The sequence below is a fragment of the Sminthopsis crassicaudata genome, chromosome 1 (assembly GCF_048593235.1).
Source record: "Sminthopsis crassicaudata isolate SCR6 chromosome 1, ASM4859323v1, whole genome shotgun sequence".
NCBI classification, from domain to species: domain Eukaryota; kingdom Metazoa; phylum Chordata; class Mammalia; order Dasyuromorphia; family Dasyuridae; genus Sminthopsis; species Sminthopsis crassicaudata.
The window spans coordinates 627310284-627432360 of NC_133617.1; the positions used below are offsets into that span (position 1 = coordinate 627310284).

The following is a 122077-nucleotide window of genomic DNA, read 5'->3' on the forward strand; positions in this document are numbered from 1 at the left end:
CTAATTATGTAAAATGAGGATCCTGAATTATCAGAGGTTCTCAAAATGTGATCAGAAAATTTCTGATGGCTCCTTGAAACTCTTTCACAGAGTTCTTGAGGTTAAAATTAGATTTCTAATAATAAGATGACAGGAACAAATAACGATGAATGTTGGAGGGGCTGTGGGAAAACTGGGACACTGATGCATTGTTGGTGGAGTTGTGAAAGAATCCAACCATTCTGGAGAGCAATCTGGAATTATGCCCAAAAAGTTATCAAAATGTGCATACCCTTTGACCCAGCCATACTACTACTGGGCTTATACCCCAAGGAACTACTAAAGAAGGGAAAGGGACCTGTATGTGCCAAAATGTTTGTGGCAGCCCTTTTCATAGTGGCTAGAAGCTGGAAAATGAATGGATGTCCATCAATTGGAGAATGGTTGGGTAAACTATGGTATATGAATGTTATGGAATATTATTGTTCTATAAGAAATGACCAACAGGAGAAATACAGAGAGGCTTGGAGAGACTTACATCAACTGATGCTGAGTGAAACGAGCAGAACCAGAAGATCATTATACACTTCAACAATGATACTGTACGAGGATGTATGCTGATGGAAGTGGATGTCTTCAACATAGAGAAGAGCTAATCCAATTCCAATTGATTAATGATGGACAGAATCAGCTACATCCAGAAAAGGAACACTGGGAAATGAATGTAAACTGTTATTTTTACCTTATGAATCCAATTCTTCCTGTGCAACAAAAAATTCGGTTCTACACACATATATTGTATCTAGAATATACTGTAATATATTTAACATGTATAAGACTGCTTGCCATCTGGGGGAGGGGGTTGGGGGAGGAAGGGAAAAAATCTGAATAGAAGTAAGTGCAAGGGATAATGTTGTAAAAAATTACCCATGCATATGTACTGTCAAAAAAAAGTTATAATTATAAAATAAAATAAAAATGTAAAAAAAAAAAAAGATTTCTAATAATAAGATTTTTTTCATTTCTATTATGGTAAATATCAATATAAATAACCATATAAACAAAAGCTCCTCAATAATTTTTAAGGTAATATTTTATTTACCCTAATTGTAGTATAAAGACAATTTAAACTTTTTTTTTTTAATTTTTGAGTTCCAAACTTTCTCCCTCACTATCTTTCTTCCTCCTCATTGAGTGAGAAAGCAATTTAATATAGGTTTGAAATGTAAATATTAGCATGGATGTTACAGTAATATGTCACAAATATCATACACTATGAACAGATGCTGTATATATAGGATGTTTTAATGTTAGGAAAACTATCATCATAATTGAACATATCAGTAACAAAAACACCAGAAATCATAAAATTATCTCAACAGATGAAGAAAAAGCTTTTTGACAAAGTACAACACTAGAGAGCATAGGAATGGAGCTTTCCTTCACTAACAGCAATTGTTGTGAGGACAACATAGAAGCCTTTCATATAACATCAGAGGTAAAGCAAGGATGCACATTATCAACATAATTATTCAATATTATGGTAGAAATATTAGCTATTTAATAATAAGGGGGGGAAAGAAATTGAAGGAACTAGAAAGGCAATGAGAAAACAAAACTATCTTTTTTTGTAGATGTGCTGATATATGTGGAGAATCCCAAAGAAGCAACTAAACAACTAGTCAAAATGATTAATAAATTTAGCAAAGTTGTAGGATTTAAAATAAGCCCAATATTCATCACCAGAGGAAGAGAGGGAGGGAGGGAAGGAGGGAAGGAGAAGGGAAGAAGGAAGGGAGGAGAAAAGGGAGGGAGGGAGAGAAGGAGGAAGGGGGAAAGGGAGAGAGGGAGGGAGGGGAAGGGAAGGTAAGAAAGGAGGGAGGAAGGAAGGAAGGAAGGGAGAGAGGGAGGGAGGAAGGAGGGAAGGAAGGAGGAAGAGAAGGAGGAAGGAAGAAAGAAAGTCTACCAATTAACCAATTCCAGGCCAGTTTTACTCATAGATATCATGGCATCACCTCCCTGATGTCATGATAAACTTTGAGAACAAAAGACGAGCGATTAATTAAGCAATGTTATAAAAGAAGGAGAAAAAAATTAAGTAAAGAAAAAGTATGTTTCAATCTGCATTCAGACTACCAGTTCTTTCTCTGGAAATGGAAAGCATATTTTATCATAAGTCCTTCAGAACTGTCTTGAATCATTGTACTGTTGAAAAGAGCTAAGTTATGCATAGGTGATCATCTTACAATATTGCTGTTACTTTTTACATAATAAATTTCACTTTGCATCAGCTCATGTAAATCTTTCTATCCTACTTACCATTTATTACAGCACAATAGGATTCTATTACAATCATATACCACAACTTGTTTAGCCAATTAACAATTGATGCGCATCCCCTCAATTTGAATTTCCTTTCCAGGTTCTTAATTTTTAAGAGTGTAAAGAGAATCTGAGATAAAAAATTAAAAGTTTGATAAGCCACTGGACTGATAATTTTTTAAACTTTTCTAGCTTTAAACCCTATAAATCTTGTCGACCATTTAATCCATCAACAAGCATTTATTAATTATATGATTGAGGAAAACCATTCTCTCAGTCTTTGTTTCCTCCTCTGTAAAATGATTTAAATCATATTTATGTAATTTACCTCATAGGGTTTTGAGGAAATAATTTTTTTTAAAGTTTAAAATTGCTATATGAATTGTTTATTAAATTTCTAATAATAAAAAAAAAAAAAAAAAAACACTGATCTGGGACTGAAAATAAGCGAGGTACAGTTGTGGCTCCGCTCCTAGCTTGCTTTGTGACCTTGACACTGACCCTGAAGAGAGAAAATCTTCAGTTTTATGTTTGATTCAACAAAATAGTTCAGTGAATGTGTCACAATAGGGAGAATGAACTTCTTGATAATTAAGACAATGCTGCTGGTGGTGACACTAAATCCTGTGGAGTGGTGGCTCTTGACAAATCTGAGTTTAGAAACATCAATCCACTTCTGTATGAGCAGGAATGATGACAGATAGCAAGATCCTCTCAGCCATTACTTCCCAGTATCTAATATCTCAACTTCCTTGATGTTAGTATGAGGTATTGTGGAAATCTAGTCATGCTCTCCTTAAGTTATGACTTTGGATATGCCCTATTCCAGGCTATAGTTTAGAATAAGTTGTCCTGTCCTGATGAAATAAGTTGTGGTCCCTTTAAGAAACTATTCCTTTCAGATTGATTTATTCCTTTCTGATTCCCAGCCTCTCCTGGCTGATACATTATCAATTCAGGAAGCTAAGACCTTTGATTCACAAATCCTGGTCAAAAGCACTCCTTTGAATTCCAATAGAAGATCCAGGCTTGTCCAGCCCCCATCAGATCTGAGCCAACTTGGGACTCCACCCAGGGGCCCCCTTTAATTAAATCTCTCATTATAACTTGGGCTCTCACAGCCCCCATCAGATCTGAGCCAACTTGGGACTCCACCCAGGGGCCCCCTTTAATTAAATCTCTCATTATATAAGAGCCAAACTAAAATCCTCTCTTTGCAGAAGTTCCCAACATGCCAGCCCTATGCTTGGCACGCCAAAGGATCTCTGCCCACTGGAATACTGTTTCCAGTGCTATCTTCTCTTTATCCTCACCTACTTCCTTAACTAGACTTTAACCTTACTTCCAGTCCCCATAATAAACCTCTTTTGTCAATCTAGGTTTTGGGGTCTGTAAATTCCTTTACAGGGGACTCTTGTGCTACCAGAAGGGAGTCCCCTAAACTCCCTATCCTTGCATCAAATCCACAGGGGTTGCAAAGGAGCTCCATTTGACTCCCTATTACCTGAACCTGCCACTAGACCTCATTTAACTCTCTGACCACCAGAAACCCTAATTTCATTTAGGTACCCCAAATCTAAACTTTATCACTGATATTCTAGAACCAGAGGGTAAAATAGAAATTGAAAGAATCCACAGATCACCTCCTGAAAGAGATCCCAAAATGAAAACTCCTAGGAATATTTTAGCCAAATTCTGGAACCCCTAGGTCAAGGAGAATATATTGCAAGCTCCAGAAAGAAACAATTCAAGTGTAGTGGAGTCACAAATAGAATAACACAAGATTTAGCAGCTTCTACTTTAAAGAACCAGGGGACTTGGAATATGATTTTCTGGAGAGCAATGGAGTGGGATTACAACCAAATCACCTACCTAGCAAAACTGAGTATAATCCTTCAGAGGAAAAGATGTTCATTCAATGAAATAGAGAATTTTTAAACATTTGTGATGAAAAGACAAGGGCTGAATAGAAAATTTTGTTTCCAAATATAGGACTCAGGAGAAGCATAAGGAGGTAATCAGGAAAGTGACATCATAAGGGACTTGATAAGGTTTATCTGTTTACATTCCTGCATGGGAAAATGATACGTGTGTGTAACTCATTAAAATTTTCTCATTATTATGGCTGTTAGGAGAAGTATATATAGACAGAGGACACACATGTGAGTTTGATGCGGTTTGAGTGGTCTCAATTCCTGGTGGTCAAGAGGTTAGTGGCAGTAAGAGAGTTGTTAAGAATTCCCTTTAAATCAGCTGCAGGTTTAGAGTGAAAGAATTCACTCATTACCAAATTATTACTTGCAAAATGAAAGTTTATTGTTGGATAAAAATCAGTTTCCAGTAGGAAATGGAGTTTTGGCACTGAGAATGCTTTATCAGTGGGCAGAAGATTCCTGGCAGCTGAGAGTTACAGCAATCTTAAGTTATGTAGATCCATCCGCAAAGACCTTAGTTGAAGGAAGCTGTTATATTGAGTATCTTGGTGGGGTCTGGTACAGTCAAAGCAGATCAAATCAGGTCGGGGTAGGGACAGCCTGGATCTCCTATTGGAATTAACAACACCTCAAAGGGGTGCTTTTTGACTAGGGTTTCTAATTGAATCAAAGGTTCTAGTATCCTGAAAAGATAACTTGTCTATGGAGGATATGCCTTCCCCAGGAGGGGCTGAGAATCTGAAAGGGATCATAGACCAAAAGGAAATACAGTTTAGTAAATGAAGCAGTTCCCTCCTAGAGTTGAATATGAAGGGATAATATCTTAAAAAAAAAAAAAAAAAGATGAAATTAAGTGATGAGAGAAGAACATGCTGGGAGAAAGGGAAAGAGAAAAGTGGAATGGTGTAAATTATCTGCCATAAAAAAGAGGCAAGAAAAAGCTTTCACAGTAGAGGAGAAGAGAGAGAGGAGAGAGAGAGAGAGAGTGAATGAATTGTACTCTCATCAGAATTAGTTTAAGTAGGAAAAAAGATACATACATACCCAATAGGGGTATAGAAATCTATCTTACCCTGCAGGAAAATAGGAGGTAAATGGGATATGGGAAAGGGGGAAGGTAATAAAAGGAGGATATACTGGGGGAGGAAGTGATTGGCACCAAAATACTTTTGAAAAGTAATAGGGTAAAAGGACAAAGAGAATAAATGGGGGAAAATATAGTTAGCAGTAGTAATTGCAAAAATAATTTTGAAGCAGGTTTCTCTGATAAGCCTTCATTTCGTAAATACAGGGGGAATGGAATAAAATTTACAAAAATTGCTTCATTTGATAAAAGGAATGATCTGTGCCCAAAGGGCTATAAATTCATGCATATCCTTTGACCTTACAATACCACTATTTGGCATGAATACCAAAAGAAATTTTTGAGGGAAAAAAAAGGGAAATGACCTCTATGTACATAAAAAAATATTCATAGCAACTCATTTCTCAGGGCAAAAAAAAAAAAAGGAAATTGAGGGGATTCGCATCAATTGAGAAATAGGTCAATAGTCTGTGATGTGTGTTTATGATAGAATATTATTATTCTATGGAAAATGATGAGGAAGATGCTCTCAGGAAAAAAAAACAAAAACACCTGGAAAGTCCTCCATGAACTCAAGCACAGTGGAATGTACTGTATACAAAGTAATAGCAATGTTCAGGGATAATCAACTATGAATGATTTTGCCATTCTCAGTAATGCAATCATCCATGACTATTCTGAAAGACTTATATTGAAAAATCCTATCCATCCCCAGAGAAGGAACTGATAGTGTCTGAATACAAATGAAAGTATTCTCTCTTTCTCTCATCTCTCTTTTTTTAACTTAATTTTTCTTGAAGGTTTTTATTTTCACTAGGATGAGAGATGGGAGATCTATGTTTTTTTGTTTTTTGGTTTTTGGGTTTTTTTACAACATGACTTTTATAGAAATATTTTGCATAATTTCACAAGTAGTTTCTTAATTTGGGTGAGGATAAGGGAGAAAACCAAGAACTCGATTATTTATTTATTTATTTATTTTTTTGCTGAGGCAATTAGAGTTAAGTGACTTGCCCAGAGTCACACAGCTAGAAAGTGTTAAGTGTCTGAGATCAGATTTGAACTCAGGTCCTCCTGACTTCAGACTGGTGGTCTATCCACTGTGCCACCTAGCTGCCCCCAGAACTCAAAAATTTTAAAAACAACTGAAAAAAATTATTTGAAAAAATTATTATTTGAACTGGGGCAAAAATACTAAATAAATAAATGGATTAGGTTGTCACACTTCAAAGGGGTGCTTTTTGACCAGGATTTCTAATTGAATCAAAGATTCTTGCATCCTGGAAAGATAACTTGTCTAGAGAGCCTGTGCCTTCCCCAAAAGGGGCTGAGAATCTGAAAGGGATCACAGATCAAAAGGAAATACAGTTTAGTAAAGAAAACAGTTCCCTCCTGGAATTGAATATGAAGGGATAATGAAAGAAAGAAAGAAAGAAAGAAAGAAAGAAAGAAAGAAAGAAAGAAAGAAAGAAAGAAAGAAAGAAAGAAAGAAAGAAAGAAAGAAAGAAAGAAAGAAAGAAAGAAAGAAAGAAAGAAAGAAAGAAAGAAAGAAAGAAAGAAAGAAAGAAAGAAAGAAAGAAAGAAAGAAAGAAAGAAAGAAAGAAAGAAAGAAAGAAAGAAAGAAAGAAAGAAAGAAAGAAAGAAAGAAAGAAAGAAAGAAAGAAAGAAAGAAAGAAAGAAAGAAATTAAGTAATGAGAGAAGAATATGCTGGGAGAAAGGGAAAGAGAAAAGTGGAATGGTAAAAATTATCTGCCATCTTTCTGGCTGTCTGCAATATAATATACAACATAATACAATAATACAAGAGTTAGCAGTTTCTATATTAAAGGATTGGAGGCCTTAGAATATGAAATTCCAGAGGGCATAGAAGCTAGGATTACAACCAAGAATCGCTTACCTAGAAAAACTGATTATAATCTTTCAAGGGGAAAAAATGGGTATTCAGTGAAATAGAGGACTTTAAAGCATTATTGATGAAAAGAACAGAGCTGAATAGAAAATCTGACTTTCAAATACAAGACTCAAGAGAAACATAAAAGGCAAACAGGAAAGAGAAATTATCTGGGATTTAAGAAGATTAACCTGTTAACATTGCTACAGGGGAAAATGATACTTGTAACTCATAAGAAGTTTGTCATTATTAGAGCAGTTAGGAGAAATATATGTAGACTGTGAACACAAATGTGAGTTGAATATGAAGGGATGATTTTTTCTCCAAGTTTTCTTTTTTTTTTAAATTAATTTTATAATTATAACATTTTTTTTGACAGTACATATGCATGGGTAATTTTTTACAACATTATCCCTTGCACTCCCTTCTGTTCCGAATTTTCCCCTCCTTCCCTCCACCCCCTCCCCTAGATGACAGGCATTCCTATACATATTAAATATGTTATAGTATATCCTATATACAATATATGTGTGCAGAACCGAATTTTTCGAAGTTATTGTTGCAAAGGAGGAATTGGATTCAGAAGGAAAAAATAACCTGGAAAGAAAAACAAAAATGCAAACAGTTTACACTCATTTCCCAGTGTTCCTTCTCTGGGTGTAGCTGATTCTGTCCATCATTAGTCAATTGGATCTGTGTTAGATCTTCTCTTTGTTGAAGATAACCACTTCCATCAGAATACATTCTCATATAGTATTGTTGTTGAAGTGTATAATGATACTCCTAAAGTGTATAATGGGTTCTGCTCATTTCACTCAGCATCAGTTCATGTAAGTCTCTCCAAGCCTCTCTGTATTCATCCTGCTGATCATTTCTCACAGAACAATAATATTCCGTAACATTCATATACCATAATTTACCCAACCATTCTCCAATTGATAGACATCCATTCATTTTCCAGTTTCTAGCCACTACAAAAAGAGCTACCACAAACATTTTGGTACATACAGGTCCCTTTCCCTTCTTTAGTATTTCTTTGGGATATAAGCCCAGTAGTAGCACTGCTAGATCAAAGGATATGCACAGTCTGATAACTTTTGGGGCATAATTCCAGATTGCTCTCCAGTATGGTTGGATTCTTTCACAATTCCACCAACAATGCATCAGTGTCCCAGTTTTCCCACATCCCCCAACATTCATTATTTTTTCCTGTCATTTTAGCCAATCTGACAGGTGTGTAGTGGTATCTCAGAGTTGTCTTAATTTGCATTTCTCTGATCAATAGTGATTTGGAACACTCTTTCATATGAGTGGAAATAATTTCAATTTCATCAGCTGAAAATTGTCTGTTCATATCCTTTGACCATTTATCAATTGGAGAATGTTTTGATTTCTTATAAATTAGAGTCAATTCTCTGTATATTTTCGAGTTGAGGCCTTTATCAGAACCTTTAACTGTAAAAATGTTTTCCCAATTTATTACTTCCCTTCTAATCTTGTTTGCATTAGTTTTGTTTGTACAAAAGCTTTTTAATTTGATGGAATCAAAATTTTCTATTTTGTGGTCAATAATGATCTCTAGTTCTCCTTTGGTCACAAATTCCTTCTTCCTCCACAAGTCTGAGAGGTAAACTATCCTATGTTCCTCTAATTTACTTATGATTTCGTTCTTTATGGAAGGGATGATTTCTAAAAAAAAAATAAATAAATAAAATTAAGGGGTAAGAGAAGAATATGTTGGGAGAAGGGGGAGGAGAAAAGTAGAATGAGGTAAATTAAAAAATAAATAAATAAAAAAGAGGCAAGGGAGCAGCTAGGTAGCATAATGTATATAGGTAGTACCAGCCCTAAAGTCAGAAAGACCTGTTAAAGTGCATTTAACATTTACTAGCTGTGTGACCCTGGGCAAGTTACTTAACCGCAATTGCCTCAGGAAAAAAAAAAAAAAAAAAAAAGGCAAGAAAACCTTTTTACAATGCAAGGGAAGAGGGGAAAATAAAGGAGATTCATCAACCCTTACTCTTATCGGAATTGGCTCAAAGAGAGAATAACACACACTCAATTGGGTATCAAAATCTATCTTACTCTACAAGAAATAAGAGGGAAAGGGGATAAAAATGGGGATTGGAGATAAAGGGGGTGATAGAAGAGAGGGCAGCTTGGAGGATGAGTTGTCAGAAGCAAAACTTTTGAGTTAGGGTGAATAGAATAAAAATAAGAGAGGGAATAGAATAAACAGGAATAAGATGAAAGGAAATACACTTAACAATAGTAATTGTGAAAAAAAAATTGAGTCAAGTTTCTTTGATAAAGGCCTCATTTCTCAAACATAGTGAACTGAGTCACATTTATAAAAATTAGAGCCATATTCAAATTGATAAATAAAAAAAATATATGAACATTTTTCAGATGAAGTCATCAAAGCTATGTGAAATAGTATTCTCACTATTGATTGGAGAAATGTAAATTAAATAAATTCTGGGGTATAATTAGATTGGCTAATAATTATATTGGCTAATACTAGATCTGTATACCAAAAGGAGATTCAAAACCATTTTTAAAAGGAAAAGATCTATATTACAAAAATATTTATAGCAACTTTTTTTTGGAGGCAAAGAATTGGAAATTGAAGGGATGCCCATCAGTTGGGCATAGATGAACAAATTGTGCTATGTTATTATGAAATAATAATATTATGAAATGAGTAGGATGTTCTCAGAAAAATCTGGAAAGACTTATACAAGCTGAAGCAAAGTTAAACATACGATGTACAAAGTAACAGTAACAGCAATATTGTAAGATGATCAACTGCAGATGACACCCCTTCCCGGCAATATAATGATGCAAGAGAATTCTGAAGGACTTATGATGGAACATACTATCCATTTCCAGAGAAAGAACTGATAGAGTCTGAATGCATATTGAAACATACTCTTTTTTTTTGGCTGAGGCAATTGGGGTTAAGTGACTTGCCCAGAGTAACATAGCTAGAAAGTGTTCAGGGTCTGAGGCCAGAGTTGAATTCAGATTCTCCTGACTTCAGGGCTGGTGCTTTACACTGCACCACCTAACTGCCCTCTTGAAACATACTTTTTAAAAGTTATTCTTCTTGAGATTTTTCTTTTCATATGATTATTATGGAAATGTTTCAAATGACTACACGTGTATAACCTATATAGAAGTACTTGCCTTCTCAGTGAAGGGAGGTTGAGAGGAAGGGAGAATATGGAATTCAAAATTTAAAAAAAAAAAATGCTAAAAGTGTTTTATATGTAACTGGGGGAAATAAAATACTAAATAAGTTTAATAAAAGAAAAAATAGGAAAAAAAACAATAATGAAGAAAGTTAGTACAGGACTGTCTGTTGCCCTGTGTCCTACCTTGCACGTATGCGCTACTATGTAAAATCACAATTTTACCCAGGATAGACAGGAATAGAAGGGGGAAGTGAATCGAAGACTGGGTCGGGAGTTAGGAACACCTAAACTCAAATCAAGCCTTAATAACTTACTAGCTTGTCACTTACTGACAAGTCATTTAACCTCTGCCTGATTCAGTTTTCTTAAGTGTAAAATGGGGGTGATAACAATAGCACTTTACCTCTCAGGGTTGTTGTGAAGATAAAAGGAGATATTGGTAAAGTGATATATAAATCTTCGGTATCCTTATTATGGGCTGTTGTAATTTACTAAGTGCCTATTATGTGCCAGTTACTGCAACTAGGTACAAATGAGATAAAGGCAGAATAAATTGGGGGTAATTTAGAGCGGGCAGACGCTAGTTTTAGGAAGGATGGACGAAGGGCTTCTTGTAGAAGGTGGGACTTGAAGGAAGCCAGGAGGTGGAGACTCGGAGAGGATCCCAGGCTAGGGGAACGGACAGCCAATAACAATGCGTGCAGTCAGGAGCTGGAGCGTCTGCTGGGAGGAACGGAAAAGAGGCCCACGTCATTTGGAGTAAGGAAAGGAAGGGGAAAAGGGGAAGGTATGAGGTTGATAATGTAGGGAAAGGCAGCTTATGAAGGGCTCTGGAATGCCAGAGCATTTTGTTTGGTACTGGAGGATGTGACTGAAGGGTCGGAGAGGCGGCGGAGCCGGGCTTGCACTTCGAAAGTGCGTGGAGGATGGAGAGGAGCGAGGAAAGATTTGCGGCCGGGAGAACAGACAGCAAGGACGTTGCAAAAGTCCAGGCGTGAGAAGCTGAGGGCGCGCTCCATGGGAATGGCAGAGTGGAAAGAGAGGAGGAGCTGCGCGCAGGAGATGCTAAGTTACCCAGGCAGAAATCGCAGGACTGGGTGCGGGGTGGGGTGAGAAGTCCAGGAGGACTGCGAGGATGGACGTTGGTGCTTGCGACTTTAATGGGGACGTTTGGAAGAGAGGGAGGGGCAGGAGTGGGAGGAAAAGATGGTGAGTTCTGCTTTGGAATTGCTGAAATCGGGACGTTCAGGGGACACGCAGTTTGGAAGTCTACAAGGCAGCTGGAGGTGGGGCCTGGATACAGATCCGAGGGGCATCTACACGGCTGAGAGAGCTGCAGCGATGTCCGTGGAGAAAATACGAGACAGCGAATGCAGGAGAGTCTGGGCTGTAGCTGGCCCAGGTGCCGGAAGTTTAAGCGTCTGCAGCGGACGGCATCTTCTGGGGGTCCTCGAAGGATGTCTGAAAGTGTCCAGGGATTCGAAGGGCGGAAGAGTGCTTCTTTACCCCAACACCAGAACATTTGACAAGCCGAATACGTCTCAGCTGGGAGGAGGCTGGAGTGGCTCCGCCCCTTCCGGTGCCTCCACCAGTATGGCGCTCACCATTGGTGGAAAGGACCGGAGGAGGCGGAGCCGCCGGGGAATTCGAACTCCGGGAGGGACCACCTCTGTGGAAGAGAAGTTGGGTGGGGGGGGCGGCGGCGGCGACGGCTAGGACTGCGGAGTGGAAACCTGGGAGATGGCGGTAGCGGCTGCTGCTGCTGCAGGTGGGGACTCTCGGGGCAACTGTGGCATAAGGATGACCATCCTTGTCTCAGTAGAGGTTTGCCTCTCGAGGTTATTTCTTTGCGGTTTCCCAAGCGGGTGAGCTGGCGGGGTGGGGGATGGGAAGGTGGGGTCAGCCCCGCTGTGCCGGCGCAGGCGCGGTGCGCGCTCCTTCCGGCGTCCCCGGATCCTTTCCTCTGAGCTAGGGAGGAATAAGGGGTCAAGGTTTGGAGCTGCTGGGATGGGAGAGGAGCAGAAAAGAGAGGGCCGGAGGAAGAAGAAGCGGGGAATGGGTCCTCTCCACTGCCCAGAAACCTAAAGGAGGGGGTCTTTCTATCTCCCCTCCCCCCCCCCCAAAGAAAGCGAGATTAAGGAATTGGGAATCGCGGATTAGATCGGAGCTAGAAATGAGGCTGGGGTGGAGAAAGTGCCCAGTAAAGAGCCCGGTACTTGTCGGTTAGGAAGCATTATTATGTATATCAAGCACTGTAGTAAGTGCCCGGGACCTAGGCAAGGGAAGCCCCTGAGAACTCCCCAATAGGAAAGACACAAATGTGTACAAACGAGATACGTGCGGGATGCATAGAAGATAATCAGTACGGAAGGCTACTGACAAGCAACGAACGAAAACGAGGGATGGTCCGATAATTTTGTTGCTTCTATGCGTAAAGCAAAATAGCTTGTGTGTCGGGGCTTAAAGTTGTCACTTAGAGGATTACTCTTCGGATCCGAGTGAGAAAGATACATGGGAAGGAGCCTCACAAGCTAAACTAAAAGAGCCCCCTTCGTTTTAGAGGTAAGGATGGGAGGCTCGGAATTTAAGTGAACTTACCAACACAACAGTGACCGCCAGGGTTTGTGGTTTCTCTTAGAAACTCCTGTTGTTAGGGCACTGTCTCCTAGTTTGACTGCAAACCGAGGAAATGGAGACCTTTTCAGGTGATTTTCTAGAACCTTCCATTTCTACTGATCACCTGGAACATTTATATGCCACATCATATAACTTAGTACTTAATTATAGTCAGTTGATGTTTGTGGTTTTGTAAGGAGACAAGCATTTGTTCAGTGCTTGCTATATTCCAAGTGTGTATATGCTAATCCACTCTAAAAACTTGATCTTGAGCCCTGTTGGCATGATGAAAAGGATGATAGACTAGCTTAACATCAAGAGACTGACTTTATAGTCTAGGCTCTTAATCTCTAAGGTTTCTTGTATCTTTTAAAAACTATCAAAAAAAACCCCACACCTGACATTGACAGTGTCCAAAAGAAAATATGTCTCATTCAGCATCTTGGGTCCATCTATCAAGAGGTGGATAGCAAGTTTCTTCATGAGTTCTGGCGATCACATTTTCTAAATTTTGCAGTTGTTACCTCTTCCTTGTATAAATGTATGTGCTCACTTCAGTCAACATCAATTCAAAAAGCCTCTCCAGGTTTCTCTGAAACTATCCATTTCAGTAGTAGTAAAACCTGAAGTCAGGAGAACCTGAGCTCAAACGTGTCTTAAATTACAACCCCAATTGGTTCACTAAAAAGAGAGACAGAGAGAGAAAGCAAGCGATCATCCCTTTTATCATTTCTTAAAGCACAGTAGATTTTCATCACATTTTTATACCATCACTTATCTATCAATTTGGGAATGGATAGAAATTTCCTCAGTTTCCACTTCTTCACTACAAAGAAAGGCTATTAGTGTTTTTTGTACATTCCTACTAAGTTTGTTTTGTTCAGGACTAATCCTTCCCTTAATCTATCCTCCTCCCTTTTCCCATCTATTTCCTTTTGAGTAAAAAGTACCCCAGTACCTAACTATGTGTATGCATGCTTTTATTTGACCAGTTAAGTAAAAGTGAGGCTTAAGTTGTCAGCTGCTTCCCTTCAATCCTTTTCTACTTGTTTGTATAGACTTCTATTTATGCATCTTGGTTAAGTGAGATAATTTTCCCTGACTTCCTTTTCCCTTTCTTGTATTTCTCTTGCCTTCTCTTTTCATTTGTTTTTTAAGATCATCAAGACAACAAAACTAATTCCAAGACCTCTTTTCATGACCCTGGATGATGAGAGGCTTCCGAGGAAAGTCTTTGGGGTTGTAATTTCTACTTTCTTGGATCCTGGAAGAAAGGGAGGTGAAAATACTGGTAGTTTGGATTCTGGAAAAGGAAGAAAATAAAGATAAGGAGATGAAAAAGTTATGGACAAGGAGGACAACAAGTTTTTAATAACCACTTTGGGTCAATTAACAATTACATTAATAAATATTTTCTGATTAGTCCTTCCCAGCCCTTTGTTTTCCTATTTTGTTCATAAGGGGCAGTTTAGCAGAGTAGATAAGCCACCTACAAAGCTTGGAAAACCTAAGGTCAAAGTCATATCTATAACATAAACCAACTATGTAATCCTGGGCAATTGACTTAATCTGATAATGTTCTAGTCTAGAAAATAGAAATCTTAGCCACTACCCTGCTAGAGGTATGGTGGATAGAGCAGTGGACTTCAAAACTGGATTTCAAATCTTGTTTCTTCCACTTCCTAGTTTTTTTCATCTGTAAATTGGGGTAATAGCACCTGCTTCACTAGATTGTTTTGATGGATCAAATAAGATGATTTAGTATTTAGCAAACTGTTAAATGCTTGCTATTTTTAGCTATTAATTTGCAGAGGAGGTACAGGCCTGTTTTGGTAGAGGGATTTCTTGTGCCAATGAAGTCACAGGTATATTATTTTTATTTTGTCCCCATAACCATTCCATAAAGTGGAAGGGTGAAACTGAGGGGAAGTGACTTGCCCAAGTTTACTTTTTTTTTTTTTTTTTTAATTTCCCAAATGGACTAGGATGGATCAAACTCTTGAGCATGTATTTTGTTGTGACTTTATTCAGGAACCCATCAATTCATCCTTCTTAGTGCTTACTAGCTCAGAGAAGGCAAACCATATCTTTTTCATTTCTTAATGCATTAATGTCTAATGGTTTTACATAGCATTTTCTTCACTATGATGATGTATACAGAGTGTTTTGATTTCTTTTTTCTAGATGAGTAGAGTAAAACTCAAAAGAGGTATTATTGCTTGTTACATAGCTACTATCAATCAAGATTTGAGTCTAGGGACAGCTAGTTGGATAGAGCACCAACCTTAAAGTGGGGAGAACCTAGGTTCAAATCTGGCCTCAGTCACTTAACACTTCCTGGCTTTGTGACCCTGGGCAAGTCACTTAATTAACCCCAATTGTCTCAAGGAAAAAAATATTTTAATCTAGTCTTGATTCCAAAATGCTATTTTTCTGCTACATCACACCTGCATTCAATAAAGATCTAACCAAATTCCTCATGCATAGTTGGAACACAAACTGATTCTGCCAAGCTGATATTCGAAATAGGATATCCCAACCAATGTAGCCAAGTTCAGAGAGACATTACTAGAATAGTCATAGGAAATTAATTTTATTTTGATCACAGTAAGTCTTATATGACATTTGTTATGTTAACAGAATGGTTATGATTTGCTTTAGATTTACCTGTGTCAACTAAATTTTGTTTTTTTCAAGTTAGAAGTATTACTTTAAGTTTAAAACACTGCATGGAAGTGCCAACTGTGTGTTAACCACTGGAGATACAAATACTGAAAGAAGACTTTGCCCTCAAAGAGTTTATAATCTAATGTGGAAAGACAAAACACAAAATAAAGCTGAAAAGTAAGGTGAGGAAAGGTCAAAAGGTGAGACTGGTGAAGCCAAAGATGACCAAAATGAATGTATAATACAAGATCCCTTTTTGCCCATGGACCCTTGAGATCTTTAAGAGGTGAAAAACATATCAGGCCATTTTATTCCTTCTTATTAACTCTTGGGCAATGTGAGTTAGTGGAAAGAGCATTAAATGGTAAATTAAAAAACCTTAAGTCTGAATTATGATACTTAATAATTTTTGATTCCTATAAATATGGAAAACATGGAAATATTTGCATTGCCTATCTCACCGGCTTTTAGTAAAGATCTGATAAGACAGAGTATGTTTTAGATTATAAAATGCTGTATAAATATATTGTAAACCATTTCAGTGGGAGTCAGAAATATGGAGTGGTATATCTATGGGATTATTTGTGAATGCATATTTGGTAATTCTGCTGCCAGGAAGATAGTATTAAGTATTTATCATCCATAAATATTTGTAGTATACACTTGCACACTAGAAGTTACAATTAATGGTGATGTTTCTCTTGTTAGTCCTCATCTCTGTTATCTAACTGTTGCAATGTTTCTTTTTTTCATGATTTAAAGATTGTTACCCACTGGAGAGAAGGCATTTTTGATTTTATTTAGTCATCAAGAGGGAGTCTAATTTTTATGTTTTTATAATCACAGAATCTTAGAACTGGAATGAGCTTTGGATTTTAATGTTAGAACACATCTTTGTAAAATTGGTGAGATTGTGGGTATGGAATATGTGGCATGTTGTCAGACTTGATTATTTTGTTGGTGGCTTATTCTAGTACTCAGTCCAATGTCCCTGCTGCACCATGCTGCCCAGCTTCTGACCAAGGAAACTAACAGAGAATGATATAAAATAATCATGTGTATTCCAGTAACATTCTGTGCTATCACAAGAGAAGGAGATAGGTATGTTGGAAAGAAAACTGGAATTAGATGCTGCAGGACAGTGAAGCAATTTGCAGAGCCAGACTGCAGACCTAGCTCTTCTGACTAGACCTCTCATGACTGCTTATTACTAGTTGTATGACAGTTGGCAAGTCACTGTCAAATTGCTCCATGTTTCCTCATCTATACATTGTAAGTTATAGTGTCACCTTTTTATTATGAATTTTAATAACAAAGATAAACACTTCAGCATATAGAGAAAAGGGGATTGGATATAAAATTGAACTGTTTCATATATTTCAGCTACTGCCTTCCTTTCATATAATTCCCAAATCTATATTTCTTGTTGTGATTTTCTCCTGAGTCCTAGATAAATATCTTCAATGCCTTTTGGACATCACCTGGATGTCCCAGTGGCTTCTCAATTTGAACATATCTTTTTTTTTTTTTTTTTTTCTCTGAGGCTGGGGTTAAGTGACTTGCCCAGGGTCACACAAGTAGGAAGTGTTAAGTGTCTGAGGTCACATTTGAACTCGGGTCCTCCTGAATTCAAGGCTGGTGCTCTATCCACTGCACCACCTAGCTGCCCCAATTTGAACATATCTAAAACTACAATCGGCTTACTTTTCTGTCTTCCTCTGTTGCTGTTACTGACATCTTTCTAATTACTGAGGCCTGAATCCTCAATATCAACTTTGATTTTCCCCTCTCCTTCATTCTTCATATTACAAAAAAAAATAAAGTAAATAAGTAAATAAACCCTGCATTCTGCTTCCCCAGGCTATCTCAAATTAGGTTATTTTTTATTTTAACATAGCTTTCTCACTTTATTTCCCACTGTATCTCTTTGTATTTTACTCTGTAAACTGCTCTCTTCTATTGACTATTCCCCAAAAGTATCTTATAATAGTACTCATATAATTTTCTAAAGTCCACATATATGCTTAAATTTCAGAACAGGGAGAAATCTTAGAGGTCACACAGGGTAAACCCTCAGGAACAGACCCAAAGAGGACATGGTAATTCATCCAAAGATCAAAAGACAAGTGCTGGGAGAAAACATTAAATCCTAGTATTCAGATATTTCATATTCTTTTCTTCAGGTGCTACACGTAACCAGTTGAGCAAAGGCAGAACCAGCCGGCGCCCCGCCGCAGCACGAGTTCGTGTGGCTGTAAGACTTAGGCCTTTTGTGGAAGAGGACAGCAGTACCAGTGAGAGCTCCTGTGTCCGGGGACTAGACAGCTGCTCCTTGGAAATTGCCAATGGAAGAAATAGTCAAGAGACACTCAAATACCAGTAATGGCTTTGGGCCCCTTTCGTAATCTTACTGCTTCCTCACATTGTATCCTCACATTGGCATTCTCTGTGGGGACTACTTTGCTGACCATGTTTATTGCTATTCTTCATGCACATACCCCTGCTACCATATCTCATCTCTGTAGATCCAATACCCTCTTCCTTTTATAGTTTTAACTGGCTTATCCTACTCCCATATTTCTGCTTACAGGTTTGATGCCTTTTATGGGGAAAAGAGCACTCAGCAGGACATCTATGTTGGCTTTGTCCAGCCCATCCTGCGCCACTTGATGAATGGACAGAATGCCAGTGTGCTTGCCTATGGTCCAACAGGCGCAGGTTAGGGAAGAGTAGAATGGATCCAGGGCTTTGTGTAGACTGCAGGAGGAAACAATGAGGCTGTCAGAGAGCCAGTAGTTTTTACTGTTTCCTCTTGTCTTCTTCCTACAGGGAAGACATATACAATGTTAGGCAGCCCAGAGCATCCTGGAGTTATCCCTCGTGCCCTCAAAGACCTCTTGCAGCTTACCTGGGAGGAGGGTGCTGAAGGGCGACCCTGGGCTCTTGCTGTCTCCATGTCTTATTTGGAAATCTACCAAGAGAAGGTAAGAGTCAGGAGAGATTAAGGTAGGAATTTGGGACAGACAGGAGAATTAAGAAGGGTCTCTTGAAGGAACAGAAAGAATGGTTAAGTGGGAAACTCAAGATCTTAGAGAAAGTGGGTTAGGATGGCAGTGAGACCCAGCTGGCAGACTGCTACATATAAGGCATTCTGCCTTGTTTCTTTGTTTCCTAGGTATTGGACCTGCTTGCCCCAGCTTCAGGGGACTTAGTGATCAGAGAAGATCGATGGGGGAACATCTTGATCCCTGGGCTCACCCAAAAACCTATTGCTTCCTTCACTGATTTTGAGCAACACTTCCTTCCAGCCAGCAGAAACCGGACTGTAGGAGCCACCCGGCTTAACCAGCGCTCCTCTCGAAGTCATGCTGTGCTTCTGGTCAAAGTGCGTTTGGAGAAAAAGAGATTCAAATAGTGCTGTCTCTGTGTTGGGAATAAAGAATCCATCTGGGTTTTGGATGGGTGGTAAGAAGTAGAGGCAGCACAGAAAAAAGAGGACCCAGAACTAGGCCTCTGAACTTTTGTTCATTCAGTAACCTTTCACATACAGGTGGAACAGCGGGAACGCACGGCCCCATTCCGGCAGCGGGAAGGGAAACTCTATCTGATTGACCTGGCTGGTTCAGAGGACAATCGTCGAACAGGCAACCAGGGCTTGCGACTGAAGGAGAGTGGAGCCATCAATGCCTCCCTCTTTGTGCTGGGCAAGGTGGTAGATGCACTGAACCAGGGCCTGCCTCGTGTTCCCTACAGAGACAGCAAGCTTACCAGACTATTGCAGGTCAGGTGGCTCTGGGACATAAGGGTCTCCTGGGGTTCCCATTCTAAAAATATAAAAAGAAGACACTGATTTCTTCTTGAGGGACGAAGTTTCTCAATTGTATTAAAAACCCCTTTTATTTGTATGGCACTTTATATTTTTACTTTCTTTCTCTGAAGCTCACAGTAACTATTAAGATAAGTGGATCAAATGGCATCCCTATTTTACAGGTGAAGAAAAACTAAGCTCAGAAATAAGGTAACTTGTCCAAAGTCAAAAATGTGTTGTAAACAGTAAAACAAGAGTAGAACCCAACCAAGTCTTTTAACTTGCAAACCTGTGTTCTTTCCATTATACCAAGCTGAGGATTGAGAATAACCAATGTGGAGTAATGGCAGTTTGGAAATAGGTGTAAACTGTGGTTGAAGATAGGATACCTAGGTCCTGACTCACATTCCCTGTCTTTCATAGGACTCTCTCGGAGGTTCAGCCCACAGTGTGCTTATTGCTAATATTGCTCCAGAGAGGCGCTTCTACCTTGATACAGTCACATCACTCAACTTTGCCTCCAGGTCCAAAGAAGTGATCAACCGGCCGTTCACCCATAAGAGTCTTCAGCCTTCTGGTGAGAGAGGTATGGTTGGAGAGAAGGGGACAAGGAAGGAAAGGGAGAGAAGAATCTGAGACCTTAAGGAGCAAGTATTATATAGTCTTGCTGAGGCTGTTGGAAGCAAAGAGATAGATGGATATGATATCCTTTTCACCGTGTAACTTTTATCCCAGTGAAGTTGGCCCAAAAAGAATTGATGGACCCTCCAGAAACGAAGAGGGCCAGAAGACAGGAAGAATTGGAAGATGGGACAAGTAGTCCAGAGCCCCCACCTAGTTGTTCCAAACTCAGGTGAGATAGAAGGGATGGGACATCCATTTGGTCCTCCCTCCTTCAAATATCCTCTCTCCCACATAACAATGATGTGTTCAGGGCAAGTTTCTTCCTAAATGAGAATAATACATTTAGAATTGTAGATATATTTGATTCCTAAAGCTGTGTAAAATATTCAGAAAACGTGTGCAATATTTGTGGCTATCTGCATTTTTTGTCATAAAAAAGGGAGTTGAGCTATGGCCTTGAAAAATTACCCCAACTTTCTTTATCTCTGTCCTACCCTGTCATGATAGCTAGACATTGAAAATAACATTCTTAAGTCAGCTGTCTCAAGAAGCATTCAGGGATTGGTCTGGGTACAAGTTCTATCCGAATTTGCAGTTAAAGATATCAAATCCAACAACTTTTTCCATGGTTTATCTACATGGCAAAGCCATCTAGACTATACACATCAGAATGTGACTTTGCTGAGGATGCCTCTGATCCCAATACATGAGCTAGTTAAGGACAGAGGAAGAATTTGAGAATATTGAATTTGGGGGGAAATGCATATACACTAGAAAAAGACAAGTTTTAATTTTTTTTTTTTTTTAACTCTGCATAATAAATTGCATGAGGCCTTCAGAATCTTGGATCTAGTGTTTTTGACACTAGAATTTGTTGTATTTACTGAATTGTGAGAAAATAGAGAATTGAGCTATGGGAGGTAGTTGGCTATTAAATGATGAAAGAGAAAGAAGGGAAAAGTGAAGCCTTTATCCTCTTAGCCCCCTGAAGCAGCTGAACACTCTAGAACCAGCTGTGCAAGAGCGCCTGCTAAACCTAGACCGAATTCTGGATTCCCGGGGAAGCCAAGGAGCTTCAATTTTAAGCACACCACGAAGAGAGCGAACAGCCCTAGAAAAGGCTTTGAAAGAGAAGGACTCAGAGATTCAGGTACAGATCAGAGAAAATTCAAGGTTAAATTGAAGCTTTCCTTACCTCTGTGTCCTGTTATATGTTTCCATCTTGCCCTCATTGGTTCCCTTATGCTGGACCTTTTTTTTTTTTTTTTTTTTTTTTTGACAGACTTGCTCTGTCCCTTGAGAAACAAATCAGGCCTTTGAGTGTTTGACACTGGATCACCCTTTTCCTTTATTCTCACAGAGGCTGAAGGAAAAGTATAAAGAGCTGGAAGCCAACAGACTGAATCAGAAGCCCAAAGAACTGGAGGAAGAGAATGGTTCCCCAGCTCCCCAAGGTTCCCTTCCCATGGGGACCCAAACAGTGCCTATGACTAAACCTCTGAATAGGGTTGTACCCTTCAGGCAAAGTAAGGATTGTTCTGGATGGGGAAGTTCTGGATGGGGCAAGGGAAACTGAACTACTTTGACCCAATTATTGCCTCCAATCCTCACCTTTAGTTCAGGAGCAGGCAACGTCCCAAAGCAAGACCAATGTCCTGCAGAAAGACAGCCAGAAAAGGAAGGTAAGACAGCCTGGAAGTTTGGGTGCTTAGCTTTGTGAAATATGAGAAGCCAAGACACCTTGTTTGGCAAACCCTTGACATTCAACTCTCTATGGACATGAGTTAGCCCTCAACTCCACAGGCTAGTATCTAGTTAATGGAAGTGAAAAGTGTAAATACAAGAAAAATTAAACACTAGCCAAGGGCTGTGATAAAAGTAGAGATCTCAGGAGGTGGGACATAAATAATTGCCAAATGGGAGGTACTCTCAAGTGCCAAGGGAGCTCAGGGAAGGGAGAAAGCTGAGTGGGCTAGACCAGCCTGCTCTCAAAGGTTTCATGGAGGGTGGTTCTTGAAGGATGGGTTGACTTAGGATAGGTCTGAGGCTGGGGTGGGAATGGATGGGGTGTGTTCTGGCAATAATCAATCCTACGCCAGAGAAGAGTGGGATAGAAGGGAAAGGGAGGCTGAAGCTGGCCAGCCCCTCCACGTGGTACTGGCTGCCTACCTGCAGCCTGCAGAGAGCCTCAGGAGATCCCCCACATAGCCTCCTCTCTCCGACCGGCACAGCCCCAGCCGCTCTGCGGGCAGCAGGAAGAGCCGACCGAGGGGCTCCGCACCACCTTGGCGCTGCTTCAGGTGCCTCCGGACCTACTGGCGGAGAGCCGCAAAAAGATCCTGGGCCTGCTCAACGCCGGCTCCGCCAAGGAACTTCGGAAGCTGCAGCGCATCGGAGAGAAGAAAGCCCAGCTTATCGTGGGTTGGAGGGAACTGCACGGCCCCTTTGCAGAGGTGAGGCGGGGGCCGGCTTGGGAGGAGGAAGAGGAGGAGGGGAGGCGAGCCTGTTGGAGCAGGATGATGCTCTTATATATCCCGCAGGTGGAGGACCTGGGGCGAGTGGAAGGTATCTCCGAGAAGCAGGTGGCCACCTTTCTGAAGGTACTGTAGACTGCTGGGCAAGGGTGGGGGCGGCTGGGCCGGGCAGCGGCTCTAATATCCTTTACTCTCCTTTCCCAGGCCAACATCCTAAGCTTCGCTGCCGAGTGCTTCAGTGCTTTGTCCCGGAAGGATGCCTGAGCGCCGCCTCCTATGGACCCGAGGAGACCCTGCATTCTGTCCGTGTTTTACGGGAGGGGGAGGGAGGGTTTTGTAAATAGAGTGTTTTGTCCAGTCGCCTCTGCCTGATTCTTGGGGGGAGGGGGTCTCCCGGAGTCCACCATCTGCGCATCTGTCCTCGGAACCGGGGGTGGGGGAGAGGAGATGTTGAAGGGTAGTGTCATTGTCGCTCTAGCGCGGGGACTAATGATCTATTTTTCCAACACAATTTAACATTCGTCTCCTTTTCTCCAAGGGAAAGGTAGGGAGGGTCAACAGCCGCCATCTTTTAGGGAGAAGGGGGGAGGGGAAGAGCGACAATTGTAAATAAACTCCTGGGGGGGAGGGACGGTGGCCGAAACGCGGCAAAATACTTTAGTGAGGCCTGGAGGGCGACGACCGTTAGGCGCGTGCCTAGGATTTTCCTCGCCCCTCCCATCGCTGCGCGCGCGCCCCAGCTCCTCGTTCAGCCAAGGCAGCGACATTATGCGCGTGCGCGCGGAATAACGGCCGCTGGCGGAGAGGGGAGGGGGGACTCGGTAGAGGGAGGGGGGAGCCGCCCCATCCCCCGCGTGCCCACCACCTGCACCATCCTAGGCCAATCAGCTCCTGTCTAGAGGGTCTCGCGCTAACGGAGGCCGGGGCAGCTGGGCGCCTCCCCTCCCCCTCCTGCCCGTGTCCCTCTCTCTTCCCCTCCCCCCTGGGCTCGCGCGCCCGCGCTCGCGCTTGCCCGAGACTCCGTGTGTGTGTCCTCGCGCCCCCCTCCCGCCCGCTCGCCCGCCCTCCCCGCGCGCAGTGTGTGCTCCGCTCCCCCCCCCATCCTCCTCCCATCCCTCCCGCCCCGCGCGCCTCCCGCCCGCCCTCCTCCTCCCTCTGGTCCCCCCTCCCCCCACCTCCTCCTCCCGCCCCGGGGTGAGCGCGAGCTGCCTCCCTCCCTCCCTCCGCCATGGATCCAGGCAACTGGAGCAGCTTCATCTTCCAGGTAACAACCCCCCTCCCCCCACCCCCCACGCCTTCTCCTCCCCCCCACCCCATCTCCCTCCCTACACCCCCCTCCCTCCCTTCCGTTCCACCCCCCCCTCCGCGCGCCCGGTGCGCGCGCAGCTGCCCCCCTCCTCCTCTCCCTCCCTCCCTCCCCGAGGCGCAGAGAGGGAGCGCGCGCGGCGGGGGCAGAGGCTTCTCCCTCGCGCTCCCCCCTCCCCCCACCCACCCCGGGGATTCCAACCGCCGCAGCGTACCGGGCGCCCAGCCCGCCGCCTCGCGCTGCTTCCCGCGTCGTCTCGCCCTCCATTCCCGCTCCCTTCCCGGGTCCTGCCCCTCGGCCCCGCCCCCCCCCTCGGCTCCTGCACCAGCTCCTGCTCCCCACCTGAGGGGACTTTTTCCCCCTCCCGCCTAGGGGGCGTTGCCTCTCTCCGCCTCAGCCTTCCGAGCGGGTGGGGTGGCAGTTGGTCCTCTCGCCTTCTGGGAGGGGATGTGGATGTGACTGTCCCCCAGCCCCCACTGCCCGGCGCGCTCCCTCAACAATGAGGGGAGGCGGCCTCCCCAGGTCAAAAACGATTGTTCTCTTGCAGTGAGGAGAGTGGTGTGCCACTGAGGGGGGTCGGGGGGCTGACCCCACAACCCCGGGCTTCTGGCCACCACCACCCGGCTTTCGCTGGCTTGCTTATCCCTTCTTCCGGAGCATACTGCCCTTTTGGCCACTTTGGAGGCAATTTACGGGGCCATCTCCCCCCCAAGGGGATCTGACCTTTCCCCCCCAATTAAGGGGACGGGCACTTTGATGAGGATTACTCTCTTTTTTCCAGTTTTATTGTTTATATGACACTTTTAATCCAGGGAGCTCAAGAACCTGTTTTAAGGGGTCGTTACCCCAAGTACTCTCTCCCTCTCTTCCTAACACCCTACTGGCTGGAGGCCATGTTTCCTGTTTTCCCCTGCACCCTCCTGGCCCCCCCATTCCCTGTACTGGGACTGGATTCCAGGGGGGTTGGCAATCTAATGAACTCTTTTCCCCCACCTCAGGGTCACGCCCAGAATCCCCTGCAGGTTGGGGCTGAGCTTCAGTCCCGGTTCTTTGCATCCCAGGGCTGCAACCAGAGTCCATTCCAGGTGAGTACCAGGTGGAGGTTGTGGGAGGAGGGGGTACACAGGATAGCGGGTTCTGGGAAATTGAGGAGCAGGATGCTTATGTCCCACATGTTCTTTCTATTCCCTTCTTTCCCTCTCAGGCTGCCCCAGCCCCCCCACCGACTCCTCAGGCCCCATCTGCTGAGCCCCTCCAGGTTGACCTCCTCCCTGTCCTCGCTGCAGCCCAAGAATCTGCTGCTGCTGTGGCGGCAGCAGCCGCGGCTGCAGCTGCAGCCGCCGCCGCCCCCCCAGCTACTGCCACAGCTTCCACAGTGGACACAGCAGCCCTGAAACAACCCCCTGCGCCACCTCCACCACCCCCTCCAACCTCCGCACCAGCTCCTGAAGCTGCACCTCCAGCTACAATTGCTGCTGCTACTGCCACAGCTGCTGCTGCCCCAACCTCCACAGCTGTTGTTGCTCCTGTAGCTACTGCTTTGGAAAAGAAATCAAAGAGCAAAGGGCCATACATCTGTGCCCTCTGTGCCAAGGAGTTTAAGAACGGCTATAATCTTCGACGGCATGAAGCCATCCATACGGGTGCCAAGGCTGGGCGGGCTGGCCCAGGTGCTATGAGGATGCCCACCATGGTGCCCCTGAGCCTCCTGAGCGTGCCAGCGACACTGGGCGGAGCTGGTGGGGGTGGGGGTGAAGGGGGAGCTGGGGGTGGAGGGGCTGGCGTTGCTGGAGGCGGCGTGGTGACTACCACAGCCTCTGGGAAGCGGATCCGGAAGAACCATGCATGTGAGATGTGCGGAAAGGCCTTCCGGGATGTCTACCACCTGAACCGGCACAAGCTGTCACACTCTGATGAGAAGCCGTACCAGTGCCCTGTCTGTCAGCAGCGCTTCAAGCGCAAGGACCGCATGAGCTACCATGTGCGCTCACATGACGGCGCTGTGCACAAGCCCTACAACTGCTCCCACTGTGGCAAGAGCTTTTCCCGGTGTGCACAGGGATGGGCCACCGGCGGGAGGGGGGGAGGGGGGAGATGCCCATCAGGCAAAGGTGGCTTCCAAGGATGGGGGAGGAGAGAAGGTAGTTTCATGGTAGTTAAGGGCAAAAGGGAGAGGTCTCACCTAAAGGAGACCTCAAGAAAAGCAAAAAGGGATGACCTCACAGTGGGAAGAAGTTTTGCATGAGGGGAGGGACTTGCTGGGTAAACAGTTGGCTGGACTTCAAAAAAAGAATGCACTCTAAGGGGAAGAAACACAGTATAGAGTAGGGGAAGTAGGATCACCCACACTTTTAAGGCCAAAGGCCTAACCCCTTCCCCTAACAAATTCCCCCAGGCCAGACCACCTCAACAGCCACGTCAGACAGGTGCACTCAACAGAACGGCCCTTCAAATGTGCGGTATGGAGACCTTGATGTACTGCTACCTTTTTCATTATTTAAACCAAACCCCTTTTTACCTATCCAGACAGCCTCTCAGATCTCATTCTCTCAGAATTCTTATTTCTATTTGGCTTTTAATTCAATTCTTATTCCTTCTTAAAGGACTAATCTCTTCTTTCCTATTTGCCTATGGCTCTAAGATCCCATACTCCACATTTCTGGGGCTTTGACTTTTATCCGCCCCATCCCCTGTATTCATCCCCTTTCTCTTAACAGCCTCTTAACTTCTCTGACTTCTCCACTCCAGACATGTGAAGCAGCATTTGCTACCAAGGACCGACTCCGAGCACATACGGTGCGGCATGAAGAGAAGGTGCCATGCCATGTATGTGGCAAGATGCTGAGCGCAGCCTACATCTCCGACCACATGAAGGTGCACAGCCAGGGACCTCACCACGTCTGCGAGCTCTGCAACAAAGGTATGGAGTGAAGGGACTGAAAGGGACTGTGGGAAAAAATAGCAAAGGGCCCATTACACTGCTGAATTCCATGATAAAAATATAGATCTGCAAGACTAGGTAGAAGGGAATATACAGTTCAAAGGATCAATTAGTTTCCCCTTTGATGAAAAGAATACAGTTGCATCTAGGGAGAGACAATAGATTATTAAAAGATCTAAAGTTTGAAGAACTACATTTATGTTGTAAGGGAGAAAACACGGCTTATTGCAGAGAAATGGTGCTCCCATCTTCTAAGTCTTAGTGAAGAAAAGGTGGGTGGGATGCAGTTGCCTCTGGAAAAGAAGTAGCCAAGTAGAACAAACTTCATGGGAAATTGGGAACTGGTTTCCCTCAGTCTTGAGAAACCAAGGATGCAACCGCTTCTGCAAAGGGAAACAATCCACTGAGAACAAGTTGACTGGATATAATAGGCCCAACAGGGTTTAAGGAAGAATATGCAACAAATACCATTTGTGGAAGGACATACCAGGCAGAGAATACCCTCTGGGTGATAGTAACTGTAATTGTATTGAGAGGTGGGTGATGGAAGACCTGCAATTGAGATAATGCAGGCAACTCTACTTTTAAGTAGAACAAGCTTCCTTTAAATGGAGTAAGTTTCTTTAATAATTGGGAACCAAATCCCTAGGTTTTGGGGGGTTGGGGGACACAGCCGTCTCTGGGGAAGGATGCATTCACTTAGACGAAATGCCCTGAGTAACTAGGAATCCTGCCACCTCTGGAGAGGGTTTTCCAAGTTGGGAAGAGTAAGTTCTGTGGGTCCTGGGGAAAGAGATCACAGCTATCTGGGAAGAAATATCTACTGAGCAGACAAAAGTTCCAAGTTTGGGGAAATGAAAAGATAATCCCACTTCTGGGCAGAAGGACAGACCATTACCAGAAAGCCATTCCCCAGGTTGTTGGGCATAGCTGACCTGACTTATACTGGGGAAGCGAGTCCCCAACCTAGGAGAACATCCCCGTCTCCGGGGTCTCCACTTAGCTGACCCCTGTCCCTGTCCCCATCCCGGTCACCCCGTAGGCTTCACCACGGCGGCATACCTGCGCGTCCATGCGGTGAAGGACCACGGGCTCCAGGCCCCCCGGCCCGACCGGCTCCTGTGCAAGCTCTGCAGCGTGCACTGCAAGACCCCTACCCAGCTGGCTGGCCACATGCAGACCCACCTCGGGGGGGCCGCACCCCCTGTCCCTGGAGACGCCCCCCAGCCACAACCGCCACCGCCGCAGCCCACCTGCTGAGGGGAACCCCTGCACCCACCAGGCAAGGCGAGGCGCACGGCTGGTGGGGCATGGGAGGTGAGGGGTGGAAGGGGATCAGAGGACCCCAGGGGTACTTAGTTTAGGAAGGCCCAGAGGGGCAAGGATAGGTCACTAGGAAATATAGGCTAGGGAGGATATTTGGGCTAGGGAGGGTCTTTGAGGAGAACTTTTGAAGTGTCTCCAAGGGAAAGAATTCAGGCTAAAAAGTGAAAACCCAAACCTCTGGAGAGGGAGCAGGAAATGTGCAACGGCTGTGTCCCAGGGGAGGGAATGGTAGAAGAAACAGCTTCCCAGGCAGAGAGGGGAAGCGACAAAGGGACAAAGGGACAAAGATTTGGCCACAGGTTCCACACTGATAACTCTGCCTCTCTTTCCCCCCAACTCCCCCCCTCCCTACTTGCTGCAGGTACAGGTGAGGTCTGTCCTATGGCAGCAGCAGCGTCGGCAGCAGCAGCGGCGGCGGCGGCGGCAGCAGCAGTTGCAGCAGCTACCCCCACAGCTGTGGGCTCCCTTTCTGGGGCAGAGGGTGTCCCTGTGAGCTCTCAGCCACTTCCCTCACAGCCCTGGTGAGCCCTGAGGTGGGGGTTGGGGTATAGAGGAAAGGCCTCAGTCCCCTCTCTCCTCTCCCACCCCCTTCCCACCAACTCAGTTCCTTCCCTCACCAACCAAGGAGCCACCAGAAGGAAGGAGTGAAGAAATGTTTTCTTAGGGGAATTCGCTAGATTTTAAACATTTGTTTCTCTTCTCTCTCTCCCCTCCCTATATGAATCCCATTGTTCCTCTGGTGATTTGGGGGCCCCCTAGATTGATCTCAGGGGTGACAGAGGACATATCAGTGTCTCATTGCCCTCTCTTCTCCATCGCCCTTCCCATGTTCTCCCAGGGATTCAAGAACATTTCTTCCCTAAAAGTCCTCTTCCTTCCCACCTTTCCAATCCCCTATTTACCTACTGTCTGCTGCCCATCCCTGGGGAGTTGGTGCTGTTTAAATGGGGGGGGAGGGGAGGGCAGGGGTTTAAGAGTATGGAGGAAAAGAGAAGGGAAATGAAAGATTCTGTCCTGGGTGTGGGGAGAAGAGAGATTTGAAAAGAAAGAGGTTAAGGTGAGGAGCAAACAGTAAAGGACTTAAGAGTCACAAGTGGGGGTTTGTTTGGGGTCCTTGGCCCTAATCTTCTTCCTCTAGAATGTAACATAACGAAGACTGGGTGATTAAGGGGATAAAACATTTTGGGGAGAAGGCAGAGTAAGAGGCAGGACCTTGGGGAGGGGAGTAGGGTTAAGTAAAGGACAGAATGAGAGGATAGTTTTTTTGGGGGGGTGCCAGAAAAATAAAGGTGCTTCCCAGGGGGGGAATGCAGCAGCAGTATTTCCCCCATCCCCTCTCATCTCAACTGTAGTTCTGTCCTTTTTTTTTTTTTCTTTTTTTTTTTTTTTTATCCCTTTTTCCCCCTCCTCTCCCCAACAGAAATTGTGGCCCTAGCCATGACATCGTGTTCCTGTGTCCCCTGCATGTTCCCCACCCTTCACCCCCTCCTTTGCGGACCCCATTACAATAAATTTTAAACAAAAACAAATACTTGATTCTGGCTATTTGTCTCTTACCTCACTATCCTCTCAATCACACACGGATACCTACACCTATCAACCTGGAGTCACAGGCACAGTCCCTATAAAAGGACTCTGCCTTTTGCTGGCTCCCACCCACAGGACCCCAGAGTCTATTTCTTTCCTTCCTCTGGGCCCTGATCTCAGACTCCTGTCCCTCCTCAGTGGAGGGCACCAGTGGCTACAGCCCAGATGCAGGGTGGAGCAGGGAGGATCCCGAGTCTGGCTAGCAGGCTCTGGGGGCAATCCCTGCCCACGAGCAGCTAATCCCTATTGGAGGCTTCCACTAGACACTAGCGGCTCTGCTTCGGGCAGCACCGGCTCCCCCCAGCATCCCTGCCAGAGGGCCTATCTTGGGACCCCACAGTCAAATACCTGCAAAGTCATGTCATCGATGCAAGCTGGAACAGTGGCAGGGCTGGGGAAAGCCTGAGCGCCCCAGGGCCGGGGGTGGGTGGGGCCAGTGAAGAAGGCAGGTTGCAGTCGGCCCCTACTGACACCCAAATTCCTGCCTTGATCTACCCTGAGGCTCACCAGCCTCCCCCGAGGTGCTCCTCCACAGCCCCTTTACCTGCGCCTCACCTCCCAAGACCTTCCTTCCCATGTCCTGAGCACACTCTCGGACCCTACTCTCCCTGCCCTTTTGGGCTGCCCCTGGTCCACCTGGGGTGAGCGGTGGGGGCGGGGCCCTCTCTCCTTGCGATCCCCCATGAGTCCCTTCCCTCTCCCACCACCCTGACCCTCATCCCGCAGTCTAGCCGATCTCCCCTCTCCGGACACGGCCCCGGCTCCTCTCCCCTTCCCCCCATGCCAGCCTCTCCCGCCTGGTCTCACACCCCGCACCGCAGCCCTTCAAGCTGAGGGAGGGGGGAGGGGAAGTTCGGTGACCGTTGGGCGGGGGGGGGAGGGGAAAGGGGGCGCGAGGACCTGGGGGGGTCGCTGGGTGAGGAGGGGGGGGCGAAGCAATCTCCTGGTTGCCAGGGTAACTCGGGGCCCCGGCGCGCGAGGCTCCCCCGGGTCCGGGATGGGAGGGGAGGCGATAGAGTGCAGGGGGGCGGGGGCGGCGCGCACAAGGCGGGGTGGAAGGAAGGAGGGGGAGCCGCTGCCTCGCTCGCTCTCTAGCTCGCTGCCTCGCTCGCTTGCTCCCCGGCTGCTGCAGCGGCGGCGGCGGCAGGAGCAGCCCCCAGGGCTCTGGGAAAAGAAGAGCAGGTGAGCGGAGGGTGCTGGAGGGGAGGCCCCGGGGACCCGTGGGGCCAGAGTGGGAGAGATTCACTCTGTGAATGTGGGGTGCACGGGCGGATGGAGCCTCCGCGCAAGAATGCGGGGTCCCGGCGGGGGGGGGGAAGGAGGGACTCGGTTCTGGCTGGTGACTGGGGGGGAAGGGTCCTCGGGAATCCGCGATGCTAAGGTAATGTAAAGGCACTGGGGGCCTGCGGGGAGAGCAGCGGGGGGAGGGGTGGCGCTCCCCTGGGAGAAGGGATTGGAGAGAAATAAGGGATTCCCCTTCCCCGGGGGAGGGGGCTCTTGTACACACGCAGTAAAAAAAACCACCAGTCTGAGCTGGAGTGAAGTCGGGGAGGAAAAAGGGACGAGAGCGCTACCAGAGAGGGAGGTGGGAACCAGCTGGAGGGGGTGGAGGGAGAGCGCAGGGCACCTCTCCGGGCACTGCCTGGCTCCTCGGCGCGCCGGCGGGAGCGGCTTTGGTAGGCAAGGCGGCGGTGGCTGCCTGTCTGCCTGCCGCTTGTGCCAGTCAGCGGCCGCGTCTGTCCGTGCGGCTCTGCAGCCCCGCCGCGGAGGAGTCTTCCCGGATGACACTGGGGAGGGGGCCTTGCAGACGGGGTGGGGGGCGAAAGGGAGGCGCTCTCCGCTCCTGTCCCCGGAGGCTTAGCCCTCTCTTTCCAGCACAGCGGAGAGGGAGAGCCTCACTTTCTGAGCATCCCGCAGGCAGCCATCTCCTCACCTTCACCCCCACCGCCGCCCCCACTCACTGCTGCCCCGTCGGGGAGGAAGGAGGCCCGGCCCGAAGCTGCTGGCCTGCCCTCAAGCTCAGAGGGAAGCGCGGACCTCCGGGGCGGCCTCCCCCAGTCTGTCGACATTTGGCCACCACCTTGCCCCTCTTCAGTCAGAGTTGACCATTCAGATCCAGCTGAGGCTGCCGGGCTCCGAGTTCTACACTTTCTCTTCCCCAGATCCAGCTGTGTCTCCTCTTATTCCAGGATCTCCTGTTGCTGTTCTCTCCCCTCCCCCCACTGTCCTTCCCTCCTCTCTCCCATCTCAAGATGGCATCCAGTGGCTCTGAAGGGACAGAGATGAAGGGGGACGAGGAGGGCACCTCAGCCCAAGGCGAAGGGACTGGAACCGCTGCTCCTGGAGCACAGACTGCCTTTCCCCAGACTCCAGCCGGGGCCCAGGACAGCACAGAAAGCCCCCAAATGGTTCCAGATTCCATCAGACCATCAGCGGGTGGCCCAGAAGTGGGGACCTCCCCTGAACAGGCAACAAAAACTTCAGAGGTACCAGAAGGGACCCCAAACCCAGCCAAGGATACAGACTCCACACCAGACCCAGGAAGTTCATTAGCAGAACAGACCCCGGGAGTAGACTCCCACCTTCCGATAACACCAGAAACCCACAAAGAGTCTATGTCAGCCCCAGAAGGGAGAAAAGAGCCACCCCAAGAAGGGAGCAAAGAGTCGCCCCAAGAAGGGAGCAAAGAGTCTGCCCCAAGCCTAGAAGTCAACAAAGGACCTTCAGAGGCACCTCAGGGGGCCAAGCAGGAACCAGTCCCTGACCTCAGGCCAGCCTCCCAGCCAACATCTCCTGTCCAAAAGGCAACACCCGAGGACCTAACGGGGGACCTGATAGAGAAACAAGAGAATGGGGCGGTAGTGCCCATGAAGGCTGGAGAGGAGGACAAAGGCACAAGTCCTCGGCCTCACTCCCCTCCTCCACCCAAAGGCCCTCCAGCCAATGGGGCACCCCCAAAGGTGATCCAGCAATTGGTAGATGAGGAGAGGGGAGTTGGGGGGCACGGTGCAAAGCCTGGCTCTCCCAGAGGCAGTCTGAGCCGCCAGCCCAGCTCTCTGCTGGGGGGGCCAGGAGTGGAGGGGGGTGAAGGGACCCCAAAGCCACGTGACTACATCATCATCGCCATCCTATCCTGCTTCTGCCCGATGTGGCCAGTCAACATTGTGGCCTTTGCTTATGCCATTATGGTGAGTCCTTGTGAATCCTTACCTTTCCTTTATCCTAGCTCCCTTATACTTCAGGTGAAGTGCTCTCCAGGTGCCTGATGCAGAAAACCCGGGGAGCAGAGATGGGAATTGGGTGAGGGCATTTATTTCTGGGCCGCCTCCTCATGGAGCCTGAGAACCGCATCTTCAAAAAATCCTGGGCCTCTCCCTTTAGATCTGTCCTTCTATTCCTCTCCTTTGATTTCATCTTTCCCTGGCTTTCTCCAAGAGCCTCTGTTTCCCAGGGAGGGGAAAGGGGAAGAAAAAGTTTTTTACCTCATAGTGACCATTTGTTGTCCTTTTCTCCTTCTTTCCTCTTCTCTCTACACATCGTGACTGCCGTTCTGACTGACTTCACACTGGGTTACCTGACCCTCACCGTGATCCCCAATGTTGTTGGGGACAGTCTCGGAACAGTCTACAGCAGGGCGATGTGGATGGAGCTCATCGCTTGGGAAGGGTGGCCAAGCTGCTGAGTATCGTGGCATTGGTGGGCGGGATCCTCATCATCATTGCCTCCTGTGTCATCAACTTTGGATGTGAGTATGAACTGGAGTTGGTTGGGGAGCGGAGATGGGGATGGGGAAGAAGGTTGGGCAAATGGTGGGTGATTATGGTAGAACCCAGAAGTTTCTAGTTAAGGGAGTTGAGTGGGTGGAGAAGGATTGGTTTCTTTGAAGGACTGTGGCTCTGTGGAAATAGAACTAGATCTGAGGAAAAGTGGAACTGGTTGTTCGTGGAGGTCCAACATCACTAACTTGTACCTGCTCTCTCTATCTCTCCCACCAACATCTCCCTCTCTCTCTGCCTGTCCTTTCTCTGTATCTGTCTGCCTGTCTTTCTCTGTCTCTATTATCTGTCTCTCTCCCTCCCCACTTCAACATCTCCCCTCCCATCCCTTTCTCTCCTCTGAACAGTATTTAAATGAGAAGCTCTACCCTGTGCCCCTCGGACTTTTTCTTCTGAACTACCAGGGGTCCATCTCTTTCCTGGGGTGAGGCCTAATGCTGGGCCCCACCAGCAGCTCTTGATCCTTCGGAGACCCAGGGAGCTGGAGCAGGGCCTTGTTTACAGTACTCCTTTCCTCTCCTCTCCCTCCCCACTCCCACCTCATTCATCTCTCCTGGCCCTTCTCTGCTTACCTGCAATCTTCCCTTTTTCCTTCTTTCTACCTCCTTGTCCACCTTTTCTTACTCCTTCCCCATCTCCCTTTCCCTTATTCATCTTCCTTATTTTCTTCCTATATTCTCAGCCTCTCTTCCTCTTTTTCCATAGCCTTCTCCCAAACTCTTTTCTTCTCATTTTGTCATTCCCAGTCTCAATCTAGCCTTTTCTCTCATTTCCCTTTCCATTCCCTGCCTCCATTTCTCACCTTGCCTCTCCCCTGAGCATACTACAAAAAACGAATAGACTGAAGTGGGGGCTGGGGTGGGAGCCGGGACCCTGGTCCCCGCCTCCAGGTGACAGACTCACCTTTCTGAGAGCCGGCTCTCCTTCTTTCACAAGAAGGGGGTGACAGAGGCTTTGCTTTGCCCAGTTCAAATTGGGAAAGGGAAAGATGTGAAGACATCCTCCCAGGAATGATATGCAAAAACAACCCCAGCCTATCTCTCTGACTGTTCAGTCTCTTCAAAGACGATTCCTGGGAGCAGACTAAATGTCTATCCTCCCAATGTCTCCCTGTGAAGCCGAGTACGGGGAGAAAGCTGCATTGAGGGGCATGAGGGAAAGGGAGGGGGGTGGGCCTTAGAGAATCTCCTAATTTCGTGGGGGGAGGGAGCCTGGGGTGCATTGCTGTTTGGTCTGCGATGCCTGTCTTACGTACCACGCATGAGGGAATGTAACTGGGGCGGGTGGTTCCAACCTGGGCGCGTGCTGGCCCAGGCGAATCACCCAGGCGCTGTGCCCTGGTCCGCATCCCCCTCCCCTGGCTGCCCAAAGGAGAGGATTTTAACAGTTTATTTATGTATTCGTTTATTTATAGGGGGAGGGTTGTGCCATTCACGTGCTTTGTAAGAAAAAAAAAAAAAAGCCAAAAAATCGGACCAAATGCCCAGCGACTGAGCTGGAAGCCTGGGCTTGTAAGGGGCGTGTCCTCATGGATTTTTTTTAAGGGGACGAGGGCGACTTTGCCGCACGAGGCGGGGCAAGAGGGTGGGGGTGGGGGTAGGGAGCTACCCGGTCCAGTTGGTAGATTTTTTCTCAAAAAAAGCGTGGAAAGAAAAACCCCACGAATCTTAAAAAAAAAAAAAAAAAAAAAAAAAAAACCAGCAAAATTATCTTACTGTTCACCCATTTTGTATGGAGGATGCTGCATGAATCTGAGCACCAATAAACTTGAGATTGTGCATGAGATGTTGTTCCTTCGGTTTCTTCTGTCCATCTGTTCCTCCGCTCCAACCAAGGGCTCTTCCCTCTCGCCGCAGCTCCACTCCCCCACTCCCCACCCATCTAGGTGATCTTAGGCACATCCCAATCCCATAATTCAGCCGGGTCCCCCGCAGCCCCCTCTTCCGAGTCTCAATTCCCTCATCTGCAAAATGGGTAGATGCATGCACTGGCTGCCTCCTAGAGTGGTGGTGAAGAAGCAGCTTTGCAAAGCCTAAAGTGATACAGAGAAGCGAACGATGGCCCGTCATCTCTAACTACTCTCAAGACCCTCAGAACATCGCGTCTCTCGGAAGGGGGAGGGGAGACGGAAGGAAGGAGTGGAGCGTACGGCGCAGGGAGAACGAACGAGTCTACGCCAAGCGCATGCTGAGTGCGGTGCGCACGCGCGGCCGTGGCGGCCATCTTAATTCCTGGCAGGCGCCAGACCCTCGGGATCACAGAGCTTTTGCCTCATCTCCTGGGCCGCGCCTACCAGGGCTCGAGTTGGGGTTGGGGTGAGAAAGGGGGTGGGTAAGGGGCCGCGCTAGGCGCGCATCGGACCTCCTCGCGCTAGGGACAGGAATGCGGGTAGCTGTCGCGTGGCTGTGGGAGTTGGCCCCGAGATAGACTTCTCGGGGAGGCGTGTGGATGCGCGCGCCGCGGTCGCTGGGGCGGAGAGTGGGGAGGGGGTGGAGTTAACGTGGGAGAAGCGCGCGCGCGCGTGGACTCTCCTCGCTCGCCGGCCCATCCCCCCAGGCTTGTCGGTGACTCCCGGGGGGAAACGGGGAGAGGCTGGAGACTCGTCTAGTCTAGGTGTGTGACCTCTCCCGAGACGGTCTCGTAAATTGGGGGTGGAGGCGTGGCTTTTGTAAAGAACTACTTCCTCCCTAGGCGCTGTGAGATTCCCTAGTCCCGGGGCTGATGTTGAAGTCCTAGAAGTGGGAGTCGGGGCTGGGGGTGGGAAAAGGGGAGGGGTGCAGCAAACCCTTTCGCCGCCAGCTTGGAGACCCCTCCCTTCCTGCACTTTCCTTTGGGGTGGGGGAGCCCCCTTGTTGACTTACCTCCCCCTGAGGGCAGACCAGTGTCCCGGTGGCCCTCGATTCCCTGAGCTGTCAGTCACTTAGGGCTTCCTCCCCTGCAGCGCCAGGACCCTGGCCCAAGGGCCATGGAGTCCTTGGCAGTGGCCGGTGCAGCGCTGGAGCCCGGGGAAGGGGAGGTGACGTCCGGCCTGGAGGCTTTGGCTGTGGAAGACCCCGCCGGGGCCCCTTCCCGGACGGACTCGACTCCGGAGGCAGAGGAGGAGGGGAGGGAAAGAGCCGGGGAGGAAGTCCAGGTGGAGGTGGAAGCGGAGGAGCCCGCTCTCGAAGAGGCTCGGGTAGAACCGGCAGGTACGTCCGAGGAAGAGGAGGAGGAAGACGAAGAAGATGAAGGGAAAAAAGACTGGTGTGTGCCTTGCAGCGACGAGGAGCTAGAGCTCCCCCGGGACGGAGAGCCCTGGATGCCGCCCCCTGCGGAAATCCGAAAGCTCTACGAGCTGCTGGCCAGCCAGGGCACTCTGGAACTGCGGGCGGAGATCCTGCCCCGCAGGCCCCCCACTCCCGAGGCCCAGAGTGAGGAGGAGAAGTCCGACGAGGAGCCGGAGGCGGAGGAGGAGGAGGAGGAAAAGTGAGTGCGGCGGCCGGGCTCGGGAGGGAGAGGGGTGAGCACCTGCGGGCGGGCCTCGCGCCGGGGCTGGGCTGTGCAGGGCAGGGAGCTGAGGCAGCCGCAGTTAGGGGGTCCTCAGCTAGGACGTGAGGCCGGGTCTTCTCTCGGGACTCCCACTCCTCTAAAGCAGGACTCAGCATCCCCAGCGAAGGGCCGGAGACCGAGGGAGCTACCGAGCAGGGAGGGAAGGAAGGGGCCGAGAGACCCAGAAAGCGACCCCCCTACTCCTCGGGGTGTTTAACCGCGGAAGCTGCCTCAGCGCTCTCTCTCGTCCGCCTCAGACCGCACGTACCCACAGAGTTTGACTTTGATGATGAGCCGATGACGCCCAAGAATTCCCTGATTGACAGAAGACGTACCCCAGGTACGGCACTGGGGAGAGGGCGCGTGAGGGGTGGGGGGGGAGGGGGAGGACCTGGCATGGTGTGGCGCTCCCCGGCCGCGGTGGAGTCGGTGTCACTGACCTTAGCTGCTGGCCCTCCGGAGCCCCGGGCGCAAGTGGGCGCGAGGCGCGGGGTCCTCAGCCTTCCCCTCCCGTGCGCTCGTCTAGGGAGCTCGGCCCGGAGCCAGAAGCGCGAGGCCCGCCTGGATAAGGTTCTCTCCGACATGAAGCGGCACAAGAAGCTGGAGGAGCAGATCCTCAGGACGGGCCGAGACCTCTTCAGCCTGGACTCCGAGGAGCCCTCGCCCTCGAGCACTCCAGTGCGACCGAGCGGAGGCGGGCTCTTCCTGAGGCAGAGGAAATACTGACGGCGGGGGCTCCCCCCCGAAGCCCCCTGGCGCGCGCGCTTGTTCGCGGCCGCTGGCCCGGGAGCCCGAGGAAGCGTGGGGGCCGAGCGCGTTTCGGTGGGGGGTCTGTCCCGCGCATTGCGTTCTGGGTTTTTATACCAGTAGTTAAGTGTCTGAATAAAGACTGTGCACTCTGCCTCGGCACTTCCCTCCGCTCCGGGGCCGCGGAGGCTCGTCCGGCGGAGAAAGCCCCACGCTCCGCGGCTTCGCCGCTCCCTCCCCTTCCCCTCCGCGAGCTGGACTAGTGAGCCCCAGGATTCCCAGGAGATGGATGACCGAGACTCTTGACCAAAACTTTGGCTCTTCCTCCCAGACTCCCAAAATCATGAGTGTGAGAAGTGGAGCCCTAACAGCCGAGAGCTTCCCCGCGGAGGCAGCGCCTCAACTCGCCCCTCACTCCATGGGCCCTTTAAATGCTCGGGTTCCACCCCTCCCGGTCGGGCCCGAGCTGCCAGGAAGTCTATAAAAGCCGGCCGGGAGGAGGCGGGCGGGGGAAGCTCCGCGACTCTCTAGGCATGAAACGTCGGCCGCGCAGACCGCACCTCCTGCCCAGTGGCTCCGACACCCCCTCGTAAGTGTTCTCTGGCTCCTGCTTCACACGGCCCTCTGCCCCCCTACTTTTCTTAAGGAGCCTGGGCGGGGTGGGAGGATAGACGTCTCTGTGACCCGAGGCCGGAATCCTGGCAGTGCCCGGGAGGCCGGAGAAAGTGTAGCAAGCAGCAGCCGGGAAGGGGCCCCCAGGTGAGTTGCCCCCGCCCCTTCTCCCCTTCCCCAGTGGCTAATGCCGTAGCCCTCCCTGTAATGGATTCGGTGCTATCTCCAGGGCGGTGCTCTCCTGTTCTGGATAGGGCCCCTGGAGGAGTGGGTGTGTGCTGAGGGTGAGGGCCTTGGGGGTGCACAGAGAAATCCCGACCTGCCGGGTCTGTAAAAATGACCTCCTAAGGGAAGGGCCCATCGTCCGGCCTTTATAGTAGAAGAGCTTCCCCCGCGTCTAAGGCGCCAGTTTAATGCTGCTCCCTTTCTCTGTCCTTGGGAGACACTTTTGCACTTGGCTCCCCGGCACTCTGTACCGGCCAGACTGAGAAGGAATGCACTGTCTGCCCATCAAGCTCCTGTTCTCCCCTCTCCTAGGAGGGGGTCCCGCTTTGGGGTCAGCCTCAGGGCTGATTTTAGCAGTCACCCCAGCTAACTTCTTCCTCTTAAACTTGACCCCAAATGGAGCTGACTAGGGAGATTGTCACTTCATGCTTTTGTATGTCTGTGTAACTGTATTCTCTGAGTTCAGGGTGATATTAGGAAATCCTCTAGAATACTCCTCTGCTCTAATTTTACAGTTTCCTTTATCAATCTTTGGCCCACAATCTGGGCCCAAGTCCTCCAAGCCAAGAGTTGTCCCTGGACCCACCCTTTTAATCAAGGTCTCTAATGGTGACTCATTCTGGCTTTCTCATTGGGTTAGCCCAGAGGAAAAGCAGGAAGTAAAACCGATGGAAATCGAAAGGGCTTTTAGAAATCATATAACTGCATCCTGGGAGGGCCCTTAGAGATTATAACTCTCCTTTTGCATATAAGGAAATATCTAAGAAAGAGGAAAAAATATATTATATTCTGACTCGTACTCTTCACCACAATCTCCTCAACAAGTTTCTCAAGGGTTTCTCAAATCTTAGTCGTCTGATCTATAGCCAATAAGAGGTGTAGTGGGTAGAACTGGGAACTTACTGAGTTCAAATATGGCCTCAGACCCTTAATAGTTGTGTGAGCCTGGGCACATCACATTACTAATCTCAGGCTCAATTAATTGTATTTTCCTCAGAGGGTGATTCTTCGTTATATATTAAGTATAAAAAGCTATTGCTAGCTGTAATAATTTGTTTTTAAATGGAACTGCCTGCTCCCAGAAATAAAAGCATATTGAGATAAATGCTATCAGGTGCCCCCAAAGTGTCTATTGTGAATGTAAAGATGAGGTAGATGGGATGTAATATCTTTCAAAGGCAAGTTATAAACAAGATATTATTAAAAGAAGTTCATGGATCTTTCAACAAAAGTTTAAAAAAGCACCTGTTGTGTCCTGGGCACTGGGACAGAGCATGAGAGAGCTACTCCAGCATAAAAGATGAAGTGGATTGGGAGTCAAGAAACACAAAATACCTATTCTGTGCAAGTACTGTGTGCTCTAGATACTAATGGGGGAAAAGTTCTTGATCTTGAGGGATTCCCAGGGGCAGGGAAAACAACTACAGAGTAAATTGGAGGTAGCATTGAGGAGGACTGGAAAAGTCCCTTGTGAAACTTTTAGGGAATCCAGGAGACAGATATGAAGAAGGATTGCATACTAGACCAATGGGAATAGCCAGTGAAAAAGCTTAAGTTCAAGAGGTGAGTGTCTTATTCAAGGAAGAGGAAAGAGGTCAGTGTCTACTGAATTTTAAAATTAGAAGTGAGTAAAGAAGATTGAAAAGGAAACAGTTTGTGAAGATCCTTAGAAGCCAAACAGAGGAGCCCTGGAAGAAATAGAATTAGAATTGGAATAGAACCATTAGAATTGGGGGAAGGAGGTCACACTTGTACTTTAGAAAAATCATTTTGATGATTGAGTACAGGATTTACTGAGGTGGGAGAAAACAAGAAGTAGTGTTATACTTGATAGTAAAAAGTAAATTAGTAAAAGGAGAGGGGAGAGAAAGATTGAGTTTTAAAAGTCTATGGGACGGACAATTCTAGATGTTCTGTAAAAAGATGGAGATGAGGGTAACATTTGTTAGCTATGTTACCCTAGGCTGTGTTGGTGATGGGCCCTTTTCCTTAAAGGGAATATCTCTTCCTCAGCAAGATGGGGGGTAAATGGTTCCCAGCAGTATAGGGGTGAATCTTAACTTAAAAGAATTTGAAATTGATAGGGAAGCTTGACCTTTGGAACAGTCTTCTGCAAAAGCTAAGGTACTGTCCCCTGGGGGGAGGAGAGGAGGTCTGAATCCTTTCCTGATTCTGGCTGATTTCAATTAAAACACTGTGATGGGGGAAACCTGAAATAACTGAGAAAACAAAGGTTTGAGCTTCCAAGTATATCAGTTTATTAAGCAAAGCATGTCAGTTGCATGCCAGATCAGAACCAGACTTCCCCAGCTTGACCCTGGACCCTAAATAGAAGGGAGATATATTAAAAGAAAACAACAGGATATAAACTAGGATTCAAGATTAGGTAATCTGATTTCTAATTGGAAGAAAGATAAAGGGTTTTTAAACTAGGCAGGGGAGAATGAATGGGTACAATTTCCTAAAATCAGGGAAAGAGGTTTCCCCTCTGCCCTAAGTGTCTATATTCAGTCAAAGAAAAAAGAAACAATAACTCTTGGACCAGTACTGAATCAGTTTTCAATTTGCTTTAGTCATATAACTATGAGAAAACTCCTTGCATTAGTCTTCAGGTCTGACTGGGTCAGTATAACTTGGTCCTTAGTTAAGGGTCTCTAAGCAGCAGATAGAGATAGTCCAGTTTCCCAGCAATGAAGGGCTAGGTTTCAGTAATGCAATAAGTAAATAATAACGCAATAACGTTTTTTCACAAGAAAAATTGGACTAAACCCATAAATGAATAGAAAGGGAAATGAGCCAGATCCAGACTTGTCATAAAATAGTGTGTGGTTCATTCCATTTCCATATTCTGTGTGTCAGTTTCTTCACTTGTCAGATGTGAGGGTTGAATTCCATAGCCTCAGAAGTCCTTTCCAAATAATAAATCTCTGAGCCTGTGAATCTTAGCATCATAGTTTGCTGTTACATATGCCAAACGAAAGCAATATTTCAATATGAATGCACTGATGAAGTACCAAGTGCCATGTGAAACTCAAGGAGGACAATTGAGGTAAATGGGGTAAAACTTACACAATTTTCATTGTCTTTGAAATGGGCATTAATGGAGGAATAGGGATTCAACAGACTAAGAGGGACAGAGAAAGCATTCTGGGCATAGGAAACAGTGTAAGCAAAGTATTGGTAGTGAATGAGTAATGAATATTTGGGCTGCTGCCAGATAATGAAAAGCCTTGAATAACAGAAGAATTCAGGCTTTACCAGTATGAAACCATTGAAGACTTTTGAACAGAGAAAGTGACCTATGGTTATAGAGGTGGAGGAGAAAAAAACCTTAGAAGTCATCTAGTTTAACCCCTTTGTTTTTTGTTTTGACTTATTTTATATATATATATATATATATATATATATAGCTTTATAAATCATTTTGGGAGAAAAAAATCAGCAAAAGGGAAAACCATGAAAAAGATTTTAAAAAACAAAAAAGAAGTGAGCATAACATGTATTGATTTACATTCAGTCTCCCTAGTTTTTTTTCTAGATGCAGATGGCATTTTCTGTCCAAAGTCTATTGGGATTGCTTTGGATCACTGAACCCTGAGAAGAATCAAATCTGTCATAGTTGATCGAACAGTCTTGCTATTATTGTGTACAATGTATTCCTAATTCTGCTTGTTTCAATCAGCATCAATTCGTATAAATCTTTCCAAGCTTTTCTAAAATCAGCTTGTTCATTATTTTTTATAGAACAATAATATTCCATTATCTTCATATACCAAAACTTGTTCAGTCATTCCTCAATTGATGGACATTTACTCATTTTCCAGTTCTTTCCTATCACACATTTTTACACATGTCCCTCCTTTATGATTTCCTTACAAATTCCTTTTTTGTACAGATGAGTAAACTGAATCCTAGGGAAGTTAAGTCACATAGTGAATGAAGATTCAAGCCAACATGTTGAATCTCAAATCTAGCCATCTTTCTTACTACTCTAACCTTCCTTCATGAACCATCAGTTGTGCCTAAGATTATTTTGGTATTAGGGATTCAGCACTCAGAAGAGAGAGACAAATTTAGTTTAGGAGTTCTTTTTTTTTTTTTTTCCCCCTATGAAGTAAGTCCTGCCCCCCCCCCCCCACCAGGTAGGGAATTCCAGAGATCAACCCCTCTCTTTTCCCCCTTGCCTCTTAGAAAAACTTCTGTCCCACTTTTGGAATGCAGCCAAGGCAATACTTGGAGAAAGTTTATGTCTCTAAATGTAGAGAGAAAGAGCATATGAATAAAATGAGCATACAGCAAAAAAAATTTTTAAAAAGTCCTAAAAAAAGAACAAAATAAAAATCCCTAATTAAACATCTAAATGAAATCCTGAAAATCAAAGAAGAAATTTAAAAAATTGAAAGTGAGCAAATAAATAAAATGCAACTACTTTTGTGGGGGGAAATGGTTAATTTGATTTTTTTAATTGTATTTTGTTTTTTGCTGAACACCACTTAATACTTGAGGTTAAGTGACTTGCCCAGGATCACACAGCCAGGAACTATTAAGTGTCTGAGGTCAAATGTGAATTCAGGTTCTCTTGACTTAAGGGCTGGTGCTATATACTACACCAACCAGCCTGCCCCTAATTTTATTTTAAAATTTTAAAAAGAAACCAAATTACTAATATCAAATGAAAAGGGTGAATGTACCACCAATGAAAATTAAATTAAAGCAACTATTAGGAGTAATTTTATCTAATTATATGCCAGTAAAATTGACAATTTCAGTGAAATGGATGTCTATTTACAAAAATATAACTGGGTTAAGAAAAAATAAAATCTTAAATAACCTTTTTTTTTTTTTTTGAGGCAGTTGGGGTTAAGTGACTTGCCCAGGGTCACACAGCTAGGAAGTGTTAAATGTCTGAGGTCTGTTTGAAACCAGGTCATCCTGACTGAAAGCTGTTGCTCTATTCACTGTGCCACAATAACCCTATCTTTAAAAAAAAGTAATTGAACCAAACCATTCCTAAGAAAAAATCCCCAAAACCAGATGAATTCACAGATGGGAAAAAAAAATAGATAAAGAAGGTACCCTACCATTCCTTTTATGACACAGATAAGGTTCTAATACCTAAACCAGGAAGAGGAAAAAGATTTATAGACCAATTTCCATAAATTTTAAATTAAAACACTAGCAAAGAGATTATTGTAATGTATCACAAAATCATACACTGACCACACAGAATTTATATTAAGATTATAGGACTAGTTCACTATTAGGAAAATAGTAGAAAGCATAAAAATCAATGGAGACTTTTAAAAAATAAGTAGTGTCCAAAATCAAGAGCAAGTATTGTCTGTAATAGGTATAAACATTGTTTCCCCAATAACATCGGGGTAAAGCAAGGATGCCCGTTATCACCATTATTATTCAATGTTATACCAGAGATGCCAGGAAAAAAAATTAAAGGAATAAAAATAGGCAGTGAAGAAATAAAATCATAATTCTTTGCAGATGTTATGATGATATACTTAGAGAACCCTAGGGAATCAACTAAAAAAACAGTTGAAACAATTAGCAAACTTTAGCAAAGTTGCAGGATATTGTTGCAGGTAAACTCAACTGAGATAAATTGAGGTATATACTACAAGCAAAATCACTTTATTAACAGTGATACATATAAGTGGATTAGATTGGCTACTTCAGTAAAATCACTAACTCCAATGAAAAGGAGGTTACTCTCTTTATTGACATTCAGGAAATAAGGGGTCTTGATAGTCAGGACACATTACAATTGGCTATGCTAAGAAAAGTGGGCTGATATTTCAGGTGAAACTTAGTTTCCTGTTGGAAGTCAATTTTTCATTTTTATGACATTGATTTGCCATGCTCAGCACCTTTCAACTTATTTTTGGAAAAGAGCATTCATAATATTTTGTTCTGAGTTTTCAGAATAGGATATAAATCTTTAATCATTTTAATTTCTTCAACCTGAATGCCATTCTCGGTACCTACTTTTACAATGGAGTCACCAAATATCAAAGTTTCTTTTAGCTTAGTTTGAAGTTCACGTCTGCAGTGGATGTCAATGTATTAATTATCCCACTCTCTAAATGGTCTTTTTTTGCTTATGGTCATTAAGATAATCTACAAGATAATATGACCAAGTATCCCAGGAAATTTTGATTTTTACTTATTTTGGGGCACCTAATGAATGAAACAATCTCTGATTCTTTTGTCTTTTGGAGAAGAATATATTTGCTATCCTTCCCATTAGCTCAGAGGTTCTCAAACTACAGCCCGCAGGCCAGATGCGGCCTGCTGAGGATGTTTATGTGGCCCGAGTTATGGCAAATGGGCTGAGGGTCGGAGACAGTGTGAGTTTTTGTTTTTACTATAGTCCGGCCCTCCCACAGCCTGAGGGACAGTGAACTGGCCCCCTATTTAAAAAGTTTGAGGATCACTGCATTAGCTTAACACTTTTGTTTCAGTTTGTGAGACAATCACTATATGATATGAATCAGCTTATCCAAAAGTATTTCAAATCATTGCCATTGGACACACAATCCCACATTTAGAATATCTACTCGAGTTCTTTTTAAGTTTAAAAGTTGTATTTCTTAGCAGCTTCTGCCCCCTTTTTTTATCACTCTACTGTAAGTGTATTTATGTGAGGGAGCCACACAAGAATGTTTTATTTTCTCTTTTGAGGTTGACTTGCCAGAGAATCTTGTCACTTAGTGGGCAACCAGCTGGTGATGAGCCTTCCTATATGTAGTAGCTACTTTGGTACGCAGTCTGTCACCAAAACTGTATGTGAAGCTTTTCTAGTATAGCAAAGTCTTCCAGAACTCAAGATTTATTGGCAGAACCTTCCAAGAACCAAGATCAGCTCCATGAAATAAGACAGTAGAGAAGGATTTTGCATAGTTTTTTTATTATTTTAAAAACTTGAAATTGGACTAGCTAAGAGTAGGCTTGAGAGAGTTTATGTAGGGTTTTAAGGCTAATTAGGAGTCTCATTGGTCATCTAATCCATACCTGAACAGAAATTTCCTAGACAACATCCCCAACCAATAGTCATCAGTTGGAAGAATTGCACTGAAAGAGAGTCACCTGCCTCCTGCAACAATCCATTCCTTTTTTGAGCAATTCTTAATTGCTAAGGAGTTTTTACTTAAACTAAAATATGCTTTCCTGAACTTAGCTGTGGTTCCTCATTCCTCCCTTTGGAGCCAAGCAAAATAAGTCAAATCTTTGCCTCTTCCACATGTACTTTGAATTCTTACAAACATACTGACATATTACAAACAAACATGTCAAGAAGTGGCAGGAGATGGGGTGGTCTTAAATAGAATGAAGAGTACTCATTTTCTGCTTTTTATTTTGGTTTTGGGTTTGTCAAGGTTAAATGACTTGCCCAGGTTCACACAGGTAGTAATTGCCTAAGGCTATCTTTGAACTCAGGTCCTCTATCTACTATGTCATGTAGCTGCCTTTTTTGTTTTTGTTTTGCTGGTCTGTGTTGAAAAAGGAAGAAACCAAAGTTTTTACCAAGAGCCTAAAATCCTTTTTTCTTATAAGCTTTGGTTCTCTCCCTCCCTTCATTTTTCTTTGTTCTCTGTGGCTCCTTCCCTATCATTTATTTGTTGTTTTTTTAAGCATCTATTTCCAATATATTTATATTTTCATAAATCATATAAACATACAGCAATAGTAGTAATCATATATTATTTTTAATATATTTTTGTTTTTCCAAATACATGTAAAGATAGTTTTCTTTGGAAAATATTGTGCTCCAAATTTTTCTCCCTCCCCCAGCCTCCCATAGACAGCTGCTAATGCAATATATGTTAAGCATATGCAATTCTTCTAAACATATTTCCATATTCGTCATGCTGCACAAGAAAATTGGGTCAAAAGGTGAAATAAAATCAACAATAAAAAATTAAAATGCTATGTTGTAATCCACATTCAGTCCCCACAATATCTCCCTGGATGCAGAAGGCTCTCTCCATCTCAAGTCTATTGGAATTGCCCTGAATCATCTCATTGTTGAAAAGAGCCACATTGATCTTCACATAATTTTGTTGCTGTGTACAATGTTCTCTTGGCATCAGTTCACACAAGTCTTTCCAGGCTTTTCTGAAACCAGCCTGGTTGTAATATTCCATTACACTCATATGCCATAACTAATGCAGCCATTCCCCAACTGATGGGACTCAATTTTTAGTTCCATGCCTTTACAAAAAAAAAGGCTGCTTATAACTATTGTTGCATAAGTAGGTCCTTTTCACTTTTTGGGATGCAGACAGTATCCAGAAGAAACACTGCTGGATCAAAGAATATGTACAGTTTGTCATTCATTTTTATTCTTTCTCCCCACACCAGAGATCCTGTATTAACCACTCCTGATTCCAGCCATCTTGACTCTGAAGTCACCATGGCAAATAAGGGAGATTCTATCATCCGAATCCCCCCATACCATTTCATCCACGTGCTTGATCAGAACAGCAACGTGTCTCGGGTGGAGGTTGGACCCAAGACCTACATCCGGCAGGACAATGAAAGGTTGGTATTGAGTCCTGAGAAGGAAAGAGGTAGAGAAGAAGGAAAGTCTGGGATAGGAAGGGATAGACCTTGTTGATGGGGCTCTCCAGATCACTCATTCTGTCTTCATGTCCAGGCAAGAGTAAATCCTCATTCGGGCCAGAATGTGGCAGGCAGACAGCTTTTGGTCGATTGGAGGCCTGTATTCCTTGCTGGAACACTCTTTATCTGGATAACTGAGCTTACCTCTCAGGGCTGTGTCTGGCTGGGTGGGAAGGCTTAGAGGAAGATCTTGGCAATCCCTCATATTTCCCTCTGTTCCCCAGGGTGCTGTTTGCCCCGGCACGGATGGTGACAGTCCCACCACGACATTACTGCATTGTAGCTAACCCTGTAGCCCGAGATAAAACGGGCTCTGTGCTGTTTGATGTGGCTACTGGGCAAGTGCGCCTTCGTCATGCGGACCTGGAGATCCGGCTGGCCCAGGACCCCTTCCCACTGTACCCAGGAGAGGAGCTGGAACAGGTACCCAGAATGAGTCCTTCCTTTGCAAGGAAGTGATGCATGAGGGGCAGGGCACTGGCTAGCACTAAAATTAAGCTGTGTAAAATTGAATTTTCAAGGAATTCCCTTCTGCCCTCTAACCTCCTCTCCACTTTTGAGCATCAGTATTCTCTTGTCATTCCTTTAACACATTCATGCTTTCTCACTGCCATATTTTTGCTTTCAGTTCTCAATAGCCCTCTTTGCCTGTTAGTAATTGATCACCAATAACTAAATTATTTCACATGCTGTTGTGAAACTGAATTCTCACAGAGTTTTCCTGGGGACAATGGCAACATTCAATTAGTCCTTTTAAACATTTCACTTTACCCATTTATCGACACAGATCACATGATACTAATAGAATTATTTAAAACAATAAAGTGGGATAAAATCAGGAAGGGAAGAAATCTCTGGGTGGGATTTCCCCATTGTCATGACCTAAACTATGTATATAAGTCATTTACTTCTAGACTTTATCATCTTTATTTTTTAAAACATTTTTACTTAAGGTTTTGAGTCCATATCCAATCCTTTTTCTCTCCTTCCTTTCCTTTCTCCCTGAAATTGTAATCAGATATGTTATAAATGTGAAGCAATTACATAAAACATTTCCATATTAGTCATTTTGTACTCAAATACTCGAAAGGAAAAAAAAAATTAAAGTGGAAAACAGCATAGTTCAGTTAGTATTCAGGCAGTATCATTTTTTTTCTGGAGGTGGAAAACATGCTTCATCATGTATTGTTGAGAATAGCTAAGTTATTCACAGTTCATTAAACAATATTGCTGTTACTCTACAAATGTTCTCCTGCTTCTATTCACTTTACTATGTATCAGTTCATTTAAGGCTTTCTGAAATAATCTTGCCTGTCATTTCTTATGGCACTATACTATTCCATTACAACCATATACCTCAGGTTATTTAGCCATCCCCCAATTTCATTTCCAATTCTTAGCCACCGCAAAAAGAGCTGCTCTCAATATTTTTGTACAAATTGGTCCTTTTCCATTCTTTGGATGTCTTTAGGATATAGCCTAGCACTGGTATTGGCTGGATTGCAGAGGTTTTTGTTGTTGTTGTTGTTTTGGGGTTTTTTGGCTGAGGCAGTTGAGGTTAAGTGACTTGCCTTAGTATCACACACTTAGGAAGTGTTAAGTGTCTAAGGTCAGATATGAACTCAGGTCCTCCTGACTTCAGGGCTGGTGCTATATCCACTTCGACACCTGGCTGCCCTGGATTGAAGAGTTTTATAGCCCTTTGGGTACAGCTCCAAATTTCTTTCCAAAATGATTAAATCAGCTCACAACTGCATCAATAGACATTAATGTCTCAGTTTTTCCACATTCCTTCAACATCCAACATTTTCCTTTTTTGTCACATTAGCTACTCTGATAGGTATGAGGTAATACCTCAGAATTGTTTAAATTTGCATTTCTTTGATAAATGATGACTTAGAGCATTTTTTCATGGCACTATAGATAGCTTTGACTTTCTTGTCTAAAAACTGCCTCTTCATATCCTTTGACCATTTATCAATTGGGGAATGACTTATATAGAGAACTGAGTCAAATTTATAAGTATATTTGAGAAATGAAGATTTATCAGAGATACCAGTTGCAAATTTTTCCTTCACTTTTCTGCTTTCCTTATAATTTTGGTTAAACTGATTTTGTTTGTGCAAAAACTTTTTAATTCTATATAATTAAAATTTCTATTTTATATTTTGTAATACTCTCTATATCTTCTTTAGTCCTAAATTCTTTCCTTATCCATAAATCTAATAGACTATTCCATGCTCTCTTACTTTGCTTAATTCATCATTTTAAAATGAAGGCATTGGACCAGAATGGCATTAATGTCCCTTCCCATTGTTAGGCATCTGTGAGTCTATGACTATGCTGCACAGAATAGTGGCAGAATAAATGTATTTAGAGCAGACCATATTGCCTACCCCATTCTTTTATCCTGGATCCCCTTTCCCTAATGTGTGATTTATTATTAATTTTTATGTATTATTACAATCTTTCCCTCCCCCTAATTTCCATAATTACTTTTTTCCTCAGGTAGAAACATCTCACCTCATATTACTATTTCTGAAGGATTTTCCTAAAACAATAACTTGTTTGGGTTAACTGGCTCCTAACCCTCTCCAGTGACTTCTGCATAGTACTTCTATCTCTGGGAGACATACTGATGTGGTAGAACCTAAAGTAATGTACATAAAGTAGGAGAAGCTTGAATTGGAAATTACTTCACCCTTAAAGATTGAGTCAGCAGGGAGATGAGGTCTCCAAAGCCATCAATTTTAATCTAATCAGAAGCATTTATTAAATACTTGCTGTATGCCCCGCTGGGCACTAAGTATCTGGAATATAAAGACCAAGATGAAATATGACTTGCCTTCAAGAAATGGGAGGCTGAGTGTTTGATACTAATGCAGTGGGATGATTATGGAAGCTGGGGAGAGGAGGAGGCAGCATTTAGACTGTGTTGTTGGGGAGGGGAGTTTAGGGTGGAGGAAGCAAGGTTGAGCTCCTTGCCAACAACAGTTGTGGGTTCACAGGAGCCCTCAGTGGAGATAGCAGAGACCTTTAAAGCCGTATCTATTGCAGCCTCTGGTTATATTCCAATGGGAACACAACATATATGTACCTATAGGGATAAACAAATCAAATACAAATTAACTGTGTGGAGGTAGGGAAGCTTTAGTAGCTCAGGGGCCTCATACAGAAACTGCCTGAGTTTACAAGGAAATAAGTTTCAAGAGGAAGAGCATTTGAGGGGGAAGTGAAACAATCAGTACAGGCGTATGTGATGACAGAGCATCATGGGCAGTGCAACAGTAAATTCCCCTCTAAGATATTCAGCTAGAAGTTTTTCCAATAATGAGGCAATTCCTTATTTTGTTTTTTTCCCCTTTATTTTTTCTCAACTTTATTAGAATTTTTTTTAATTATAGGATTTCCAAAATACTTAATATATTTTTAGAAAACTGAAGCTTAAGACTGAATTAAGACTTTTTGGAAATCTTAATATCAAAACCTACCTCCTATAACTTTCACACTTTTATTCCCAGTTCTTCCCTTTGTGGCTAAATAAACTAAAGCCAATTCCTTTTCTACATGTCAGTTCTTAAAGTGCTCAAAAGCAGCAATCATGTCTCCTCTGAGTATTTTTTTTTGGTCTAATTTTATTTTTTATACTGATTGAACAGAAAATTAGTTTTCATGTATGTTTCAAGGACATTCTCATCTTCTCTCTCTGGCCTTCTTTCTAATTCCAGTCCAGTCTCCCTTCCGATTTCCCCTGCCATCATCTGTACTGGAAAAAAAATTGGAGTAAAAATCCTTTATAATGCATATGTATAGCTAAAAGCAATTTCCATCCTGACCATGTCCAAATATGTATGTTTCAATCTTCACCAGATGATATATCCAGCCCCAATCTCTCATATTGAGCTACAGTTGCTATTTCTAACTGTTTCTCAGACATTCTTCTCCAGGGTCCACTCCTCCGTCATGTCCACAGCAGCCTTCCCACCCTAGAAGTTCATGCTGTATCATGGCTCCTCTGATGGGCTGGTTCCTCCAGGTACCTCCGATTTAAGAAAGGCACCCAGACTAGCCATTGGGCTCCATTCCTAGCTATCCAGACTTTCTGCTATCTTTACTTTCCCTTTCCCCATTCCCCTTCTTTTTTAGTTTCTTTATATGTGTTGTCTTCTCTTGATATAGAAGTTCCCTGAGGGCAGGGAATATATTTCCTTTTGCTTATAGTTGTATGTGGGTAGTTAGGTGGTCAGAGGAGACTAGCACATGTCTGTGTGAGAGCTGCTAAGCCCTTTCAAGGCTGCTTTCCATCCATTTCCCACCTGTGGCCACAAGAGGCTGCGGTTTGTACAGCAGTCGGTGTCAGCAGATGGGCTAAATCAGGCTGTGGGTACCTGAGGGGCCTTAAATCCCTTAGCGGTTTAGGGGTGTCTAACCCAGACATGGGAAGACTTCCATAGTGGAATGGTCAAATAAGAACAGTTTTTCCCAAGGGCCATGAAGGCCCTTAAATCCAATTATGTTCAAGTCAAAAATGTCACCATTTTACCCTTTTTACCTGCCTCAAAATTCTTTGGTAATGAATCAGCAGGTGGGGATGCACTGGAAGTAGTCACGACCTATTCACAAGAGGCCCAGGGCCTAGGGTTCTCTTCTCACTGTGTTAAAGGAGCAGGGGAATTTGGAACCCCTGGTGTCTGAGCAGCCACTCTGCTGTGCTTCTGGTGAGGAAGGGGCTAGAAAAGGTGCCCTTAAAAATGGCCTGGTCCACCTAACCTAACCCCTAGTCTGCCTAATGTGGGTCGTGACTATTGTGGAAAATAATGACTTAGACCCTCTTTTACTTAAACCCCTAGCTTATTTTCAATGAGTGTTATTCAGTTTGGTGTGATTCCATAGTAATTATTTAGTGATATGCCTTTCCACTAATATATATTCAGTCATTATAATCAACTAGTGTTAAAAGATATTTACATTATTTTATTTGGAGATGATTAGATAAGGTAGGATAGATTCTTTCTTGTAATGGGCTTTAAGATTCTAAGTTCAATGTTTGTTACAAAGTTCACTTCCTTGATTCTAATAGGACCTCCACCTTTCTGCTGAGCAGGTAATCTACTCTGGCATGGTGGAGATGAGTCAATGATATGAAAAATTCCCCATTATTTCTGATGGTCCCTCAATCATTTTGCTGGAGAAACAGGCCTGTGGGTATTCTGGCCAACAGCTAACATTGTCTTCAAGTTACCAGAGTTGCCTACAGCTAGCTCTCTGTTGGCTAGCAGGGGGCCAGTGAATGAGCATCAGCTTGACCAACTTTGGAATCTTCTAGTCACCGATTGTACCCATGAACTGAAGGTTCTTCTGAATGGGCAAGCTATAGATCTACTAACCAATGAGACTCTGAATTTTACTTTGCCTCAGCTGTATCTTTTGTGTATCAAGCACTGTAAAATTAAGCCCCTTCAAGAAAGGAGCATCTCAAATGGCTCTGCCTAAGTATCTTTTATTGTAGATTGAGTGTTTTTGACCCTCACACTATCCGACACTGTGATCAAAACAAAAAATGGTGCCATTTTGGTCCTCTTCAAGCATGAAAAATAATAAGCAGCCCCTTGTATCTCTAGCACAATGCCTGGCACATAATAAGTACTTAATGAATGCTTATTGACTTGACTTGGCTATATAACATGTCTGACTCATGTTGAGTTTGTAAAATACTTTAAAAACCTCATTCCTTTCCACTAGAGTTTTTGTCTACTCATATATCCCAGTTTTGTACATGTAAAATTTTTTGTTTATTTGTTAACCAAAGTGTTGCACTTTAAATTTAATAGAGTAGGAAAAAAAATTAATAAATTTGGTCCACTCTTCTAACTGTTCTAATATTCACAGATTTGTGCTCATTCATGTTATATACATTCATTCTTCCTCATGGGATAAGCATGTTTCCCAAACATTAAGAACAACAGTACCCTAGAGAGAGCATTTTGCTAGAGTTCATTCCAGGTTGTATTACTATATCTTATTTTGTAATTCCTATCTTTTTTTACCTATGTCTAAATCTCCCTATCTCCCACATCTGTCTGTCTGGTCCTCAACGCCATTGTGCTGGATTATATTTTCCAAACTATTAACTGTCAAAAAAGAAAAGAAACAGCCCAGAACTATTTGTCTTTAGAGAACTCATACTGGCACATAGAAATTAGTGACTTTCTTTCTAAGGATCCACAAACCACCCCTTTAAAAATTTTGTCAACAATAAACTTGCTAGAACCAGGAGAATGTCATACACGGTAACAGCAATATTGTGCAATGATCAGCTTTTATAGACTAAGCTCTTTCTTGTAGTACAGTGATCTAAGCCAATTCCAAAAGAGTCATGATGGAAAATGCTATCCACATTCAAAGAAAAAAACTTATGGAGTCTGAGTGCAGATTAAAGGACACTATTGTCATTTTTAAATTTTTTCTTTCTCGGCTTTTTTCTAATTCTTTCACAACATGACTAATGTGGAAATATGTTTGATATGAGGATACAGGTGTAATTTATATTAGACTGCTTGCCATCTTGAGGAGGTTGAGTGGGATAGATGGAGGTAGAACAACAATGGAACTCAAAATCTTATAAAAGTAAATGTTGAAAACTTTTACATGTAAGTAGAAAAAATAAAACACTGTTAAGTGGAAAAACAAAACAAAACAAAAATAAACTACCTAGCTTACAATTTGAGAATTTGCCTTCCATTATTTTTTCACAGTAGAACATTTGAATGTCTTCAATAACATTTCCTCCTATTCCTCGTGACTCTGCTTCGCTACTATTGGTAGTTTGTAATTCAACTATACAAGTCCTTTTAGGATTTTGGGACAGAGTTTACCCTGGCACAGTGGCTTGACCATAATTGAGAATAGCTATAACCTATTTATCATTTCATCTGTTTACTTTTCTTTCAATGCCCTGTTAACCATTTTTGTTCAACCTTTCCCAGTCTAAAGGTCATTCTTCTTGGTAGAGAAAAAAGACAGAAGCAAAATAAATTGAGTAGTTCTTCCTTTTTTCAGTTTTTAGCACTGTCCCATCACCTTGAAGGGTGGTCCCTTGCTATTTCTTCCTGTTATTTCCATCTTATTTTAAAAAACTATTTTGTGGTCATTATTGTCCTAGATCTTTTGCAGCTTTAGTCTTGGCATTCTTACAGATCAGGATGCATTTTTGAATTTTGTCTCGGTTATTTTGCTCATTTGCTTTTCCAAATTCGGTGTTTGTCAGTGATGTGTATGTAACCATTTGGTCTCGTGAACACATTTTTCTTATTCATGGGAATCATTTATTTTCACCAGCAGAATTTATTCTTGAGGAGTTCCTGCCTCCTCCTTTCCTCTTCCCTCAATCTTTTGTTCAACAACTCTTCCTTAAGAATTTCATATCTGGGATTCTACCTATCCTTTTTCTGAAATGCTTTGAAATATGGTCTTGTAAAATTAAAGGGTAAGATAAAGATGTGTCAGTATTCCTGTGTTATCCTAGTGATAGATAGTTCTAAATGCTAAAATGGCACCATCCCTTCTTCCCTAGATCCAAATAATTTCACCATCTAGCTTTTAATCTAGACCAAGAGTCTTAATTAACTCCTTTCTACAGAGGAAGAAGCTGAGATTTGGAGGGATTAAGCAACATTTACCCAAGGTTAACACAAAGCTAGTAATTGTCTCAGTCAGAACTGAGACACTTATCTTAAGCTTCCAGGTCCAGTGCTCTGTCTCCTACTTCACACGATTGTGTGATATCTGGGCATTTACTACTTATGCCTACAAAAGAACTTGGCACTCTCTGATTCACAAAATACAGCCCTTCAAAATTCTCTACTGATACTTTCAGGAAAATCAAATCTAGAGGAAATGGACAGAAGAGTTGCTGCTCAGGGTATTTTTCATTGTTCTCTTTACATGACAAAACTTGATAACCCACTTCCAAAACTGGGAGCACACTTTGAATTTCAGGCCCTCCCATCCAGATCTTTGAGAGTCCTAATTCAGAGGGCCTCAGGGATTGATCATGGATTTCTCTTCTATTCTCCTAGGATATAACTCCACTTCAAGTGGTTCTACCCAATACAGCACTGCATCTTAAGGCTTTACTTGACTTTGAAGATGAGAATGGGGACAGAAGAATAGCAGGAGATGAGTGGCTCTTTGAAGGGCCTGGTAAGTCATTTGTCTCCCTAATGTTCATTGGCTATATAGGATCTGACCTCATTCGGCAGGTTTCATCCTGGGTGGAATAGAAAGGATCCCCATTCATTTGCCTCTCTTGCTTTCCCCTGTTTTCTCCTTTATTTTGTCAATTGTGAAAAGAAGCCCCAAAATCTAAAATAGTTTTAGAAAGAAATTTTTATTAGGTCATTTGGTAAAAGAAAAAGAGCTGGAAGATGTGTGATTCCCTGTCCTCCAGGCTCTAGAAGGTTTGCTTTTCATGGGATCCAGGCTCTGAGAGGAACCCATACTTCCCTGTAGCCATCTCTGGCATTCCTGGAAAGTTACTGAGGGTAGGGCGACGTTCTCTCTAGTCTGATAAAGTTTAAACAATGTGATAATCAGTTTTCTGAACATTATAATAAAGCATGTTCTACACTTTTCATTTCATCTTCTCAGGCACATACATCCCCCAGAAGGAGGTAGAAGTGGTGGAGACAATCCAGGCCACAGTGATTCGACATAACCAAGCTCTTCGCCTGCGGGCCCGGAAAGAATGTCTGGATCGGGATGGCAAAATGAGAGTGACAGGTAAGGGGATAGGGGAGCCCGGTCTAGGGCAGGGAGACAGGAATGATCTGAAGGGCAGGAACAAGAAGGATGGAGATATTTACAAAGGGAAAGGTTGAGGGGAAGAAAGGAGGTTGGAAGAAACCATGGACGTGGAGAGAGCCTCAGAAACTTGGCAGAGACCTTAGATGGGAAAACAAGTCAGTTTAAGAAAAAGACAAAGTATCTGAAGGAGATATATAAATACTGACACCTGAATTCTCCATTTCAAAGAGATTTATTTTTCCAAAGATCAACCTTTTAAAAAGCACAACATTGCTGAGGTCAGAAAGCAAGAGAAATGAATGGTAACAAGCAGAATTTGTCAGCTAGAAGTTTGATATCTGTCTTTTATAGGGAAGGGTATTCATCACCAGAATCTGGTAAGATGGTCTTTTCAGGGCTTTGCCAGATTTTTTAGCCTTTCACATAACTCTTTCCTTCCTTGGTTAGGAGAAGAATGGCTGGTACGCTCCATGGGGGCCTACCTCCCAGGGGTGTTTGAGGAAGTTCTGGATGTGGTCAATGCTGTGGTCCTCACAGACAAGGTACATGAGCTCCAAGGAATTGGGAGGGATCCCACAAAGACTGAAGGAAACTGAGTGGGGAGACTCTCACAGGATGGGGTGGATAAGGAACATAATAAGTAGTGATCTTTCTAAGCTCACTTTTCTAGAATTTAGCCCAATGGCTGTGAACACTAGGGTCTCTAATTTAAATATATATATATAAAATTTGGCATATTTTAGTAACCGTGGTTTCTTTTGTGATCCTATATATTTTATTTTATGTATTTAAAAACTCAGTTCTGAGAAGGGGTTCATGGGTTTTACCAGCCTCCTAAAAAGTCCAGGGCACAAGAATAAATTAACCTCATTCTAACCTGACTAGCAGGTTTTGGGAAGTCACCCTGAAATTAGGATAAATGGAAGACCTTTTTCTATCAATACAGCTTTCCTAAGTCCCTTAGATGTGGAAGGGATGAGGGGTAAAGGATCATGGGGAACAGATGAGGAGCTGATGGTCAGGACTGCTGTGAGAATTAACTGAGACTGTCGCAGAGTACAGCAAATCTTAACCACATAAAGGGCAGCTCCGTGTGGTGGCCCGAGTGGGGGATCACATTCTCTTGATTAGGTTGGAGGCCAGACGCCCTTCTAGCTTCTATCTCCCTTCTGCATAGATAGCCCTGCACCTGCGGGCCCTGCAGAACTTCCGGGATGTGAGAGGCCTGCTGCGCCACACGGGTGAGGAGTGGCTGGTCACCCAAGCGGACACCGAAGCCCACGTGCCAGATGTGTATGAGGAAGTGCTGGGGATTGTGAACATCACTACCTTGGGTCCACGGAACTACTGTGTGATCCTGGACCCGGTGGGGCCGGATGGCAAGAACCAGCTGGGACACAAGCGCGTGGTGAAGGTGATGAGGCTGGCAGGGGTGGGCGTGAGGGGGAAATACTTCAGGAAGAGTTGGTGCATTACTCTGCCTTCTCCTGACAGGGGGAGAAATCTTTCTTCCTTCATCCTGGGGAGAGCTTGGAGGAAGGCATCCAGGAGGTGTTTGTGCTCTCCGAAGACGAAGGGCTGCTTTTGAGGGCCCTCCAGCCCCTGGAGGAAGGGGATGATGGGGAGAATGGTAAGAAAAGGCGGGCCGGAGACCGCTGGCTGATAAGGGGACCCCTGGAATATGTCCCCCCAGCCAAAGTAGAAGTGCTAGAGCAGCGACAGGCCATCCCTCTGGATGAGAATGAGGGCATCTATGTGCGTGATATCAAGACTGGCAAGGTAGGTCTCGCTTCCAAACCCAGAGCTGGAATTTCATAATAATCATCACTAGAACTGATGTAGCCCTTGAAGTTTCATGAAGCTCTTTCCATATGCTATTTCACTTGGTCCTGCTAATAATCCTGGAGGAACCTGCTATTAGCATCTTCATTTTGCAGATAAGGAAATTGAGGCAGAGGTTAAATGACTTGGGTCACAGAACTAATAAATGTCTGAGGCTGGATTTGAACAAAAATCCCCCTAATTCCAAGTCCAGCATGCTCCCCATCAAGCTGCTTTGATTGATCTGAAACTGCCTCAGGTGCCTGTCATAACTCTAGAACCCCATACCTACCTCCAAGCTCCTAAAGTGAGTTGGCTCTTAAAGAAATTCCAAGAGAATTTATTTCCCTTTTCTGACACCTTCCCCCACTTCTCCATCAAACCCCTCACTTTTTTAAATGAAGAAACAGAAGCCCAGAATGGAAAGGTAGCCTCCCCTCAATCAGTCAATCAATAACTCAGACAATTAGTGACAAAACTTCAGTCCAATCTTGTAAACATTTATTAAGCACCTACTGAGTACCAGACACTCTGCTAAGCCCTGGGGATACAAAGAGAGTCCTGGCCCTCAGAAACCTCACAATCAAATGGAAATGACAGCATTCAAACTATATATAAGCAAGCTGTGCATGTGTTAAATAGGAAATAATCAATAAAGGGAAGTTTTCTGGGAGTAAGAAGGATTGGGAATTAGGCAACATAGGGCTTCTGGGAGATGGGATTTTAGCTGAAACTTGAAGGAAACCAGGAGGCAGAAATGAGGCAGAAGAACATTCCAGCTAGGAGGGGGACAGTCAGAGCCTGGTGCTCAGAGTAGAGTAAATCAAAAGGCCCAAGTAGTAGCCCCCTCACCAAATAATTCTGCCAGACCTTACCCTAATTTATTTTTCTGATTTTTAATATTAACCAGAATAAGGTATGTGAATATAAACAATCTGGTCCCAGGCTGATAGTCAAAACTTTGATCTGGGTTTCCCATTTCTTTGTCTTATGACTCTCTCTATGCCTAAAACACCATGTCCATCTCCCTTGAGATGCCAGAGGGGAAAATGTTGTCTTCTATCTGCCTGTTTTTGTCCTGGTGTATTATAAACTTGCATATTCCCTTTTTCCTTGGAAATAAACTCTGAGAGACTTTCTCCTATGGTCAACTGCATAGGGCTGGTAGGAAAAAGTACCATCTACAAGTCTAAAAGAAAGCTAATCCCAGTGACTAAGAGGAAAAGAGTCATAAAGGAAATACTGGTGTAGCCTAAGGCCTAAAGGGAGGGTTTAGAGTCTTCTATTGGTAATCATTGATCAGGAAAGGTTTAGAAAGTAAGTTTTTGAAAAATCTGGATGCTGAAGGCAAAAGTCTTCTAGAGCTTGGCTTAAATAAAGAGCTGGAGTCCCATTGAAGCTGGATCAGATCAGCCAGGCTTAAGATGAAGTTTGTATTTTTCCCAGATATGCCCATGAACAACTATAACAGAATCCATAATATAAATTGATGATATATAGTATGAAAAGCACAGCAACATAATAACATAATATAAATAATCCATAACACCATGGTAGTCCCTGCTTTGGGGAAACTGAGGCTGACAGATTGTTTGAGATGTGAAGTTTTGAACTCTACTAGAGCTAAAGATGATCAGGTGTTGATACTGAGTTCCGAACTGACGTGGTAAACCTCCAAGAATCGGGGCCGTGGATTGCTTGAAGATGGGCAAACTGCCCTTGTTGGAAAGGGGGAAAATATTGAAGTTTCCATTTAACTATGAGTTCAGGCCCTGAATACTTCAGTCTGGATGAGATGAGGAGAGTGTTTCAAAAAAAAAATGCGTAATACTTTTAGCACATTATTCTTTTGGAATTTCATTAAGAGCCAGCTCACTACCAGCTGTGTAAAATTAAAATGGCCAGTGTATAAGCTTTATGAGAATAGACACTAGCTTATTTAACTCACTGCCTCTTCAGGGCCTAGCTCAATGTTCTACACTGTAGATCCTTATTGAACTCAATCCATTAAATATTTATTAAGAGAAATAAATGCACAGTGCTATGTGAAGACTAGGGATGGACAGGGGGAAGATTATGAAGTAAGGAAATTAGAGAAGGCTTACTGGAAAGCAAAGCATTTGAACTGAGCTTTAAAAGATGACCAGGATCTCTGCTATCAAGGGGACATTTCAGATCTCAGGACCCTAGGTTTTAGAACTGAAGGGGACCTCAGCATCTACTTTTTACCTTATCCTTCCTTAGTTTCGTTAATCTAGGAAGAAATTAAGGCCCAAAGGAGGGAATCAATCTTTCCAATGACTGTTAATGAAATAGTAGCAGAACCCAGGCGTTTTAATGCAATTCAATACATGTTTATTACGTGCCTACTAGCCCTTACCTCTGTGCTGGAACTGAGGACTCCTGTTCTTGAGTCTAGGGAGCAGTGGGCTAAAGCGTTGGATTCTTTTATTGCCTCATCCCTGCCTTCTTTGGAGAATGTCTTCTTTACTCTGGTCTGTTCTCTAGGTCCGGGCTGTTGTTGGTAAAACCTATATGTTGACCCACGATGAAGAGTTGTGGGAAAAGGAGCTGCCTCCTGGGGTGGAAGAACTGCTGAGCATGGGGCAAGACCCACTGGCAGACAGGGGTGCATTGGGGGAGTCAAGGAAAAGTGGTTCCCTCCCTCCCAGGGATAAGACTCGAATTGTGAGCTACCGAGTTCCCCACAATGCAGCTGTACAGGTGTATGACTACAGGGAAAAGAAAGCCCGGTGAGGGGAAACGTGGGAAGAAAACTCTCCTGTCCGGGGGGATATCACGCCTGGGATCGGGGGCTGTGAATTCTCTGTTTGGCTGACCCTCCGGATCTTCCACAGGGTTGTGTTTGGGCCAGAGCTGGTGTGCCTTGGCCCTGAAGAACAGTTCACTGTGTTGTCCCTCTCAGCTGGCCGGCCCAAGCGGCCCCATGCCCGCCGGACACTCTGCCTGCTACTGGGGCCTGATTTCTTTACTGATGTCATCACCATTGAAACAGCAGACCATGCTCGCCTACAGCTCCAGCTAGCTTACAACTGGTACCTAGGGATTCCCCCCAGGCCCTGCCAGGATCTTCTGCTGTGTCAGTGCGGGGAGAGGGGGAGATTAGTCCAACCCAAGTTGTCCAAAGGGAGGCCCTGGGGACCTTGTCAAGAGTCAGATGGGTCTGAACATAGGACATGGAGAGCCTGTGCTAAATTCTGAGGATGCAGAGACAGAAATTTGTCCTTCACAGTATTTGTGAAAAGCATTTAGTACAATGGGGGCAGCTGGGTGGTGCAGCCCAGACCCCAGAGCCCGGAATTCTCATCTTCCTGATCAGATCTGGCTTCCTAACTCACCAGACCCCGGGCAAGTCACCCAACTTTGGTTCTTCATTTATAAAATGAACTAGAGAAGGAAATGGCCAATCACTTCCATATCTCTGCCAAGAAAACCCCAAATTGGATCAGGAAAAGCTGGACTATTAAAATGATTGAATAAAAACTTAGTACAGCCTGACACAAAATAGGTGCTGTAATCCAGGCCAGAGGTAATGAGGTTCTGAATCATAGTACTAATTCCTAGGCCCCAGTAGGGGAGTAGATGGTGCATCTTTCTCCCTTTCTCTTCCCACAGGCACTTTGAAGTGAGAGACCAGAACAACCCCCAGGAGGCTGCTCGGCTCTTCTCTGTCCCAGACTTTGTGGGCGATGCCTGCAAAGCCATTGCCTCCCGGGTGCGTGGGGCTGTGGCCTCAGTCACCTTTGATGACTTCCACAAGAATTCAGCTCGCATCATCCGAACGTCAGTCTTCGGTTTTGAGGAAATAGAGGGGAAAGGAGCTGGAGAGGACCCCGTGCTTCAGCCCCGGGACCGTGCTTTCTTTCCCCAGAATGGGCTGGTGATCAGTAGCGTGGATGTCCAGTCTGTAGAACCCGTGGACCAGCGGACCCGCGATGCCCTGCAGCGAAGTGTCCAGCTGGCCATTGAAATCACCACGAATTCCCAAGAAGCTGCCGCCAAGTGAGCTGAGCAGATGGCTTTTCCGACACCCCCTCCCTCTCCCAGTTCTCCCCTCTGAAGTCCATGGCATCCACCCTTTGTATGTTGAGATCCCTGTGTACTTAATGCTGCGGGCTTCCTTGAGTGAACCAGTTAGTATAATAGAGTCAGAAAAACCTCAGTTCAAATCCAGCCTCAAACACTTACTAGCTGTATGACCTGGACAAATCACTTCACCTCTATCTACCTCAGTTTCCTCATCTGTAAATCATGATAACCCCTACCTCCCAGAGTTGTTGTAAATATCAAATAAGGCAGTATTTATTTAAAAAAAATAGCACATAGTAAGTGTTTTATAAAGAACTTAGTCCATAGTAGGTGCTTAATAATAAATACCAATTTTCTTCCTCCCCCACAATGCACTTGTCCCTTGTCCTGCATGGTTCCCATTCTTCCTCTACAACCATCTCACGAGAATCTTTTCCTATCTCCTATTCTATCAGACATGAGGCTCAGAGACTGGAGCAGGAGGCTCAGGGGAGACTTAAGAGACAGAAGATCTTAGACCAAGTGGAAGCTGAAAAAGCTCAGAAGTTGCTGCTGCTTCTGGAAGCTGAGAGGTAAGAAGAGAAGATGGCTCCATAGTCCACAAAGCGCAGGGCCTAGAGTCCAGAAGGCTCATTTTTGTGAGTTCAAACCCCAGCCTCAGACATTTATTAGTTATTTGTTAGTTATGACCCTGGACAAGTCACTTAACCTCCTTTACCCAGTTTCCTCATCTGTAAAATGAGCTGGAGTAGAAAATGGCAAAGTACTGCTGTATCTTTGCCAAGAAAATCCTAAATTAGGGTCACAAAGATACAACTGAATAATGACAAGGAGAAAAAAGGATGCATAGAGGCCTCCCTTGCCCCTCTGGCTGTCACCTATTACTCTTACCTTTCAATGTCACCAACAATTTAGAAACCTTAATTTAAAAACAATAAAGTGAACATACAAAAGATATGGCAAAAATCTTGTCAAATTCCCCCTAAACCTTTTAACAAAAGTACCAGCAAATAAGATTTCTGTGTTTCTTTCTAGGCTTGTCAGAAATCCTACCACCTTTTGGCTATTTTCCTTAACATTTTTAAAAATTCTTTTTTTTATTAAAGATTTTTCTTACCTTTTTTTTTTTTTTTTTTTTTTTTTTTGCTATTTATTGACAAAACATATTCATGGGTAATTTTTCAACATTGACCCTTGCAAAAACTTCTGTTCCAATTTTTCCCCTCCTTCCCTTCACCCCCTCCCCTAAATGGCAGGCAGTTCCATACATATATATATCTCCATACAGTTATCTTGTTGCACAAGAAAGATCAGATTTAGAAAGAAGGTAAAAAATAACCTGGAAAGAAAAATAAAAATGCAAGCAAATAGTAACCGAGTGTGTAAATGCTATGTTGTGGTCCACACTCATTTCCCAGTATTTTTTCGCTGGGTGTAGCTGGTTCTGTTAATTACTGCACAATTGGAACTGATTTGGATATTCTCATTGTTGAAGAGGCCACATCCATCAGAATTGATTCTCATACAGTATTGTTGTTGAAGTGTATAATGATCTCCTGGTCCTGCTCATTTCACTCAGCATCAGTTGATGTAAGTCTCTCCAGGCCTTTCTGAAATCATTCTGTTGGTCATTTCTTACAGAACAATAATATTCCATAACATTCACATTTGGTACACCATTATTGATGTGTTTGTAATTTTGATCCTATTATTATTATTTTGTATCATTTCATTGGTCTTTCCATAGTTTTTTAAAGCACCTTAATATTCCACTACATTCAGATATTAATTTTTTCCACTATTCTTTAACCTTTGGACATATGAATTACTTCTGTTTCTATAGATCTAGCACAGCTTTTCTTTTGAGTAACCACTTCCAAGCTTCCTGCTTGACATCTCTTCCCCAAATGTTGTCCCACTTCCTCAGACTCATCTTCCAAATGGAACTCATCAGATTTTCCCCAATCTGTCTCTCCTGCCATTGACACTATGATCCTTCAGTGTCTTCCTCTGTTCAACTTTTCCTTCATACAAGAAAGGAAGAATAAAAGGAATGCTGATTAACTTCAGCAGTTGGAGAAGTGATTAATGAAGGAAGAACTGAAGATGTTATGAGGTTTCCAGTCTTTTTTCTTTCTTCTTTAAAGGCTCACCTTCTTCACCATTTACCACTTTATCCAATTCATTTTCTAGTCTCTTCAGTTCTCCAAGTATTTCTTGCATTCTTCCTTACATTTCCGCTTATCCTATCACTACTCTGATTTGTTAAGCCTTTGTCTGGATTATTATAGCCTCTTAACTGGTTTCTTGCCTCCAGACTCACCCCATCTCAATTTATCCATGTGGCTGCCAAAGGCATCTTTATAATGCACAGGGCTATCGACTCAGCTCTTTGATTATAGAAACCCTCATGGCTTTCCATTGCCTCTAGGGTAAAATAGAAACTTTCTCGCTCTGCTATCTAAGGCCCTCCATGCGTCTGGTTCCAACCTACTTTTTCATTCTTCTTTCTTAATTCTTTTCTTGGATGCTCTGACCAAACTGGACTATTAAATGACCTGTTGTGCACATTTGCTTCTATGTATTTGAACAGATCAATCTATTAATTAGATTTCAATCTGTTAATCCCTAATTTCAAAATCTTTCCTGATTCTAGCTAAAAGTGCTCACTCTTGTCTCAAATTCTGGATTACTTTGGAGCTCTCCTTTTTCCCTATAGTATTCTGCTTTGTATCATGTATCAGTTTGTATGTCATATTCCCCAATGACGGATTATGCATTCCTCCAGAACAGGGTCTTTGTGTATTACCTGTTAATGTTCCAATCACTTGAAACTTGAAAAAAAAAAAAATCAAGAATTTATTTTCTCTTCTTCCCCGAAGTAGGGGAAAAAAAAATACAAAAACCTTGTAACATATAAGCATAGTCAAGTAAAACAAATTTGCATATTGACTATCCAAAAATGTGTGTCTCATTTTGTTTTAGTCCATCATTTCTCCATCTTGAGTGAGTGACTTCAGCATGAGTCCTTTGGAATCAAAAGTTCTTAAAGCTTTCACATGTATTTGTTTTGATGATGTTGATGCTGTTGTGTAAATTGTTCTAGTTCTGCTTACTTCACTCCACATCAGTTCATAAATCTTTCCAAGCTCCTCGGAAACTCTTTTCATTTGTTACTGTACAATAGTGTGTTCCATTACATTTATATACCATGATTTATTTAGCCATTCCCCAAATGTCAGGCCTCCCCTTAGTTTCCAGATCTTGCCACTATATGAAGAGCTGCTAAAAAAAAAGATCTTTTTCTTTGTTTACTTTGGGTATTGGGAAGTGCCTGATAATGGTACTGCTAGATCAAAGGGAATACAGAATTTTGTAGTTTTGGAGACATAATTCCAAATTACTTCCATTTTTTTTTAAAGTTAGTTTTTAAATTCTTCTCTCCTTCCCCTCCAAATGGGAACAAAAGAAAAACAAAACCCTTATTATAAACATGAGTAGCCAAACAAGACCTACTTCTGCATTGGTCATATCCAAAGAGAAATTTTATTTGTATATACTCACATATACATATACTATATTCACACACACACACACACACACACACACACACACACACACACACACACATACACATACACACATGCATACATGTATCTGTCCCCTCTCACACTTTAGGTCTTTTATTTCTCTATTAGGAAAAGAGTAACATGTTTCATCATGAATAGTGTGGAATTGTTTGGTCATTACACTGATTAGAGTTCTTCAGACTTTCAAAAAGTTTTGTCTTTATCGTATTGTCATCATTATATAAATTGTTCTATTTCTTTCTGTTCACTGTATCAGTTCATACACATCTTGCCAGGTTTCCCTGAAAGTATTCCCTTCATTCTTACAGCACAGTATTCCATTTCATTTCTATACCATAACTTGTTTCTCCATTCCTTAGTTGATGAGCATACATTCAATTTCTATTTCTTCAGTAGCATAATTATATGAAATATTTACAATTATGTGTTTATATGTTTTTTTATAGATCCCTAGTTTTGCTTAGGACTAATCTGTCTCTTAACCTACACTCACTATTATTGCTGCATCTTCCTTCCTTGTCCCTCCTGTTTTCTAATGAGTGAAATGTACTCTGTGTGTGTGTGTGTGTGTGTGTGTGTGTGTGTGTGTGTGTGTGTGTGTGTATTCTTTCCTTGACCAATTTAGATAAGAGTGAATATTAGAATTTATCCCCACCCTTTAGAAGCATTTTCCCTAACTTCCCTTTCCCTCTTTCTCACTCCACTCCACTGTGTATTTTTCTGTTCTTTTAAGATCATCAAGAAATAACAGAGCTACTCCCAATCCTTCTGTCTAATCAGATTCTCTTTGGGATCATCTTCCCAAGTTAGGGAAGGAGTTAATTATGATTGTCCATTAATATTTAACTTTTTAATGTTCCTTTAATTAATTCCTGTTTTTGCTTTTTAAAGCTTTTATATCACAATCAGACTGGTTCAATCCATTTTCCTCCTTTGATTATACTGAGTGTTAATGGTAAGTTGTTCTTGGCTTTAAGCCTATATACTCATATGCATACATATATACATATATTTTGAGGCCTCTTTTGGGAGATGACCAATGAATCCTCTTAGTTTCCACTTTGTTTTATGGTGCTAAGGCAGTTTTCTTTCAAGACTTATTGAAATAGGATGTCTAATAAGTGCTTTTTTTGATCATGACATCTTAAATTTTTTTTTCTTGTCAATCTGTTTTCTAGCTCAGTTGTTTTGCTATGAGATTATTTTTTTTCTTTCTTTTCAGTCTTTTTATTTTGTTTTATTATTTCTGGTTGCTTTATAGAGTCATTGGATTCTATTTGGTCCATTTTAATTTTCAAGGATTTTGTTGCTCAGACAAGATTTTGTACCTCTTATACTAATTCCCTTTCCAATTTCCTCCCCACAGTTCTCATTTCTTTTCCAAATTTTTCCTTTTCTCATTTCATTTTTTAAAAATCATTTTTAAATTATTTTTTAAAAAATTTCTTCTGGAAATGCTACTTGAATTTGTGCCCAAATTGTATTTTTCTTTGAAGCTTTGCTTATAGATTCCTAGGAGACATCCTTTTTTTTCTGGAATGGCTGTGTCACCATAATAGCTTTTCATGGTTAGATTTCTTTTTTTGTTGATTTGTTTACTCATTCTTCCAACACTTTCCTTCGAATTTGATGTTAAGGGAGCTTTATCCACTACTGAATAAAGTAAGCTTTCAATACTTCTAAGGCTGATCGCTGGCAGATCCTAGTCTGAGCTCTGTAAGTTAAGTCTGAGCAACAATGGACTGAGGCTCAACCCCTATCAGTCACGAGGAAGCTCTGCATCTACAATCTGGAATTGGGTAGTAACAGAGCTGCCAGTTGGCACCTGTTCCCAAATCCTGCAGTACCAGGTGCATGTCTTCTCCCTGTCCTGCAGTGCTCCCCATGACATCCTAGTCATACCTCTTCCTCAATGTCCATAGACCTTTTTTGTCTTTGCATCTTGACCTAGACTGGAAAAATTATTCACTGTGATTTTTTTTCCTTGGATTTTACTATCACATTTGCTCAGGAAGAGATGGAACAGAGAGCTTGCTGTACTTTTTCCTGCAATTCTGACGTTCTTGGCTCCACTGTCCCCAGATTGATTTCCTGAATGTGACAGTACCGATTCACAGCTCTACTAATAGGATATCTGTGTGCCTGTTTGCCCACAGCTCCTCTGATGTTGGTTTTTGACATTTTTTTTTTTTGTCAACTTCGTCAATCTGAGACAGTGCTTTAATTTGTATTTCTTTAATTATTAGTGATTTGGAACATTCTTTTCACATGGCAATAAAGAGCTTAAGTTCTTCCCTTGAGGACTACTTACTTATTCAGATCCTTTTATCTTTTATTAACTGAAGAATAACTTTTATTCTTATAAATTTAAACCAATGGCTTACATCTTGTAATGGCTTACAAGGAAATAAGACCTTTTTCCAAAGAAACTTGCTGCAAAGATCTTTCTTCCAGTTAGCTGTTTCCTTTTCATCTAAGCTATGTTGGATTTGTTTAAAAAACAAAACAAAACAAAACAAAAAAACATGTAATTTTATGTAATTAAAATGGTCAGTTTTATCTTCTGTCACCCTTTCTATTCATTCCTTTACTTGGTTACAAACTCTTCCCCTATCCATAGATCTGAAAAGTAGTATCTCCCTTATCCCTGTAATTTGTTTATGATATGACTTCTTATCTGGGCTAGTCATCCATTTGGAGCTTATCTTAGTTTCAAGGTGTGAGGTATTAATCTAAACCCAACTTCTTCCAATCTGCTTTTCAGTTTTTGTTGTTTATTGAAGGTTTTTTGGTTGTTCTTTTAAAATATATATATTTGTTTTTATCGTTCTTTTTTTTAATGTTGAGTTCTGAATTTTCTCCCTCTATTCATTGAGCACCCAAGCAATATGACAGCAATTATCCATGTGAAATCCTGAAAATGCTATCCAGTTTTCCCAACAATTTGTCAGATAATAAGCTCTCATCTCAGTAGCGGGGTCTTTGTGTTTATTGAGCTCTAAGCTACTATTCTTGCTTACTTCTTTGTGTTGCCCCACCCAGCACTTATTAATAAATGATGAATTAAATTATTGAAAGAAGCAGCTAATCAGTAGAGGGAGAAAGTGTCAGGTAAGGGATGGGAAGTTGTTTCTTTCCGTGGATCTCATCCAACTTTTCCTCCCAAGCACTGCTGTAGAGAGGACTGGGGCTGCTAAGGCGGAGGCGGAATCCCGGGCCGAGGCTGCACGGATTGAGGGAGAAGGAGCAGTGCTTCAGGCCAAATTGAAAGCGGAGGCCTTAGCCATAGAAACGGTAAGTGGGAAGCACCTTTAAAGAGTGTCCTAAAGAAAAGACTCCCTGGTTTGAGCCAAGGCAGGAGAGAAGGGAACCTGGTTAAGAAGGAGGAGGAAATACAGCATCTTTCACACTGTATCCTTCAAACTCACATTTTCCAGGCACTTGTCCCTGGTTGGTGCAGAATAGCTCTCCCTCCTTATTTTTCAGGGCTCCACGAAATTGGTATCTTCTGGCATAAAACCCTCCCGGACACCCCACCTCCCCAGACCAGTCCTCTGTTCTGTATTCCTGGGGCAGGTGTATTTGCACTGGACCATTCCATACTGCTTCACATGTTCTTATGCATCCCAAGACCTGAACAGCGCCAGCCCCAAGGGTTGTCCCTCAGGGCCTGAGCTGAGCGCTTTCCTTCTTGCAGGAAGCAGAGTTACTTCGGGTACAAAAAGCCAGGGAACACGAGCTCGCCTATACCAAGGCCCAGATGGAGCTGGAACTGAGCAAAGCAGAGAAACTGGCTGCAGTGGAGGTTAAAAAGTTCAAGGAGATGACGGAGGCTCTCGGCTCCAACACTATCCGGGACCTGGCACTGGCTGGGCCCGAGCTGCAGGTAAGTCAGCTAGGAGAAATGAGGGAGAAGAAATGCCCCACTTCAGGTAGCAACAACAGGGACATACTGCAACACAAAGAACCGTCTTCTGTTCTTTCTGAGGGCCAGAGGCTGAGTGTCTTTGGGTGGGAAGGGGAAAAAATTGCCACTGAGCTGACTGAGAGGGATGACTTCAGACTGCTACTAGAGACAGCCCCAAGGTCCCTTTCAGTTTCAAGGTTACCTGTTATGTGTATAATAGAAAATCAGAACACCTTTATACAAAGTCCCTGCTATGTGACACTAGGCTAGTTAATTAACTCCCCTTAGCCCCAGAGACTGTTTCTGAAGGGAGGTGGTGAGGTAAACTTAAAAATTTTTATAAAGGAATTATTTTCCAAGGTCTTAATATTTTATTTCCCTATAATTTTTGTTTCCTTCTCTTATCACAGGTGAAACTGCTCCAGGGTCTTGGTCTGAAATCAACCCTTATTACAGATGGCTCCACTCCCATCAATCTCTTCAGCACAGCCACTGGGCTTCTGGGGCTTGGGGCACCTGGGCATCCTACTGAGCTAAAAAAGAAGGAGAACACTGAGCTGTAGGGACTTCTCCCCCAGCTCCACTGGAAAATTAGACCACTGTCCTCTCTGAGGACTTTTCTCTGCCTTAATTTCTGCCCTGAGGGCTTTCTCTTAGTTTTTCAATGAAAAAAAATAAATAAACCCTTTTTTTCAATGATGTTTCTCCTCTTTCATTCAGTGCCTCATTCCTGTGGATTGGGGTTAAAGGGACCAGAGAGAGGAGGACAAGATGTCTGATTCAGCAAAGAGCCATAGGAATCCCTTGTTTTCTCTTTTAAATTATTCACTGATTTTTTTTCCTTGGATTTTACTATCACATTTGCTCAGGTGTTTTTTCTAAATCTTTTTGGAAGAGATGGAACAGAAAGTTTGCTGTACTTCTTCCTGCAATTCTGACGCAATTCGGGGTAGACTGCTTAAAGGTGGTCCTAGCTTGCTTTTCGCCATTTGTGGCAGCAAAGCAGCAATAAGTATTAAAAGACCTGAATTTGAGTTTGTGTCATCCTGAAGAAGCCCCTTTCACCTTTGAACTGGTTTCCTTTTATGTAAAAAAAAAAAAAAAAAAAAAAAAAAAAAAAATTTGACCCAGGTAAGCATGGACCAAAAAGCCTGGCTCCTTTTCCTAATATATTGGGTTTTTCCCTACTCACCTACGGCAGGGTGAAAGCTACAAAGGATGCCTCTATATACAATATTCAAAAGGCCACCAATTGAAACCAGAAGACTACCTAATTTGGAGTATTTCTCCCTCTCCCCCCAGTATGCTTTGATTTTGCATTTCCAAAAATTTACCGGGGTCTGTGGTTGATAAGGTGCTGGAGGTACAGGATACTGGATGTAGCCTTGAGGGAAGGGCCCTGCCTTTTTTTTTTTCTGGCCAAAGAACCAGAATATGAGATAAAACTCTGGGAGAGATTATTTCTATTCCTCTATATTCTTTGTGCAATTAATAAGCTTTGCAAACTTATATCCCACAATTCTTTTCTCATGTTTAAAGTGGGTATTTTTAGTGATGACTTTGTATTTCTAATGTGTAGGAAAAGGCTTCATAGGTCAGAGCAACAGTGCTAAACCAGCCTTTCTGTGACTGATTTCTTTCAAGTTAATTTATGTTTTAAAATTTTAAATCCTTCTCTAGAGAAACATTGGCTTAGGGGGAAAAACATGAAAGGCTAGTCTGGATGATTATGATTTTAATCCTAACCAGTCCTCTAAAATTTTGTGGTTCTGGATCTCTGTGATCCCCAAGGCTCCCAGCTGAGATGGTGAAAAGAGCACTGTCACACACGTTTCTGATTGCCTTCTGGGTTGTCAGGTTGGACCTACCTTGCTTGGACCTCTAGCCAAAAGCAGTCCTTACTTGACTGCTACATAGGAAAGAAACAGTGCCATCTACTCTGGCCAGATTCCTTGAGTCAATTTACCTGATATTAGGCCTCAGAATGTTCTCTACAGCCTGGCACACAAGGGGTGCTTTGTAAAATTTTTGTTCTTTAAGACAATTTTATTGCATTTCTTTTTGCTCTGATCAGAAGCCATCTGGTTCATCTTCCTTGAAGAACTCTCCACTAGAAACCTTCTCCCCATCTCTCCATTTTTACAGCACTTTTCTCCCAGCTTGTGAGGCAATCATAGCTTTAGCCCACTTGTCTGGCTTTTAAGCCCAACCTTTGGTAGGAAGGAGCCTAGCAAGATTAGAATTGGAAGGGCTGAACATCTAGCTCAAAGCCCTCATGTTACAGGTGAAACAAATAGGCTCAGGGAAGCGGAAGAGACATGTAATAGGTGGCAGAGGAAATTCAAAAAACTGATTTAGAGCTGGAACGGACTATGGAGGATGTGTAGTCCAGCCCTTCAGAAAAGTAAAATGATATTCCCAAAAGTCACACAGGAGGCGAGATTTGAACCAATATCTTTCCCCTTGTATATACACAAGATGCCCCCAAAACATCTACCCCCAAAACTCCCAACTTTCCTTTTTCTCTTCCTCTGGCTGCATCTAATTTAGTGCAAGACTCTGATCAATTGAAACCAGAAGAATGTCCAACTATGACCTTCAACACTACCCTGTTGTATGTTATAGGTATGAGAAATAATTTGGACCGCTACTCTTAGTATCCTATCAAAGTTCTATTATGAGGGCAGCTAGGTGGCGCACTTCCTAGCTGTGACCCTGGGCAAGTCACTTAACCCTAATTGCCTCAGAAAGTTAAAAGTTTTATTATAAGGCCCCAGAGCTTTAAGTTCACTTGCTTCCCTCCAGGAAGTTAACTAAAGGTTCTCCACCTTTGTTTTGCCTCGGGGTGGCAATGAAGCCCACCATGGTGGAGGAAAGTTCCCTAAAATACATATACTTCAGACCAATTTTTTGTCCAATAGGAACAAGTGGCCATCTTGACACTTGGGTCACTGACTGTGATAGCTTTTTTCCTCCTGCCCAGCCTAAGGAGAAGCCTGTCCATCTTGGTGAAGAGATTCTTGCTTCACCCAACTTGTGACCCCGCTGACAGTTTGCATTAAGTATAGCTGTTCTCAAGTGTCTGGGCACCTAACCCTATAAAAATAGGAACCTGGAAGAAGGCATCTCAGATTAAGAGGAAGATCTACTTCACTAGGAGTCTTAATTTAAAAAGTGTCATGGGCTCAGAGCTCGACCTGTCTTATTGTAGGTGGGAGCATTTTAACCCACTCACAGATCTGCACAGATCTAGGGCTGCAAACAAGACAATAGCACACCCTGCCTGGCCCGGCCCAGCCCCACCTCACCCCACCCCACCCCACCCACCCTGCACCAAAGAAGTATTAGGGACCTTTTCCTGATGAGATGATGGGGAAATAATCAGGGATTAATCACACTAGGGCACACTTCTCCCCACCTTCCCCCAAAGTCCCATGGGAAAGATAAGGCCAAAAGGCGGATAGTGAGCAAAAGAGGATTAAAATACCTAGAATCATGGACAGTAATTGCTAGAGTGAAAGAGTTATCCCAGGAGATTGGGAGGAATCCTAACAGATTTCTCAGAGTAGATGGGTCTTAATCTTCTGCTAGAAGAGATAGAGCCTTTTGCAGAGGAGGGGGCGGGGGAGAGGGGAGGGTGATGCAAGCCATTTCACTGCTTCAGTGAAAGGAAGTTCCAGGAAAGTTTAGTGCTCATCCTTTCCCACTATAAGTCCAGGGAGTGAAGACAGGAGCCCGGGCTCTGATTGTGAAGTTTCCTCCTTTATCATCAAGGCCTCAGGGCCAGATTACACATCATGAGACACAATACAATAGGGAAGGATCCAGACAGCCTCCTTCCCTCCTGGGTAGTCCCCAGGGTAAAGACTCCTCCAATCCCTGACAGTCCAGGTCAGGAGGGGAATTTGGCTCCTAGTGGAGAGCCAGCCTCCACGCCATCTTCCTCAAACAACAGCACCAAGTCAGCTTGCACGGGTCCCAGAGTCTCCTGGGGCTGCTGCCAACAGCCCTCTGGCCTGGCTCCGTGCTAGGACACCCCCGTCTCTCCCAAGGAGCATGATCACCCCCAGGTCATAGAGCCAAGGGCCTCGCCTCTGTGGCTGAGACTTCCACTGTGGTCCCCAGGAAGAGAGTCCTCATCTGATGTCCAGCTGCTACCCTCATCTTGGGAAGTAGTATCACATGGGAGTGGGACAAACAACAGTGACATCCTTTAAGAAGTTCTGACAACACTGGGGGGTGGGGGGAAGGTGACAGCACAGTGGAGGACAAGCCTTGTGCTACATAAAAGGCAGACCTCATTGGGGGCTGGCATGACAGCACCGTGGGGGGGCAGGAGGCGGGGCAGCAAGAGGATGGGGCTGGAAGTTTGCTGGAAGCAGAGAAGCCATCAGGGTTATTCCTTCTTGGCACGGTCAGCGGCATCCAGGGCAGCCATGTTTCGTGCAGCAGTGACCAAGTGGATGACACTGATGAGGGACTTGAGAAATGCAAGAGGAGCGGAGATCCAGAGTCCCAGTCGGAACAGACCCACTGAACCCACTGCAAAAGGGGAGAAAACAAAGTCCAATACAGAGAGGGAAGAAACAAAGCAGAGGCGAAAATGAGTTCAGGTGAATTCACTTAAGAGGCTCAGTATCAGTATCTAGTCAAATCAGTTATCCCTCCACTCGCCACCTCCCACCCCGACAGCCAAACCTCCCTCTGGCTCCCACTGCCCACATCTAGTCCTCACATCTGCCTCCTGGCCCCCATGGGTCATACCTAATGGTCCCTCTGAGAAGTAGAGCAAGTAGAGCAGACAGTAGAAAAATTCATTCCCAGCACACATGATGAATAGCACTGGCTGCAAAAAGAAGGTAAAATAATTTGAACAGTGGGCTCACAATGTCAGTCTTTTTCTTTCTCTTCCTCTCTTACACACACACACACACACACACACACACACACACACACCCCTGGACACTCCAAGTGTAGTCTTGGGGTAAGGCCTGTACTGAGACTCACCCGGGAAGTATAGTAGAGCCGAAGGATGGGATTCCCTGTTAGGTCAATAGTTTTATGGCTCTCACTGCCACGGACCACGGAGCTGGAAGGGAAGACATGGGAATATAAAAAAGTATGACCTCTCCCACTCAAATTCCTACCGGCCCCACTTCCCCCACACATCTTTCTCTTGTTACCATCAGCCACTAACCCTTGGATTCTCTCTGGCCTCTAAGGAGAAAGGCCCATTCCCCAGTGAGGTGCCTCTAGGACTTCCTCTTTGTACCCTCATTGCAAGTGATCACTAGGACCCCTCTGTAAGTAACTCCGTCAGTGATGGGGCCAACCCATAATTTCTCAGCCCAGTGGGGTGGGGGTTGTAACCTGTGTAGGTGCAGCCAATGGCTGGCAACGTCCAGACTCATGCTGAGCTGGAAGAACATGGTGGTCCGAGGGTAGAGCAGAGCTAGGTTGACCAGCAAACACATGGTGGAACATCGATCAGTCAGCATGTCCAGCATTGCCCCAAAACGGGTTCCTAAATCAAGGTAGAAAGAGAGCCAGCAGTTTAGGATGAAGACAGTGAGAGTGAATGGACCCCACTGCTCTAAACCCACAGATGTGCAGGAACTGAAAAATTAAGGGTGCTCGTTCTCTCCTGGGCTCAGAGAAGATACAAGTCAGAAACTGCCAGTCCACTGAGATACTAGATCTCATACTGAGATCCAGAGCATCTCATTAGGATCTAGATTAGAAGGTGGGGGGGGGAGTGTTCCCTCATGGGGAAGTTAAAGCTAGATTCCTTGCTATCTGTATGACCTTTGCAATGTGTACTGAGTCTCTGTCATGTGTAAACAAACACATGGCTTAGAAATGCTGTTCTTGGTCTAAATCCTTATAACTGTCCCAAATATACCCTGAATCCAGCCCAAACTGAGGTAAAAGCAGGATAAACGGAATCCAACATCAAAGCCCGAGGTGGATAAAACGTCCCCAACCTAAAGCAAAAATCCAAAACCCGAGAAAGACCCTGAGCCGCAGCTCTCCACAAGCCTCCAGACTCGGCTGCTCACTAATCCATGGAGCTGATGTAACACGATTTCGGGGCGCCCTGATTTTAGGGGGAGCTTTAGATCTAGCAATAACCTAGGCTTGGGAGGAAACTCCCCCGCCAGTGGGACCACTGCTTAGCTTCTGCCTCAGGGTAATCCCCAGAGCAAGCTCAGAGCCCTCAGGGAGCAGACCACTCCGCCCAGGCAGAAATAATCTAATCAACCAAGCCCTGGAAACCACCTCTTCCGAGCGGAGCCAGAAGTAGCATGGGCGTGATACAATCAGGACAAGCTTGTTAGCTAGGGTGATGGGATTATAAGTCGGTGAACTTTGCCCCTAGATCTCATGACACCGGTCTGTGACCCCCAACTTTTGGAGTCCCCTTTTCAACAAATCCATAGAGGATTCCCCAGGCTTCTCCAAACCTCTTGTTCACTTCATTCCGGGTTTTGCGACTTAACAGCCCGGGCGCTCTGTGCAGCAGCTAGCAGTTAGCCGGACCCTTCCCGCTTCAGTCCTGCTAGTGCTGAGAGCCGAGCGCGGGGAGGGGTGGGGGCGGGGAGGCAGGGACCCGGGGAGGGCCCCTCGGAGAGCCACGCCAGGCACCGCTCACCTTGATTCAGGGCCCTGGCCGCGTGTCCGTCGAAGGCGTCCAAGAGCCCGCTAAGCAAGTAGAAGGCGGAGGCAGTGAACGGGCAGCTGGGCATGAAGTAGAAGGAAACGAGGGCGAAGGCGATCCGCGCGTAACCTGGGACAGGGAGAGGCGGGAGAGAACGGGGTGAATAAAGAGGCCGCGGGGAGCTCCCGGGCCGGGGCGCCCAAAACCCCGGAGGCACGGGCCGGGGAAGGGAGCACCGGCCCAAGGTCGCGCAAGTTCGGGGCAGCGCCGGCGCGGGGGTCCACTCACCGATGAGGTTGGGCACGAACAGAAAGATGTTTTCTTCCGGCATCTCGGCGAGGGAGATCTGGACGGCTTCTGGAAACGCGGATGGGGAGCGATCCCCACCTAGACAGCTAAGCAAGCCCCGGTCTAGGGCTACCGAGTCCCCGGCGGCCGCTCCGCCCCTCTCCTCTGTCCCCCGGGACACCCCGACGCCGACTCTGTGCAGCCGCTTCTTTCGCCCTGGCGCATCAGCAGCTCCGAGGTCGCAGCAGACCCCGCGGCCTCCGCTCCGGGCGGCACCCAGATGTGCAAGTCCCCCCTGGCGTCCTAGGCATCAGCCGGTGCAGATGTGCAGTTTCCGGCGCCCAGCCGGCCTTCCTCCTGCAGGGATGCAGCTCCTCTGACGCCGCTCGCTCGGGGCCCAGGGATGGAGTCAAAGGTCTTCCTCTTCACTTTCCTTCCAGTCGTCCCAGCACCGGCTGCGCGGGATAGAGGATCCTGAATCCCAGAAATCTGCTCTTCCGCCCGTGCTGACGCAAAACTGGAGGCCAAACAGCGGCTCCGATCCCTTTAAGGCCGGCCCTCTTCCTTTTCCTTTTCCTTCCTCCTCCCCTCTCCGCCGGCTTGAACCAAGTTCAGAGCGGGGAGGGGGTGACGCGCACAGAGACTAGGAACGAATCGTAAATTCAGAACGGAAAAAGGTACCGAGGAGAAGTTAGATAAGAACACTATTAACTAATTTTAATTTTTTTTGTGAGTATTTTTCTTAAAAACGAACAAGAGAGACTTATTTTACGTAACCTACACTTCAAGAACCCACCGGATGAAGCATTTGGTTCAGTCCTAAATCATCCCTTTCCTCCAACTCTGACTCATCCTCTTTTGATCTCAATTACTTTAGGACGTCAAGGTGGCGGCTAGAGGGTCAGGAAGAAGCTAGAAGGAGATGACTAGAGATCGCCCCCTGGCCCTGGGAGGATATTACTCTTTCAATATTAAAGCTTATTTGTAGGATAAATAATTCTCCCCGCCCAGCAAGCTGAGTAGTTCTACTGCAGATAATGCTTGAGCGGAGAAGAAAGGGATGCCGGGAAAAAAGGAAAAGAAAAAAAAAAAAAAAAGATGACTTCGGATTTGACTTCTAGAATTCAAAGGGGCTGTCTCCTAGCAACGCGCCGCGGAGCTCCCTCCGCCTGCGTGGTTCCCGGGGCAACCTCCCCGTGCCACTCTTCCCCTCCCCCTTCCATCCTCCCTGCCCTCTGCGACCGGTAACCATAGCAACAGCAACGGCGGGACTACTAGAAAGACCTCCCCGTCTCTCCCCTCCCGGGCTATAGGCAATTTCTATCCAACATCAGGTCCGGAAAATGGGAAATTGAACCCTTGGGTTTGGGAAAGGACCCTGAGGACTAGGGGGTGGAGGAGGAGGGAATCAACTTAAGGGACCAAATTGAGGAAAGGGAGGGGGACAGACTGGTGTGAGGGGAAAGTGGAGAAATGACCAATGATGGGCTGGATGCCCTAAGGTTTGTGTGTTTATCTGTTGGAAAAAGGAAACCAGAAGGTGGTTTATCCGTACAACTGAAAATAACATCTTGGGATAGTTCCAGGCCATGCCTGGCCCACACCCTCCAAAGGAAAAAAAAAAGTGGGGCAACTTTCCAACTTAATAGCCCACCTCTCTCTACCTGTTCCCAGGGGATGGCGTCCAGTCCTTCAGGGCCTCAGGAGAAAAAGGGCACTCTAAATTCACATAATCCCCCTACACCAGCGGTGAGTGCAGTGGGAGGATTGCAGGGAAAGGGGCAGTTTTCTCCCCCAAAATCAACCATCTGACCCTGGTCCCCTCAACTCTCATCCTTCCTGCAAGGTGTTAACCAGATCTGAGGAGTATTTGGTCCGTATCAGCACAGAACTTACCAACGAGGCCCTGATGGGAGCCCAATATCCAATAGGTCCTGACCTGCCCAAGGAATTGAAAAAACTGGACCAGGGGACTCAGATGTCCCGACACGGTGATCCCTGCTCTAATACAGTGCCCTGAACTCCAGCCCCAAAGTCTACTCCCTAGGAACCCGTTTTGAACCCTGGCAGGCCCCCCTTTAGGTGCCATTCCCACCTAACATCATACAACCTTACAAGCATCTGTGTTTCATTTCCGTATTCTTGATCTTACTACCCACTCCCTGTGACTAGTCATTCCAATCCCTTTTTCCCTTTTTGGTCACAGAGACAGGCACTCTTTCTAACTAGGGCCTATGTTTTCAGTGCCGCCAACCACTCGGACCAAGGGCACAGATACTCGGTGAGAATCCCTGAGGGGAAAGGTCACACCTTAGGGCACTGGGGAATTGAAGAAAGAGAAACAATAGTGTTATATGGGGCTTTTACAAATTGTTTTATTCATTACAACTTTGTAGGGTTGTGGAGTGCAAATATAATTTTTCCCATTTTACAGATAATAAAACAAAAAAGCTAAGTAACTTGTGAGTACAAGTGTTATCTTCCCCACTTACAAATAATAAAACAAAAATGCTAAGTAACTTGCTCACAGGTTTAGAAAGTATCAGAACCAGGTCTCGAACCCAATTCTTCATGTTCAAATCCAATAGCAGTCTATATTTTACAGGGGTGAAAGGGAAGTAGGAAATGAGAATCCACTTTTGGGAGGAAATATTATGGAGCACTTTAGGTGGGAAGGAACTTTGAAGAGGGAGTAGCTGGGCTGCACTCCACCATGGAATGCATTTTTACTATGGAATTCATTTTCTTCCTATCCCCATCCTTTCTTCTTCTTTGTAGTTCTGACAGAAACAGGACCAGAAACAAGACTCATCTCCTGCCATCCAGAGAGATGGTATGTGATAAGATTCTCTTCCAACCCGATGGGTCCTATTGAGAGCTAGGGATTGTAGAAAGGGATGTGAAAGAGAGATTCTTATGCTTTCTCACTTGAGGGAGGAAACTACAGGAATTCCCCTACCACAGAATAAGAAAAATTATACTCCAAATCCCAGAAACAAACCAAGCCCTTCTTCTTGCTTGTAATGCTCCAGGTTGAAGATTTTAAAGATGAGAAAGTAAAATTGCTGAAGTCGAAAGAGAAAGACCTATCCCAACGTAAGCAGGTGAGAAAGAACCAGTTCCCTAACTCTATTCCTGACTAGCACCTGGGAATGGAGTTTTGCATTAATCTCTATCCCTTCCTAGGTAGAGACTGTACGACAAGAGGACACTCTGGGTGGAACCATGTATTTGACTCCCCGACGGAATGCTCGGAGGTCGACTACAATCCCAGAAGGCCTCTCTTCCTATCCTTTGAGGAAAGAGCAAGGAAGTATCAAGGTATTTTGATCGTGGCTGCAACATTTTAAGGTAGAGTCAAAGGTACATTAACAAGATGGAATTCACCCAAAGAAAGGTAATTAGCATGAGGAGGAGCCTGGAGATCATTTTTATATGTAGCTTTTGAAGGAACTAAGTCTGCCTAGCTTGGAAGAGAGAAGACTTTGGGACAGATGTGAAACCTGACTTCATAGATTTGAAGTGTTATCGTATGGAAGAGGCAATAGCTGTAATCTGTATTTACTCCAGAGAGAAGAACTAGACTCAATGGAAGGAAGTGACAGGGAAGGAGATTTCCATTTAGGAAAGATATTCCATCAGAACTGCTCACCAGCTGCCTCAAAAAGCTCTGGGTTACTAGAAGTGTTGAAGCAAAGACTGGATGACCATCTCTCAAAGAGGTTGTAGGTGAGATTTCTCCGTGGTTGGATGTTAACTCAGATGACTTGTGTAAGACCCTCTACTACTAAGATTCTGTAGGGGTGCTTTAGGGGTTGGGGCAGGATCTAGGTTTGTGGTGACCAAGGGACAGCAGGTCACAAAAATATTAGGAGGGACAGAATACTTCCCTCGGAGGCTTTAGAAGCAGACCTTCTTCGACTCCTGACCCAAGAAAGGACCATTTAGGAAAGGGAGAAGGAGTTCACATCTCTCCTCTCCTCCCTTTCTTCCCTCAGAATGTGGCCTGAAGTCCCTTTCTTCACAATTCACCTGAAAAAATCCTAGGGTGGACTCCTGGCTATGAGTGTCATCATCCCCAAGACCCAAAGACTCTCCCAAACAAAGACATTCTTCTTCACTCCCTACAGCCCGGCCATGACACCATCAGGAGCCAAAGACTAATAAAGAGACGGGGACCCCCGCCTTCCCCTCCCCCAATTCAGGCAATGCTGTGGTCTGACCTTATCTGAGGAGGGTAATGAGTGGGATATACTATCACTGGTATAAGGGAGAGCGGGGAACAGTGGATTAGCTCATCTTTAAGGAGTTCTTCAGGTATATGTGATCTATAAGGTAGGTTGTCTAGGACATGACTTTATGAACTTCCACTACCACCTTGCTGGAAAAAAAAAAGGCATTCTATTTTTATAGTAGCATTCACTAAAGCTCAGCATCACCATTAAAAAAAAAAAAACACCCAAAAACCCCAAACCCAAAACTTGATGAAAAAAAAGCAAATTCTATTTTTATAGTAGCATTCACTAAAGCTCAACATCACCAGCATGTAAAGTGCTTTTGGACTATCCAATATTGCAGATTATCTGCTAGGGTTTTTTTGTTTGTTTGTTTGTTTTGAAGCTTGCATTGCTATTTTTATTTTATCAATAATAGGTATGTTTTTACATAGTGCTTTTTCCCCCTTTCCCAAGAGCTCAAAGTAGTTTATGCAAATCATCTATCCATTGTCACATTAGCCTTGAACCAGAAAGAACATCATCTCTCTGAAAGAGGAGAAATCTGGACTGAGCTCACAATACCCATCTAAGAGGTAGATTTGCTAGGGGTTTCTAATCTAATATCATTGATAATTGACTATTTTGAAGTACCTATTACTTTGTATTCTCTCCCAGAATCTCCCTCATTAACTAACATAGTCAGCTGAGGGTTGGTTATAGAGCACTGAGCTCTGAGGATAAGAGGAGTTCCCAGCTCTCCTCAAAAGTTACTATGGTGGAATGGAAAGATATCAAACACAGGAGGAATCAGGGGACCTTGTTTCTCTGCTCTTAAGTTAGTGGACTTGTAGAAATCACTTTTACTTTTCTAGGCCTCTTTTTCTTCCTTCAGCTGTACAATATGTGGTGAGATTGGATGATCTGGAAATTCCCTTTCATTCTCAAAGCTCTTAATTTCTCTCTGAAGGGCTGTTGCCATTAGATCTTCAGTTAAGCATTCAGAGAGTACTTGCTCCAAGCCTCAGTTGAACCTACTCGGCTTCCATAATAGTAGGAAGTATGGTCTTGTTTTGCCATTCCCCCAACAAACTCTTCTGCTCCCTCTTCCCACTTATAAGCTGCCCCCACCATAATACTGGGCCCAGTTACAAATGGTGATTCTCTGTTTATTGCTTGAAAACAAAAATCCAGAAGCCAGGAGTAGTAAAGGGTAGAATTGGGGGGAACCTGAAGGGAGGGAGGGATTGCAGGGGTTAGGGGTCATTTCCCTAGCCCTCCCTACTCTTACTCTGCTTAGCCAAAAGACTGGGGCTATTGGGCAAAAAGGGGCTGCCTGGAGCTCTTGGCCTGAAGGAGCAGTGGGTAGGGAAGAGCAAAAAGAAAATCCAAGAATGGATAGTGCTGGTAGGACAGGAGCTTGTGTGGCCAGGAAACTGGAAAGCAATGAGAGCCACCAGAGAACAAGGAAAAAGTTGTCGAGCCCTCTGAGATTGATCCCTGTGGTAGTCACAGGGACAAGTAGGTTAGGACCTGGACTAAGTAAGATATATTATCCCTCTCCCCTTATGATTGGCCCCAATGCTAAGTAACCAAGGGACAACCCTGTATTTTAGGGCTGGGGAGCCAGATTATGGATATAGGAGGCAGAAGGACCCCCTACATTTGGCAACAGAGAAAAAGGATGACTTGGGAGGCAGGATGCTGGCTTATTTTTACCAGAGGATCTTCAGGGTATTTATTGTCCTTAATGGGGTCTTAGGGTATTTACAAGGAGAAGGGAGAAGCATGAAATGTCGAGAGCTGGGAGTGGAGGATCCAGTTCATTTTACTTCCTCCCCCTTCCCAGGTTGGTCTGGGGGGAGAGGTCAGGAAGGGACATCTAAAAGTTCTTCTCCTTCCATTGGTGCTTAGATGGAGACTTCATATTCTCTTGTATCCTGGGGACAGAGATAACAGTGTCATCTGTCAGGGGTGGGAGGCAGGGCAAGAGGGATGCTATTCACCATCTGGTGGCCCCAGGAGATTCTTGAGGTAGGGACTTGGGTATGGTACAGCTGCTCTGAAGGGAGTCAGGACAGAGGGTCAAGGATTTTGTTGGCTGCTGAGCCACTGGGTTAATGGAGTTGGGAGTCTCTGAGAGGGGAAATGAGAGATGGGGGAGGGATAAGCAGGAAGACTTATGGGGAATATTTCAAACAGGCTCTGTAGTAGGATTAAGACTGGGATTTATGGGGCCACAAGGGCAGAACTCGAGATTATAAACCCCAAGCAGCAGGACTGGATGAAGGTTTTTACTCACCCCAGCTTCATAGAGTGGGTTGCTAAAATCCGACTCCACAGTGATAGGGCTGTAGGAGTGAGATCCAGAAAAGCCAAATAGAGATTTTCCTTGTAGCCTGGAAGAGGGGAGGCAAGAAAACGTGGGCCAGGTGCCTTTATCTGCCATCTTTATCATAATTAATCCCTCCCTCCCCCCATGTCTCAAAACACCAAACACCCACTACGTACCTCCAAGGTTTCCCAAGGCTATAATCTGCACAGCCTAGATGGAACCTAGATAGAGCCCAGAACCAACCAGAGAGCTAATTTCTTCAGGACAGATTGAGGGTGACCCAGTCAGAACTTGGAACCCTGGGCCTGACCTCCATTGGCATCCATCTTGTGAACAGCCCAGGCCCACCCACACTACTCCAAAACTCAAAAGTGCTCACTTGGTGTAGTAGAGATAAACACCCCCAATGAGTAAGATGACAAGGCCCAGGGGCAGCAGGATGGCCAAAGCTAGATTTCCACCTTCCATCTGCCGAGAAGGATCTGTGGTCTGTGTCACTGCAGGGAGGAGAAGACAGTGAACTCGGGTATCCTGCTGCTTAGCCTTGGGCTCTGTCTTTCAAGGGAACAAGGGCTTTTCCCTTTAGCCTTCAGTTCCCTCAAGGAACCCAATTGGCCTGTAACCCCAGCCCCTGATTCTTCCCTCAGAGAGGCTGTTCCCCTCCCCAAACCCAGGCATCCTGCCCCAACCAGGCCCTGGCTCTCCCCGTCATCCCTCACTGACCTTCCAGTTTTCGGTCGTCCAGTAGCTCCTCATAGGCCACTGCAGGGAGAGGAGGGAGTGGGGTCTGAGCCAGTGAGGGGGGAGGGCAGGAGGCCAGGCCAGGCAGGAGAACCTCCTCTCTGGTCCAATTTACCCAAATCTTAAATCTGTATTTCCTTTGTTCTCTTCCCCAAAGCATTTTTTTTTTTAACTCCTGAAGTGAACTTTATCCTGTTTCCTTTTCGTTCCTAAAGATCAGTGACCCTACCTCCCCAAGCCCCATCTCCACCGAGGGCCCCTGACCTCCAGGTCCTTGTTCCTACTTTGCAGAAGCTAGGAGCTGATCCAAGTCGAGCCCCCCTCCTGGCCCTTGCAAGCCCTATAAAGCCCTTCCCTTTTCTCTCCCAAGTACCTTTGCATAGTGGGGGCTGGCTGGTCCATTGAGAGGGGTGTCCCGGGAGGCAGGTGATGGTGACCTCCCCAATAAGTTCAAAGCCCTCATAGCAGAAGAACCGGAGAGACTCCCCAGCCTGGTAGTGATGCTTGTAGAGAGTCTGGTAGCCATTCTCTGGGACACCAGGGTTCAGGCATGGCTCGTACTTCACTGGAGGATGCAGAAGCCAGGGCCTAGTCACTGCCTTTTCCCATCACTTCTCACAATTTGCTTTTCAACACAACTTTTGGGATGTCATTCCCTTCTCCCTCCCACCCTGTCAGGTCCCTCTACCCCCAACCAGGACCGGGGACTCACGGACACACTTGGGGACACGGTCGCTCCACTTGGGGGTGCCTGTGTCCCGGTTGTAGCAGGTGAGGACTGCTGCCCCCTCTAGACTGTAGCCAGGTAGACATCGATACTGAATGTGGGAGCCAATGGGGAAGCCCGCATCGGAAGCTGTCCTGTGCCCATTGCTAATCTCTCCAGGGTCTGCACAGGTCATGACTAGGAGGAGAGAATGCATGTTAAGGGGCTTGGGGGGTATTCTTCCATTAACTGGCATCCAGCACCAGCGTTAAGTGGGTCAAGGAAAGTGTCAAGAGCCTATTCTGATCAGCTTCAGAAATCAGTTTCCATAGTATAGCATTAGTGTAGCATGTTACAGATTGCAAAATGCTTGTTCAAACATGTGAAGAGGTTAAGTGGAACAAAACTATCAACCTAGAATGGGAGTCCTGGTGTCTGATTCTAATCAGTCCTGGAGGTCAAAGGCGTTAAGAATCCCTTGGCTCAGGTCCCTGCCCTAGACATGGGAATAAGGGAAGCCACAGAGTGAGCGGACTTGCTCAACGTTACCATGCTCTCTTGGCAAATGAAGTTAGGCCGGATGATACTTCTAATTCTGACAAATCTATTCCAAATAGGCTAGAGGGGAGTTGGGGGCAGGGGGCAACTTGCACTCTCCCCTCCTCTTCCCTCTCCCCTGCCAAAGACTGGATGAGCTAGAGAAAGGCTCGAGGGGGTGGAACGTTGAGCCCAGAAAGGGTAGAAGAGCAGCGCCTAGGGGAGGGGCAGGATTGGGGCTCACTCTTCTGGCAGGCCGGGGGTGCAGCACTCCAGGACAGGTCCCACTGACAGGTGAGGATGTCTGAGCCGAGCAGCTCATAGCCAGGCTCACATTGATAAGTGAGAACGGTTCCCCGGATCAAGTCTCCATGGGATGCTGTCCTCCAGCCCCACTCTGGAGGGGGCAGTTCGGGGCATGTGTCATTCCGAGGCACTTCTAGAGAGGGAGAGAGGCAGGCTTTGAGGGGCCAGTGGGAGGCTCTGGCTTTGAGAATCTAGGATAGAGGAGAATCTCTGTCTGGGACAGGCAGTCTTAGACTTGGGTGGCTTTTCTTGGGGCTGTGAAGTGTCCAGCTGCTTCTAGATGAGCCTTAAGGATCCCTATGCTGAGGATTAGGTTCCTCCCCAGTATATTTCCAAATGGGGTCTTGAGTGGCCCCCTCCTGATCTCTGTGCCCAGTTACCTTTGAAATGCAACACGAAACCCTGACCCAAGCCAGGGTTAGGGGGCCCAGCTGGTGCCTGGAACTGCAAGGTGAGGTCCGGGCCAGAGGAGAGAAGGCGGCGACGAGGCTGGGGCCCTCGAAGCTGGGCTAATACCCGGGCACTGGGGCTATCTCCATCAAACAGGGTCAACATATCCCCTCCCCTAACATTCAGGCTGTAGGGATGGAAACAGGCTGCTAAATTATGGTTCCAATACATGCCCCAGGTCCCTCACTGCCTGCAGCACTGGCCTTCACACAGTCCCCCTGCCGCCCTCCCGCTCCCCCGCCTCACTTCTGCCTCCTTCCTCTGCCGAGTTCAGGCATTTGGCATGGAAGAAACCGCCCCCTAGAAAATGCCCCCTAGATGACATGGGAATCTGTCAAGCTGGCGAGTGTGGATTCCCTATCTTGTCCTACAAGGATGGTCTTGGGGAGTCCAAAGCAAGACAAGGCTGCCCTAGCTCCAGCCATGTCACAGGCGTAGTTTAGGAAATGACCTCCACCCCTTAGCATTCCTTGAAGCCAGTAATAATCCACTCCCCTCCAAGGGATGTACATCCCCAGCAGAATCCTTTGGCCCCAGACCACATCCCCTCATCTCTGCCCCCAAATACAGCCCACCCTCCCTCTCCCACCGCCAGTGCGTACATTTCAACTTGGAGCAAGATCCGTTTTTCCTCCTGGACATGAAGGCCCCACACACAGTCCTGCCCAGGGCTGTAGCTCTGGGGCCAGTCGGGAGAGAGGACCACACCAGCAGACTCAGACAGCTCCCCCCCACACATAGCTGGTGCAAGGGGAGGGGGTGAGGCAGAAGAAAGGATAGTAAGTAGGAAGATCACATTTAGAGCCTGAAATACCTTAGATATTATCTAGTCCAAGTCAGAGAAAACACTCAGAATAGAAATTAGCTTGTCCAAGATCACAGAGGTATTAGAATTAGGCTTCAAGGGGTCCAAGTCCTGGCAGGCTGAACCAGGCTCGGTCCTCAGTCCCTTGCAGGGACTGGGTTAGGGCTTGGTTCCAGGATTGGGAGAAAAGTCACTATCTTATAACTCCAAAATGATTAAGAATTCCACATTGGCCTTTATGGGGACATAATGCTGAGTTGGGGACAAGGGATCTCCATTTGTAAGGGGGGTTGTTTCTGATCTTAGCATTTAATAACATATGAGAGAGGGTCAAGAACACAGAATCCAGGCACATGTTGTCGTCCTCTGTGAAGGGGACTCACCTTTGCAGGCTGGCTCTGTGTCGTTCCAATGGGGATCAGAGGGGTCGATACACTCAATGGCACTTGGAGGACCAGGGGGTTCCAGGGCATATCCTGGGAGGCAGGAGAATGTAGCCAGTGCTCCAGGACGGAACTGGGGATCCGTGGAAGTGACGTTTCCATGAGCCAGGAATGGAGCAAAGCAGCGATCTTCCTCGAAGGCTGTAGAATAAACAGCAGTCAAGGGACTCAGCAAAGCCCCTCGTACTCCTTTATCCTTCCCATTCCCCACCCTTCTGCAACTTCTTCACCCCATCTTCATCTCTTCCTAACAGAAGCTTCATCCTGGGAGACTGCAAAATTGGTAGGGAGTCTTTGACATATTGATGGTTTGACTGAAAACAAGTTATTTAATCTTTGTGTCCCCAAACTTAAGACTATAGTCCATTATTACAAGGAGTTTCCATGATGAAAATTCCCTATGCCAGTGAAATCATTGGTCTGGACCAAAACAAAACCCAACAATAACCTCTTGATTAATCCTGCTGATGGAAGTTCATATTATCGATAATCTAAAACAAATAATCCAAAAGTTATTCATAGTCATATTTGAAAGACAGTGAATGATTCCTTCCCATCCCCTCTCCCTAGTTACTCTTAGCATGGGAGGACACTAAGGTTTTCAGATGACATCTATCAATCCTTCACTTTACAGATGAGGAAATGATGCTTAGAGATGAGATAAACCAGCTAATTAGCGATGGCTTCATCATTCTAACAGCTTTATATTCTCTTGATTTAAGAACTCAGTCTGCCTTCCCTAACCCTATATCTCCTGAGAGGAGATATGACCACTGCTTTCTCTTTTGCACACTTGCCACCCATTTTCAAACCAATTTTACTGTGGGCAATAAGGGGAGAAAAGGCAAAACATATTTGTAAGACTAGGCCTTAGGCTGGGGTGGGTCTGTGGCATTTAGGGACTGCAGAAAAGTTCAGATTAGGCAGATTCCCATAATGCCCTCTTTAGTTTCCAGCGGCAAGACCCCTTTATCCCTTCCATCACAAATGCCTGACTAGTCCAGGCTGAGGAAAGAGAACAGGAGTTGATATGGAGAGAGTGCACACATAAGAAAGGGAAAATGGATTTATGAAGTTTGGGGAGCTATTGCTTGGGTGCTCGCTAGATTTAAAGAGAGCCTTCTGAGTCTTGGGTTTAAGATGTTCAGGGTCTATAAGGTTTGGGATATGAAAGTGTTGAGAAATTCTATGGGGGTGTGGGAAGTTCAGGGAGGGTAGAATTGAAAGACTTCTCTAGATGTGTAGGGTTGAATTTTGGGAGCTTTTAGGGTTTCCAGTTCTTAATCCCTAATCATGCAATGAATGACAAAACAAATGGAGTTTGAATCTAAAAAGGATGAGCTATCTTTTGAAGGATACTGGCCCCAGTTTTGGGGTCCCCCTTGGGGGGCTTGTTACCCTCATATCGGAGGCTTAGTAGCAAGGGGTTGGCTGGTGTCTCAGAAAGCAGTTCCACATAGAGGGATTGGGCATCGCTGATCAGTCCTCTCTCTGGGACATCATCCATGTCTGAGTCGTAGATCAGTGGGGAGAGGGGACCACCCCCAGATCGGACCACCAGTCTGGGGATGGGAGGAGGTGATCAGGGCCACCAGGCATAAGAAGATTCATCTCCAGAGCCTCATCCCTGTAGGTCACTTAAGTTTTCTCCCTTATCATTCCCTCACTGAGGATGAGAATCTCTTCCCCTCTATCTCTATATCCCTCCTTCCCCCACTACTTTCCCTCCATAGGACCATAGCCTTCTCCCCCACATCCCTCCCCATGTCTTTGAGAGCTTTCTCACCCAGGTGTCTCCTTCCCCCGTAGGATACGAACTTTCTTCCCTGGAGCCCCCTTTTCAGTGAGAACCTTCTCAAGAACCTCCCTTTCCCCATAGAGAGTGAGAGACTATAGTCTCTCCACCTTCAGGTGAGAACTTGCCCACTGTGAGGCATGAACTTGCTCTTCCACAATCCCCTCACCTATCATTGTCCTCATCCAGTGAGACCCTTTCAAAGTGCAGGTGTAATCTCCGTCCTTCAGCTGCCTCGATGACCCATCGACAGGTAAGGTTGGGCCCTACAGCCCCTCCAGGTTCAGGGGAGACAATCCGGCCAAGAGTAGCATTGTGGATGGAGCCTCCACAGGCAGCTGAAGGGAAAGAGGAATCAAAGTAGTTTATTGCGCAGGCAAGAAATCCGTTTAACTTTTGTTCTTGCCCAAACCTGCAAGGTGGCTTCTGTTCTTTGAGGCCCCGCACTCATCACATTCCCCAAAGCCCTGTCTCTCTGGGCTTCTCATCCAGTCTCACAGGGATTTGCATGCTTTTTTCCAAGACAGCAATACTCTGAGGCATAAGAATATTCTCCCAAACATCTCCCCTTCCGCCTAAACCAGGAATGCCTGCTCTCCTGCTGCTCACCAAGGCAGGCCGGAGGTTCCCCACTCCAGGCTGGTCGGGTAGCATTCAGACAAACGAGGGTGTCTTCCCCTTGCAACTGGTAGCCTGAGTCACAGTGAAAGGTGGCAGTCCCTCCAGGGTGCAGGTCCGTAACGCTCACATCTCCATGAGGTGGCCGGGGAGGAAAGCCGCAGCTCAGGAGGTAGGCTAAGAGAAGACAAGGAGAAAGAAACTAGGACTGGCTGTTCCTTTTCGTCTCATGCTAAACACTCTTGGCTCTTCTCTTAAACCTCTGGCTTCACTTCACTTCCTCCTGCCCAACCATTACAGTCTCACCTTGGGGGTACCTGAGCACCAGTCAACCCAGCAAATTTCCTAGGGACAATCCTAAAAAATTATCAAATCAAATACAGAGTAGCATAACATCAACTGAATAAAGTGAATAAAAGGCAGCATGGAAAGATTACTGGAATGAGTGAATACTTAAGCAAGAGACCTGAGTTCAAACTCTGGAGGGCCTTAACCATCCTGGGTAAGTTATTTTCCCCAGCCTCAGACTTCTGCTCAGTAAAAGGAGGGGTTAGATCTATTCATCTCTGATGATCCTTCCCATTTTTAACATTCTAAGTCCATAGGCAACTAGGTGGCACAATGGAGAGAACACCAGGTCTTGAGTCAGATTTTTTTTTTGCTGAAGCAATTGAGGTTAAGTGACTTGCCCAGGATCACACAGTTAAGTGTTAAGTGTCTGAGGTCAGATTTGAACTCAGATCCTCCTGATTTCAGGGCTGATGCTCTATCCACTGCACTACCTACCTGCCCCAGAGTTCTAATACTATTTAAGACACTGTGTGGCTCTGAACAAATCATTTCATCTCTCTGCCTCAGTTTCCCCATCTATAATTGGGGACCTAATTCACAGTATTGTTGTGAGGATCAAATAAAATATTTGTAAAGGGCATTACAAACTTTAAAGTGCTATATAAGTACAACTCATGGTGATTGAGTGAAGACAAATTTTTTGAGACAAATTGAATTACAATAAATAAGACATTGATTCACAAGAGTCCACAGTCAAGTCTGACCTCTGAGTGATCATTTGCAAAGCATTTAACACCTCTGCCTAATTTCCTCTTCTGTGCCTCAGTTTCCCCAATTATAATTAGAATCTAATTCACCTGATCAAATATCTGTAAAGGGCATTGCAAACTTTAAAGTACTATATAAATATAACCTATGGTGATGACAATTAGGTGAAGAAGGCGAATTTCTTGACACAAATTGGAACTATAATAAATAAGACATTCACAAAGGAGTCCACAGTCAAGTCTGACCCCTGAGTGATCATTTGCAAGGCATTTAATCTCTCTGTCTTATTTTCTCTTCTGTAATACCTCACAGAAGAGCAAATGACATATATAAAGCAAGGAGGTACTAGTTAACCTCTATGTGATTTGATGTCCAACACAGGTTCCCTGTATATATCAGGTGTTTAACAAATGTCTGTTGGGTTAAATTGAGCCCCGAGCTCCCCCACCAGTGTTGGAGCCCACACATGACCATGTATAGTCTTGTATTGTTCTCTGATTGCTTCATGCTATTTCTGCCATCACTCTTCTAAGGCTCCGGAAGCAGGGACCATGTCTCCAAAAGGCCTCATGGTTCAGGAAAATGAGCACTGACTTTCAAATCAGACAAGATTGAGTTCAGAGGATGGCTCCACCACTACTTCCTGAGTCTCTTGGTCAAAATATCCTCTCAAAATCCATTCTTCAGTTCCACTCCAACCTACAGTGCTACACAACAGTCTCAAAGTCTGGGATGGTCCCTTTAAGCTATCAGATGTCCCTAAGGCTGTTCCCACCTCAGTTATATCTGACTCTTCCATGACTCCATTTGGGGTTTTCTTGGCAAAGATATTGGAATGGTTTGCCATTTTCTTTTCCAACTCAAGAGGAAACTGAGGCAAACAGTTGTGATTTGCCCAGCGTCACGCAGCCAGTAAGTATCCACTGCACCATCTAGCTTGCCCCATTCCCACATATTTCTTCCCTCAGAGAACCTGGCAGTCAGGCTGCAGCCTGCAGCCTTGCTGTAGTGAGTACCTTTGCTCTTATGTCTCTGTGAGTTCATGCCCCTACAGTGGCAGGGACACCAAGAGACTCATGACCCTGGCACAAGCTTTGCTTTCCTAATCCATGAGGTTTTTAAGGAATCAACATAATTCACATTTTAGGGGACATCTCAACATGTCAAACCAATCATGGAGGCTCCATTAACCCAAGGGATCTCATTCTCTTGCTTGGAGAATAGTAGGAGAGAATCGTGATAGAAGCAGCAGGATTGGGTGCTGGGAAAGTGTGCATGTTTAAATATACATGGAATAAGCACGAACATATGAACATGGATCCATGGATCTTGTATGTGTACACTATATACTTAAAATCCATGTATATGTAAATATAGGCATAATGAGCATGTTTACATATGTATTTACACATAAGTGCACAAATGTCCTTTTTGAACCTATCCAGCCCCAACTGGTCTTTGGTAGAAGACCACAGGAAGATTCCAGGGAGCCTAGCCAATGTAAGGAGTATCTGCCCAATATTGTGTGCTAAGTGCCCTCAAATAGGAACACAGAAGAGTGACTATTCAGCGCAGGGGTGACCACACCCATCCCTCTCTATCATGGATGTTCCTCCATCCTATTGCCTCTTACTATCAGTCATCTTGGAGATGTGCCCAGAGGCACTCCAAGTGGTCCCTGCATGGTTACACCATCTGTCCACTTGAACACAGGCCTATTTCAGGATCTTAATTCTTCTCACCCTGGTAATGGATCCTGAAACCACCACCTCGAGGGGTCCGGGGACTCCGGAAATGCAGAAGCAGCTTGTTAGTTGGGCTCCGAAGGACTTGACCCTCCCCTAGTAGGGAGGCATTGGCCAGGAGCTGGGGTGCTGGTGCTGGTGCACCACCCACAGCCAACACGAGCAGTCCCTCTTCTCGAGACAGGTTGAGAGACTGTACCTGGAAGATTAAAGCAACAGACCAGGCTAGAAGGAAGATAAGGAGTACTCAGAAATCTTTGATCCTGCCTAGCCCTTCTGTAATGGATCTATACTTTTTCAAACATTAATAAAATTATATAACAGAACTGGAAGAACCTTGAGAATATAGTATTAAAGAGAACTGGACTTAAAAAACAGAAGACCCACATTTTAGTCTTGGCTCATCAATTACTGTAAGAAGGGCTTCCATGTCATCTACCTAATAGTGCCCAAGGAACATCATCTGGGAATCCTATGATAGGAAGCAAGTCACTAACCCTTTCTGTTTATTGTTGTACAACTTCAGGTTGTTGAGAAAAACAATTTGTAAACCATAAAGTACTACATACATGTGAGTTGATCTCATTATCTAGTGCAATTTTCCCATTTGGCAGATATGTCAAGTGACTTCTCCAAGGTCACACAGGTAGGTAATGGAAGAGTCCCAGAACTCCAGTTAGCATGATAAGAGTACAAGGAACTCAGAGAGAATCAGAACTGGGCTCTATCCTTTATCAACAATATGATTCTGGGCAAGTGTCTCTTCTGGGGCATCAGGGTGATCTTTTAAATAGTGAGAAGACTGGAGTAGATAGTATCTTAGGTTTACGCTGAGGTTCCACAAGGTGTAATTCCTAGGACAGGGCTCTTTCAGCATCTTCCCTACTACTACCACTATTGCAGGGAAAGGGAAGAATCGATTTCTAGTGATAAGAATGGAGTCCTAAGTACCTGAATTTCAATGCCATAGCCAGGATAGACAGAGATGCTGTAAGTGCAGTCAAGAGGTCCCAGAGTGGGTGCAGCTGAACGCCCAAATTCTGGAGATTCTACATAACCTTCACCCTCTGAGACATTGTTGTTACATAAAACTAAAAAAAAAAAATCCACAGGGTCATGAACTTCCCATGACAATTCAAGTGTCCTCATTTCCCCTCTCCCCTATTCATACTTCCTAATCATTCTTACTAGTCTATCCTTAAATACAATACACTCTCATCTCTCTCAGAACCTTATTCCCATCTCTATATACATCACTATTCATCCATTTACACCCAACCTTCTCCTCTCCACATTGGTGCATTACCTGGGCTTGTCACTGTGGTGACTGTGGTTGTGGTAATGAGGGTAGTTGTGGTCTCTTCCTCTCCTCCCTCAGACCCAAGAGGTGGGCCTGGAGAGGCAGGACCTGGGGGGGGAGGTGCTGTGGTTCCAGGAGGCGGAGTCAGTAGCTCAGGTGCAGTAGGTCCAACCCCCCTTGCTCCCTTAGGAGTCACAGCTGTTGTCAGGGGTCCTGTTCCTGGTTCTGTAACCCAAGGTGGGGAGGGTGGGGCAAGAGTCTGGTCTTCTGTATCAGCAGCTAGTGTGGGGACCAGAAAGGATCCTGAGACAGCAGGGTGAAGACAAAGAAAGTCTGAAGTAAGGAATCTGAGGACAAGTAGTCTTTGGGACAGAAAGGACTGTTCTAGGTGATGGGCTGGAAAATGAAAGGATTTGGGCCTCCATCCTTACAGCCCTCCCACACATTCTCCCAAAAGAATCTCTCTATCCACCCAGAAGGATCCAGGTCAAGCTCAGGCTGATTAGGATGAGGACATGGCCAAGAGAAAACCATTTCTAGCCCCTTCCTCCCATAATAGACCATGACATAAAGCCTAGATTGTGCTTACACTTCCAACTCTTATATCCCACGGTCCCAGTGTTCTTCCACATTATTCTCTTCAGCCTCCCATCCTATGTACTTCTAAATATTTGTATCAAGTTTCCTTTAGATTATTTTCTGTTTTCCTGTCTCTATCTTTGCTCCCATGTTTTCAAACTGCCTTGGTCCTTCTGAGTCTTACCAGGGATGTCCCCGATCTCTGGCCCCCTCCTTAGTAGAGCTCCATGTATCAGCTCAGCCAGTGCAGCTGGTGGAATTGTGGGAGACTCACTGCTTTCCCCTGCCAGACTCTCCTCCTCCATTAAGGGCACACCTAGAAGGAAATGTCCCATGAGTCTGAGAGAATTGATTACCTCTTCTTTCTTCCATATTTGTGCTTCTCCTATATCGTTTCCTATGCTTCCACAAGCTTCTCAAGCTTTAATCATTACCTATTCAAGTCATAACCTCAACTTCTGTTCTTTTCTACTCTAGAGAGTAGAATTTGGGATAGGGGGTTAAGATGCTTGGAAACAGGTAATTACATTTCCTTCCATTCTATTTCTTCAACCATTTAGATACAGGAAAAGGAAATGAAGGCCTTCTGTGTACTTTTGACAAAACATGGACAGCTCCTGGTTGGTAGGCGAAGGTTTTGATTCCATCCTCTCTGCCAGAAGTGGCAGAGTTCCCTCTCAGGTGCCTGTGCTGGTGTGTGCCAGTATTTCTGGGCTGTTGTCTCTCTTTTGCCCATATCTTTGAGTATCATCTCTGTAGTGTCTGCTGTTCTCTCTCTCTCTCTCTCTCTCTCTCTCTCTCTCTCTCTCTCTCTCTCTCTCTCTCTCTCTCTCTCTCCCCCTCTCCTAATAGCTCTCTAATGGTTTCTGCCCCCCCCTTTTTTTTTTAGCACCTCCAGGTCTCTCTGTACCATCTGCTGTTTTGTGCTCCCCCCCCCCCGCAACTTTATGTCTATCTCTCTATCCTCTATCTCTGGCACCCATAACCTCTTTCTGGTTCTCCTGTATTTCTCGGAGTTCCTGTCTCTCTCTGCATACATCTTGCTTTCTGGTTTTCCCTGAGACTCTTTTTCTAGGTCTCTGGGCCTCTATGAAGCCAAATATGCCCATGTGCCTGTGTGTAGGTCTGTGTAGGCAGTTGCTTTGCTGTGGATCTGTCCTCACTCAGACGTCCATCTGCCTTTAGCCATATGTCAAAGATTAAGTATATATCCTGCAGTATACCCCCTTTCTCTCCTCCCCTCACCTGCCTCTCTGCCTCGGATCCTTGTCTTTCAGCACCATAGGAACTACCTCCCCCATTTCTGGATTTAACCCCTCCTGATCCCCTTGTCCTTCGATTCTTCCTCCCCTCCAACAGCCCCAGGGACTGGACTTGGGGGAACTCTGAGTGCCGGGGGTAAAACCCTAGATCCCTTCCCTCTCCCCTTCGCCACTGCAGCGCCCCTCCCCCTTCCTCTGCCAGCTCGGAGAAAGCCGAAGGCCAGACGTGAAGAGAATGGGGGCTGTAGGAGGAGGCAGCATCCCCAAGGCTTCTCTTTGCAGCATATACTGAACGCCCTGCCCCCTTCACATTGGGGGTACAGCTCCTTCATCTCTTACATGCAAGCCCATATTTTCTTACCGCAAGTCCAGGGACAGCTGAACAGCAACAGCAGCAGCGGCGGGGGCAGGAGCCCAGCTCCGGGGGTCCCCATGACACCCTGATCCCCAAATCCCCCTCTCGCACCCCGATCCCTGCCCTCCCAGGGGCTGCAGAGCCAGTCGTCTTCACTCAGCTTCTTGGCTATGCCCCTAATCCTTCCCTCCCCAGGAGCTGAGGAGCTAGTCTTCTTGATCTTCTTCCTATTCTGCTCCGTCTACTACCGCTTCCTTTTAAGGAAGAAAATCCAGGGCTCGACAGGAGGCGAAAGGCTGAGGTGGGTGTGTGTGTGTTGAGGAATATAGGGGAAAGACTGGGGACCGAAGATTCTTGGCTTTCTCTCCTCCTTGGATGCCCGGTCGGCTCTCTTGCCCGGACACCTCTGTCCTCTCTCTTCCCGTGGGGGGGAGGGGGGAGGGGGCGCGGCTGCGTCTGCAGGGGGTGGGGCGCAGCGGGGGAGCGCTAAATCAGAGCCGGCTCTCTCAGAGGTCGGGACGCCTGGGTCCCACTCTCTGCCCCTGACGCCTGTTTTCGGCCTCGATTAGATCCCAGGTGGTTGGGTGCAGGGCAGAGATTGCAATTGTAGCTTGGGGGGGAGGTGGAAAGAATGAAGGCTAGGGAGGAGTATCGAAAGGGTTCTGGAAGGGTTCTATGGGGAAAGAGGAGGGGGGTCGCAGGGTCCTGGGGAGGGAGATGCGGGGTGGGGGCAGCTCGAGAGCTGAGGCTGCGAGAGGGAGAAGCTGAGAAAGGTGTCGAAGCCCACGTCAGATCCTGGGGCCGGGCGAGGGGAGGGGCCTGCTGCGTGGGTATGTGGGGGAGACCGAGGAGGGAGGGTACACTGTGTGAAGGCGGGCCCCGAGTCATGTCCGTCCCCCACCCACATCCGCACTCCTTAACCCACTGGTGAGAGGGAAAGGAAGGCCTCGGTCCAGTCTCGGATTAGTGCCCCCGCCCTCAGGATGAACATCTGGAATTTTAATCGCGTCCCACCGATCTGTAAGCCGCAACGCAGCTGCATTTCCTCCTGTTTCCCAAGACACCCCACTCTGCCCCCGGATTTCACCCCCTCCCTTTCCTCAGCCATGGGGTGAGAGGGAATTTACTCTCAGGTCCTCCCTGCCCCCAGCCACTACACCGGCTTTCTAACGGGAGAAGGAAGCGGGCGGGGGTCTAACGTCTGAACTGTCCCTTCTCGATTTCCTCAGGGAATCCCTTCCCCAGAATCCTTCAAACGAGCTTCAGTGCGGAGTGCACCTTGTCCCAAGCTTGTACAGTGCTCCTCCTGCCCCCCTCCTTCTCTCCCTTCTAGAACTGTGCCCGCTGCTTCGTTGCCCTCTTCCCGCGAAGGCATTAACGGGCTCTGGGGTGCAGGCCTTTTTCAGCACCACCGACCCAAGGACAGCGCTCTCCCCAGCCCCGCCCCTCCGCTCCTAACGCGGCTCTCCACGCTGATTGGCTGGGGAGGCCTCCACCTTCGCCTCTCGCAGGCAATCACCGGCGTCCCGTGCCTGCCTTGCGGGAAGCGTAGGCTGGAGCTGGAAGGGAGAAGAGTCACCTAGAGACAGACTGGGGAGGCTGTGTCCCGAAAGCTGCTGACTTGATTGCCTCCCGCGGCTTGTCAGCGCCGCCCTCGCCCCACCAATCTGTCGGTCTCTCCATCTCCCCATCCGTTGGCTCCATGCCCCGCCCCTCCCTCCCCCTTTTCGCATTGCGGGCCGGCCGGACTCCAACGCAACCACCTCAGAGCCCAACTTGACGCCCAGCCAAGGAGGGGAGTCCAGCCCTGTCAGTCTCGCTTCCCAAGCCTCCAGGGGTCATCCGTCCCCTGCCCCCACCCCCGGATTACAAAAGTTCCCTCTCCCTTCCGTGCCTTGCCCCCTCCCCTCTGCTCTTTCCCTTCCTGACGCGAGTATCCGAGAGATGCGGCTGATTCTGGGGTGGACCTGAAGTGATGGGTGCGGAGGTGGGAAGGGGGGGAGAAGGTGACGTCAGGGTGAGTGGGAAAGGAGGGGGAGAGAGGAGAGGAGAATAGAGAGAAGGGATAGAGCGGAGTTAAGGGGAGGGGAAAAGGAGACGAGGAGGTGGAGAGGGACAGAAGAGAGGAAAGGAAGGAGAGGGCTGTGGAGGGAAGGTGGAAGCTGCTGCAGAGGACTAGGATCCATCCCAGGATCTGAGGGCTGCATGATGAGGTGGGACAGGAACTGCTGATGGAGGAAGAGAGAAATTGAAAAGTGGAAGCAGAATCGTGGAGGCAGAAGCCCCAGAAAAAAAGGGGCTAGGAAGGAGAGGTGATGGAGAATGAGGAAGACAGCATGGAGTAAGGCCCCAGGAGGGTAAATCTGAGGTTGCTAGAGGAAGAAGCCGGTAGGGCAGGGAGAGGAGGGAAAGATTTAGGGAATGCCTGGGGCCTTTTGACTAGACTCCCCACTCCATTTCCACCATGCCCCCTTGGCCACTACCCCTGGCCTGCCCAGCCCTCACTCTGATCCTTGGGGCCCTCACATCCCTTTTCCTCTGGTACTGCTATCGATTGGGCTCACAGGATACCCCAATCCCTGGGGCAGGGGGTGCTAGCAGAGGTGCTGGAGCTGGTAGAGGTTCTGAGGCTAGAAGTCAAGGGTCAGGGATCATCAGGGAGCCTGGTGAAGGGCCTGGGGCAGAAGGCCTGGTGAGTCGGAGACTTCGGGCCTATGCCCAGCGTTACTCCTGGGCTGGGATGGGGAGGGTGAGGAGGGCAGCTCAGGGCAGCAGCGGCCTTGGTGGAGGTCCAGGGATCCAACGCCCAGCTCTACTCTTTTTGCCGGATCTTCCTTCTGTTCCATTTGTGCCCCGGGATGCTCAGCGACATGATGTGGAACTCCTTGAGAGTAGTTTCCCTGCCATTCTTCGGGACTTTGGAACTGTGAGCTGGGATTTCTCAGGGACATCTTCTCCACCACGGGGTTGGTCTCCTCCCTTGGCCCCTGGGTGCCACCAGTTCCTCCTTTACAGGGCTGGTCGGTGTCAGCCAAATAATTGCCGACGCTGCCCAGGGGCATATCGAGCTCTTAGAGGACTGAGAAGCTTTGTGAGTGCCAATTCTTTTGGCAATGCTGGTTTTTCTGTTCTTCTGCCTGGAGCCAGACTTGAGGGACGCTGTGGACCCACTAATGCTCGGGTTCGTTGTCACTTGGGTAAGTAGTGATCAATGATGTTTAGGTCAAACCTAGGGTAAAATGGAAGATTATGGGTCTATCTGGGGAAGTGATAGGAATTTCTGAGTTTGGTGACTCCTCTGATTTTTACCCGGGCCTTCTCCAACAGGCCTGAAGATTCCCCCTGGCTGTGAATTAGTTGTTGGGGGTGAGCCCCAGTGCTGGTCGGAGGGACATTGCCTGCTCGTGGATGATTCTTTCCTGCACACTGCAGCTCACAATGGTAACCAGGACAGAGTTCTGCAAATACGGGATTTGGGAGTCTAAAGTGGGGTTTGGCCAATCTAGATTTAAGAATGAAACCAAACAATTAAAATCCTCTGCTTTTTTTTTTTTTAATCTCCAGGCTCTGCAGAAGATGGCCCTCGTGTGGTCTTCATTGTTGACCTCTGGCATCCCAATGTTGCTGGGGCTGAGAGACAAGCTCTTGATTTTGTCTTTGCACCTGACCCCTGAAGGGTAAATTGATGTCCCAATATGCCCCCTAAAAAGCCCCCCTCCCCCCACCCTGGTCTCCTATCCATGAACCACAAACACATTGGACTTGGACAGCTTGGTATGACATGGTTTGCCTCTCACTTCTGGTGCTGTTATGGGTGTCACTGATGGGACATGTAGAATTGAGAAGGTGGCATATCCAAGAACTAAAATACAAATTTACAAAACTCTTTAAATCCTGGCAGCATCCTTCTATGATATATAAGAGGGACACAAAGCTGAGATTGGATAGTTTCAGATGCAGTATTATAAAGCAAAGAACACTACATTTAAAGTGAGAAAACCCAGTTTCTAGGCTTGCTCCTGCCACTAAGATTTTGTTTTTAAACAAATCATTTAACAACCTGAAATTCAGGTTCTTACATCTCTGAAATGACAGGGCTGGACCAAATAACCTAAGATTCCTTTCAACTCTACAAATAGGTGAAACTTACCTATCCTGCACAGAAGTTCCCCAGCCTTCTCTCATCACACCCCACAAAACAAATTCCAGCCTGTCAAACAAAATCTTTCTTCCAGGAACCAAGTCTATCCTTGCAATTTAACTTTATTTCAATAATTTAATAGAAAATTAAAATAAATAATAAGAAATAAGTAGGTGGGGAGGCCAGGTTGGAAAGACCACAGGCCACTTCAGTACCAATTCAAGAAGGAACAAGGGCCAGGAATAGGATTGTAGGTGAATTGGTTGTAAAACGTAAAGGAGTAAAGAAGTAGGTTTGGAATGTAGCAGATGGTTAAGGTCATGAGAAAAACTTTGGCACATAATACATACTAAAAAGAAGTGAAAAAATAGAACCAAAAATCTGAAACGTACTTATGATGGATGCAAAGACAGTGGAATGTAAGAACTGGAGATAGGGAGAAGGTAGAGTGAGTGGGATAAAATATCTGAGTAGTTTGGAGAGGGTGAATCTAACAAAGGTGACATTTTGGGAAGCACTGTATTATATGCCTTGGAATGTACCATGTTGTTGATGGTCTTGGAGTAATAAGGAGGATAAAAGGGGCTAAATGTACCGTATCATAAATCTGAAATAGAGTGGAGAAAGGAAACCCACGACTTGACCAGCAAAGCCGGGGCAGAAGTCATGGGAAAGGAGAGAGTGGAAGCATTATGATGGTGGTAATAGAGAAGAGAACAAATTTGAGGACAGGGCAGGTGAAAGGTCAATCCTTGAAGACAGCCTGCTGGCCATGGGGTCGTTCATCATGAGTGATATGTCGTCTGACGTGGATCCTTCGGACTCGATGCTCTCGTCCATCTTCATCTTCTCCCCGCCCAGCCCCACCTCCTCCAGCAGCACCCCCAGTGGCTTCTAGGAGAGCAGGGTCAGGCCCCCGGGGTGTCTCATAGATCAAAATATTCAATGTTTCTTCAAAGATCCTTGCCTCTGGGAATTCTACCTGTAAGAAGACAGATGCCAAGGTTGGCAACCACTTGTCCCATATTTGAGCAGTTTTGGTCTCATCAAAAGTAGGGAAGGGAAAGGTAAGAAGAAAAAGAAATTAGAAAGAAAAGGAAGGAAAGAGGAGAGGGAGGAAGATGTGGGAGGAGAGAGCGGAAAGGAGAAGAGAGAGACCACCTTATTTTCAATAGACCCAGTTTCTTCCTCCCATAAGCATACAAATACCCCTTCCATTGCTTCCTTAACAGCTAATAATGCTAAAGTGGACCTCTCCCATCTTCAACTCCCAGGATCATCTCTGACCTTGGTCTGCTTCTTCTCAGTGGCATAGACAATGGAGGTACAGCAGACTTCGGCAATCTTTCGGCCCTGTCCATAAAAAGACCAGCAGCAGATCTCATCACCTAGCACATCTTTGAGAAAGAGCAACCGCCCGTGGAAGCGCAATGCCAGCTTGTCGAACAGCTCAATGTTCTTTAGTAGGTTGTCATCCGACGTGCTAGGGGATTAGAAAGGTGGGTAGCAAAAGACAGTCAAATTCTAGCACCAAAACCAACTGACCAAGTTAGAATTATGGTTTTTGGGAATGGATTTAGAAAGGAGACAGGAACTTGGGGAATAAGTCTATAGCCTGTTAAGGAAGAGAACAGGGTGGAGAACTGAAGGGCTGGGTCAATCCAGGGCTCCCCCTTACCTGGTGTAGGAATATTTGTTGTTACTTCGATTGTGCAGCAGTTTCACCACTGGCTGAGGGAGAGAAAGAAAGGATAGAAGAAAAGGATCAGACTGAGTTCAGAAAAACCAGTCCTTCTCAACCTGCTGATGTCTCACCTTAGAGGTGCTAGCCAGAAGCTGCTGTTCCTCCCGTGGAGATGTCACCATGGGGATAAGGCAGAGTGGAGAAAGACTCTCACTCTTTTGCTGAGAAAGAGAAAAGAGGTTAGTTATTGCTTGACAGGAAAGAGGAAGTGGGAAGAATGGTGAGAACTGGGGCTTAAGAATCAAGTAAGAAATTCAGCCATCTCTACTTCTCTTTTCACTATCACTCATGGCTACAACACTTTTCAGAGCCCCACAACTATCAGGAAACACAACAGCAGAGAAGAGGCTCTTGTTAAATAAGAGCAGGAAAACAAAATAATACAATAGAAAGGACACTGGGGTATAATTCTTTTTCTGCCACTTGCTTTGAATGAACTAGCGCAAGGCACTTTACCTACCTCTTAGTATATTTCCTAATCTGTGAAAGGAGGAAAATAATGAGCTTGACTATTTTTTGTGTTACATATACATTTTTGGACATGCTATAAAAATAGAATATGTCTCAAACTTAGTGCCATTTTAAATGTTTTAAAACAGCACTGAGACACCCAAAGCAATCGGCATGCCAGAAAAGACAAGATACTGGGAGTCAGTAGACCAGAGTTCATGTTCTGGTTCTGACCTTAGATGTATCATAAAGAGCAAAACCATTTTACTTTTCTGAGCCTCAGTTTCCTCAATTTTTACACTTCATAGAATTTGGGGAGGGGGAGTAGTGATGTTTTATAGCCCTTAAAAATATTTTATAAGTGTGAATTATTCTTGCTGGAACTAGACAAAATATTAGAACCAGTTCCATTTATTCATTTCATAAGAAATAGATCCAGAGAGATTAAAAAGCTAGCTAATGTGGACATGGAGCCTGAATGAGAACACAGTGTTCCTAAAAGAAAAGCCCACAAGGCCCCAGGCTCCCTTACTCACATGTCACTCCCTGCAGTTTATTCTCTTACATCAATTGTACCCATGCCATTTTGGTTACTACTTCAGATAATGTGAGATAAAAAGCAAATGAGGGATAAAATAGTGTGGGAGAAATAGGCTCACAAAACACAAAAGTGTTTTTTCTGTGCCCCTCAAGAAGTCAACAAACAGATACAGAGAAAAAGGTAGAAAAACATGTGGTCTTACCTGTAGAGCTAACTGGCAGTCTTCAGCTAGTCCCTGAACCAAGTAGTAACGTGCCTCACCCAACAGCTCACCCAGCTCCCGAGGGCCCTCTGGAAGAGGAACTGACCCATCCCGAAGGTAGTTCAGGATTGTCCCAAAATGACGTCCACTCCTGTCAATCAGCACCCAACCTGAATGGGAGGAGGAAGCACAAAGAGGAAGGGAGAAATGTTCAATTCTCCCGATGTTTTTTAATTATTACCATGTCTAACAAATAAAAATCCCCTCCCTAAAAAAGAACTACCCTTTCTCTAGAGGGCATATATCATTGTCTTTAGACCATTAATACTTGGAGAAAAGACTTGTTAAGTTTTTGGTAATAATGATCATACTATACCCAACTCCATAAACCTCACTTTTTGATGTAGGTTGGTATCTAACCTAAAAAGTTAAAATATTCAGGCTATCCTTTCTCTGTCCTGTTACCAGAGGTAGCCACTAACTTAGCTTCCTATTTCATCAAGACTTTGTGACTACAAAATTACCCAAACTTCCCAGCTTTTAATATGCTCCTTCAATGTGTATCCTCCCCTTTTCCCTCTGGTGGGATCAGGTGCACAGCAAAGCCTACCACCCCCACTTCCCAAGTCACTGGCTTCTATAGGAACAAAAGCATAATCCTGTCCCTTGGCAACATATGGAACAGCTGCTTTTATTCTTTATTCAATACTAATTTTCCCCTCCTCCAACTCCAACCCCCAACAAATACATCTTCCAGCAGCTGCTTTTTCTTTCATTCTGGATGTGAAGGGTTCAGCCTGCCCCATGAGAAAAGCAGGCGTTGCCAATGGTTCCAAACCATCCTGAGTTTGGACCAAATATGCCTTTAATTTTGTATTCCTCCCAGAGGGGAAATACTACACAGTGAGCCATCTGTCTCTCCGGTAGAAAAATTCCCCTATCTGGCCCCAAAAGGCAGCGCTTTCCTAGAGGACAATTTCGTAAAGGTCCAGCGTCATTACTCGGAGAAAGGCTTGGGCAATTTTTAAAATGACGACAATGGTGTGGATTTCTCCAAAGGAAGGCCTCGCCTTGATACGGCAAACTCTGAGGACCTTTTCCATTTGTTATTTCGGACAGTGCTGAGGCTCGCCCCTAATCTCTATTCATCTAGTCAGTAGATATTTAAAAGACTAGAAGTTTTAGGGAAAGATCACTCTGAGGCTGGACGCTGTACAAATGAGGAAACTGAGGCTCCGGGCTAAGTGACTTCCTCCCGTCACACCAGGTAGCTGCGGAGGCCCCAGCTCTGGTGGCCGCCACCACAAGCCGCTTTTTGGAGAGCATCTCTCACGGGCGGGGGCGGGGCAGCCACACAAGATGCCTAGTCTCTGTCCCGAGCGCCCCGGCCCCAAGCCCGGCTACCTTCGGAGTCTGTGAGCACCTCCATGCGGCCACTGAACATAGCTTTGAGCATGGTATCCTGCTTGGTCAGGGTCTGCAGCGTGGTGTAGTGCAGCGAGCCCCCCACGTTCAGCTTCACGTACTTGCTACTCGGACTCAGCGGCTTGAGGTCATAGGCAGCGCCCCCGCCCGCGGCACCGGGGGTGGGAGGCGTGGACGGCAGCGCCGGGCCCGGGGGTTCAGGACCCCCGGGAGAGGGGGCGGCCGGGGACCCCGCGCCCGTGGCCTCGGCTGACATGCTGGCCGCTCCCGCTGGAGACAGCGGCGGCGGCCGCGGAGGCAGCAGCAAAATCACCCCCGCCCAGGCCCCAAGCCACCCCCCCTACCGAGACTCCAGTCCTAGCAGCAACCTCTGACCCCGGCCCTCAGACCCCGCCCCTCTCCGCGAGCCCTTCCAATCCCCCACCCCGCCTCCCCCCCGCCCCCACCCCCTCCCTCCCGCCCACCCCGCTATCCCCCCGCCCCAACTCGGCTCTATTCAGCTCCCGGACCCCTTTGCTGCCCCATCTCGACAACGCTGCCCGGAAGTTAGGTGCAGACTCAATCCACGCAAACGCACTGCGACTTCCTCAGGAGGGGAGGAGGAAGCAGAGAGGGAGGCATGCGCACTGGCGCCGGGAGCGGTTTGGTTCTCGAGCGCCCCCTGAGGCCCTCGGCAGAGCCCTGAGTGGCGGAGGTTGCGTCGGGGCACGCGGGGATGGTGGGGGAGGGTCTGGTACGCTTCATCTCCGCTTTCTCTAAGAACGCAATGTAGCGATGCCCTGCTGAACACAAAACGCAGCAAATAACTTCGCTGTATCCCAAGGCACATTTTTCATAAAAAAAAACCCTATTAAAATAAATTTCTATCTTGTATTTTATTCAAATAAAAATATTGTTCATTTTTTTCCTTTTTCTTGTTTTTTTTCTATAGTGATTGTTCCCTTTTTTTCTGATTTTTCTTTCCCAACATGATTCATAAAGAATTTTTAAAAATTTTTAACACATATATGTAACCAGAAAAATAAAGAAAAAATAAAAATAAATACCATGTTTTATAACAAATTAATATAAAAACAAAATATAAGGTAACAGATTGAGATACTTGTTTATTGATTAAACTTTCCAAATTTCATATTTATGATTTTTTAAATAAGCATAATAATATTATTCATACGAGGATAGGCTTATTTTAGGTGCAGTTTTCCAATACTATATGTCATTGAGTTAATGGCTGCTATTAACCAAGACGGCAACCTTGTTGTTACAATAACCACATCAGAAAAACCTCTCATAGAAATAAGATGTTAAGCACCAGTAATTTTTGAAAAAAAAAAAAAGTTTCCTATGCCCAAAAAGTTGTAAAACTGTGCATACCCTTTGATCCGGCAGTGTTGCTACTGGGCTTATATCCTGAAGAGATACTAAAGAAGGGAAAGGAACCTGTATGTGCCAAAATGTTTGTAGTGGCCAGAAACTGGAAGCTGAGTGGATGGCCATCAACTGGAGAATAGCTGAATAAATTGTGCTATATTAATATTATGGAATATTATTGTTCTGTAAGAAATGACCAACAGGATGATTTCAGAAAGGCCTGGAGAGACTTAGATGAACTGATGCTAAGTGAAACGAGCAGGACCAGGAGATCATTACACAGCAACTAGATTAAATGATGATCAATTCTGAAGGACGAGGCTCTTTCCAACAATGAGATGATTCAGGCCAGTTCCAGTGATCTTGTGATAAAGAGAGCCATCCATACCCAGAGAGAGGCCTGTGGGGACTGTGTGGTTCACAACATAGCATTCTCACTCTTTTTATTGTTGTTTACTTGCATTTTATTGTGTTTCTCTTTTTTTTTTTCCCCAGGTTTGATTTGATTTTTCTTGTGCAGCAAGATAATTGTATAAATAATTGTATATTCATAATGTATGCATATGTTGGATTTAACATATATTTCTACAATGTTAACAAAAATTGGACTACATGCCATCTAGGAGAGGGGGTGAGGGAAGAGGGGGGAAATTGGAACACAAGGTTTTGCAAGGGTAGCGTGGAAGAATTGTCCATACATGTTTTGAAAAATAAAAAGCTTTAATAAATTTAAAAAAAAATAGTGGAAAAAAGTTTCCTTTTTGTCTAATACACAGAATCCTTTATTCACTCATACCCAAATATTTAAAAGCTTTCAGTTTCAAACATTTATGAAAGTTGGACTTCAAAGTGCCCAATGATTTTAACTACTTCTTCCCGCCTCTCCTGAGAGAGTTGTTGCCCCATAGTTTGGAAAAATGCAATAAAGGACCACAGCTTTATCCTTTTGTCCTGAGCCCCACTTCTACTCCTTTTAGCCATAGTTAATATTGTTTCTAAATAATATGTATTTCTATAAAGCAATCTTTCAACTGAGATTGGAGAGAAAGAAAGGATTGGGGGAGAGGGGAGAGTAGGAAGGGTAATTTTTAAACTATTAACTTAAAACACCCTAAAGAATCTTTCTATACACAGAGCAGAACACAAAATGATTCTGTATGAAATGATGAATCTATTTCATGTTGACTACTTTTTAAAAATACATATATATATAATAAATTCTAAACATTACTTTCAAAATTTTCCTGTTTTTCTGTGTTTCCTTCTGAACTTCCTTCTGTGCTCTCTATTTTCTCAATAATGTTTCAATTGCTGATAAGTGGTCAAAGGATGTGAACAATTTCCAGATAAAGAAATTAAAGTCATTTCTAGTTATATGGAAAAATGATCTGAGTCACTATTTATTAAAGAAATACAAATTAAGACAATTGCAAGGTACCACTTCATACCTCTTATAATGTATAAGATGACAGGAAAAGATAATGATATATGTTGGAGAGGGGGTGGGAAAACTGAGAATATACTGTTGATGGAGTTGTAAACTTATCTAACCATTTTGGAGAGCAATTTAGAACTATGCTCAAAGGGCTATAAAACCATGCATACTCTTTGAAACAGCAGAGTCTCTACTCAGTTTGTATCTCAAAGAGATAGAAGAAGAAGAAGAAGAAGAAGAAGAAGAAGAAGAAGAAGAAGAAGAAGAAGAAGGAGGAGGAGGAGGAGGAGGAGGAGGAGGAGGAGGAGGAGGAGGAGGAGGAGGAGGAGGAGGAGGAGGAGGAGGAGGAGGAGGAGGAGGAGGAGGAGGAGGAGGAGGAGGAGGAGGAGGAGGAGGAGGAGGAGGAGGAGGAGGAGGAGGAGGAGGAGAAGATACATATTTTAAAAAAAAAAAAAAAAGGATTGTTGCAGCCCTTTTTGTAGGAGCAAAGAACTGGAAATTGAGTAGATGTCTATCAGTTGGGGAATGATTGATTAAGCTATGGTATATAAAAATAATAGAATGTTATTGTTCTATAAGAAATGATGAGCAGGGTAATTTTAGAAAAGCCTGGAAAGACTTAGATGAACAGATGTAAGTGAAATGAGTAGAACCAAGAGAATATTGTACACAGCAACAAGATTATATGATGATCAACTATGGTGAACTTACCTTCTTTTTCCCTAATAAATTATTTATTTTATTGTATATTACTTTATAATCATATTGGGAGAAAAGAATCAGAGCAAAAGGGAAAAATTATGGGAGATATTTTTAAAAACTGAACATAGTATGCGTTGATTTATATTTTGCTTCCATAGTTCTTTTTCAGGAGGTAGATAGCATTTTCTGTTCAATGTCTATTGGGATTGCTTTAGATCATTGAGCCACTGAGAAAAACCAAGCCTTTCATAGTGACCATCGCATATTCTTGCTGTTATTGTGTACAATGTATTCCTGGTTCTGCTTGTTTCACTCAGCATCAGTTCATGTAAGTCTTTCCAGGCCTCTCTAAAATGAGTTTGTTCATCATTTTTATAGAACAATAATATTCCATTGTCTTCATAGACCACAATTTGTTCAGCCATTCCCAAATTGATGAGAATCTACTCATTTTCCAATTCTTTACTACCACAAAAAGAGCTGCTACATTTTTAACATGTGGGTCCTTTCCCCTATAAGATTTCCTTGGGATACAGACCCAGGCATGGCAATGATGGATCAAAGGATATGCACAGTTTGATAGCCTTTTGCATTTCTCTAATCAATAGTGATTTAGAGCATTTTTTCATATGACTAGAAATGAGACCTTTATCAGAAACAATGGCTACAAAGATTTTTTCCCAGTTTTGTACTTCCTTTTTAATCTTATTTCTGTTGGTTTTGTTTGTGCAAAACCTTTTTAAATTTAATATAATTAAAGTTGCCCATTTTGCCTTTTATAATGTTTTCTAGTTCTTCTTTGGTCATAAATTCCTCCCTTTTCCAAAGATCTGATAGATAAATTGTCCCTTGTTCTCCTAATTTATTTATAGTTTCATCCTTTATGCCCAAATCAAGTATCCATTTTGACCTTAATTTGGTATAAGGGACATTAATAATGCATTGTTGGTGGAATTGTGAAATGATTCAAGCTTTCTGGAGAGCCATCTGGAACTATGCCCAAAGGGCCATAAAATTGTACATGCCCTTTGATCCATCAGTGCCATTACTGGGTCTGTATCCCAAGGAAATCTTAAAAGAGGTAAAAGGACCCATATATGTAAAACTGTTTGTAGTAGCTCTTTCTTTGAGGTAGCAAAGAATTAGAAAATGAGTAGATTCAGTTGGGGAATGGCTGAACAAGTTGTTCATATGAAGACAATAGAATATTATTGTTCTATAAAAAATAATGAACAAGCTTTTTATAAGAAAGCCTGGAGAGATTTACATGAACTGATGCTGAATGAAACAAGCAGAACTAGGAATATATTGTGTACAATAACAACAAGAATGTGCAATGATCAAGTATGAAAAACATCATGCTTCTCAATGGTTTAGTGATCCAAAGCAATCCCAATAAACTTTGGACAGAAAATGTCATCTGCATCTAGAAAAAGAACTAAGAAGACTGAATGTAAACCAACACATACTATGTTCACTTATTTTTTCCTGGGGGTTTTCCTTAATCTCTCCCATGGTTTTTCCCTTCTGTTCTGATTTTTCTCTCCCAACATATTCATAAAGTAATATGTATTAAAAAAATAAATGAACTTTCAATGGAATTTCTCTTTGTATCTCTTGCTGTTGGATTGTGTTGGTAATGTATAAAAATGCTGATGATTTATGTGGATTTATTTTTTATCCTGCAACTTTGCTAAAATTCTAAATTATTTCTAATAGCTTTTTAGCAGAGTCTTTAGGGTTCTTTAAGTATACCATCATGTCATCTGCAAAAAGTGATAATTTGATTTCCTCATTTCCTACTCTGATTCCTTGAATCTCTTTCTTGGCTCTTATTGCCGAGGCTAGAGTTTCTAGTACTATATTGAATAGTAATGGTGATAGTGGGCAAACTTGTTTCACTCCTGATCTTACAGGGAAAGGTTCTAGTTTATCACCATTACATATGATGTTTACTGAAGGTTTTAAATATATGCTCCTTATTATTTTAAGGAATAGTCCATTTATTCCTATACTCTCAAGCGTTTTTAGAGGAATGGATGTTAGATTTTATCAAATGCTTTTTCTGCATCTATTGAGATGATCATATGGTTTTTATTAATTTGATTATTAATATGGTCAATTATACTAATAGTTTTCCTAATATTAAACCAGCCCTGCATTCCTGGTATTCCCACTTGGTCATAGTGTATTATCCTGGGGATGATTTTCTGAAATCTATTTGCTAGATATTTCTTATTTAAGATTTTAGCATCAATATTCATTAAGGAAATCGGTCTTTTTTCTCAGTTTTCAATCTACCTGGTTTAGGTATCAGTACCATGTCTGTGTCATAAAAGGAATTTGGTAGGACTCCTTCAATCCCTATTTTTTCAAATAGTTTACATAGCATTGAAGTTAGTTGTTTAAATGTTTGGTAGAATTCACATGTAAATCCATCTGGTCCTGGGGACTTTTTCTTAGGAAGTTGGTTAATAGCTTGTTCTATTTCTTTTTCTGAGATGGGACTATTTAGACTACTTATTTTTCCTCTGTTAATCTGGGCAAGCTATATTTTTGAGGGTATTCTTCCATTTCATTTAAGTTATCGAATTTATTGGCATAAAGTTGAGCAAAGTAGCTCCTAACTATTGTTCTAATTTCCTCTTCATTAGTGGTGAGTTCACCCTTTTCATTTTCAAGACTAACTATTTGCTTTTTCTCTTTCCTTTTTTTAATCAGGTTTACTAAGGGTTTGTCTATTTTGTTGGTTTTTTCATAGAACCAACTCTTAGTTTTATTAATTAATTCAATATTTTTTTTTTTACTTTCAATTTTATTAATCTCACCTTTTATTTTTTGAATTTCAAGTTTTGTGTTTGTCTGAGGGTTTTTAATTTGTTCCTTTTCTAGCAATTTTAGTTGTAAGCCCAATTTGTTGACCTTCTCTTTCTCTATTTTATGCAAGTAGGCCTGTAGAGATCTAAAACTTCCCCTTATTACTGCTTTGGCTGTATCCCACACATTTTGGTATGATGTCTCATTATTGTCATTTTCTTGGGTGAAGTTACTAATTATGTCTATGATTTGCTGTTTTACCCAATCATTCTTCAGTATAAGATTATTTAGTTTCCAATTATTTTTTGGTCTATTTTCCCCTGGCTTTTTATTAAATGTAATTTTGATTGCATTGTGGTCTGAAAAGGATGCATTTACTATTTCTGCCTTACTGCATTTGATTTTGAGGTTTTTATGCCCTAGTATATGATCAATTTTTGTATAGGTTCCATGAACTGCTGAGAAGAAAGTATATTCCTTTCTATCTCCATTTAGCTTTCACCAAAGATCTATCATATCAAACTTTTCTCCTGTTCTATTTACCTCTTTGACTTCTTTTTTATTTATTTTGTGGTTTGATTTATCTAATTCTGAGAGTGCAAGGTTGAGATCTCCCACTATTATAGTTTTGCTATCTATTTCTTCTTGCAGCTCTCTTAATTTCTCTTTTAAGAATTTAGATGCTGCACCACTTGGTGCATATATGTTTAATATTGATACTGCTTCATTATTGATGCTACCCTTTAGCAGGATATAATGCCCTTCCTTATCTCTTTTAATTAGATCAATTTTTGTTTTTGCTTGATCTGAGATGAGGATGGCTACTCCTGCTTTTTTGGTTTTGCCTGAAGCATAATAGATTCTGCTCCAGCCTTTTACTTTTAGTTTGAATGTATCACCCTGTTTCAGGTGTGTTTCCTGTAAACAACATATAGTAGGATTCTGACTTTTAATCCAGTCTGCTAACTGCTTCCTCTTTATGAGGCAGTTTGCCTCATTCACATTTATGGTTAGAATGACTAATTCTATATTGCTTGCCATCCTATTAACCCCTGCTTGTGCTTTTCCCCTTTCCTTCCCTCTTACCCCCCTACCCAGTATTAAACTTGTGAACTTGCTTTTCACAGCCCTCCCTTTTTAGTATCCCTCCCCCACCTTAAAGTTCCTCCCCTTATTTTACCCCTTTCCCTCACAATTTCTGTATTCCCTTCCCCTTAGCTTACTCCTTCCCTCTCACTTTTCAATGAAGTGGAAGAAGTTTCACCATAAATCGAATATGTCTATTGATACACACTATGTTCATCTCCCTCCTTTCTTTCTCTCAGATATAATAGGTTACCTTTGCCTCTTTATGAGATGTAGTACCACCACTTTACACTTTTTTATGATATAATTTCCTTTCCACCTCTAGTTTCTAAGACAAATTGTACATATGTTCTTTACATATTTTTTCGGCAGAAGTATAGTCCTCAAGATTTCTTTTTACCTTTTTAGAAATCTCTTGAGTTTTGTATTTGAAGATCAAACATTTTATGTAGGTCTGGTTTTTTCATCAAGAATAGATGGAATTCATTTATTTCGTTAAATGTCCATCTTCTTCCCTGGAAAACGATGCGCAATCTTGCTGGGTAAGTTATTCTTGGCTGCATACCAAGTTCCTTAGTCTTTCGGAATATCATATTCCAGGCCCTTCGTTCTTTTAATGTAGATGCTGCTAGATGCTGGGTTATCCTTATTGTGGCTCCTGCATATCTGAATTGATTTTTTCTAGCAGCTTCCAATATTTTTTCCTTTGTCTGATGGTTCTTAAACTTGGCCACTATATTTCTTGGCGTTTTGATTTTAGGGTCCCTTTCAGTAGGTGATCGATGAATTTTTTAAATGTCTATTTTACCCTCTATTTCCAAAACATCTGGGCAGTTCTCTTTGATAATTTCCTCGAAAATAGTGTCCAAGCTCTTTTTTTCCTCACATTTTTCAGGGAGTCCGATTATTCTCAAATTGTCTCTCCTAGATCTGTTTTCCAGGTCTGTTGTCTTTCTAATAAGGTACTTGACAGTCTTTTCAATTGTTTCATTTCTCTGGTTTTGCTTGACTCCCTCTTGGTTTCTCCTTGAGTCATTCATTTCTACTTGTTCGAGTCTAATTTTCAATGATGTATTTTCTTCACTCACTTTTTTTATATCTTTTTGTAATTGTCCAATTGTGTTTTTAAGTGAGTTTTTTTCTATGGAATTTTTTTCCATTTTATTTTTTAGAGAGCTGATTTCTTTATCCAGCTCACTAATCCTGTTTTCCTTGGAGTTGTTTACCTTTTCCAGCTCACTAATCATGTTTTCCTTGGAGTTGTTTACCTTTTCCAGCTCACTAATCCTGTTTTCCTTGGAGTTGTTTATCTTTTCCAATTCACTAATCCTGTTTTCCTTTGAGTTGTTTGCCTTTTCTAATTCACTAATTTTATTTCAATGATTTGATCTCTTTATCCACTCTGGATAACTTCTCCAGGCTCTCTTGCCAAGCTTCCCTTTCCTTTTCCCATTTCTCTTCCAGCTCTCTTGTGAGAGCCTTTTTGATTTCCTCTATGAGGTTCTTTTGTATTGAGGAGCAGATCATATCCCCCTTAGGGGATTCCTCTGGGGACAGTCTGTTTTTAGTCTCCTCAGTATTTGGAGTCTGCACTCTCTCCATACAGAAGCTGTCAATGGTTAGAGCCCTTTTGAATTTTTTGTTCATTTTGTCAAGAGCAGAATCGAAGAAAACAAATTGACAAGAGAAACAATTGGTCTGTTTTTTTTGGGGGGGGATGGGGCTGGATGGTGTTAATGGGCTTCCTCTACAGACTGGGGGTAGGGCAGCAGAGAGCCACTAACAGGACAGTGATGGCTGCACTGTGTCTGCGCTCTGAGGCTCTGAGAACTTGGAGTCACTCCAGGTGGGGGTTGGGTGTGGCCGGTTCTGAGAGAAGCTAGCTTTCCGGGGTTTTAATATTCACCTCTGGTTTTACACCCTCTCCAATGCTCCTGGCTTGCTACCAAGACAGAGCATCCACACTGGGATAAAAGCCTTTTCGAAGAAACGGCAGAGATTGTACCCCTCCCGCCTCCGGTCTGAGCTGTGTGAACTGTCTGTCTCTCTCTGGCTTGCCTGCCCTCAGTCTGTGCTCAGTCTGTTTGAATCCTCCCCCGAGCAAATACAGACCTTTCTGGTGAATTTCAAGAATGTCGTCTCTTGGTGATTATTTGTGGGTTTCTTTTCTGGTCAAGCATCTGAGGCTTGTCATGAAGTAAGTCCTGAGAGAAAACATGGAACTCAAGCAGCTGTCTGCCTCCACACCGCCATCTTGGCAGGAAGTACCATGTGCAAACCTTTTTTAATTTAATGTAATCAAAGTGGACTTGGCTCTTTTCAACATCTAGGTGAGATTCAAGGCAATTCCAATAGTGGAAAAAGTCATCCAAATACAGAGAGATTAATTTCCTTTGGAAACTCTAAGATTCTGAAATGAAACTAATGTCTTCTCTTCAAGTTAAAATGTTAGCACTGTATCATCATACAGCCCCTTCTAATTGCACAAGTACATTTACCTTTCTAGCTTCCTCTCAATTACTACTTGCATTTTAGAATTCTTTTTTTTTAATTTAAATGTTTTAAAATTAATTTTATAATTATAACTTTTTTTTGACAGTACATATGCATGGGTATTTTACAACATTATCCCTTGCACTCCCTTCTGTTCTGAATTTTCCCCTCCTTCCCTCCACTCCCTCCCCTAGATGGCAGGCAGTCCCATACATGTTAAATATGTTATAGTATATCCTAGATACAATATATGTGTGCAGAATCGAATTTCTTGTTGCACAGGAAGAATTGGATTCAGAAGGTAAAAATAACCTGGGAAGAAAAACAAAGCATTTTAGAATTCTTGCTCAGCTCTAATCTTTTCATCAGAAATTCTTCAAAGTCCTCTGCTCTAGTAAAGGTTCTTTTTTTTTTTTTTTTTTTTTTTTTCCTTGCTCAGCTTCACTAAGGAAGTTATTATTGGTGGTAACCTATATCTCAACTTTGCCTTTTATTTTTCTTAGCCAAAGGGAAATTTCCCAAAGTCTCTATTTTGATAAGCTGGAAATCCAGGATATACTGGAGATAGTGGCTCCCTCTACATGTCAACCAACTCCTTTCCAAAGTCTTTCTCTCGCTCTGGGGTCCTCTCTCAGAAGAGACCTTGGATCAGTGCATGTCCTCTCTCAGAGTTGGAAGCCAAATGAACTCACCTTTCCTAAGTACTCACCAACTTTACTCTCCACCAATGAGAAAAGTTTTAGACAAATGATCAGGTTTTAATCTTGTCTCACTCAAAGCAATTCAGAAAAAAGGTTCTACTCATCAAAGAGAACATTGAAAGGGATTTGTCCTAGGTCACATAGCTCTCCAATTCCCAGTCCAATGCTCCTGTATTCTGTATCAATTTATTCAATCAGATTCTCACTGGACATTAACTTTATATTCACCACTCTGTCTAACTATACTGGGGAAACACTTCTTTTAAGTTCCATGAAAGCATCAATATTAACCAATCTTCCTATCTCTCCCAGAGCTTAGCACTGTACTACACAAACAGAAAGCATTTAAGGGTAAAATGCACAATCTTGAAGTACAGTTTGATATAATAGAAAGAATACTGGACTTCGGTCCACATCCAAATTCCTAAATTTCCGGTTGTGTGAATTTTGACACCATTTAACTTCTCTGAACCTCAATTTCCTCAATCTATAAATTAATAACAATATTCCTTCTCCTTATAAAGCTTGAAAGTCAGGTTATAAGGCTTAAGACACATACCTTAATTATAGTAGAAGTTATAGTAGAAGGCCCAGTGTTAGAAAAGTGCTAGAAAAAAGGTATCAGCAATTTTGCATGTGTAACCAGAGAGAAAGAAGATAGCATGATGCTCAAGCCAGTATGCTTAATTCGGAGTTAGAGTTCAAATCTTTAATCTGTTACTAAATACCTCTATAGTATTGTGAAAATTGTCTATCCATTCTGAGCCTCAGTTTCCTTATCTGTAAAATAAAGAGAACTGAGCTAAATGACCTAAAAGATCCCTTCCATTTCTAAATCTATAGTCCTATGACAAAAAAAAAAAAAAAAAAAAAAAGTTCTATAGTTATCAAAGCTCTGAAGAGCTTCAAAGTAAATTGCATCAGCAAAAGTTCTCTTTGAGGTTTAGCTCAGGCATTACCTCCCCCAATCAAGTAGTTTTGCAAAACCTTAAATGAAATATAAACAAATATAAACTATTGTATCTGCTTTATATGAGTTTCTTTTATATAGATACATATATACATATATGTGTACATATGCATATACAAATATATATAAACACAAGAGAAATAGCATCTTCTCCCCAAAACTATTCCTAACTTTGCCCCAGCCAGAATCAATGTGTATGTTTATATACATGTTTCTATGTATGCATATAAATGCATATCATATATCTATATGTATATATTGATATAGGCATTTTGAGGGATAAGTAGTGTTTTAATGGGAGACAGGCAGAGAGCAGGGCAAGGAACATTATAATGAAAGAAGGGAAAAAGATGATGAGTAGGAAGAAAGAAACATTCTTGCATCATTCTGCAACTTAATAATCAAGCATCATTGTCATGTCATTGAAAGCTAACTTCACAGTATGTAATGCCAAGAATTTTTAAATGCTATAACTATTCCTACTTGAATCAGTCAAATTTTTGGTATAGAAGCCAAGAACTTCATAGGATAACATTTGTCAGGCTGCCTGCCACATTTTCTACTTTATGAATGAGGTCAAAATTCCACTTTATAGAAAAAAGAGATGCAAGAATGGACCAATAGAATCCTACTTTCTCTAGTGCTAGCTTGTAGCTATGGTGATGGTGATCAGAATCATACAGAAAAAAACTTCATTAATCCTCTGAGAACCAAAATCCTCTTGTATCCTCTTGATGTAGTAAATAGAACACTGCATTTGGAGCATTGAGAACAAGGATTCTATGGCTCAACTTTATGACTTAATGTCCAATGAACTTCAGTTTTTTCCTTTGAAAAAAAGAGATAAGAAATATTTGCACTAACCTAACTTCACAGAGTTCCTATAAAGATCAAATAAGGTAAACACCATCAAAAAGCTTTATATACATATATGTGTATGTGTATACATATGTGTGTGTGCATGTGTTTATACATATACATATGTGTGAAGAAACTATTTTTGTTCTATCATTTCAACCTCAGTGTGAAAAGAATTAGAAGACGACTTTCCTTAAATCTAGCCAATAGTCTTGGGAATACCTGAAGAGGGATAAGCAGGGATGGTTTCATTCATGTAATTCCCTTATAGATGAATCAGGGCTTGGGTCTGAATGAGAAATGAATTATACTTCTAGGGCCCCTATCTCTAGGTCAGTTGGGAGTAAAGGGAATTCAATTCAGAATGCAACAATGCAATCTGCAGAAAATGGCATAGAGGAAAAAGGATTAGCTCTGAAGTCAGAAGCTCTAAATTCCAATCCCAGCTCAACCACTTACTAGCAGTGGTGCTTTAAACAGCATATTTCCTTAACAGTAATAGTAACATTTTCATTATTTACCTCAGAGAGCTATTTATGAAGCTCAAGTGAAATAAAATATTGGCAATGTTTTAAAATCCACACTATTAGACTTGTCTACGGACCTTCCTAATACCCATATGCCTCTAGACAGCTATTCTGGCTTCAAGGCATATTTTCTGTCAGCCTCCATTTAAAACCATAGCTCATGAGTCCCCAGTAATGTGTTTTCCTTGGTGTCAGTCAGGCGCCAGCTAGATGGCAAAGAAAACTTGGAGTCAGGAACATCTGAATTCAAAGCCTGCCTCAGATACTTTCTAGCTCTGTGACTTTGGACAAATTACATGACATCTCTCAGACTCAGTTTCTTCCTCTTTAAAATGGAGATAATAATAGAATTTATCTCCCGTGTTGTATTGAGGATCAAATGAGATAACATAAAGTGCTCTGTAAACCTTACAGCAGTATGTAAATACTAGATATATGTAGCTAGGATAACTCAGATTCCTTTGACATACTGCTGAATTACTTTCCCTCATCTGCTGGTGCAATAGTCAATAAGTTATAGATTGTTATGCTATTTGTCACTGTTGTCTATTGGTTCTCAGCTGGCCACACTTAATGTTTAGTCCAATAAATTGTGTTTATTTTGTCTTTACTATTCTTTAAGGTAAGGGGTAGAGGTGGAGATAAGGAATGATCCAGCAGCTCTTTTAGCATGTGGCCTCAGAGGTTATTTTGTCATTTTGATATTTAAACCCCAAAGCCACCACTAACCAGGAGAAAATCTTAGTTTCTGATTAAATCTATCTTTTGAATACTTTTGCTCAGGGATATGAAAGTGAATGTTTAATATAATAAACAGATAGAGGGGAATGGAGGAAGAAAATGTCTTCAAGACACACTTTTAAATTTAATCTGAATTATTAACATTTTCTCCTTCATTTTCTTAAGTCTAAATAATCAACAAAACTTTGAGATGTAAAAGCTAAAACCTGAGATTTAACAAACTCAGGAATGGCTTCAAACTAGCTCCAACACACTCTAGCCTTCCCTTTTATGAAATTAACTCATTATTTGACTTAGAGTGTGAAAATGTTTTTCAACTCCTTTCTACTCCAGTGCTGCCAATTATCTTTGTGAATCACCTCAGGGAGCAACACTAAGGGCTGCTAGAGCTACAAACCTTTGTCCTACTTTCCACCCAATAACAAAGTGGCTTCTTTACCCTTCATACATAATAGTGAAAATTACTCTTACTATAATTCCACTTGAATCTGTATCTAATCATGGTGACTTTTTTATATTAGGGATTATTCTAGGCCAGAGTAAATGCTTGCTTTCATAGATAAAAGACATCCGAATATATGAAATCCTGAACAAAAAGTCCTGAGCTAATGTTAAGCTGTTCATTGTGCCTATGCTTTAGCATCTGGAAATCCAAATGAAGTAAGAATTAAATCAGAGACTCAGGTCAACAAAATTTGGCTCATTTGTTCTTTTTGTATGAGCTCATGATTACTTTTTTTAAATTTTTTATTAATTTTTATAATTATAACATTTTATTTGATAGTACATATTCATAGGTAATTTTTTTTTTTTTTTACAACATTATCCCTTGTACTCCCTTCTGTTCCAAATTTTTCCCCTCCTTCCCTCCACCCCCTCCCCTAGATGGCAGGCATTTCCATACATATTAAATATCTTATAGTATATCCTAGGTACAATATATATGTTCAGAACTGAATTTTATTGTTGTTGCTGCAAAGGAAGGATTGTATTCGGAAGCTAAAAATAATCTGGGAAGAAAAACAAAACAAAACAAAACAAAACAAAACAGTGCTCACAGTTTACACTCATTTCCTAGTGTTCCTTTTCTGGGTGTAGCTGATTCTGTCCATCATTAATCAATTGGAATTGGATTAGATCTTCTCTATGTTGAAGATACCCACTTCCATCAGAATACATCCTCATACAGTATCATTGTTGAAGTGTATAATGATCTCCTGGTTCTGCTCGGTTCACTTAGCAAGCTTATGATTACTTGTACAGGAAAAGTTCCTGAGAAGTCCAACCAAAGCCATGAAGAACAGCCTTCAAACTCTATGAGGAAAATGGACCCAAGTCTGACACATGGTGAGTCAGATTCTTTCTCCACTGCCTTTCTCTTTCCTTTGCCTTTTCCACCAATACTCAAAGATCCCAAAATGTACCCAAAGAAGAGGGAATGAAAGTTAAACAAATCAGACATGAAACATTTCTTGTACAAAAGTGGAAAAGTTGTGGGAAGCCATCTTATTTAAGATATAAAGTTGGGGGACCAAAGAACCCCCCTTATCTCTATCTTTATCTTCCTGAAACCTTGATCATCTATATCTAATATCTTTTAATACATCTCATGTGCACACACTTTAGCTTGTTAATGGGATTTCTATTTTTGCTCTTCCCTAGTGTGACTATGGATAGAATAGAAAATCACTCATTTGCATAGACCAACTGTGGCTACCAAGGACTTGAATTGATTAGAAGAAACTAAGTTCATTTTAAAATTCTTAAGACAAACAGAAATAGGTCTCATTCAAATTGCTACAGTGACTGACTCTGATTTAATTGGACCATAAATTCCACTTTATTGGTGAGACTAATTCACTTGGAATCTTGTTGGCTACACCATAGTGTACAAACTCTGGCTAGTCCAGCCAAGCTGGAAAGCTTTCAAGAATGAGCTCAGTGACTGACAGACTGTGTGTCTATTGTCTATGATTCAACCTAGCTAATTTCAAAGAGGATTTTCACCAGAGGGTGGTCCATTAGGAGATGTAATTTTTTTTATTTTTTTTTTTGGTCACAGAAACTATGAACATGGTCTACTTAAGAGTTATGATTTGCCTCATTAGAGAACATCCACACATAAGAAATTATGTAAATCTTTGAAGCATTAGCACAGTAGTAATATAAAACCATTTATCTAGATCAAAGTAAAATGATGAATGACCAAGCCTGGTTTTATTTCAAAAATATGCCAAAAAAACATACAACTACCACCCTATTAACTGGAGGATATAATGTCCCCTATACTACTTCAGTCACTGGGAAGGAGAGAGAGAGAGATTAGGCTGACAGTTTAACTCATTTCCTATAGAGCACAGTTCCACCAAATTTCAAGGTCAAAGTTCCTCTGTCATGAATCTGAACTTAAAACTGAAAAAATTTAAAACATGAAAACATGACAGACCAAAACTTTAAACCTGATTCCTGGGGCTACAAGATTTAAAGTGGAGCAAAGATGTATGGTACACACACACACACACACACACACACACACACACACACACACACACTCAATTTAGTGCATGTTGCTCATGCTGCGGGTGATCAAGACCTTCATCCTCCAGATGCCAGTGGAAAGAGAGGGCAAGAGTCCCCTTTACTGCCATGGCCTTTTCCTCTGTCATGGGACTGAGCATGGGGGCAGTATTACAAAATTAAAAGTATGGGGACTTTGAGAATTTGCTTCAACAGTTTTTCTCTCTATTAAATCACGAGACAGTGAAAAGGAAAAACAAAAGAAGGCTAAATCAAAAAAACCACCAGAAAACACTGAAAGTGCTTAGGCATTTGATAATTCTTCCTACAAGAACCTTCAACATCATAACTACAACAGTTACACCTTCTTAGATTTTAACCTGGATCTTTTGAAATCTAGGGCTCCTCTGCTGTCTTCAGGATGATAGTCACCTAGACATTTAGTTAAAAGACCAATTTCAAGTTTCTTTTTGATTCAACTTGTGAGTTGCTGCATTTTCTCCTCCATAAGGTCAATTCAACAGAAAAAAAAAAAGATTGATAAGTTGAAAAGATGTGCAATGTATAACAGCTATGGACCTCCTGTCTCCATGAAGAAGCAGGTTGAGAATGTCCTCTCAGAACTTTTCATTTGATTCCTGAATGATCTCTATAATTTTGTTGTTTATTTTTTATTTTTTTGATGTGTAGTTCTTGCCATTTACATTGTTGTAGTCACTGTGTAAATTGTTTTCTTGGATTTCTTGCTTCATATTGTATAAGTTCATGCAAGTTTTTTCCTTGCTTCTCTATATTCATCACACATATTTTATAGCTCATAAAATTCCATTATATTCAGATACAACTATTTATTTAGCCACTCTCCAATTAATGGGATCTACTTATTTTCCCAATTTGTTAGTTTTAAAGATATCACCTATTTCCATGGAATGGAAAGAGACTGCTTCCACCTACATGGTAGGGAATTCAAGATGTCTATTCCTATAGCAGATCCTTGTCATCTCCCACATGGGAACCTCTATCTTTGTGATATGGCATGTGCAAAGCCATAGAAACTAGGGGAATGCTCACCTATTAGAAAATAAACAAATTAGGTTTATAAATGAAATGCCATAAAAATGAAGAGTTTTGAGGAAAAGAGGGAAAATTTCTGTGAACTGATAATAGAGTGAAATGAGGATAAGTAGGAGGTGAACTTATATGGTAACAATATTGTGGGGGGGGAAATAACAACTTTGAAAGACTTTAGAATCCTTACTAATGTAATTAAACCAGGAATCCAGATAACTGAAGATGAATCATGTTGCCCACTTCTTACTAGAGAGGTGACAGCTTCTAAAAATCTAGAATAAGACATGCATTTTTTAAAAATGTCAATGTCAAATGGTGGGCTGTGCCTATTTGTTTTGAGAGTTTTGTTATGGTATTGGGTGGGTATTATTGCTTCAATGAGGGAACAGTAGGAGGTATAAATAGATAATAAAAAAGAAAAAAGCTGTCAATTCAATTGTCTTAAAAAAGAGAAACAATGTAAGTTCATTCTTTTTTATTGTCTTTCAAAAGTGTGGTTTTAGATTTGGGAGGGGAGTTCATATTTGAAGCCTATACACACACAGAAGGAGAGACAAACAGACAGACAGACAGACAGACAGAGAGACAGAGAGAAAAAGAGCAGTAAAACAGGTGAGTTTCAGATTGGATTTCA

The 122077-nt window shown here is 44.1% G+C and overlaps 10 protein-coding genes and 2 long non-coding RNA genes across 31 annotated transcripts; 7 read left to right on the forward strand and 5 right to left on the reverse strand.

Moving 5' to 3' along the window:
* Window positions 1–12033: 12033 nt before the first annotated feature.
* Window positions 12034–22957, forward strand: KIF22 (kinesin family member 22). Of its 5 annotated transcripts, XM_074282740.1 has the most exons (15): window positions 12329–12970; window positions 14183–14303; window positions 17875–18070; window positions 18282–18409; window positions 18521–18675; window positions 18867–19076; window positions 19242–19472; window positions 19923–20085; window positions 20235–20352; window positions 21105–21273; window positions 21484–21649; window positions 21741–21805; window positions 22355–22576; window positions 22664–22723; window positions 22802–22957. In XM_074282740.1, exons 2-15 carry the CDS (start codon window positions 14222–14224, stop codon window positions 22859–22861), a joined length of 2025 nt encoding a protein of 674 aa, XP_074138841.1. In that variant the 5' UTR covers window positions 12329–12970; window positions 14183–14221; the 3' UTR covers window positions 22862–22957. The 5 variants fall into 5 exon arrangements, with proteins under 5 accessions (XP_074138842.1, XP_074138841.1, XP_074138843.1 ...); XM_074282741.1 differs by lacking the exons at window positions 12329–12970; window positions 14183–14303 and adding an exon at window positions 12034–12176; XM_074282739.1 differs by lacking the exon at window positions 12329–12970 and having other exon boundaries at window positions 12992–14303.
* Window positions 15602–37604, reverse strand: LOC141551281 (uncharacterized). Of its 4 annotated transcripts, none has more exons than XR_012484820.1 (2): window positions 37502–37604; window positions 15602–19515 (listed from the first exon to the last, which is right to left on the reverse strand). It is a non-coding gene; the product is annotated as an uncharacterized LOC141551281 (long non-coding RNA). The 4 variants fall into 4 exon arrangements; XR_012484821.1 differs by lacking the exon at window positions 37502–37604 and adding an exon at window positions 22293–22382; XR_012484819.1 differs by lacking the exon at window positions 37502–37604 and adding an exon at window positions 21319–21485.
* MAZ (MYC associated zinc finger protein) lies at window positions 23762–29699 on the forward strand. 4 transcript variants are annotated; one of them, XM_074282747.1, is made up of 6 exons: window positions 23762–23861; window positions 24902–24988; window positions 25108–25952; window positions 26299–26362; window positions 26652–26823; window positions 27887–28126. In XM_074282747.1, exons 1-6 carry the CDS (start codon window positions 23826–23828, stop codon window positions 28102–28104), a joined length of 1422 nt encoding a protein of 473 aa, XP_074138848.1. In that variant the 5' UTR covers window positions 23762–23825; the 3' UTR covers window positions 28105–28126. The 4 variants fall into 4 exon arrangements, with proteins under 4 accessions (XP_074138848.1, XP_074138849.1, XP_074138846.1 ...); XM_074282748.1 differs by lacking the exon at window positions 27887–28126 and adding an exon at window positions 28532–29699 and having other exon boundaries at window positions 23772–23861; XM_074282745.1 differs by lacking the exon at window positions 23762–23861 and adding an exon at window positions 28532–28651 and having other exon boundaries at window positions 24073–24988.
* Window positions 27021–30819, reverse strand: LOC141551282 (uncharacterized). Of its 2 annotated transcripts, none has more exons than XR_012484822.1 (3): window positions 30313–30819; window positions 30106–30220; window positions 27021–28698 (listed from the first exon to the last, which is right to left on the reverse strand). It is a non-coding gene; the product is annotated as an uncharacterized LOC141551282 (long non-coding RNA). The 2 variants fall into 2 exon arrangements; XR_012484823.1 differs by having other exon boundaries at window positions 27021–27227; window positions 28523–28698; window positions 30106–30776.
* PRRT2 (proline rich transmembrane protein 2) lies at window positions 30796–35316 on the forward strand. Of its 4 annotated transcripts, none has more exons than XM_074282752.1 (4): window positions 30796–30939; window positions 32010–32945; window positions 33370–33502; window positions 33881–35316. In XM_074282752.1, exons 2-4 carry the CDS (start codon window positions 32010–32012, stop codon window positions 33889–33891), a joined length of 1080 nt encoding a protein of 359 aa, XP_074138853.1. In that variant the 5' UTR covers window positions 30796–30939; the 3' UTR covers window positions 33892–35316. The 4 variants fall into 4 exon arrangements, with proteins under 4 accessions (XP_074138853.1, XP_074138852.1, XP_074138851.1 ...); XM_074282751.1 differs by having other exon boundaries at window positions 30822–30939; window positions 31947–32945; XM_074282750.1 differs by having other exon boundaries at window positions 30822–30939; window positions 31947–32945; window positions 33370–34686.
* On the forward strand, window positions 35718–37962 carry PAGR1 (PAXIP1 associated glutamate rich protein 1). Of its 3 annotated transcripts, none has more exons than XM_074282755.1 (4): window positions 35718–35848; window positions 36475–36998; window positions 37319–37401; window positions 37588–37962. In XM_074282755.1, the coding sequence occupies exons 2-4, from the start codon at window positions 36499–36501 to the stop codon at window positions 37785–37787; spliced, it is 783 nt and encodes a 260-aa protein (XP_074138856.1). In that variant the 5' UTR covers window positions 35718–35848; window positions 36475–36498; the 3' UTR covers window positions 37788–37962. The 3 variants fall into 3 exon arrangements, with proteins under 3 accessions (XP_074138856.1, XP_074138854.1, XP_074138855.1); XM_074282753.1 differs by lacking the exon at window positions 35718–35848 and adding an exon at window positions 35877–35921; XM_074282754.1 differs by lacking the exon at window positions 35718–35848 and adding an exon at window positions 35999–36146.
* Window positions 37963–38239: 277 nt separating this feature from the next.
* Window positions 38240–70151, forward strand: MVP (major vault protein). 2 transcript variants are annotated; one of them, XM_074282737.1, is made up of 15 exons: window positions 38240–38397; window positions 47022–47201; window positions 47507–47705; window positions 55361–55484; window positions 55932–56063; window positions 56535–56629; window positions 57265–57501; window positions 57582–57866; window positions 60417–60661; window positions 60767–60964; window positions 61545–61931; window positions 62414–62530; window positions 68716–68842; window positions 69246–69434; window positions 69866–70151. In XM_074282737.1, exons 1-15 carry the CDS (start codon window positions 38240–38242, stop codon window positions 70016–70018), a joined length of 2826 nt encoding a protein of 941 aa, XP_074138838.1. In that variant the 3' UTR covers window positions 70019–70151. The 2 variants fall into 2 exon arrangements, with proteins under 2 accessions (XP_074138838.1, XP_074138839.1); XM_074282738.1 differs by lacking the exon at window positions 38240–38397 and adding an exon at window positions 38436–38567.
* Window positions 70152–73196: 3045 nt separating this feature from the next.
* CDIPT (CDP-diacylglycerol--inositol 3-phosphatidyltransferase) lies at window positions 73197–77254 on the reverse strand. The gene is made up of 6 exons (XM_074301867.1): window positions 76402–77254; window positions 76108–76242; window positions 74826–74979; window positions 74463–74544; window positions 74220–74301; window positions 73197–73997 (listed from the first exon to the last, which is right to left on the reverse strand). Exons 1-6 carry the CDS (start codon window positions 76442–76444, stop codon window positions 73852–73854), a joined length of 642 nt encoding a protein of 213 aa, XP_074157968.1. The 5' UTR covers window positions 76445–77254; the 3' UTR covers window positions 73197–73851.
* A 292-nt stretch (window positions 77255–77546) lies between these two features.
* On the forward strand, window positions 77547–80610 carry LOC141561699 (uncharacterized). Of its 2 annotated transcripts, none has more exons than XM_074301662.1 (9): window positions 77547–77735; window positions 78076–78150; window positions 78248–78392; window positions 78646–78682; window positions 79180–79234; window positions 79434–79505; window positions 79588–79722; window positions 79972–80130; window positions 80400–80610. In XM_074301662.1, the coding sequence occupies exons 2-8, from the start codon at window positions 78079–78081 to the stop codon at window positions 80128–80130; spliced, it is 675 nt and encodes a 224-aa protein (XP_074157763.1). In that variant the 5' UTR covers window positions 77547–77735; window positions 78076–78078; the 3' UTR covers window positions 80400–80610. The 2 variants fall into 2 exon arrangements, with proteins under 2 accessions (XP_074157763.1, XP_074157843.1); XM_074301742.1 differs by having other exon boundaries at window positions 80532–80610.
* Window positions 80611–81766: 1156 nt separating this feature from the next.
* SEZ6L2 (seizure related 6 homolog like 2) lies at window positions 81767–96065 on the reverse strand. Of its 2 annotated transcripts, XM_074301198.1 has the most exons (18): window positions 95658–96065; window positions 94219–94350; window positions 93462–93758; window positions 93107–93246; window positions 92153–92354; window positions 89343–89528; window positions 88903–89071; window positions 88337–88500; window positions 86879–87079; window positions 86293–86431; window positions 85621–85817; window positions 85179–85373; window positions 84404–84595; window positions 84065–84256; window positions 83674–83712; window positions 83330–83447; window positions 82918–83014; window positions 82426–82555 (listed from the first exon to the last, which is right to left on the reverse strand). In XM_074301198.1, exons 1-18 carry the CDS (start codon window positions 95728–95730, stop codon window positions 82526–82528), a joined length of 2763 nt encoding a protein of 920 aa, XP_074157299.1. In that variant the 5' UTR covers window positions 95731–96065; the 3' UTR covers window positions 82426–82525. The 2 variants fall into 2 exon arrangements, with proteins under 2 accessions (XP_074157398.1, XP_074157299.1); XM_074301297.1 differs by lacking the exon at window positions 83674–83712 and having other exon boundaries at window positions 81767–82555.
* A 1693-nt stretch (window positions 96066–97758) lies between these two features.
* Window positions 97759–99534, forward strand: ASPHD1 (aspartate beta-hydroxylase domain containing 1). Its single transcript, XM_074301552.1, has 3 exons — window positions 97759–98848; window positions 98979–99092; window positions 99216–99534. Exons 1-3 carry the CDS (start codon window positions 98116–98118, stop codon window positions 99323–99325), a joined length of 957 nt encoding a protein of 318 aa, XP_074157653.1. The 5' UTR covers window positions 97759–98115; the 3' UTR covers window positions 99326–99534.
* A 362-nt stretch (window positions 99535–99896) lies between these two features.
* On the reverse strand, window positions 99897–104553 carry KCTD13 (potassium channel tetramerization domain containing 13). Its single transcript, XM_074301422.1, has 6 exons — window positions 104134–104553; window positions 102730–102899; window positions 101608–101697; window positions 101471–101523; window positions 101080–101275; window positions 99897–100774 (listed from the first exon to the last, which is right to left on the reverse strand). Exons 1-6 carry the CDS (start codon window positions 104408–104410, stop codon window positions 100538–100540), a joined length of 1023 nt encoding a protein of 340 aa, XP_074157523.1. The 5' UTR covers window positions 104411–104553; the 3' UTR covers window positions 99897–100537.
* Between the last annotated feature and the right edge of the window lie 17524 nt (window positions 104554–122077).

Bases quoted from the DNA above. Each gene is read 5' to 3' on its own strand.
- KIF22 (XM_074282740.1), top strand. From the start codon at position 14,222: ATGACCCTGGATGATGAGAGGCTTCCGAGGAAAGTCTTTGGGGTTGTA. The intron at 18,071-18,281 runs GTAATGGCTTTG...TTCTGCTTACAG, and splicing joins CAAGAGACACTCAAATACCA to GTTTGATGCCTTTTATGGGG. The intron at 21,650-21,740 runs GTAAGGATTGTT...CCTCACCTTTAG, and splicing joins GGTTGTACCCTTCAGGCAAA to TTCAGGAGCAGGCAACGTCC.
- MAZ (XM_074282745.1), top strand. From the start codon at position 24,698: ATGACACTTTTAATCCAGGGAGCTCAAGAACCTGTTTTAAGGGGTCGT. The intron at 24,989-25,107 runs GTGAGTACCAGG...TTTCCCTCTCAG, and splicing joins GCAACCAGAGTCCATTCCAG to GCTGCCCCAGCCCCCCCACC. The intron at 26,363-26,651 runs GTATGGAGACCT...TCTCCACTCCAG, and splicing joins AACGGCCCTTCAAATGTGCG to ACATGTGAAGCAGCATTTGC.
- PRRT2 (XM_074282750.1), top strand. From the start codon at position 32,010: ATGGCATCCAGTGGCTCTGAAGGGACAGAGATGAAGGGGGACGAGGAG. The intron at 32,946-33,369 runs GTGAGTCCTTGT...TGTTGGGGACAG, and splicing joins CCTTTGCTTATGCCATTATG to TCTCGGAACAGTCTACAGCA.
- PAGR1 (XM_074282753.1), top strand. The intron at 36,999-37,318 runs GTGAGTGCGGCG...CGTCCGCCTCAG, and splicing joins GAGGAGGAGGAGGAGGAAAA to ACCGCACGTACCCACAGAGT. The intron at 37,402-37,587 runs GTACGGCACTGG...GCGCTCGTCTAG, and splicing joins TGACAGAAGACGTACCCCAG to GGAGCTCGGCCCGGAGCCAG.
- MVP (XM_074282737.1), top strand. From the start codon at position 38,240: ATGCTCGGGTTCCACCCCTCCCGGTCGGGCCCGAGCTGCCAGGAAGTC. The intron at 47,202-47,506 runs GTTGGTATTGAG...TCTGTTCCCCAG, and splicing joins ATCCGGCAGGACAATGAAAG to GGTGCTGTTTGCCCCGGCAC. The intron at 60,965-61,544 runs GTACCTAGGGAT...CTCTTCCCACAG, and splicing joins CTCCAGCTAGCTTACAACTG to GCACTTTGAAGTGAGAGACC.
- CDIPT (XM_074301867.1), bottom strand. From the start codon at position 76,444: ATGCCGGAAGAAAACATCTTTCTGTTCGTGCCCAACCTCATCG. The intron at 76,243-76,401 runs GTGAGTGGACCC...TCCCTGTCCCAG, and splicing joins GTTCGTGCCCAACCTCATCG to GTTACGCGCGGATCGCCTTC. The intron at 74,980-76,107 runs GTGAGCGGTGCC...ACCTTGATTTAG, and splicing joins GGCCAGGGCCCTGAATCAAG to GAACCCGTTTTGGGGCAATG.
- LOC141561699 (XM_074301662.1), top strand. From the start codon at position 78,079: ATGGCGTCCAGTCCTTCAGGGCCTCAGGAGAAAAAGGGCACTCTAAAT. The intron at 78,151-78,247 runs GTGAGTGCAGTG...CCTTCCTGCAAG, and splicing joins ATAATCCCCCTACACCAGCG to GTGTTAACCAGATCTGAGGA. The intron at 79,723-79,971 runs GTATTTTGATCG...TATTTACTCCAG, and splicing joins AAGAGCAAGGAAGTATCAAG to AGAGAAGAACTAGACTCAAT.
- SEZ6L2 (XM_074301198.1), bottom strand. From the start codon at position 95,730: ATGGGGACCCCCGGAGCTGGGCTCCTGCCCCCGCCGCTGCTGCTGTTG. The intron at 88,501-88,902 runs GTGAGGGGATTG...TCCCATCCCCAG, and splicing joins CTGGATGAGGACAATGATAG to ACTGGTGGTCCGATCTGGGG. The intron at 83,713-84,064 runs GTACTTGGGAGA...CTCTCCCTGCAG, and splicing joins CCAGCCCCCACTATGCAAAG to TGGCCTATGAGGAGCTACTG.
- ASPHD1 (XM_074301552.1), top strand. From the start codon at position 98,116: ATGCCCCCTTGGCCACTACCCCTGGCCTGCCCAGCCCTCACTCTGATC. The intron at 98,849-98,978 runs GTAAGTAGTGAT...CTTCTCCAACAG, and splicing joins TCGGGTTCGTTGTCACTTGG to GCCTGAAGATTCCCCCTGGC. The intron at 99,093-99,215 runs GTAACCAGGACA...TTTAATCTCCAG, and splicing joins GCACACTGCAGCTCACAATG to GCTCTGCAGAAGATGGCCCT.
- KCTD13 (XM_074301422.1), bottom strand. From the start codon at position 104,410: ATGTCAGCCGAGGCCACGGGCGCGGGGTCCCCGGCCGCCCCCTCTCCC. The intron at 102,900-104,133 runs GTAGCCGGGCTT...CCTCCCATTCAG, and splicing joins GGTGCTCACAGACTCCGAAG to GTTGGGTGCTGATTGACAGG. The intron at 100,775-101,079 runs GTCAGAGATGAT...GTCTTCTTACAG, and splicing joins CTGAGAAGAAGCAGACCAAG to GTAGAATTCCCAGAGGCAAG.